At 43.5% G+C, this 144,179-nt stretch overlaps 1 protein-coding gene across 2 annotated transcripts; it reads left to right on the forward strand.

Annotated features, from left to right (window-relative positions):
• Positions 1-1,874: 1,874 nt before the first annotated feature.
• Positions 1,875-114,632, forward strand: slc33a2 (solute carrier family 33 member 2). Of its 2 annotated transcripts, none has more exons than XM_078567153.1 (6): positions 1,875-1,954; positions 5,779-6,504; positions 24,732-24,879; positions 45,187-45,290; positions 56,472-56,581; positions 112,467-114,632. In XM_078567153.1, exons 2-6 carry the CDS (start codon positions 5,835-5,837, stop codon positions 112,653-112,655), a joined length of 1,221 nt encoding a protein of 406 aa, XP_078423279.1. In that variant the 5' UTR covers positions 1,875-1,954; positions 5,779-5,834; the 3' UTR covers positions 112,656-114,632. The 2 variants fall into 2 exon arrangements, with proteins under 2 accessions (XP_078423279.1, XP_078423286.1); XM_078567160.1 differs by lacking the exon at positions 1,875-1,954 and adding an exon at positions 3,684-3,737.
• The last annotated feature ends 29,547 nt before the right edge of the window (positions 114,633-144,179 follow it).

A 144,179-nucleotide genomic window follows, 5' to 3' on the forward strand; every position in this document is an offset into this window, starting at 1 on the left:
GTTCAAGCCCAACTTGCGAGCTACTTTGATCTGGATGGTGTCAAGCTACTTGAGTGTCACTCATCCAGGCAATTGAAGAGCATTCCATCACACTCCTGACTTGTGCCTTGTACATAGTGGACAGGCTTTGGTGAGTCAGGATGTGAGTTACTCATCGCAAGATGCCTAGCCTCTATCCTGTTCTTGTAGTCACAGTACTTATATGGCTAGTCTAGTTCAGTTCCTGGTCAATGGTAACCCCCAGGATGTTGATGGTGGGGGATTCAGCAATGGTAATGCCATTGAACGTCAAGGAGCAATGATTAGATTCTCTCTTGTTGAAGATGGTCATTGCCTAGCACTTGTGTGGCACAAATGTTACTTGTCACTTGTCAGCCCAAGCCTGGATATTGTCCAGGTCCTGCTGCATTTGGACATGGACTGCTTCAGCATCTAAGGAGTTGTGAATGTTGCTAAACATTGTGCAATCATCAGCGAACATCCCCATTTCTGACTTCATGATGAAAGGAAGGTCATTGATGAAGCAGTTGAAGGTGGTTGGGCCTAGGACACTGCCCTGAGGAGCTCCTGCAGTGATGTCCTGGAACTTAGATGATTGACCTCCAACAAATACAACCATCTTCCTTTGTGCTAGGTATGAGTCCAACCAGCAGAAGGTTTTCCCCCGATTCCTATTGACTCCAGTTTTGCTAGGGCTCATTGATGCCACACTCGGTCAAATGCTGCCTTGATGTCAAGGGCAGTCAACCTTGCCTCACCTCTGAAGTTCAGCTCTTTTGTCCATCTTTGAACCAAGGTTGTAATGAGGTCAGGAGCTGAGTGGCCCTGGCAGAACCCAAACTCAGTGCCAGTGAGCAGGTTACTGCTAATAATGTGCCACTTGATAGCACTGTCGATGACCCCTTCCATCACTTTACTGACGATCGAGAGTAGACTGATGGGGCAGTAATTGGCTGGGTTAGATTTGTCCTGCTTTTTGTGTGCAGAACACACCAGAGCAATTTTCCACATTACCGGGTAGATGCCAGTGTTGTAGCTATACTGGAACAGCTTGACTCGGTGCACAGCAAGTTCTGGAGCTCAAGTCTTCAGTACTATTACTGGAATATTGTCAGGGCCCAAAGCCTTTGCAGTATCCAGTGCCTTCAGTCGTTTCTTGATATCACGTGGAGTGAATCAAATTGGCTGAAGACTGGCATCTTTGATGCTGGGGACTTCCAGAGAAGGCTGGGATGGATCATTCACTCCGCACTTCTGGCTGAAGGTTGTTGTGGATGCTTCAGCCTTATATTTTGCACTGATGAACTGGGCTCCTCCATCTCTGAGAGAGAATCTAACCATTGCCCCATGACATTCAATGGCATGACCATCCCTGAATTCCCCACTATCAACATCCTGGGGGTTACCATTGATCAGAAACTCAACTGGACTAGCCCTATTAAAACTGTGACTACAAGAGCAGGACAGAGGCTCGAATCCTGCGGCGAGTAATTTACCTCCTGACTCCCTAAAGCCTGACACTCCTGTTATGACGCTGTCACTCCCGTGGGGCTGGGCTCATTACCTCCAGTGATCCACAGGAATGCAGCCCGCAAGAGGTGAGTGACTCCCTGAAAGCCCTTATTATTCCTGCAGTTTGGCACAGTACCAGTTGTGGCCTCAAGGGGGAGAGCTGGCAAACGGAGAAAAACTACTCATTCAAAAAGGAGATGAGGAGCTAGGAGGGCAAGCAGGACATAGCTTGCCGAATGGCCTCTTTCCACGCTGTAACCTCGACCTGAAAAGAGATAGTTCCTAATCTCCAGCAGCATTCGGCCTTCAAACACTTCACTTGCCATGTTTGCTGACGCCCTTTTTCTCTGTTACTCAGAGGCTCTGTTTGATGACTCATAAACATGCGTCGGCAAGTGGGAGACTGACTATGAGAGAGGGAGAGACCGGCTCCCCGGACAGGGTGAGCACAGGGGACGCTTTATTGTGCCGCGCTTGGGACTATCCCCTGGGCAGGGGGACTGTATCGCGCTGCAGACTGTCCCCTGGGCAGGGGGACTGTATCGCGCTGCAGACTGTCCCCTGGGCAGGGGGGACTGTACCGCGCTGCAGACTGTCCCCTGGGCAGGGGGACTGTATCGCGCTGCAGACTGTCCCCTGGGCAGGGGGGACTGTATCGCGCTGCAGACTGTCCCCTGGGCAGGGGGGGACTGTATCGCGCTGCAGACTGTCCCCTGGGCAGGGGGACTGTATCGCACTGCAGACTGTCCCCTGGGCAGGGGGGACTGTATCGCACTGCAGACTGTCCCCTGGGCAGGGGGGACTGTATCGCACTGCAGACTGTCCCCTGGGCAGGGGGGACTGTATCGCGCTGCAGACTGTCCCCTGGGCAGGGGGACTGTATCGCACTGCAGACTGTCCCCTGGGCAGGGGGACTGTATCGCACTGCAGACTGTCCCCTGGGCAGGGGGACTGTATCGCACTGCAGACTGTCCCCTGGGCAGGGGGACTGTATCGCACTGCAGACTGTCCCCTGGGCAGGGGGGGACTGTATCGCACTGCAGACTGTCCCCTGGGCAGGGGGGGACTGTATCGCACTGCAGACTGTCCCCTGGGCAGGGGGACTGTATCGCACTGCAGACTGTCCCCTGGGCAGGGGGGACTGTATCGCACTGCAGACTGTCCCCTGGGCAGGGGGGACTGTATCGCGCTGCAGACTGTCCCCTGGGCAGGGGGACTGTATCGCGCTGCAGACTGTCCCCTGGGCAGGGGGACTGTATCGCACTGCAGACTGTCCCCTGGGCAGGGGGGGACTGTATCGCACTGCAGACTGTCCCCTGGGCAGGGGGGGACTGTATCGCACTGCAGACTGTCCCCTGGGCAGGGGGACTGTATCGCACTGCAGACTGTCCCCTGGGCAGGGGGGACTGTACCGCACTTGGGACTATCCCCTGGGCAGGGGGGGACTGTATCGCGCTGCAGACTGTCCCCTGGGCAGGGGGGACTGTATCGCGCTGCAGACTGTCCCCTGGGCAGGGGGGACTGTATCGCGCTGCAGACTGTCCCCTGGGCAGGGGGACTGTATCGCGCTGCAGACTGTCCCCTGGGCAGGGGGGACTGTATCGCGCTGCAGACTGTCCCCTGGGCAGGGGGGACTGTATCGCGCTGCAGACTGTCCCCTGGGCAGGGGGACTGTATCGCGCTGCAGACTGTCCCCTGGGCAGGGGGGACTGTATCGCGCTGCAGACTGTCCCCTGGGCAGGGGGACTGTATCGCGCTGCAGACTGTCCCCTGGGCAGGGGGGACTGTATCGCGCTGCAGACTGTCCCCTGGGCAGGGGGACTGTATCGCACTGCAGACTGTCCCCTGGGCAGGGGGACTGTATCGCACTGCAGACTGTCCCCTGGGCAGGGGGACTGTATCGCGCTGCAGACTGTCCCCTGGGCAGGGGGGACTGTACCGCGCTGCAGACTGTCCCCTGGGCAGGGGGGACTGTCCCCTGCCGATTGTCTCCCCAAGTGAGAGCAGGGGTGACCCGCTGTGCAGATTGTTGCAATGTTTCCCGCCCATTGCCCTCGGACAGGGTGAGCACAGAGGGACAGGCTGCGGATTGTTACAATGTTTCTCCCCCATTGTCTTTGGACATTCTGCTATTGTCCGGACGCCTTCCGGCGCCTCGCGGGAACCGGCGCTGCCGTTTGTGTCGTTGAAGAAAAGCCGAGAGCATCCCGGAGTGGCTGGAGCAGGTAGAGCAGGATTGGGTCGTTCAGTTCACGCTGCCCAGATTGTCTTGAGGATGTGAAAAGAAAACGTAGAAGAGTAACAGACAATCCAATAGTGGACCCTGTGTTCACCGACAGGGCGGCTTCCGCGTTGAAGAGCTGTTGGTTCAGGTTGTGGAGGCTCTTCTTAAAAGAGACCTGCCAATTATTCTTATCGCCGCTTGTCCCTCACATCCTCTGCCTCCGTCACCTGGGGTTGGCAACCCATTAAATGTCATGGAGTTCCCAGGACGTAAAGGTTAATCTTCAGGGCACTTCTGCAAGCAACCGAGAAGGAAAAGCCTTTTCATTTACTTTGCGTTATTAGTTACAAAAGTATTGGTACATGATATCAAGACAGATAGTTAAGAATTATCTAATTGGATAATGAAGAGTTTATTTGCTTTCCAATTGGTAGGGTTAGGTGGAATTGGTGTTTTAGGTGATGGTGTGAAGACAGAGTGTTTAGAGGCAGAAGATCACATGACAGAACTCCCAGGAATACATCTAACCAGAGTTTGCAACCCTCATATCACCTCTAGATTCAACCATTCCAATACATTGCCATCTTTTGCCTTCCATAAATATCAGCTTGTTCTAAACTATTCTGCTTGCATCCAGCAATTTGTAACTGCCCTTTACCATCTCTTTGCAGATCTTCATCTGCCTCTTTCCCCAATACATTACATTTAAAATCCTATCCTTATCACACACCCTTTTGCAATCGTTTTCAACTCACCATCCTGACTTGGAACTCTATCACCGTTCCTTCACTGTCGCTGGGACAAAATCCTGGAACTCCCTCCCTAACAGCACTAAGAGTGTATCTACTCCACATGACTGCAGCAGTTCAAGAAGGCAGCTGTTCACCACCTTTTCAAGGGATGGGCAATAAATGCTAGCCTAGGCAGTGACGCCTATAAATGAATTTTAAAAAACTCAATATGTGTCCTCTCCAAACAAGTGTCCTCTGACACTTGGTCTTTTGTACAAACTACCCTTCACTTGACCATCGATGGGGCAACTTTTCAGGCATCTTGATTCTAATCTATGGAATACATTAAATCCCTCCATAACTCTTAACATCTTATAAGCTTTCTTCTAACACATCTCATCAACTAAGCCTAAACCATTCTAATCTATTCCAGCATCCGCAGTAGCTTTTAGCTTTTTGTTTTTAATCTATCCTTAGTTCGGAATCTATTTATTTAAATGTCTGAATGTTTCTCAATAAGCACATGGGAGTTTGTGAATATAATTACTGGGAGGAAAATAAAATCTAGATTTCTCAAATCTCTTCTTTTAATTTCTAAATGTAACCTATTTTAATATATCTTTTATGATGAAATATGAATGGGATGCTGTATATTTAAATGATCTTCGATCTCAGGAGTCCTGCCCTATGTGCCCAAAGCCCTGCAGGTCGAGAATTGGCCTGTTCAGCCACATGAAGACCCATGGCAGAAACTCGCAACCCTGAGAAGACGTCATCCTCGAATTGAGGGACTGCTGATGATCCTCAGGAGATCCTTAAGTGCTTCACAGCCCACTAATTGCTTTTGAAGTATACTTACTGCCGTGTTTGCCTCAATAATTACAGCTGATCTGCACACAATATGGTCCCGCAAACAGCAACTGAGACATGTTTTAGTGACATTGGTAACCTAGATTGCATTGCAAACAGAATTCACATTTAGATCTTGGAATTTTATTTTCACTTGTAAAAATGTAGTTTACATGAACAGTGACATTGACTGGAAAGGTTACTTAGTTAACTCTTAGACCACAGAAGATTTAAGGAGAAACTAGTCTTTCTGAGTGGTCTAGTTGTTTTAAAACTTGCATAGGATGAAACAGAATTAGTACCAATATTACTGTAGTAAATCTACTTGATTAATAGGATGTTTTATTAATTTAGTATTAATCCTACAATACTAAAATTGACATCTAAATAACACCGCTATTTTAGGGTACAATTAAAAATATTAGTGTCATTTTTAAAGAATCAATACTTTTTTTGTTGCAGATTTTGGACTCATCACATGGAAGGGTTTGTTTTACCTCAGAGAATACCCATTTGAAATGGCAACCTTCAAACTGAAATTATTTGGCTTGCTGTACTTTGTACAGGGAATTCCCTATGGATTACAATCCAATTTATTACCAATTTACCTCAGAACTATTGGACTTTCATTTAGCAAAATTAGTTTGATCAAATTGTTGTATTTCCCATGGCTACTTAAGATACTCTGGGCTCCATTTGTGGATCAGTATGGGACAAAGCAGAAATGGCTGTTGTCTAGCATGTTTGGACTCTTCTTATGTTGTTTAATAATGGCGAGACTGCATCCAACGACTGATTTCCCAACTATGGCCTTCATCTTGCTGCTGTTGAACTTCTTTACTTCAATTCAAGATATTGCTGTTGATGGCATGGCAGTGCGATTGCTCAGTAATGAGGAAGTTGGCTACGGCAACACCATCCAAGTTGTGGGTTATAAGACAGGCTCTCTCGTTGCAGGAGCAGGATTTTTGACAGTGATGGACTATATTAGCTGGAATATGCTTTTCATAACAATCGCCATTATCTATGTGGTAGCTATAATTTGCTCTTGTTTCACTCCTGAACCTCCAAGAACCGCTGAATCAGAAGCTAGATTGCCTGTGCTGAACCCCCGTGCAATATTGAAAGAAGTACTTCGAGTGCCTGGAACAATTTGGACTCTAATTTATGTCATCATTTACAAATTAGGTGAGCCCATCTTGCACAATTATGAATATATAAAATTAATATCCTCCTAGTGATTTGTGGATTTTTCTGAGTTTTCCTAAAATTTTTATTTATCTTTCAGTCTTCAGATCTGAAATAGGATTCTACCAAAGCGAAATATAACTTGTCTTTTCTTGCTTCAGATACTGGTTGACCTGCTGTGTATTTCCAGTAGTTTTGTTTTTGGGCAATATTAACATGTTTGTTATGTTAGAAAATCTTTTAGATGCAATGTTGTCATTCTAATTCAGTCAAAACTGTTTACAAATAGCTGACCTACATTATTGTGCCGTTATATTGGGCAGAATTTAATGGTCACAGTGGTGGGCCCATCCACCAACTGGACAGCGGGTGGCAACCCTGCCACGGCCATTTCCAGGAACCCCGATTGGATCAGGCAGTCTTTTGGGGCTCCTGGGACCTGTAGGATAGATGTCCTGTCTCCGCTACGAGCCACCCTAGAGCAGTGGCTACTACTGGAGGCCCTAGGAGGAGAATTGTTGCTGAAGCTCCAGAACACAAGTGGGTGAGGTGGCTGGGGCCAGCCAGGGAATCTGGGGCAGCCCTTGCCACCGACAGGTCCCTCTATTGGGCACAGGGTGCCTTAGCAGGAGGAAACTTCCTCCCTGCAGCAGGCTGCAAGCATGCCTGCCAGGGTTTACCTTGATCCCTGTCTACTACTGGTTGAATACTAGTGGCAGTGGGATGAGGCCCTCATGTGGCCACTTATGGGCCTCAATTGGTGCCTGGATAGAAATGCCTTTTTCAACCTTTTCTGCCCTGGTCTTTATTAGAGGACGTGAGGGAGGCAAAGAGCTCTCCACCCTGAGCTTTCCTGCCCCATTATTTGGACCATCCAACCTGCCATCCCCCCCCAGCGCCACCTCCCAGACTGTACCTGGGGAGGGCATTAAATTCTGCCCATTGTCTTAATTTATACAACACTTACCTTGTTTATTTTCTCTCTTTATACTCTTTTGAGTACCAGTGAAAACAAAAACTAATTAACCAATAAAGAAAAGCCGATTAAACCAATTGATAGCCCTTTAAATGGCACAGTAACTAAAAGAAAATTTAAAGGAACCTTACATAATTAATAATAATGTTGTTTAGGGGGCTGATAATGCACTTGACCGCCCGCTGCCTGGACTTGTTAATGGCCAACTTAGCCAGGCCCAGGAGCAGGCTTACAAGGAGGTCCTCCTCCCTGCCCACCTGCCTTTGCACCAGGTGACCAAAGATCAGGAGCATGGGGCTGAAGTGCAGCCAAAACTTGAGGAATAGGTCCATCAGGTAATTGAAAAGGGAGTGCAGCCTCCCACAGTCTATATACGCACGGACTCATCAAGGCCACAGAAAATACAGGGGGCATGGGAGTCCGTGAACCATCGTAACCTATGGTTGTATGGGACTGCTGCGTGCAGCACCCTCCACACCAGATCCCCGATGGAGAAGTGGAAGACTCCCACGTAGAGAGCCCTCCAATGTGGACCCCCTGCCACTGTTGGATGGCAGGATGGAATGTCACAGCATGCCAGGACGGTCGGCAAGGACGAGGACGAGAAGGGTGAACATTTACCTTGTTACTGCAGGTGACTATCTATGCAGCGAATGCATTATACGCTGTTGTACTTCTATTTGTTGGCCAAAATTAAATATACACATTAACATTTAATTATGTAAGGTTCCTTTAAATTTTTTTTACAATGCCCTTTAAAGGGCTATCAATTGGTTTAATCGGCTTTTCTTTATTGGTTAATTAGTTTTTGTTTTCACTGGTACTCAAAAGAGTATAAAGAGAGAAAATAAACAAGTGTTGTATAAATTAAGGCAATGGGCAGAATTTAATGCCCTCCCCAGGCACAGGCTGGGAGGTGGAGGTGGAGGTGGCGGGTTGTGTGGTCCAATATATACATTCATTACTAGAGTCTAGGAAAAGATCTCTCGAACAATTTGAACTAGGTGAACCTTGAAACAGTAATTGTAGTTCATCTATGTCTAGTGTGCTCAGAGAGATCATGGCCACTTTCCAGCTGAAACTAGGCTAAGTGAAATGTGCAAATCCTATGAAAGTCAGAATACAAAGTTGAGTCAGCTACAATGTTTTTAGTTGTTCTGCTATTTGGTTCTAATTATCAGGCAGTAATCATTTTGTTGTGCATGGTTGAAATAGTTTTGGAAGAGAAAAAGAATGGAAATGCTGAGCATTTCATAAGTGCTGTCATAGTTGAAACTTCTGGTATTGCCCTATGTAATTTTTGTTTTTACAACATGTTACTGTTCTTTTAAAAATACATGTAGCATTCTAACTCCTAAAACACCTTTCAGATTGGCTTGGAAATAGTGCTCATCTTGTGTTCCAATGAATATGAGTGTTATCAGTCCATTTGGCTTTGGCCTATAGATGGCCCTGTGGCTTCAAAGAAGCTTGCATATCGTGATGGACAACATATTGTTGGATCTCTTGGGCTTTCTCTTCCAGATTTGTCTTTGGGTGCCAGCATTGAGCTGATGAAATGTTGCCTTCTTGACTTGCGACCTTGGGTTGTTCTGCCTGGCAATGAAGGCTGCTTGTTTCTATTCTAGGAGGTCACATATTTCAGCATCTTGGTGGCGACAGTGCTCAATCCCAATGGTCTGGGTGCAGGAGTCTAATACAGCTAACTTTATTTGATCCCACTATCCTGGAATTGTGTTGGATGTGTGAAGATATTTCACATTGGTCGTGAGCTGCACTTGGAATTCCTCGCATTGGCCAGGAGCTTTAGGCTGAGACATTAATCTTCTTCTCCTTGGGCTTTTGAGCCCTTGTTATCTCGTGGTGCTAGGTGAATGTCGACCGCCAGTCGAACAAGTCAATGGTCTGTCTAGCAGACATCTGTCCCCTGCAGGATCAAGTGATACAGACACATTTAGATCTTTGACACAAGCAATGACATAGTCCAGGAGGTTTACTAGAATAACACCTGGAATGGGTGGGTTGTCTTATGAGGAAAGGCTGGTCAGGCTAGGTTTTGTATCCGCTGGAGTTTGGAAGAGTAAGAGGCGACTTGATTGAAACATAAGATCCTGAGGAGTCTTGACATAATGGATGTGAAGAGGATGTTTCCTCTTGTGGGAGAATCTAGAACTAGGGGCCACTGTTTAAAAATAAGGGGTCGCCATTTAAGACAGGGATGAGGAAAAGTTTTTCTCTGAAGGTTGAGAGTCTTTGGAGTTCTCTTCCTCAAAAGGTGGTTGAGGCAGAGTTTTTGAATATCTTCAAGGCAGAAGTAGATAAATTCTTGATAAGCAAGGGGGTGAAAGATTATTGGGGATGGCAGGAATGTGAAGTTGAGGTTAAAATTAGATCAGCCATGATCGTATTGAATGGTGGAGCAGGCCCAAGGGGCCAAGTGGCCTACTCCTGCACCTAATTCGTACGCTCGTATGTATATTCGTATGTTCATATGTGCCAATGCTTTGATCTAGGATGCATCCATGTAGTTTTGTATTTGTCCTTCTGTTGGAAGAGGGTGTTTGGTATAATGAGGCAATGGAACAATTTGACAAAATCCCCTTTTCTCACAGGCTGGTGTCTCTCTTGTTAAGGATGACAATGCCATCCGTCAATGCTGACAAGAGCACTTTGAACAACTCCTCAACCTTGAATCCACAGTAGCAGCTCTCCATCAAAGAGCAACTGCCCTTTGGTGTCAGTATTGAATACTGCCTAGATGGAGAACTCTTTAAACTCGAAAAGAGCACGAAACACAGCACAGAAATGCCAACAGCTGCAGAGATGGAGTTGAAAAAAAACAGTGACTGCCCTTAAAGCGGCAATACATTTAAAGAGGTACATGCAAGGAAACCGGCTACGGACAGAAAATTATAAGGGACCCCAGAGACAGGGCAACCCTGCGGAAGGCAAAACACGAATTGATCAACGTCAGTCAAGGAAGCCGCAGTAAACCAAACACCTGAATTCATCATTAATGGGAAGCCATCAGAAGCACAGTCCCCTTGCAGTCATTCACATTGCCGCAATTCGGGCATGTCGATCCATTTGACCCCATTCCAGATAACTGGTCTCAGTATGCTGAGCACCTAGCATTCCTTTTTACTGCTAACAACATCGCAGGGGAGGAAAAGAAGAGGGCAATTCCACATGCGGGAGCAAAACGTATAGCCTGATTCGCAGCCTCATGTCACCTAAAATCCCCGATACGAAGACTTTCGACGAGTTAATGAAAATTGTACAAAACCACTTGAGACCAAAGCCCTTAGTTACCAAGCGGTGCTTCAAATTCAATTCGAGGAATAGGCTTCCGGGGAGACAAAAGCTGACTATGTTGCTGTTTTAAAGGCATTAACTGAACATTATGAAGTCGGAACGTCCATTAGTGATATGTTGAGAGGAATGACTGATATGCGGATAAAAGCAAAATACTGCGGATCCTGGAAATCTGAAACAAAAACAAAAATTGCTGGAAAAACTCAGCAGGTCTGACAGCATCTGTGGAGAGGAAGACAGAGTTAACGTTTTGAGTCCGTATGACCCTTCATCAGAACTGTCCATCCAGCCTTACGGTTGGCGGGCAGGTGAATAGACCAAGGGGTCTTTGCATTTTTTGCGAAGCCTCATCCATGGGCGGGATGAGATTTCGACCATTGATTAAAAAAAACTTTTAAAACTTATTTTTAACATGTCCCTGTTCATGTGACAGAGTCACATGGGGGGGCCATGTTTTTCTTACTTTCCAGCTCTTCATTTTTAATGTCAGAATTTGTCAGCTCCCTCAGGCAGCTCTGTGCCTTCAGGGAGCTTTCAGTGAGCGCGCCCGTGCACATGCGCTGACTTCTGCACTTGCTCTCCTCCCGCCCCACCGAGGCAGCCCTGAGCATTTTAGTGTGTGATTCACACCGTTAATTGGCCAGCCAGCATGAAATCGTGGCCGGCGGACGGTTTTGTGGCCACTCCCGGGCCTGCCCCCTGGCCCGAAGAGGTAAAAATCCTGCCCTAGGAGTGTAGTGCAAAGCGACAGGGTGCAATGCTGCAAGAAGTTCAATGACCTGCTTTGCTCTGGGAAGGTGAGTGCAGCACAAGATCTTGATGACAGGTCTCCAGGTATGGACTCTCCAGCAGAGGATCGAAAAGCAGAATATTTTTAAAAAGGTGCAAAACTTGTAAATATTGATGTTTAGAGAGGCTTGTATTTGCTTGTAGGAATGCAGAAAGTTAGCTTGCAGGCATAGCAAGCACTTAGGAAGACAAAATAGCATGTTGGCCTTTATTACAAGGGGACTGGACTACAAGAATAAGGAAGTCTTGCTACAAATGTACAGCGATTTGGTGAGATTAGACCTGGAGTACTGTGTGCAGTTTTGATCTCCATATTTCAAGAAGGATATGCTTGCATTTTTAAAAATTCATTCATGGGATGTGGATGTCACTGGCTAGGCCAGCATTTATTGCCCACCCCTAATTTCCCTTGTGAAGGTGGTGGTGAGCTGCTTTCTTGAACCACTGCAGTCCAGGTGCTGTAGGTACACCCATAGTGCTGTTAGGAAGGGAGTTCTAGGATTTTGACCCAAAAAGGGAGGAAAGGTTCGTTAGATTGCTCCTTGGAATTAGACGATTGTAAATCTTTGGAAGCCTCTAACCCAGAGGTTTGTGGATGTTCCATCGTTGACTATATTTAAGGCTGGAACAGGCAAATCTTTATTCTCTCAGTGAATCAAGAAATATGGAGAGTGAACAGGAGAGTGGAGTTGAAGCCCAAGATCAGCCATGATCAGACTGAATAGCAGAGCAGGCTCGACAGCAGTACGGTCTATTCCTGCCCTTATCTCTTGTGTTCTTATGTTCGGACTCTTGTTGCTACTTCACATGCCAGAGTTTCGCTGAGGCAGCGCAGGGTCACGGGCTAAGACAGGAGGAGTCCACTTAGCTCATGTGCGCCACCATGGCACAGGGCTTTGTGCGCATGAACGCCTCCATTGAGAGAGTGGTTAACCTCACGAAGGGCCATATGCATTAGCACTTCCTGAGTGGATGCAGGAAAAGTACACTGACATGTACAGAATGTTCTGTAGCATGGACTGGTCAGTGGCACTGATAACACAAAGAGGCATTGGAGTGGATGTCAATCAAACCCACTACGAGGGCACAGGCCTCAGACCAAATGTCTAGATAAGTGCAGTCTCCTGCGGCACTGATTCTCTGACATGTCCAGATATCTTCTTATTCAATGGTGCACACAATGCTGCAAATATGTCTTCCATTGCCTTCCTGCCCCTTGTTCCTCCCTTCTGCCTTCCTTATAGCCAGGGCTCTGCCTCTGCACCTGAGAGTGTGAAGATGTTCCTATTTCCCATTCCTACTTGACCTGACCTATGAAAACCTTAATATCGTGCACAGCTGCAGCTTCACTCACAATGTTCTCTCAACCCCCACCCTCTCCATCTTATGGCCCCACAATCCCTGGGCGGTCACATCCCCATCACTGTCCAAAAGTGTAGAGACCACTTGCTCAATTAACTCTGCTCACCCGATGCTATCTGACTGAGTGCCCCTCTCAGCCGTGCTTCCTTTCATGGGCCCACCTAATTTCATGGTAAATCCATGATTGGCTCCCTACTGGGTTGCCACCTCTTTGAACCTGGAATTCTCTGATCCGTCCAGAAAGCCTGTATGGCCCCAGCAAAACTCCAAACATGTCCTTGACAAGCTGACAATGAGCTTGTTAACAAATCAGTTGACCGGTTATCCAAATCGGGTGGGTTGCCAGGTCCTACCTTGCCACATTCTGATCAAAATCGCCAGCGGCAGAAATGGCAATGTCAAACTGGCACACCGTCAGGGAGCGCTAATTTTCACACCTGCCTGCTTCTGCACTTTGCATCCACTGGGGCCGAAAAATCCTTCCCCAGTTTACAGCAAAAAATCCAGCTCAACCCCTATGGTAGACCATGGGTGGAATCTTGTTGAGGCTTCTAGTCTCACGCCCGCTGGCTGAAGAGCCAGCAAGAAACCTGTGCTGCCTCTTTTTGGGAAGGCCTGTCAAACTAGAAGCCAATCAGGCAGTGGGGAAGCCAACGCTGAGCCATCCCCTTGAATCAGGACCCTGGGGAGTGGATATCCCACCCACTGAGAGCTGCCAGCCAATCAGAGGCTGGCAGCCCTTGTGCTAGTAGCACCACTAGGGAGGCTGTAGCTGCTGTTGGAAGGACAAGCAGCAGAGGCCCAGGATTACAGAGCGAGCCAGGCCACTGGTAAGTAATGTGGGAAGGCGTGGGAGGTCAGTGGTGCGGTGTTGATTTGCGGGATGGTAGTCACAGGGAGAGGAATACAGGGGATGGGCCCAAGTCCATCACTTTTGGCCCTGAAAAGTGCTCAGTCTAACTCAGATTACCCTGGAAGGGCAAGGTATCTCAAAAATCTGAGCAACAGGTGAAGCTAGCTGTTTCATGCCACTATTATGCAATAGCAACATGAGTGATGTTCGCCACTAACGGGATGCTGCCTATCACACAAATGAGTAATGTGGTGTATGAATTTCATTGCCAGTGTGATGCTAGGTATTTAGGCTGTATGTCCCAGAGACTGGCAGATTACATCAAATAGCATGTCCTTTCCGCTGTTCGCAACAGGCAAAATAATGGACTGTACCCAATCAGCCTATGCTTGCAAAACTCAAAGCACAGTGTCCAACATGAGATGTGATTCCGTGATTGGACAACATTTGCTATATAATCCTCAGTGTGCTAAGAATTACACTGACAGCCAATTTAAGATTGTCAGTCGGGCTCACAGTGTGGCACATTTGTGTATACTGAAAGCTACATATATTAATACACAGGGCCCTGTTCTTTGCAGAAAGAAAGAACATGTACACACATTGCACCTGTTTCAGCTAAACAAAATAAGTGATAGCCATTCACTGGTTCATTCCCCAGGGCAATGTCTTGACCAATCAGAGTCAAGCTGTCTAGTTTAAATTTCAAACAATGCTTGGCAGTTAATGGTCAGTCACAATCAACTGGTACATTCTTCTTGGCAATGCCTCTACCAATCAGAGTCTACTTGTCAACCAATCAGCACTCTCTTCTCATACAGTATAAATATATTATTTCCCCTGACATTGGTAGTTTCTTGTGAATTGCCCTGATGAGTGCAAGAAAAAAAGCTTCAACAAAAAAAGCCTCTTTTCCAGCAATACTCAAGTTCTGAACTACCAAACAACTATATTAATGTTGATACAGTTTGGAAAATATTTTTTTGGGAACAGCAACAACTTGCATTTATATCATGTCTTTAAAGTAGCAAAATGTCCCAAGGTACTTCACAGAAATGTTACTAAGCAAAGTTTGACACTGAGCCACATTAGGAGATATCAGAAAAGATTATCAAAAACTTGGTCAAAGAGAAAGATTTTAAGAAATATCTTAAAGGGATAGAGAGATAGAGAGAAGCAGAGAGGGTTAGGGAGGGAATTCCAGAACTTAGGGCCTCGGCAGCTGAAAGCAAGGCCACAAAAGGTGGAGTGATGAGAATCGGAGATGTGCAAGAGACCAGCATTGGATAAGTGCAGGTACCTTGGTTGGCTGTAGTACTGGAAGTGGTTACGGGAGGAGCCAAGTGATGGAGGGATTTGAAAACAAAGCTGAAAATGTTAAAATGGAGACTGGGAGCCAGTCTAGGACTGTGCGAACAGGGGTGATGAGTGAACAGAACAGTGTGAGTTAGGATAGGGGCAATAGAGTTTGGTTGAGCTCATGTTTACAGAGGAACTGAATTAACAATAATAAGAATGAACAGTGTTTGCTGCAGAGCTCCCTCTGGTGGGATAGGAGATTCATAGCTTTGTTTATGATGTGTGCGTTTGCTCCCTCTGGTGGTATACTTTTGGTTCAGTCTTATCCAAGACCCTCTGGTGGAATATGTGAGAAATATATGTTGAAGAGTAGGAATTTGGCATTAATGAAGGTAGTCCCAGATTCTAATTTCATTGTATTTCTGGTTTCCAGTTGCTGAGCTAATAGTCATAGATATATATAAAAAAAGTGATTTTGTCTGTCAGCTGCCTTCAGTACAGTGGTATGATAAACTTAACATGATTTAACTGTGTATGTGCAGTTTCTGTCCTGCATATGTTGGGTCTACACTACAAATAGTGCTGTAGATGTTAAGTGGTGTGAGTTATAAGCTGGCAAGAGGTGGCATCCTCAAATTGCTGGGCCCTTCAATAACAATAGGCAACTTTAAGGATGCCCACTGAATCAGTCAGCAATAAAGTTAATGCGTTTTTCATCAGCTCATTCCTAATTTACAAATCAAAAGCAAACTGCAGTCACACAAAACAAATATAATTCATTTCAACCAAATATAAACAAGAAATGTATAATAAAAAGCCATTTGACAATATCCTTAGCTCAGGATGAAGCCTCCCTGTAGACTGGTGATTAACCAATTTTTGTCTTCACGAAAGGTAAAAAAAATGGTGTTCAAAAATCATGACTGCAATACTCTTACAGTTCCTACTTTGTACCAACTGAACAAAGTTACTTAAGGTCAAGTCCATGGTCATCTCCAGCAAATACTAGAAATTTCAGTGTAATACAATATTCAAGACTAGATTCTGCATTTATGGACAATAATATACAATTATTTTAAGGGGCCAGTCTAAGTGTTCAGATTAGTACCAAGAGTGCTCTTGATTCAATCCTCCCAACCTAAAAATGTTTTCAACTTCAGTATGCTATGTTACTCTTATTTTATATGCCCCTTTAAAAGTAGTGCAATTCAAGGCTAGTAGCCAAGGTAGCCATAAAAACAGAAAATGCTGGCAGTATTCAGCTGGCCAGGTAGCAACTGTGGAGAGAGAAACAGAGTTAAATTTCCAGGTGATAATCTTTCAACAAAACTGAAAGATATCATTTAACCACTGCTGCCTTCACCCTATTACAGACTGCTCCCTTTTGTTATTTTCCTTTATGCCTGCCTCTCAGCTCCTCCCCATTTATTCTGGCTTTGCATTTGCTTACATACTGTTCATTTCTAACCTCTTCCAATTCTGATGAAAAGTCGTCCAGCTGAATCATTAACCCTGTTTTGCGACAGATGCTGCTGGATTTGCTGAGTGTTTCTAAATATTTTCTGTTTTTGTCTTAGAATACCCCAGCATCCACGGTACTGTGCTTTTATTCTGAAGTCAGAAGTGACATGTAGGATGGGAGATTCCACTTCTGTCTATAATTTGTTATGGGGTTTTATGCATTTCTAATACTTAAACTGGCAGGATTGGCAGTGAATCTGAATTTTGTGATCACTAATACAGTTTCTGTAGCTTGATTTTAAGACCAAACCATTTTTCTCAGGCTGTTCATCTTTTTTCTCTATATTTCTTCATTCTGTGTTGCATTTACATCATTGGGCAGGATTTTCCCGTCGGCGAGCGGGCCCCGCCCCCCGCTCGCCGATGCGTAAAATGACGCGCGGTGACGTCGGGCGGAACTCCCGAGTTCACTGCGCCCCATTTAAATTTTCAGGTAGGTGGGGGCGCAGCAAAATCAGCTGCGCACCTGCCGACCTGTCAATGGCCAATTGAGGCCATTGACAGAGTCACTAAACTAATTAACAGACTTGCCCATCCAACCTTAAGGCTGGCGGGCAGGCCAGGAGCCCTGACGGGAATTAGAAAAAGCATGAAACCTCATCCACGGACAGGATGAGGTTTCATGTAGGTTTTTAAAAATTTGATTAAAGTGTTTTTAAAAACTTATGGACATGTCCCAACTCATGTGACAGTGTCACGTAAGGGGACATGTCAGGGATTTTTTTTTTCTATTTTTAATATTTTTGACAGTAGAGGCAATCTCCCTGAGGCAGCAGTTAGCCTCAGGGAGATGAGTGCGCTCTTTCGTGCGCGTGTGCGAAAGAGCACACTCTCAGGTTTAGGGATTCCCCCCACCCGCACAATTAAGGCCCACCCATGTAAAATGGCGCCCCACACCCGATCGGGGGCGCCGATCAGAGGCACCCCTGTGTGCACCCGCACGTCAACTTCGCCCCCGACGGGGGGGAAAATCTTGCCCATTGTTTCTGAAAACATTGCTGAGCAGAGGTAGGAAGATTAGCACTGTATTTATTCATGCTCTATTCACCTTTAGGATGGGATGTTAAACTAAGGTATGTCTGTTGGATGCAGAAAATCCTGTAGATCTATTTCCAGAGCAGCGAGATCTCCAGTGTCATGGCTAATTATCATCATTTAACTAATGTTCCCAAAAATAGATTAACCTGTCCTTTATCTCGTTACTCTTTGTAGAATCTTGCTGTGTACTGTTTGGTTAGCATGTTTTCCTGTGTAGCAGCAGTGACTGCATGTAATGAATTGGCAGAAAATGTGAAGGGTGCCATATATCTTTCTTTTACACCTAACCTGGAAGTCGTCATTCTAACACCGTATACTAAAATGAGATTGTGTTTCATTCCCCTTCACTGACATCCCCTAATGAGCACAACATTTACAGAGAAGAAAACCTCTTAGTTTCTGAACAGCCGAACAGAGCCTAGAAGGCCCAGACCCCAGTTAAGGCTTATGGATAACTCTATAAGCCTTACTGTTTAACATAAGTAATTTTAAATCTGCTGACGGATTTGTGTTTCAAGTAATTGGAAGGGGTCTGTGTTGTCCTTTCATTACACAGTTCATCAAACTGTGAAGAAACATTCCGCACACTGAATAAAAGTGATAATTTTGGATGGCCCCTTATCACGACTTCATGCAAATCGCTAGATAGTCATACATTAAATAAGAACCTGCTTTAGTTTTTGAGGCATTGAATTGTGTTGCTCTTAGTTGCCCTGACATCTATTTATTTCCACCAAAAAATTGGAACCGTGGAGGCGATGTTGCTCTTGCAGCACCTCAAACCTTAGTGGACAGTTTTGAACAGGAATTTAATTTATCTTTCCTTTTTGTTAAAAAATTGCGGAATTATTTTAGTGCTGTTTTTGTTACAGTTAGAAATTTGGATGCTTTTTAGTTTCATTAATATTGCTGGTGATTTTAGGCTGCACCAGATTTACCACACTGGTAAATTCCCAAAGTATGATGTGAAGGAATATAAAAACAATATAATGGAGAAAATTGACACATCCCCTTTAAAAAAAATTCTGACATCACACTTAACTCCAGAAGGGAACTTTGATTTCAGGTATTTATTTCTGATCCAGACTAAATCAATAGCTAGCATCCAAACATTATTGATGTGGCACTGTTAAAATAACAGAACATGACAACTTCAATTAAAGGTCACACAATCCAATTTTACTGTCTGGTAAATAAATTTACTCATGCTTGGCACTCTGTTTTCAACATGGCAAGTGGTGCAAGGTCAGATATTTTCAGGATACTGGATGAAATATTAGGATAAAATTAACATGTAAATTTAATAACAATGAAAGGAGAAAGATGTACATTTGTTTTACACTTATCAAGTCTCTCAAAAATGTCTCAAAATATTTTGCATAGTATTAATTACTTTAAAGTAACTACTGGGCCTTATTGTGCACATGATTCCACAAATGGCAGTGAGATGCTAGGTTTTTTTGTGTTCAAGTCTCTGGAATGGGACTTGAACCCACAACCTTCTGATTCAGAGGCAAGGGGTGCTACCAGCTGAGTCACAGCTGACAATGAGAGGAAGAATAATGGCTTCAGATATTAGGAGCAATCTTGAGGATTATTGCTAATAGTCTAATAACTTCAGAATGGGAAGATCTTACCCTAGCTACCACATTAATCTTGTGGAGGAGATGACATATGAAGTGGTTATAAACCCCAATGTGCTGCACTGGACTGCCAACTTCTTCATTTACTCAAACCATATTCTGAAATCTGGGAATTTTGGGTAAAATTCAGAAATGGATAAGAAACTGGCCAGAAAAAATGTAGCCATGATACGTTCTAGAGGATAACAGGGTACAGGAAATTCTGCATGGAGTACCTTAAGGATCAATGCTGGGGGATCTTTCAGGGCAGTGGTTTTCTAATGGGTGAGAGAGAGAAAAGCACAAGGAGGGGGAAAAAAAGGAAGAAAAAAAAGACAGACCATTGGGTTGTATAAATTAATGGAAATTATTGTTAGCCCTGCACAAGTAGCTAACAAGATGGCCACCTCTGAGGCTCCTGAGTACTCAGCCTCCTTCACAATGATGGCTGCCATGGTTTTGCGCAGTAATTTTCACCTTTTAATGGGAGGTGGGAGGCCAACTGCTGCTATGATAGGATGTGTTCAATTTGGACTCAAGATGTGAGAAGTGCCATTATAATGCTGCCTGTCCTGCTATGCATTTTCTGTATATATTAATCTCTTGTTGGTTTGATTCTTTTAACCGTGTCACTTTGATTCACATAAATTTTCCACTATGTTCCAATACTGTAAATTCCTTGAGTGATTAAATAAAATTGAGAAATTGGGCTAGATTTGCGCAGATCTGTAAAATATTCCCAAGAATGTAATGTTCAATGAATACTTTCTAATGGAATTGGAGGGATGAAAACTCATTTGTTTATGGGAATGCTTTTTTTGAATAAATAGATTAATAACCTGCTTTGAGCCTATTAGACATCTAAATATAGTGAGACTGCTATTAATACTGATTTGGCAAATAGCTGTTTGTATTGGATGTGATCTGTGAACTGATAGCCTGTTAATGGCATACATACCCAATCTTTAATCACATTAAAAGCAGTTCGGTTGGCAAGCACTAGAATGTTAGTCGAGTTACAAGTTTCCTTTTTACCTCTGGTTTGTCTGGTCTGTCTCATCACTGCGTTTATCAGTTTAATTGTCCTCAAATTGCTACACTAAATACCTGTTTTCTTATAAGGATGATTAAAACGCTCTTCAAAAGCAGCACTTTAATATATTACATAGTATTATAATTTTGCTTGGGTGTCCGTAATTACCAATCCATTTGAAAAGGAGTCCTACAATCAATAAAGTTTGAGAACCACTGTTTTAGAGTACATTTGCAATACAACCTTAGTTTTGTTGTAAACTGACTTAATTCGCAGTCTGAAACCAGAGTGAGGGTCCAAACTGAAACTTAATGCAAAGTGGTCAGGTTTGCAATTTATACCAAACTAAGGTAAATAAAAGCAAAATATGCAGATGTTGTAAATCTGAAATAAAAATAGAAAATGCTGGAAATACTCAGCATGTCAGGAGCCTCTGTGGAGAGAGAAAAAGAGTTAACAATTCAGATTAATGACATTGTGTCCAAATTAATGAGGCAGGTCAAGTTAAGGGAAACAGATGCAGGATATAAATAGTTGTAAGGTATTGTCCGCTAAGAAATAATCAATGTCCACTTACTGATCTCACTACTACCTGAGTATCTAAAGGGGAAAATATAGCTCCCGGCTCCTGTTTTCTATTCCCAGTTATCTACTTAAAACTCCTCTTCCTTTACCCTCACCTCTACAAGTGTGAGGAGCTCATGGATTAAAACCATCAATTCAACAGTCTCTGCTGTTTCTTCTCACACCCCCACTCCCCCAGCCCTTGCTCACAAGCTAAACCAACTTTTCCAGACTTCCTCCTACTCTAGCCTTGGCCCCTTATTAGTTTCCTTGGCCCCTTCTTAGTTTCTCATATATCCCTCTCCATTTTATCCCCAAGTTCTTCTCATCCAATAAGAAGAGCACTTGCTCTTTCAACCCTGTTCACCCAACTTCGAGCTGAAATATGATGAAGTCTAACTTCCTGTTCCAGCAAATTCTGATATGCCTTTTGCTCTAAATTCTGACTCCAGGGTGGATGGGGAATGTGACATTACAAATCAATCTTACCTCTGCTTAAGTTGTTATGACTGAATGATCTGAATACATCTTATTCTTCTAAAGTTCATAACCCCACTATTTAATTGCAGGCATGTGTTTACTGAACACATGATTAAGCCTGAGATCGTGCACCCAGTGTTAGTAGCCAGCACAATCTAGCCAAAAAAATTACTGTTTGCCACTGGGACATTATCCACTTGGAGAGTCTAATTGACATTGATAGGTCAGTGGAAATTGTGATGTGCTTCATAATGTTATAATACAGGTACAGCAGATCTTGGGGAACTGTGTTAACTCATGGCTGTTACAGCCAGAACTAAATACAAGTATACTGACAATCCAATGCATCACTCTTTCTATGATATTTAAGAGTGGAATAGTATTTCAAATCGGCACTTGCTTTTTGATATTACATTTGTCCCAAAATTGTTGCAAATATGACATTGAAAAATGAGGTCTAATACGTGCGGTTAAAACCAAAGCATGAAATTCACTGCAGGTCCACTAGGGGAGGCTATTATGACACAGAAAAAATTATTTTGTCCCAGCATTGGTATTAATAAAGAATGTAATGTATTTGAGAGAAGATTTAAAGAGGTGTGACTGGCTAATCTGCTTCCGAGAATAATGTGTAACAGTGAAATACACAGAAACTGATTACAGTAAATCTTAGTTGAGTGAAGTAATTTTCCATCATTAGACCATAATAAGAGTAAAGTACCAGAAGGGGATTACTGTGCAGGGATTACTTTTTCTTTATGTCTGTCGCACAGTTAATGTACTGTATCGTAGTACCATGTTACAAGTCCCAATTGCGGCTTCAGTGACCAATGGGGCCAGAATTTAGCAGTAATCCAAAAATCCACAATTACACCAGCACCAGATGGATTACTAAAAATAGTCTCCCATCAGGTAATCTGTCTGGATTACTACATTTACAAAATTGCCAGCATTTAAGGAAATTTTAGGAGTAGGTTTTTACTTTATCCTCAACATACAGTTGCGATCTACCAGCAAATAATACTTAGCAACATGTTTGCGTCCACATATGTACTTACCTTAAGGATGTTATAATGAAATTACTATTGTGGTAGTTATAGTAAAATTTAGTAACCTAGAACTGCGTCAATGGACTGCACATAAAATATACTGATCTTTGTGGTGTCATGATTTAGCCATGTTAATGCTCATATCATATTTTAATCTGCATCAAGTGTTGTATTGCGACAGTAAAGTGGGAGAATTTCAAGATCCTGAAAAAGATTGAGAGTTCATTACGATGAAGCGTTCAAATAACAGGGATTTTTTTGGTGAAAATAGTAAGTTAGAAATAGGAGGAGTCTGATGGAATTTGAACCATTTAACTTGAACAATGTGAATGGTTCAAGAAACAATTACTGATATCTTTCTGGAAAAAGAGTTGGAGAGTTGCTGAGAAAGGATCAAGGTGGGGTTGATCCATCAGAACAGGATGATTTTATCATGGCTTATTGTCTTTTTTACTCTTTTAAAATTCTTGTGTTTTTATGTCACAAAAGCAACATTCAATTGTACTACAAAGAATACAAGAACACAAGAAATAGGAGCAGGAGCAGGTCCTGCCTGCTCCGCCATTCAATACCATCATGGCTGATTTTGGGCTTCAATTCCATTTTCCTGCCTGCTCCCCATATCCCTTAATTCCCTGAGAGACCAATAATCTGTCTATCCCAGCCTTAATTGCATTCAACAATGGAGCATTCACAACCCTCTGGGGTAGAGAATTCCAAAGATTCACAACCCTTTGAGTGAAGTAATTTCTCCTCATGAGTCCTAAATGATTGGCTCCTTATCTTGAAACTGTGCCTCCTATATTTTAGACTCCCCAGCCTGCAGAAACAATCTTTCAGCATCTATCCTATCAAGCCCCTTCAGAATTTTGTAGGTTTCAATGAGATCGCCTCTTATTTTTCGAACCTCCAGAGAATATAAGCCCAATTTACTTAGTCTCTTATCCCTTCACCCCAGGGACCAATTTAGTGAAACTTCACTGTACCACCTCCAATGCAAGTATATACTTTCTTAAATATAGAGACAAAAACTGTACAAAGTACTCCAGATGTGGTCTCACCAAAATGTTGTACAATTGTAGCAAGACTTCTTTATCCTTGTACTCCAATCCCCTTGTAATAAAGGCCAAAATGTCACTGGTATCCCTAATTGCTCACTGCACCTGCATGCTAACTTACTGTGTTCATTGTACAAGTGTACCTAAGTCTCTTTGAACACTAACACATACAAATTTCAAACTTTAAAAAAAAATTCTGCTTTCCTATCCTTTTGACCAAAGTGAGTAACTATGAGAACTATGATCCCCTATGATTGAACATTTATATAATAGCACAAATAGAACACTAACTTATTCTTACCAATGTGGTGGTAGACGTTTGTGACTCCAAGTCAAGAAGGGATGAGTTATCAGTGATTGATTGATTGTTTTTGATGGTGTTTATATTGAAAGTTGCAATTTTGGAAGAGAGCGTAATTAATGATAACCTTAATTTTTTGATAATTTCATTTTATACTGATTTAATGTTACACTAGCTGTGATATAAGTTCTACAAACTCCTTATCCTATAAAAGCAAATATAATTGAAATGGAAAATGTCACATCACAATAGGGCATTTTTTTCTAAGGCTGCAGTGAATTAAAACTTTATTTGTGGATGCTTGATGTTGATGCTGCATGCCCAGATGTGGCATTGTTCTGTTTAGCAATATGATCCTTTGTTTCGATGTGCGTAAAATTCACAAAAATTGCATAGAAAATAAAAATAACTTTGCACTTGTTATAAGGAGCTGTTAACACCTCACAGGTGTCCATGACCTATCCATTGATTTCTCTTTGTGAAGTTAAATTGTTCCAAGTATTTTTATTTAAGTCTGTGAGACAGATTTGCAGAGTTTAAATAAGGATCACTAACCGTAATTATTGTTGATGGTAGATCACGGCTAATAGAGCAAACTAGGAATCTGTGAACAGTCAGAGAATACAAATGTGGAAACTACAGGCTGGCCACACTAACATCTGTTGTTTTTTTCTATTTGATAATGAAAAAGAAGGTTTTGATTGGATGTGCCCTTCAGATAATCACCCTCCCTCCCCCCACCACCCATAACCCCTGTTTTAATCAAAAAAGATGCCTTAAAAATCTCATTAGGAAATAAAACATGTCCACAATCTAAATGCAATAATGGATTCAAAGATCCTGGTTTGTCCAATGTTTCAAGTTATTAGAATACTTTTACTCAAACCACAAGACATTCTCATTTGTTGTTGTCAAAGTACCGTATTATTACATTGACTTTTGCATCAATTTTGCTCTCTATTTTCAGGAGAACAGGGTGCTGTGAACATGTTTCCACTGTTTTTACTGGAACACAATTTTTCTGCGGCAGAGCTGGGCTTCTGGAATGGGATAGTTGCGATGGGATTTTCTATTTTTGGATCATGCCTTGGTGGCATAGTAATGCCAAAGTATAAGTAAGTTCATAGATTAATTTTATACATGAGTAGACATAGAATAATAATACCTCATTGTTATCTGCATATGATGTCACTTACCTTCAAACTAAATAAGTAATAAATGTTAACAAAATACCATGTTGGGTTTTTTTGGCATTTGGAATTTTTTATAAATGTAATGTATTTGGTAGATTACGGAGCGTGTTATGTCTCCATACTTTAAAAAAAATTTGGTCAGATGCCTCAAGAGTCCATGGGCTGAATTTTATCAGCCACCTGCAGGCGGGAAAACAGACAGGTGGACCAGTAAAGTAGGGCGCCCTGCCATTGTCAGCGGATGATTTTATCATGGCTCATTGTCTTTTACGCCTTTAATATTCTTAGATTTTTATGTCACAAAAGCAAGATCCAATTTTACTACACAGGTTGCTGATCCCCTACGATTGAATGTTTATATCATAGCGCAAATAGAACACTAATTTGTTCTTACCAATGTGGTGTTAGAAGCTTGTGACTTCAAGTCTAGAAGGGATGAATGACTGTTTTTGAAGATGTTTATATTGAAAGTTGCAATTTTGGAAGAGTGTATAATTAATGAGAATCTTGATTTTTTTTGATAATTTCATTTTATACTGATTTATTGTTACGCTACCTGTGATGTAAGTTCTATTAACCTCTTATTCCATAAAGGAATATACCTTTCAAGTGGAAAACGTCACCCCACAATAGGGCTGGTATTTTTTAAGGCTGCAGTGAATTAGAGAGAACTTTATTTGTGGATGCTTGATGTTGATGCTGCATGCCCAAATGTGGCATTGTTCTGTTTAGCAATATGACCCTTTGTTTCGATGTGCATAAAATTCACAAAAATTGCATAGAAAATAAAAATAACTTTGCACTTGCTATAAAGAAATAGCTGTTACACCTCACAGGTGTCCATGACCTATCAATTGATTTCTCTTTTCTTTGTGAAGTTAAATTGTTCCAAGTATTTTTATTTAAGTCTGTGAGACAGATTTGCAGAGTTTAAATAAAGATCACTAACCATAATTATTGTTGATGGTAGAACACGGCTAATAGAGCAAACTAGGAATCTGTGAACGGTCAGGGAATACAAATGTAGAAACTACAGGCTGGCCACACTAACATCTGTTGTTTTTTCTATTTGATAATGAAAAAGAAGGTTTTGATTGGATGTGCCCTTCAGATAATCACCCTCCCTCCCCCCCACCACCCATAACCCCTGTTTTAATCAAAACAGATGTCTTAAAAATCTCAATAGGAAATAAAGCATGACCACCACCTACCCCAACAAGATTTCCCGTGCAGTCGGGGAGGCCTCACATGGACCGCCCACCCATGGCCCAGTTGAGGCTCGTAAGTGGGCAATAATGCCCAATTAAGGGCCTCACCCTGCCACCGCACCAATTTATTGGGCCAACGTGTGGCCCAGCAGGTATAACCCTGTGGGCTGCTGGTCAGTGAAAGAGGAAGTGCCCCCTTCCCAGTCTCTCATGTCAACTGGAGGCCTCCTTCCCACAGACTTGCCTCCCCAGATCCACCTTCCCCTCCCTGTCCTGTCTGACAGGCTATACACCACGCCTCCAATGCACTGCCCCCACCACCACCACAGCCCCCCCTCCACCCCTTCCCCCCAGCCCCAGTTCCCTGCCACTGTGGTCTGTCAGCTTGGCCCCAGGAGATCTCAGACTTTCTTGAATGTCTGGATCTATTGCTGAATATCACTTCCTTGACCTATCTGCAGTACGAACAGTGCTACCTCACCTGCCAGGCACGGCGTGTGTGCAGAGCTGCCGGCTTCTGGTTGGCCAACATCTCTATGAGCCAGGACCACCACCTGGAGATGGACAGAAGTTGCCCCTCATACTAATTAAAGGGCCATCACCTGAAAAATTAAGATTGGGTGAGCTGGCTAGGCAGAGGAAGACTCACCCCTGAAATTTACACTGGGGTCCAGGGAGCCTGTCCTCAGTGTAAAATCCAGCTCTTCATCTCAATGTGAAAACTCATGGGGCTGAATTTTTCCATCGGCGAGAAGGGGGCGGGGCCCACTCACCAATGCGAAAATAACGCGGGATGACGTTGAGGGGAACCCCCGACGTCATCCTGCCCCATTTAAATCTTCAGGAAGGCGGGCGGACAGCGAAATCAGCTGTCCGCCTGCCGACCTGTCAATGGCCAATTGAGGCCATTGACAGGATAATTAAAACAATTAATGAACCTGCCCGTCCAACCTTAAGGTTGGTGGGCAGGCCAGGAGCCCCGGCGGGCTTCTGAAAAAACATGAAACCTCACCTACTGGCGGGATGAGGTTTCATGTCGGTTTTAAAAAAAGTTTATTAAAGTTTTTGTGCACTTTATTAACATGTCCCATCTCGTATGACATTGTCACATGAGGGGGACATGTTAATGATTTTTAAAATATTTTTCTATTTTTAAACTTTGAAAACCTTTCAGCGATCTCCCTGAGGCAGCACTGAGCCTCAGGGAGATGTGCGCTCTTTCGTGCACATGCGCGAAAGAGCGCATTCTTGCATTTGGGGAATCCCCCTGCCCGCACAGGAAGCGCATAGCGCTTCCCGCCGGATGTCATGCCCAGGGCCTTAATTGGCCCGCCCGCGCAAATGGCAGCGCGGCCAGTTTCGGTGGCGGCAATCGGTTGCTTGCCCGCCTGTCAACGTCAAAATTCAGCCCATGGTATCAGGAGAAAATCAGTAGGTTATATTCTATATAAAATCGTGCTGATGTTTCTAGTAGTACTAATAATGTGGCTGCGACTAGTCTCAGGATCAATCCAGTTTATTGTTCTTCATGTTTATAAGTAGGCTTTTTCTAAGTTCATTTATGGGATGTGTGCCTCGCTGGCTCGGCCAGCATTTATTGCTCATCCCTAGCTGCCCTTGAGAAGGTGGTGGTGAGCTGCCTTCTTGAACCGCTGCAGTCCCTGTGGTGTAGGTACACCCACAGTGCTGTTAGGGAGGCAGTTCCAGGGTTTTGACCCAGCAACAGTGAAGGAACACCAATATATTTCTGAGTCGGGATGGTGAATAGCTTGGAGGGGAACTTCCAGGTGGTGGTGTTCCCACCTATCTGCTGCCCTTGTCCTTCTAGATGGTAGTGGTCATGGGTTTGAATGGTGCTGCCTAAGGAGCCTTAGTGAGTTTCTGCAGTGCATCTTGTAGACGGTACACACTGTTGCCACTGTGCGTCAGTGGTGAAGGGAGTGAATGTTTGTGGGTGTGGTGCCAATCAAGTGGGCTGCTTTGTCCTGGATGGTGTCAAGCTTCTTGAGTGTTGTTGGAGCTGCACTCATCCAGGCAAGTGGAGAGTATCCCATCACACTCCTGACTTGTGTCTTCTAGATGGTGGACAGGCTTCGGGGAGTCTGGAGGTGAGTTATCCATTGCAGGATTCCTCTGACCTGCTTTTGAAGCCACAGTATTTATATGGCTAGTCCAGTTCAGTTTCTGGTCAATGGAACCCCCAGGATGTTGATAGTGGGGGATTCAGCAATGTTAATGCTATTCAATGTCAAGGGGCGATGGATAGATTCTCCCTTGTTGGAGATGGTCATTGCCTGGCACTTGTGTGGCGTGAATGTTACTTGCCACTTGTCAGCCCAAGTCTGGATATTGTCCAGGCCTTTTTGCATTTGGACATGGACTGTTCAGTATTTGAGGAGTTGCTGAACATTGTGCAATCATCAGCGAACATCTCCACTTCTGACTTTATGGTGAAAGGAAGATCATTGATGAAGCAGCTTTAGAAGGTTGGGTCTAGGAACTGAGATGATTGACCTCCAACAACCACAATCAGCTTCCATTTGTGCTAGATATGACTCCAACCAGCTGAGAGTTTTCCCCCTGATTCCCATTGATTCCAGTTTTGCTAGGTTTCCTTGATGCCACATTTGATCAAATGCCACTTGATGTTGAGGGCAGTCACTCTCATCTCACCCTGGGCGTTCAGCTCTTTTGCCCATGTTTGAACCAAGGCTGTAATGAGGTCAGGAGCTGAGTGGCTCTGGCGGAACCCAAACTGAGCGTCAGTGAGCAGGTTATTGCTAAACAAGTGTCGCTTGATAGCACTGTTGATGACCCTTTCGATTACTTTACTGATGATGGAGAATAGACTGATGGGCGGTAATTGGCCGGGTTGGATTTGTCCTGTTTTTTGTGTACAGGCCAATGGGCAATTTTCCATATTGTCCCATAGATGTCTGTGTTGTAGCTGCACTGGAACAACTTGGCTAGGGGCAAGTCAAGTTCTGAAGCACAAGTACTATTGCCAGAATATTGGCAGAGCCCATAGCCTTTGCAGCATCCATTGCCTTCAGCAGTTTCTTGACATCACGTGGAACGAATTGAATTGGCTGACGACTGGCGTCTGTGATGCTGGGGACCTCTGGAGGAGGCTGAGATGGATCATCCACTTGGAACTTCTGGCTGAAGATTGTTGCTCCTGGCATGTCCTCCTGAAGTTTTAATTGAACCAGGGTTGATCCCCTGGCTAGGTGGTAATGGTAGAGTGGGGGATATGCCGGGCCATAAGGTTACAGATTGTGGTTGAGTACAATTCTGCTGCTGCTGATGGCCCACAGCGCCTCATGGTTGCCCAGTCTTGATTTGCTAGATCTGTTCGAAATCTATGCCATTTGCGATGGAGGGTATCCTAACTGTGAAGGCTGGACTTCGTCTCCACAAGGACTGTATGGTGGTCACTCCTACTGACACTGTCATTGACAGATGCATCTGCGTCAGGCAGGTTGGTGAGGATGAGTTCAAGTATGTTTTTACTTCTTGGTGGTTCCCTCACCACCTGCCACAGACTCAGTCTAGAAGGTATGTCCTTTAGGAACCGTCCAGTTCGGCCTGTAGTGCTACCGAGCCACTCTTGGTGATGGACATTGAAGTCCCCAACCCAGAGTACATTCTGCGTCCTTGCCACCCTCAGTGCTTCCAAGTGGTGTTCAACATGGAGGAGCATTGATTCATCAGCTGAAGGGGGAGGGTGGTACGTGGTAATCAGCAGAAGGCTTCCTTGCCTATGTTTGACCTGATGCCATAAGACTTCGTGGGGTCCAGAGTCGATGCTGAGGGCTCCAAGGACAACTCCCTCTTGACTGTGTACCACTGTGCTGCACCACTGTTGGCGGGGCAGGACATACCCAGGGATGGTGGTGGTGGTGTCTGGGACATTATCTGTAAGGTTTGATTCCATGAGTATGAGTATATCAGGGTAGTTCCGGTTTCATTCCTTTTTATTGGCTTTTTAGCGGTTTGATACAACTGAGTGGCTTGCTAGGACATTTCAGAGGGCAGTTAAGAATGGATCTGGAGGCACATGTAGGCCAGACCAGGTGAGGATGGCAGGTTTCATTCCCTAAAGGGCAATTGACAATGATTTCGTGGTCTACATTTTTACTGAATTCAAATTCCATCTGCCATGGTGGGATTCGAACCCAGGTCCCCAGAGCATTACCCTGGTTTCTGGATTACCAGTCCAGTGGCAATACCACCACGCCTCCCATAAAGATTTTAAAAGGAATCATTTTTCTTTTAATGTGATTGTAAAAAGGATATGAGGGGAATAGTTAGTAACATTCTAACATTTAATTTTATATGTTGACCTGAATATCCAACCTGCTACAAAATTTAATTAATTGAAAAAATCCACAGCATATATGATACAAGCGATAGTGAATATGGATATTTAAAAATCAAACCAAGACAAACCTAAACTAAATAATGGTTAGACATTGGAAGTATCATCACAGTGTAGGACGGATGGAGAGACAACTAAATGTTTGGGTGTATAGATAGATCCATTGAACAAAAGTCTAATAGAAACTATGCATCATATAAAGCGACCAGTGAGAATGCACGGGGAGTATTGTGTTTATTTGCTTCATTGAATCCTTCTGCTATCTATATTTTTACATTGTATTCAATTGTGAAGACAACTATTATGAAAATATAGACAGTGGAAAGAAGTCAATGAAGAAAATAAATGCACTCCAATGCCCTAATAATTCGAGCCAGAAATAGCAGAAAATCGTGCTTTTGTGTATTACTTTAGTAGTTGCCAGTTCCTTAAAAAACTGTAAAGCCTTTAAATGGCCCTTTATACTGATATCGTGACACCCTTTGTACTGTTCTACAGTCATTTTGCTATCACAACAATATTACATGATGACATTGTAAGTTACAGGCTCGCTGGATCTAATAACCTTCATCTGTTCCTAAAAAAAATCTTTGGTCTGATGACAATTGTGTCAGATGTCAAGTCCATACTTCCCTGATCTCTACATTGAGTCAGTTGCTGCATTGACATCAAATTTTATTCTGACCTTCTAGCAGTTACAGTAGTTCTTTTATACTTTTGCACGATGAAAAGTGTAAAACCTGCTGAGAAAACAGTAAACAGTTATGGGAAAAAATGTTAGTTCAGCTTGGCATTGAAATTGGAAGGAAGGGCAGACTTGGCATCCGGCACACCCCTGTAAACCTGCGGGACTTGTCAAGTATCATTAAGCGTCAAACTGATTATGAGAGTGCTGTAAAAGTGGGTCACTGATTGCTGGAAATTAGCCTTTTTAGATCAATAGGTTGTATGGAACTACTCCTGTGCCTTGTTTTATTAGCTATCAATTCCTTGAAAACTTGAAAAGTGCTGCACCTTGCCAATGTTAGTCATGTTAGTCTTCCATACATTTCATATCTTATGCAGCTGCATTTGATTTTTAACTTTTAACTAGCAGCATTTGATTGACATAAAATAAATACTGTACTTTCCAGTAACATCTGAATCAGATTTAATTTCATGTCATATTCAATTCAGTTCACTTTATTGTCCATACGGAGAGTCATTTTGGGTACATTGATTGTTAAAAAATTACATACAAATGAATGATACCAGTAAAATAAAGAAAATTATCCTATCAAAGAGATCTAACTTTAATTAAAATATGTATCAAAAAACTACTCAAATAAATTACAAAAATATCAAAATAAAACAAAAAGCAGGAGAAAAAGAAAAAACAAACAACTTAGAGAGAATTTTTTTTTAAAAAAGCTAAAAGGCTAAAAGCTAAAACAAAGAGGGGAGGTGATAGCGTAGTGGTATTGTCACTGGACTACTAATGCAGAGACCCAGGGTAATGTTCTGAGACCAAGGTTCAAGTCCCGCCACCGCAGATGGTGGAATTTGAATCCAATAAAAATTAAAAATCCAATGATGACCGTGAAATCATTGTCGATTGTCATAAAAACCCATCTGGTTCACTAATGTCCTTTCGGGAAGGAAATCTGCTGTCCTTACCTGGTCTGGCTTACATGTGACTCCAGACCCACAGCAATGTGGTTGACTCTTAAATGCCCTCTGAAATGGCCTAGCAAGCCACTCGGTTGTACCAAACCACTATAAAGTCACAAAAAAGGAATGAAACCGGATGGACCACCTGGCATCAACCAGAAACGGCAATGACCCTGCAAAGTCCTCCTTACTAACATCTGGGGGCTAGTGCCAAAATTGGGAGAGCTGTCTCACAGACTAGTTAAGCAACAGCCTGACATAGTCATCCTCGCGGAATCCTATCTTACAGATAATGTCCCAGACACCACCATCACCATCCCTGGGTATGTCTGTCCCACCGGTAGGACAGACCCGGCAGAGGTGGCGGCACAGTGGTATACAGTCAGGAGGGAGTTGCCCTGGGAGTCCTCAACATTGACTCTGGACTCCATATCTCATGGCATCAGGCAGGAGTGACCACTGCACTGTCGTTGTGGAGACAAAGTCCTGCCTTCACATTGAGGATACCCTCCATCGTATTGTGTGGCACTACTACCGCCCTTAAAGGGATAGATTCCCTCAGTAAAGTAATGGAAGGGGTCATCAACAGCGCTATCAAGCGGCTCCTGCTTAGCAATAACCTGCTCACTGACGCCCAGTTTGGGTTCCGCCAGGGCCACTCAGCTCCTGACCTCATTACTACATTGGTTCAAACATGGACACAAGAGCTGAACTCCTGAGGTGAGGTGAAGTGACTGCCCTTGACATCAAGGCAGCACTTGACTGAGTGTGACACTAAGGAGCCCTAGCAAAACTCGAGTTAATGGGAATGAGGGGGAAAACTCTCCACTGGTTGGAGTCATATCCAGCACAAAGGAAGATTGTGGTTGTTGCAGGTCAGCCATCTCAGATCCAGGACATCACTGCAGGAGCTCCTCAGGGTAGTGTCCTTGGCCCAACCATCTTCAGCTGCTTCATCAATGACCTTCCTTCCATCATAAAGTCAGAAGTGGGGATGTTCGCTGATGATTGCACAGTGTTCAGCACCATTTGCGACTCCTCAAATGCTGAAGCAGTCCATATCCAAATGCAGCAAGATCTGGACAATATCCAGGCTTGGGCTGCCAAGTGGCAAGTAACATTCGTGCCACAAAAGTGCCAGGCAATGACCATCTCTGACAAGAGAGAATCTAACCATTGCCTCTTGACATTCAATTGTATTACCATCACTGAATCCTCCACTATTGACAGCTTGGGGTTACCATATAAATACTGTGGCTACAAGAGCAGCTCAGAGGCTAGGAATCCTGTGACAAGTAACTCACCTGCTGATTCCCCAGAACCTGTCCGTCAACTACAAAGCACAAGTCAGGAGTTTGATGGAATACTCCCCACTTGCCTGAATGAGTGCTGCTCCCACAACACTCAAGAAGCTTGACACCATCCAGGACAAAGCAGCCTGCTTGACTGACACCACATCTACAGACATTCACTCCCTCCACCACCAACGCACAGTAGCAGCAGTGTGTACCATCTACAAGATGCACTGCAGGAATTCACCAAGGTTCCTTAGATAGCGCCTTCCAAACCCACGACTACTACCATCTAGAAGGACAAGGGCAGCAGATAGATGGCAACACCACCACCTGGAAGTTCCCCTCCAAGTCACTGACTTGGAAATATATTGCCGTTCCTTCACTGTCACTGGGGCAAAATACTGGAACTCCCTACCTAACAGCACTGTGGGTGTACCTACACCACGTGGACTGCAGAGGTTCAAGAAGGCTGCTCACCTTCTAAAGGACCGTTAGGGATGGGCAATAAGTGCTGGCCCGGGCAGTGAAGCCCACATCCATTGAATGAATATCTGAAACCTGTGTCACCACAGTGCAGCACTATCATCTACATCCACGTTTCTTCTATGGTGAGACAAGCTGAAATTAAATTCTTAAATATAAAGCCTTTGATCTAATGTTATGAGGAAACCAAAATTTCACCATCTGTATATTCAATTCTTGTCCAGAAATATAAGTTGGGGAAAATGATTAGCTATTCAAATCAAAGCATTGACTATTGCTCAAAATTTTATTTTGTCCCTGCAGTATACAGTTTTCATGGCAGTTTTATGGCAGTTTTCAGACAAACATGTGAAGCATGATGTGCATGCATTTTTCATTCTTGATTCTCCTCAGGAGGATATCCTGATTCTGTGAGATGTAAACTTCAGATGTTTAATAACTGCAACTTATTTTTATGGCAAAAGTGTAAAATGCAGACCTGTATCTGTAACTTGCAATTTTTTCCCCCTCTGTTCCAGTTTCCAGGTGAATGCTAATCATTAACAGCACATTAAGGTTAGCAGGTTTGAGATAAAAGGTTATTTTATGCTGCCTACAAGTTAATAACTATCACTACTCTTGAGAAAATTGGATGACCAGGGAAAAGGTGTTGCTTTATCCTGCTAGGAGCTGTCAAATACTTTCCAGGTTGTAAGGGTTTTGAAAATGGGGTTGAAATCTGCTTGAGTGGCATTTAAACTTAAAAAAACATACTGATAAAATAAAGATGAGAATAGTTTCCACTAATGCACCTTGCTATGCCTTTTTCACTTTAAATTAGAGGCTTTTTTGTGTTGACCTATTGAATGAAATTCAGAAGTGGAAAGACAAACCTCTGGAGGTTGAGCTGATTAACGGCATGAGTTGCTGAGCTGTACAGACCAGGAAGGTTCTCTCTGTGGTCATGTTAAATTAACTGCTTTCAGCTGGGGCTGCAATAAGTTACAGTTGGCTTTAGTGCTATGGGATAAGAAGGAGAAAACCATTGCAAAGCCTTGTTCTAATTTTCATCTGACAACACCAGCTGCAAGTATGTGGACATCAGGTACTGACAGTCAGGTTGGCAGTGATGGCCCCTTCCAGCCCGCTGATGTGCTGATGCATGAGGAATGGTATCAAACCAAAGTATGACTGGCAATGGTGGAAGGAGCAAGGGGCTGATACATTTAGCTGACCAGAGGGAGAGGGATAAAGTTGACACAGAAACAAAAGAAATAGCACAATAGTCATGCACCAGTAACATCGTGAAGCCATTAATATGATGTTATATTTCCATTGCATATTGGTCACATGTGACTTGCACCACTGGGCATCAGGCATTTTATTTTATTCACCCGTTGGATGTGGACATCGCTGGCTGAGCCAGCATTTATTGCCCATTCCTAGTTGCCCTTGAGAAGGCAGTGGTGAGCTGCTTTTTCGAACCACTGCAGCCCATGTGGTGTGGGTACAGCCACAGTGGTGTTAGGGAGGGAATTCCAGAATTTTGACCCAGCGACAGTGAAGGAACAATGATATATTTCCAAGTCAGGATGGTGAGTGGCTTGGAGGGAAACTTCCAGGTGGTGGTGTTCCCATATGTCTGCTGCCCTTGTCCTTCTAGATGGTAGTGGTCATGGGTTTGGAAGGTGCTGGCTAAGGAGCCTTGGTGAGTTCCTGCAGTGCATCTGCTGTGCAGGCATGAGGGCTGTAGTGCACCTGTTACATATACCTTCTGTGGTGTCATTTGTGGTGTGTGCTTGCGTGCCTGTGTTGTCTCCAGAATGCACTTTCCATGCCAGGACGCCCTCTGCCTAGCATAATTATGCTAGTGGACAATGTTCCCTCTTAGATACATGATTGCACATCAACTTAAAGTTCCCACACAGGATGCACACAAGTCAACCACTTTAAGTAACTGACATTTAAAGGGCCTGCATGCAAAAACAAATTGGCCTCGGACTACAAAAAACAATTAGAGAGTGTGTTGCTACTGAGTTCATGCAGATAGTTCCTGCTGTTATTTGTCAACCCTGCAGTTTACAATTGCATCGTGCAGGTAATAGATGCCTTGTTTCTTCAGACCAGTGAAAATTATGAATTCCCTATGGAAAACAGCTAGCAACACTGAAGGATTTTGCACGCTTACTGGCAGGTTGATTTACTTAATGTGCAAGATACTACTGACATCACATATAATGCCAATGTTGCTTTTCGTGAAGGGAAAGGGGTTCCATCTATGGGCGTATGTGATTCAGTGAGCACAACATTGATAAACTGGTCCTCAAAACAACTAACAGGACTGTACATTTATGTCTGTTATTCTGGAAATTGCTTTGAGTGTCAATTTGTTGATGTTGCGCTCACAGAGGATGCCTTACTAAATCATGCAAGTAGGCATAAATGCATAATTGAATCATGTAAATAGGTCTAAATGTGTAATGCACAGCATCAGGTTTAACAGCTTGGAAGTTTTTCTGGCTTTGGAAGCATAATGAATGCATTTTAACGGTCACTATGTTTTAAGCTTCTTAGACAGTCCCTCGGGGTCAAAGGTGACTTACTTCCACACTAAAAATGAGGTCTCAGGTGACTGAAGAGTCCAATGCGCGACCTACAGTCTCTGGGCAGGATTTTCCCTTTGTCGGGCGGGTGCGGCAGACAGGCCCGGGAACGGCCGCGAGATGGACCGCCGCCCGCAATCGGGCTCCGACCGCGATTTCAGGCCTGCAGGCCAATTAAGGCCCGCCCAGCATGAAACATGGCTCCGCACTGGCCGGGAAGGGCTGAGCGGGGGCGGGGGCCTGTCAACTGCTGGGCCTATGGCGACCCATGTGGCCGGTTTGAAAGCGGTCTAGACAGCCCCTGGAAGGCTGTCATGGAGGATGTCCCATGAATGTTCACGATGGACATGAGTGCAGCTGGACATGGCAGGCAGGAGGGCAGGTCGGGTGGGCACTTGGCCACCCGCTATTCAGATGAGTGCCTCGCGGTCCTCCTGGAGGAGGTGGCTGCTAGGAGGGACCCCCTTGCCCCCATGGGTGGGAGGTGGAGGCAACTGCACCTCACCAAGAGGGCATGGGAGGAGGAGGCAGCAATGGTGAGCAGCCATGATGTTGTGTGGCACACGTGGGTGCAGTGCTGGAAGCGCTTCAATGACCTGCTGCACTCAGGAAGGGTGAGCATCGTGTAGGCATGGGTCAGTGTATCAGATGTGTTAAGATCTGGCCATCCCCATTTGGACCTCAGGGTTGCGAGAGCTTGAGTGCCAACTGTCAGTGACACCGGAGCTGGCCAAGGGGGTGAGCCCTGGCTGCTTGGCCTGAGTGCCTTGCGGCTCGAGGGCCACGACTTGGAAGTGCCCTGTGAGGTGTTCCTCAGCTGGGGTTGGCCAGGCTGCAATGGTGCTGCAGGTAGATAGTGGACTGATCAGTGCTCATCTATTCTTCCAGGAGAAGACAGCCCACAACAAAATAAACCGGTCACGGACTGGCGGAGGCCCTGCTAGCCTCCTAATCCTCTCAAGATACGAGCAAGACGCCCTGGAACTCAAGAGCCAGCACGCCCCACATGCAACCGGGCGTGGAGAAGCGGGAGTGCCAGGCAAAGATAAGAGCGCAGTGCACAATGGTGAGACTTTCGGCTTGTGCAAACATTCTGGTGTAGTCTCTTCATTGATGGGAGCCTCGAACCTGGAGTCTCCATTGATCATTTGAAAACGATGGCACCGTGATACAGATCTCCATTGTCTCACCAGGATGCCTGGCATGCACAGTGACAGTGTGATGACTTTAACTAATGACAGGTCCTTGTTCTCCCTTTTAGGTTCACCAGCAGGCGTTTGCTGTCTGGACCCTGAAGGCCACCCCTGACACCGGAGGATCGCCGGACATCATTTGCGTCACATCCGCTCTCTGAGGCAGGCACCAGCGCAGGTACCAGCACCTTGGTGGGCATTAGAGCGGTGGCTAGTATCTTGGTGCACTTTGGTGAGGGCACTTCACAATCGCTTGAGGTGCAGGTGGAGGCAGAGAATGCCCAAGACGCTGCAGTTGGAGGTCTGCTGGGGACCAGGATGATGCTCAGTCGAAGGCTAATGATGAGCCTCTGGAGTCGTTCATTAGGCAGCAGATGCTGGATGTTCAGTGAGATGTGTGGGAGGATCTGGCGGAGATCCATGAGGGTCTGCGTGTCATGGTCTCTGTTGTGGAGGGGTCCATGCAGAACGTCAGCACTGCGTTGATTGTCATAGCCGAGCGCACTGTCTCCTCCATTGAGAAATTGGCGACTCTCATGGAGAGGCAGCTCCAGGAACAGAACCAGAGGTTCCTGGGCTTGTGCTCGGACCTGCAAACCCTCATACAGGCACTGACCTCAGCTGGTCAGTGTCAGTGTGGGAGATGGATGAGGCACCCAATATCCCAGCTGGGTGCCCGTCTATCAATAGTGCGCAGGGAGGACCAGAGCGACTTCACATTGGCGCACAAGCTGCCTGTCGTCTCTGCGGGCTCCTCTCTGAACGCTCTGGATGATGGCAGCAGCTCCTCCACCCCTCCGCCAGTGACCGAGGCTGTGGCAACTGGGGAGATGCCAGCCATGGCAATGGCCGCTCCCTCCCAGGCAGGGCCAGCACGGGCTCCACTGACCAGAGAACGACCGCCAAAGTCATCAAGGCCAACAAGACAGCAGGGTCAGCAAGCTGTCTCCAATGCCGGTGCTAGTGAGGGAGGCAGGGACACCAGGGACGCCTTGATCCTAGACATAGCACTCAAGCGTAAGTTAAAGGCACCATGAGCAGAAGAGGAACAGGTCATGGGTGATTTTATGTTCATTTATGTTTACTTTATCTATACTGGTCTGGGAATGAAGACCGGAGAAGTTAATGTAAATAGTTTGGAATTGTCCAAATGAGATAAATTTTGCTTTTGCTTCACCTTTTTATTTTATTGGTGCAGGGTACGCCAGTATGGTGATGTTGAACTTTATTGCACAGGCACTGAGTTTTCTTTGTGTTCAAATGAAAGGGTCCTTTCAGACATCCAGGATGGAGGCGACAGCCCTGGCATGTGGCTGAAGCTGATCTTTAGTAGCCTAGTTGAAGGAACGTTGGATCAAGGCATCCCTGGTGTCCCTGCCTCCCTCACGGTTACCGAGCTCTGGCTCCATGTCTTCAGCATTCTCCTCACCATGCTCCTGTTCTGACTCACTACTGGATTCATCCTCTGTGGCCTGTGCAGCTGCGTCAAGATCCTCTTCCTCCAGCGGGTACCCCCTTGCCAGTGCCATATTGTGGAGAGTGCAGCATGCAACCACGATCAGTGACACCCACTCTAGGGGGTTAGTGTAGTGCACCCCCTGAATGGTCCAGGCATCAGAAACACATCTTGAGAAGACCTATGGTCCTCTCTATCACTGCCCTTGTGGAGGCATGGCTCCTATTGTAACACTTCTCTGCCTTTGTTCTTGGGTGGCCGAGAGGCATCATGAGCCACCTTTTCAACGGATAGCCCTTGTCACCCAGGAGCCATCCATCCAGTCGGGCTGGAGCACTGAAGAGCCTCAGCACCTGGGAGTGTCTGGGGATGTAGGTGTCATGGGAGCTGCCTGGGTACCTTGCACAGACTTGTAGAATCAACACCCTGTGATCACACACTATCTTCACGTTCATGGAGTGGAAGCCCTTCCTGTTGATGAAGGCACCCGGTTGACCCACTGACGCCTTGATTACCTCATGTGTGCAGTCGATGACATACTGTGTGGGGGGGAGCCCAGCAATCACTGCAAAGCCTCTGGCTTGCTCAGACTAGCTGGTCTTGTCTGTACGGTAAAGAATAAAGGTCAGTACCTGCCTGAACAGAGCTTCTGTCACCAGCTTGACGTAACTGTGGACAGCTGATTGGGAGACTCCACACAGATCCTCCACTGAACCCTGGAAAGAGCCAGAGGCATAGAAGTTGAGGGCCGCTGTGACCTTCGGAGCCACTGGCATGGCGTGTCCACCCAGCCGGAGCTGATCTCAGGCCCAATCATCTGGCAAATGGAGGTCACACTCTTCCTTGAGAGACGGAGCCTCCTTTGGCATTGCACCTCAGACATATTGAGGTAGCTGCATCGCTGCCTGTAAACCCTGGCAGCTGGATAGTGGCATCTTCTGTGGCCTCTTCCGCCTTGGACTTCCTGCTAGCCCTGCGCCCCTTGTGCCTGCACCTCTCCTCCCACAGGTCCCTTCCCTGGAAGTTGCACAGGGACGAGTGCCTCCTTTCCCTTTTCCCTCCTGCCCCTCCCTTCCTCCTCTGAGGAGGTGCCTCCAGTGGAGACCACAATCCCCATTATCAGGGCAAGGGAAGGCTGTCTGATACATGGAAGGGTCCACATGATCTGAATGCACCAAGGGCCTTGCAATGAGTCCTGAAATGAAGCTTGGAAATGCTAAGAATGAAGCCCCAAACAGAGATGAGGCTGCCAAGGACCAATAAGCAATCAGCAGCAAACTATCTCCAAAACTCCTCACTACTCACTCTGACAATACTGCTGACCCTTTTTATCCCGCCCTTAGATGAGCTTTGTAAAATGTCGGTTGGCCATCTGCCCGTTTTGCCTGTGCTATGGGCTGGAAATAGCACAGGCAAAGAAAACTCGTATTCAGTTGGAGTCTTAAGGGCCTTAAGTGGCTGCTTAATTAATGGTGGGCACTGCTCCGGCACCCGCGTATGCCCACTGAGTGAAATATCACACGAGTGCGCGATGATATTGGGGCGCTTGCGCAACGTCATTGTGCACTATTTTGCTCCCGATCGGGTTGGGTGCCCACCCTCCCGTGGGATGTAAAGTTCTACCCTCTATCACAAGTGGAGCAGACGGTGGTAGGGTGAACGGGTAGGTGGGGTGCCTGGGATGCCATGCGCTCCTTTCGCTGTCAGCGCTTGGCTTCAGCTTGCCCTTGGTGATGAAACTTGAGGAGTTCACCACCTTCCAGGTGCATTCCCTCCACTTCGGGCTGTCTTGGGTCAGGGATTCCCAGATGTCGGTGGGAATGTTGCACTTTTTCAAGGAGGTTTTGAGGGTGTCCTTGAAGCATTTCCTCTGCCCTCCTGGGGCTCGCTTGCCGTGTTGAAGCTCCAAGTGGAGCGCATGTTTCGGGAGTCTTGTGTTAGGCATGCGGACGATGTGGCCCACCCTGCTCCTTCTTAGGCTCTAAAAGTACATCATTGGCTGTCCTGAGATCTTGAAAGGCACTAGTCTCGAAATGCAAGCTTTTTTAATCTCTTAATTTTTGTATATAAATTAGTCCCACTCCAAAATCTATTTCACTCTTTTAATACAACTCATCTGCCTAAGTGGAAATTGCGGAGGTTAGCTGCTCTGGCCTTTAATCGTTTTACTCTTAATTGTTTAGCATAGCGTTTGAACCGTTGAGCTGAATATTTTGTGAAAAGGCTGTTGGGGGCAGGCCTTCACCCACACACTGATGCACCTTATGTTACAATTCTTATGAAGTCACTCTCTGTGCTATTGGGGTGCTCACCACAATGGGAGGAGGGGGGAATCTCACTGCTACACTTTACAGTAGCATAAGTGAGTTGGCTGTGCCATCTGAAAATTTGAAAGCAGCTCCAATTCAAATTAGTTGTTTTCCCAATGCCAATTGATTGATATTTCTCAGGAAGAAATATCATCTACGGTCCTGCCAGGATTAGATCCTGACACAGCAGCATTCCTGATTCAAGGTCGAAGTAGTGTTGGGACAAGGAATGACAGGAATTCCAGCAGTGACATCTTTCTGAAAGCCTGTGATATTTGCATGGAAGTAGATGGATACAGAAATGCCTACTGCTACTTTGGAAGAATTTAAACTGGATCAGCAAGAGACACTGCATAACTGGTCCGACATTAAATTCCTTCCTCACCTGTGTGGATAGCTGTGACTTTGCAATGGCAAAGCTCAGGAATTTTGGGACTATGGTTTTTAATTTACTTTCATATAGTTGTGCCTGCATTATCTTTTGTGGACTCTTAACTCTGACATTTGCTGCTATATTTTTGCATTACTAACCACCTTTTATGGACTTTTCCCAGAGCACTTACTGATTGTAGTGATTTCATTAGCATCAATTATAGTGTCTTCTGTGGCGATTCCATTGGGCACTCCAGTGCTTGTGATAGACTTCGAAACAGAGTTAATGCGGAGGGAACAAAGGCAGGTGTGATTGTAACTAGGGAAACTGATGGAAGTGTTTCCTCTAGTAGTCTAGGTTTCTGCCACTTGTTTTATACATCAGGGGACTTGAGGACTGACTGATGTAGCAAATCTCACCAATGATGGCTTGGAAGAACCCAGCATCTCACATTTTCTTTCCATTCTTTATTGTTTCTGCAACCGGGGCCCTTTACTCAAAAAGAGTTAAGCGCTGTAGATTTGTGAGCTCATCTGATTTTTCATACAGCATAGCTTGTTATATTCAAAATAGTAAAAGGACATATGTTAGATAAAGAAAAGAGGGAAAATATGTTTCACCAAGCCTGTTATGTCAGCCTGTGAACATGTTGCACCTTGAATTCTACTCTCTCTTCGTTTCATACAAATATGCACTGCTCATTTTGCTGAGTTAGCCTCCTTTTTAACTTAAACTAGTTTATCATACAATGCACAGAAAATTTTCAGTTACAGTTTCTTAAGCTACTTAGCTCAAGCCTATTCACCTGAGTTTAATTCTTTTAGTAGATAGAGTTTCTTGCTCTTCCTTAATTTCATTAAGTTTCATGCTTCTAAAAGCAAATTTGGACAAGGATCCAGCACAATTTGATTTGCTTCACCAATTAATTACTGACCTCTCTTTTATACAGAATTCCTCTTGTGTAACAAAATATTTCAGTTCTTTAACTTGTACCCCCAAACTTGAGCTAGTGTTTGCATTCTGCCTACAGGCTTGTATGCTTCCCACAGTGCTTTCCCTGTAGAGAGCTATCAGAATTTACCTAAGGTGATGCTTCTGAGGGAGCAAGAGCAGATTTGTAAATTGTAAATAAAACATTTGCTAGCTATTAATTACTAGCCACTTGTGCTGCCAATCTTGTTGAGGGACTGATTACGAAGAGACAATATCCCAGAGGATGTACTATGCTTTAAGCCCTTCCAAGGAGTCAATTAGCTGGAGTAATGCTGGGATGGTTTATGTTTCACCTCAACTTGTGGCTAGTTTCCAGCAAAGTTAAATAATGATTTTTTGTTCTCTGTAAAACACTAAAACCATCAACAGGAAGCTCTACTGTGAAAATAAAGATGCTTTTAATTTCCATCAACTGGAGGATTCATATTTCTTTCAAATCCTAAAGGTGCTTTAACAGTTGAGTAAAATGTGAGTAAGTCGCATGTTTAGTTAATCCTATCCCTGACCTCAATGGATCTATGCAGAGGAAGCCACTATAACCTGTGTTGTTGCTCTTTTAGATTCTTTGGCTAATCACATTTTCAAGATTTTTGCCAAGTCTCCTACAAAATAAAAATCTCCAATGAGCTATAATGAGCTGCCAGATGATTTCCCATGTTGATGGATATCGAATAAATAGCCTCTTTTTTTAGTCTACCCAGAACCGATTGATAAATTAAAATTTATTTCGCTTTCCACTTATAGGGCGGAATTTTAATGTGGCGTGGCGTTCCCAACGGTGGAAGAGGAATTGGGCGCCACTTCCGCTCTCTTGCTTTTCTTACACGATTACAATTAAAATTTAAAGTGCTGGTGGCTTGCAGGGGAGAGACGTGTGATTCAGCAGTGGGGGATGCTATTCAGCAGTGAAACCCCCAGTCAGATGACAATGCAACAGGTATGGGCGGGCTATTCAAGAGCCTCCTGGTCATTAGGTAGGCTCTTCACCATGGTGACAACTTTCCTGCCAAACTCCATTGCTGTTAATATAAGACTTATTCAGAGCACAAAGGTGTTTTTTTCTAATTTAAATTTCACTTGTAATTACATTGGTTTAATTTATTCATGGATCATTATTATTTGTTGAGACCAGTTTAATCAGAGAGCTAAATATACCGTCCTCATGGTTGTCAAGCACTGATGGTTATAGGAGAGTTAGGGATATTTCTATATTGTGGAAGAAACAATGTTGTGTTTTTTGTTCGTACTTTATTGAATGTTCATGTTGGTGCCCAGTGTTGTACTTGCCATTCTTTGGGACATGGCTGAATTTGCAGGTTCAGCAGGCCCTCCCTTCTATGCATTGAAAATAACATTATCCAAGATAACTCTCAGCAGGGATAATCGAAATGTTGTAGGTGAACTCAATACCCCGTAAGGACTCTTCCAGCCAGCACCCTGAGATGGGCCCATAAATGGGCAGCACTGACACCACCCTTTAGGCCCCTCATTTCCTTACCTTGATTGAATGTTCCCAACACACCAAGGATGCCAAGCCCTTTCCCCTTTTACTCCTCTATGCCCCCAACCTTGGCTGCCCCTTTCACTCCCGCACCACTAACTCATCCCTGTTGGTTCTGAGCCTCCATGCAACCTGCCATTCTCCTGCTGCCCTTCCTTGTGCTGCAGAATTCAACAAAAAATCAGCTGACCTCAGACACAACTACACAAACCCGACTGGTGCATGCTACCTTTAAACGAGTGTGAGCCGGGTGCCATGAGATTCTCATGCACCGCTCATTTTATCTTGAAGGTGGGGCATAATTTTAAAAAAACGTTTCACGGTAATGAGTTTTCATCGCATGCAAAAGTGTCACAGGTGGGAATCTGCCACAGGACAGCATGAGGCCCAACATGCCACAAGTACACTATTGATTTAATCTTTGCATCTCCGTCAAGAAATCAAAATTTTGGCTCCTGATTCGTTCAGTCACCCTGCACGCCATGTTCCCCGCTCTTGCAGGCTCCATAAAATCCCTCCCATACAGTTAGGGATTTAACTCACATAATGTCAATAGCATAGCATAGTAATAATGTAAGCTCATCATAAGTATAATAACATCACTTTATGTGATTAAAAGTTTTGGTTATGTGAAGGCGAAACTATTTGCCATGCCATTTCTGAACATATGAAAACTTCATCCTCTATAAACCTCAACACCTTTCAGTTTATATATGTTTGTGTTCCTTGTACAGAATCTGTTGCATGAAATAACACAGCAAGATCAAAGTATATTTACTTGAATATAATTTGTTTTCAATTACAGTGCTTTTTCACTTATTATGGTTCTGTTTTTGATGCGCTTTGGAAATTTGAGCTTCCAGACATTACTTCTCCTTCTGTTTCAAAGTGAATCCTTGGTAATGAAAGGTATGTTGACTAAATTTAGCATTGAATGGATTAATTTGAAGTGTATGATTAACAGCTTAAATGTTTAGATATATTGGTTATATGTGTGTAAATTGGCTGCCATGTTTCCTACAACAATGACTGCACTTCAGAAAGTGCTTAATTAGCTGTAAATTGCTTTGGGACATCTTGAGGTGGTGAAAGGTGTGATATAAATGCAAGTTCTTTCTTTTATTTTAGGTGGGCTGCATTCTGTAACAGTTAACCTGATAGTGTGTAAGCTAATTGTTTTACATAAATGTTTCCCCGCTTAATGGAATGTGGTCAAGCATCATTAAGGGTCAAAATAGATTCATAATGGAAATTAGAAATGTATTATGATCTCATTAATGTTTTGTTTTATCAGGTAAAAATTTCAAAGCATTTAAAAAATTAAATGCTTTCTAAAGTTATGTAGGCAAACTTGACAAACATTTTGCTTCAGCAATAGCCCATTAAATGCAATGAGATGAACGACAAGCTTTGTTTTGGATGGTGCTTATTGAGTATAAATATAACAATGATAGATTTCACTCATAACCTAAAAAGTTATATAATTGTAACAAAATTTTGCAACTGCATTTGGAACAGAATGAAAAATAAGAATATATTTTGCAAGTTCATGCTCCTGGTGCAGAACTTCAAAAGAGTGCATATTAGCTATTTGGCTGTGAAAATCAGTGGGCCCTGCAATGCTTTCTCCCTATTCAAATGATCAGAGGATAAATCCTATGGCATATATTGACTTTTATACCCTCATACTCACCACCAAATTCCTGATGTGCTTATCTACCAGGCAAAACTCTGGCCAGTATATGCCTTCAAAGGTCCATGTTCAGGTACATTTTAAAAAAAAAAGTATGTTTCTGGGGATGGTCTCCAGTGATCTCTTCAAGGACCACTGGTTTGGATACATGTAGACATATAGACTGAGAGAGCCCCAGATTTGCAGAGGGTCTAGTCCCTGTTTTAGGCAGGCAGTGCACTTCTGGCATGCTAGCTCTTTGTTTATTGGACATTTCAATAGCTGTTTTAAGCCTGTAAAATGGGTGCAGCATCAATGAATTTCTAGGCAATAAAGCCTACTTTATAACATATTTATGTAGTAACATCATTAAATAGAAAAACAAATGCAGTGAAAGGCAAGGTTTTGCATAAGGCTCAGGAATTAAATTTATGAATTTGATCTCAACCTAAGTGGTTAGGAGCAGGCTATAGGGAGTTTCCATCAAACATTAAGAGCAGTCCACTCGGCCCCTTGAGCCTGCTCCGCCATTTAATAAAATCATGGCTGATTTGATTGTAATCTCAACCCCACATTCCTGCCTACACCTGATAACCTTTCACCCCCTTCCTTATCAAGGATCTATCTGCCCTTGCCATAAAAATATTCAAGAATTCTGCTTCCACCACCCTTTGAGGAAGAGAGTTCCAAAGACCCATGACCCTCTGAGAGAAAAAAAATTCTCCTCATCTCTGGCCTAAATGGGCAACCCCTTATTTTTTAAACTGTGGCCTCTAGTACTAGATCTCAGTAGAACTGGTAGTGACTGTCACTGCCAGAGACCTAAAAGAAAATTGCCTATTGCTCTTTGAAGCGCTATTTTCAATATTTAAATTTAAAAGAGAAAATTTCACAGATGCCAAGGACTCAGCAAAGTGAAAAAAATGCACCTCTAAACGAAAAACTTGCACTACAACTTTTGTAAAAGCAAGCACAGAAGATGGAATTTATAACAAATGGGGGAAGGAAGGGTTTGATTAGTAATGTGACAAGCCACTGAAAAGAGATGAGCACCAATTCTGTTAATCAGATGTGAGGTTCAGTGACAAAATATTTACAAGACAATACTTAGACCAGAGTTAGAGTATTATATGCAGTTTTAGGCACCTCGATATAGAAAGGACATTAAAGCCATAGTGAGCATATAGCAAGATTCATCAGAATTACACCAGGTTGAAAAACTTTAGTTGTGAGGAGAAACTTAAGATACAAGACTATTTCTATTGAAACAGGGAAGGCTAAGAGGAGATTTAATAAAGATTTTAAAAATTATAAAGGATCTTTTTTGCTAATTATGGAAATATTATGATATTATGAAATGCCAACAATTAGGACTACGTAATTTATGAATGATAGGAGGGCGAGGTTGGTAAGGAGAATACTTGAGCTATTAATTAATATACAGTAGGAAATATAACACTTGCCTGTGGAACCTGTCCTCATGGTTTAATTGTTTTAGCCCTGATTCTGATGAATCTGGTGATTTTGGTGCTGCACACGCTCCAAGGCCAATATATCCTTCTGAACTCCTTCTGAAGCTGCAGTGCTCAGAACTGAACGCTACTGTAAATGGAGTCTAACCAAAGCTTTATATAACTGTGCCACAGCTTCCACCACTTTGTGTTCCAGCCCTCTTGAAATAAAGGCCAACAGTCTTGAATTTTTCTTGTACTTGTCCGCAGCCATTTAGTGATTTCAATACTTCAACTCCTAAATCTCTCTGCTGCTCCACAGTTCCTGCTTTCTAGCGAGAACCTAAGAGTAATACCAGGGCGTGACAGTGGAGTACCTGTAAACCTTGAGGTAATTGGGCCACATTTGGTAAAAGCTAGACAGGTTACCCATCAGGTATGTTGTAGCATACAGCCAACAGATTTGAGGGCAGGTAAATGACTGCCAAGGAGGCACTGGGGATAGGAAGGAAAAGCATCAGAGGAAGAGGTGAGGTGTTTGTCAAGGTCAATGGAGACATTGGCATTAGCTTTGAAAGTTTAGAGCATGAACATGCTGATATGTTACCTCATCATGATACCATTCTATTCATTGAGTGCAAATTGCGCCTTCTTTCAAAGTGATATTTTTTCTATTATTTGTTCATGGGTTGTGGGTGTCACTGGCTAGGTTAGTATTTATTGCCCATCCCTAATTGCCTTCGAGAAGGTGGTGGTGAGCTGCCTTCTAGAACTGCTGCAGTCCATGTATTATAAATACACACACAGCACTAAGGAGAGAGGGAGTTCCAGGATTTTGAGCAAGCGCCAGTAAGGGAACAGAGATATAGTATCAAGTCAGGATGCTGTGTAACTTGAAGGGGAACTTGCAGGTGGTGGTATTCCCATGCATCTGCTGCCCTTGTCCTTCTAAGTGGTAGAAGTCACAGGTTTGGAAGGTGCTGTCGAAGGAGTCTTGGTGAGTTGCTGCAGTGCATCCTGTAAATGGTACATATTCCTGCCACTGTGTGCCGATGGTGGAGTGAGTGAAGGTTTATGTTGGTGGATGGGGTACCAATCAAGTGGGTTGCTTTGTTGTGGATGGTTTTGAGTTTTTTTGAGTATGGTTGGATCTGCACTCATCCAAGCAAGTGGAAAATATTCCATAACACTTCTGACTTGTGCCTTGTAGATGGTGGACAGGTTTTGGGGAGTCAGGAGGTAAGTTACTTGCTGTAGAAATCCCAGTCTCTGATCTGCTCTTGTAACCACAGTATTTATATGGCTGGTCCAGTCCAGTTTCTGGTCAATGGTAACCCCCCCCCAGGATGTTGATAGTGGTGGATTCAGTGATGGTCATGCCATTGAATGTCATGGGAAGATGGTTAGATTCTCTCTTGTTGGAGATGGTCATTGCCTGACACTTGTGTGGCACTAATGTTACTTGCCATTTATCAGCCCAAGCCTGAATGTTGTCTAGGTCTTGTTGCATATGGAAACTGGCTGCTCTAGTGTCTGAGGAGTTGCAAATGCTGCTGAACATGGAGCAATCATCTGCAAACATCCCCACTTCTGACCTTATGATGGAAGGAAGGCCATTAATAAAGCGGCTGAAGATGGTTGGGTGTAGGACACTACCCTGAGGAACTCCTGCAGTGATGTCCTGGGAACAAGATGATAGATCTCCAACAACCACAACCATTCTCCTTTGTGCTAGGTATGACTGACCAGTTGAGAGTTTCCCCCTGATTCCCATTGACTTCAGTTTTGCTTGGGCCCCTTAATGCCATACTCAGTCAATTGCTATCTTGATATCAAGGGCAGTCAGTTTACAGTCAAGGGCAGTTTGGCTCTTGAGTTCAACTCTTTTGTCCGCGTTTGCACCAAGGCTTTACTGAGGTTTGGAGCTCACCAGTTGGTCTAGACGTGAATTAGTGCTTCAGATTAATAATGGGATTTTTAAAAATTCTGGTTGTAGTGAGTTTTGTTGTATTTGTGCTCTGTTTCTGTCTATGGCTAGTACATAATTGTCATTATTAAAGGCTGTTGTGGCCTCCCTGAAGTCACTTTTCCATTTTTTCAAATAAGGGTGATACAGGTGATTACTTGACAATGAAGGCAACCTCTGAGGAAGCAGGTATTGACTCACATGATCCCGTGCTGGTGGTGCCATACCATGTCCTTATTGAGATTTTTAAAAATCCTTTTGGGTCACATATGATTGCACTAATGTGTATAGATAATGTGTATAATGTGCATGTAACATGATATTCTGTATAATTATGTTGCCCTTGCATTGTTGTTGATCTCAGTGGCAAAAGTGATAAAGTAATTGAACTGGCTCGATAATAAATTTATGGAGTCTTTGATACACCTGTGAACAGTAAAGTAGCTGACCAAGCCAGAAAGTGACCCCAATGCTGAAAGGAGCACACTATATATAAATTAACGGCCATCCTGACCTTCATGGCCACTTTCAGCGTTGTTACATGTCATGTAGAGGTCTTCCATAACGAGGTGGCACAGCTTTTCAATCTTTTCTTACTAAGCTTCAGTCTCCTTAGGCACCTCAGTGATCGATGACAGGTAACTTTGCCTGCTACATGAAACCTACTTTGTAGCGGAATGGCAGAGCGTGACTGCATACAACTACGTGTGCTACTTATCACCATATGTAGCCATTTCCTGCTCTTGCTGGCTCTCCTCGTCCAAGTCCATTGCAGGAAAGATACTGAAAATAGACCTTATGCATTATCAAAGCTAAAGAAAAATACAATTTGAACCAATCCACCGCATCCTCATTGAACAAAACCTATCTCATTTGTGCAAGATGAACACTGCACTAGTGATGCATTACTGCTACAATATGGGACACCCAATTTACAGCTTAATTACCCCAGCACATTCATGTCCACACGTTGATGCCTCCATTCAGCATTTTAATACTGTTGACTACTATTGAACAATTGTTGCCAAGATAAAGCTTTTACATCAGCAATAATTCTAGTCTCTAGGCTTGATTTTATGTTATCGGTGTTCCGCTAATTGAAGTCCCAATGTTCACACTATGAAATGAAGGGGGACAAGTAATAGAAAGAAAAACAGTACAACTAGAAAGTAGGAACATAACTGAAGAATGAGAAAAAAAACAATGAGTGGCAGGATAGGGAAGAAAGGGATTAATTTGGAGGGGATTGAGAAACAAAAATACTCTCCCACTGACGAATCATAATATGAATACTCTCCCACATATGAATCACTGATGATTCATAAATTCATGGAAGTAAATGCAATGGTGTGAAGATAAAATTAGATACGAAAAACTGCTAGTGACAAAAAGAGCATTTGAAACACTAAATGTTTTTCACAAACACATAGCATTAATCAGGCTGCAAAAGATATCTCCATTAAAAAAAACAGACCTGCTTTGTGATCCTGAGTTGAATTTTTGTTGACGGACATACAGCTGAGGAACAAAAACAGAATTACCTGGAAAAACTCAGCAGCTCTGGCAGCATCGGTGGAGAAGAAATCAGTTAACGGTGGAGAAGAAATCAGTTAACGAATCAGTTATACAGCTGACGAACCTCGACAAAAAGTGTTGTGCTTTTCACATACCTTTTTTTATTAGTTTTTACTCCTGAGACTTTCCCCTGTGGTTTTTGTTTGTTTGCTGTCTGTGCAAAAACCAGTTCAAAGGCTTCTTTAATATACTTGTTTTTGCAAATAAGGTGGCTAAGGAAAGACTTTGAAACATAATTATCGGAAAAAAAATGGTTAGAATTTGACTTGAGAGAAGGATTAAATGTAAGAATATGAAGAAACTGCTCTAATTTGCAGACAACTCCAATAGGTCACACAGTGCATCAAAGTTGATGTCATGGATGATAAGATCAGAAAATGGTTTGATCTTTCATGTCATGACTGACAATAAATGTGCTATTTATTTCAATAGCTTTGTCAACAGAGATTTGACACCCTTTAAGCAACTGTCAGAGCTTTGACAAGTTTTTTATTCAAATTCTACATAGCATAAAGAAGGTAAGTGGGTGCTCAAAGGAGTTTGGATGGTTGATATGTTAATGAGAATGTAGCTCATAGCTAAGCTTCCATTTTCTCCATTTGATTTTTGAATAGGGTCATGGAATTTCTAAAATTCAAAGTTCTGTTCTTTTAAAAGAGATTTTTTTTCCATTTACTCCTTTAAGATCTTTTGATTCTTTGGAAAGCCCAGTGCTAAGCTTACACTTGCTTCCAACATTGATGAATACTATTGGGGAAATCAGGTATTGCACTGAGCGACATCCTCGGGTAGCTCAGGAATGCCCCTGGACTCTCCTCAAACTTGTGCACATAGACTGCACAGGTGGAAGACTTGCCCGTTCCTCTTCTTCCTCTTAGATCCAGATTTTGGATTGATCATAAATGGAAGGAAAACTGACCTGGCTCCACCCCAAATTGTAGTCCTTGTATGCAAAACTGCCCAATTTCCATCCTCTCACAACTTAGGGATTTGGGCCCTGTTCCCAATTTGTATTCCCATCTAACGAGCCTCCAATCTGAAGGACTGATTTTTTTTTTATTCCTGTTACTGTCCTGATTCGTCAAACAGTTACAGGGCAGAGCTCGGGTAAACATTGGAAGAGAAACACTGATTATCATTTGAAGTTCACTCAATCTGACTCTGGGTGGTCTAAGATTATGCAGCCAACACTTCCACCAGAAACAGTTGGCGATAGGGGTCAAATGGCACAGTTTGACTCAAAAGCAATTTTCATGTTAATTAGCACTGGCACATTACTTCCTCAACCCAGTCACAAATTATGGGTGATACTGGTTGAGAGGCAGCCATTTGTAATGTTAATCATGAGAAACAGGAAGCAAAAGCTGAAAGAACATCTGGCTGTCATTTTTCCATGATCCTTTTAGGCAATTCATGCCTTTAAGTCTTCAGTATTGCTGAAAAGAGAGACGTTTTTGTCGAAGATTATTGTCTTGCACTCATCAGGACAATTCACAAAAAAATGCTATTGTCATGGAAACAACATATTTATACAGTATGAGAAGAGAGTGCTGATTGGTTGGCAGATGGACTCTGATTGATAGAGGCATTGCCATGGAGAATGCACCAGTTGATGGTGACTGGCAATTAACTGCCAAGCAATGTTTGAAATTTAAACCAGGAAGCTTGACTCTGATTGGCCAAGACATTGCCCTGGAGAATGAACCAGCGAATGGCTGCCACTTATTTTGTTTAGCTGAAACAGGTGCAATGTGTGTACATGTTCTTTCTGCCTGCAAAGAACAGGGCCCTGCGTATTAATATATGTAGCTTCCAATGTATGCAAATGCGCCACACTGCAAGTCCAACTGACAATCCTAAATTGGTTGTCAGCATAAGTCTTAGCACACTGTTGGACACTGTTTTGAGCTTTGCAAGCAGGGCTGGTTGGGGACGGTCCATAACTTGCCCGTTGTGAACAGCGGAAGGGACATGCTGTTTGATACGATCCACCAGTCTTTGGGACATAGGGCCTACATATCTAGCATCACATTGGCACTGAAATTCATACAGGATATTACTTATTTGTGTCATTGAGCTGCCTTAGGGAGGTTGAATTGATGTTTAAAAAAGTAAATGAAAGGTTTAAAAAATTACTTAAACATGTCCCATGGGACATGTTTTTATATTTATGAAATTTTAAAAATTAACTTAATAAAAGTTTTAGGAAAGCTCATCCCGCTCGTGGATGAGGTTTCCTAAAAAATGCGAAGGCTGCTTGGGCTTTTCGCCTGCCCGCCAACCTTAAGGTTGGACAGGTAGCGTTAACAATCACACTAATTCTTTTGTTAATGGCTTTAATAGGCTGTTTACATTTCGGCAGACGCACAGCCAACTTCAGCACTCGCCCGCTGAATGAAATATCGCGATGGCATGTGGTGACGCTGGGACGCACATTCAACATCACGTGTCGGGCCCGTCCACGCACACGACTGAAAAATTCTGCCTTAAGTTCTTTATATTTGATAATAGGTTTTAAAAGTCACTTTTCAAATTATTGTAATGTCTCACTTGTCCTTTTTCATCTTGAATATGAAGTTAGAATATTATATTTAGAAATACATAGATAATAGCTTCACATCCTAAATATACATACAGAGTGGTTCTGTTCTAAAATTGATATAGCCTTAAAGTTCAAACATATTTTCACCTAGAAATGCAGGCCGCACAGTGCACAGCCTCCTAAGCCCCTAATAATGAGCAGAAAGTGCATGCTCATTACGAGTCAAAAGTGTGCCAACCACCATGTTAGTAAAGGCCAAATAATTGGCATACAGTGTTGATGCCAGAAACAAGGGACCTAACATCTGTTTAAGGCCTCTCTGCGAGATTTGTTTGCCTTGAGGCAACTAGTGGTGCCTGCACTCATGAAAATAATGACCTAACAGGTAGTCCTTAGAGAAAATACCTGTTAGGCCGCAAGGAACAAAGTAAAAGTTAAGAATATGCACACTATTATGCATGTGAACCACACCCTCCCCCTCCTCCATGAATTTCACCACTCTCTTCCCCTCTTCTCTCAGCGAGCTGTGGATGCGTATTAGGTGGCAGCAACTCAATGATAATGAGGCCCAGGGCCCAATATCCGGTCACTCTTGGGCCATTCAGGCACAGGGATCATTCCCTGTGCCCAAAATTAGATTGCTTGAATTTCTAGTTTTGATCCTCCAATTTGAATTTGTTTGAATTTGAGAAGATTGGCTGGCTGACAGAAAACAGAGAATATGCATAAATAGGTCTTTTTCTGATTGGCAGGATGTAATGAGTGGAGTCCTACAGGGATCTGTGCTGGGGCCTCAACTTTTTACAATTTACATCAATTACTTAGATGAGGGGAGCAAAGGCATGGTAGCTAAATTTGCAGATGACACAAAGATAAGTAGGAGAGTAGGCTGTGAAGAGGACATAAGGAGGTTGCAGATGGGTATAGATAGGTTGAGTGAGTGGGCAAAATTCTGGCAGATGGTGTATAATGTGAGAAAATGTGAAGTTGTTCATTTTGGCAGGAAGAATTAAAAAGCAGAGTATTACTCAAATGGAGAACAACTACAGAACTCTGAGGTTAGAGGGATTTAGCTGTTCTAGTGCATGAGTAACAAAATGTTCGTGTGCAGGTACAGCAAGTAATTGAGAAGGCTAATGGAAAGCTATCCTTAATGACGAGAGGAATTGAACATAAAAGTAAGGATGTTATGCTTTAGTCATACAGGGCATTGGTGAGACCACATCTCGAATACTGTGTGCGGCTTTAGTCTCCTTATTTAGGGAAGGATGTAAACGTGTTGGAGGTGGTTCAGAGGAGGTTTACTGGATTGATACCTGGAATGAGTGAATTATCTTATGAGGAAAGGTTGGGCAGACTGGGCTTGTTTCCACTGGAGTTTAAAAGAGTGAGGGTTACTTGATTGAAGTATATATCATTCTGAATGGTAGTGACAAGGTGGACATGGAAGGGATGTTTCTTTTTCTGGGTGAGTCCAGAACTAGGGGGCACTGTTTTAAAATTAGGGGTCACCTTTTAGGACAGAAATTAGGAGAATTTTTTTCTTAGAGGATTGTGCGACTTTGGAACTCTCTGCCTCAGAAGGCGGTGGAGGCGGGGTCATTGAATATTTTTAAGGTGGATAGATTCTTGTTAGTCAAGGGAATCAAAGATTATCGGGGGTATCTGGGAATGTGGAATTTGAAACACAAGCAGATCAGCCATGATCTTATTGAATGGTGGAGTAGGCATGAGGGACCGAATGGCTTACTTCTGCCCCTATCTTTTATGTTCGTATGAGTTACCTGGAGGGCACTTGGTACCATGAAACCATTTCCCAGTATGAATCAACACTGGCAGGAGAGGAGGGGGAAACAAAATGGTTGGTAAAAGTCCTTCCCACTTGTATCTTGCCTTTTTGATTGCATTTTATTTGTCATTCTGTTCCTAATTCTCCTTCCATATCTGTCTGCCCATTGATCTCTTTCATGAGTAAAATTTTCCAAGAAGATACATGAATTGAAAATGCTGTTGTTAATGTTCAATCTGTGCTTTGTTATAGATTGATAAAATTTGACCCATTCAACAGGGGAATGGTACTTAAATGGTTTAGTACAATATAATTCACAAATAAATAAATATTAATATATTTTACTGTTGGTTAATGACAAATTGTAATATTAATATCAATCTGACAATCTATATTATTCCATCTGATTTATTGTCTTACCTGTGATTTCTTTGTGTTGCCTGAATCAATGATTTGTTTCAAAACCCAACTGCTCCGCTTAAAAATAGGGTCTAAACTCTAGAAAAATTGCCTTTTGTGCTTGACAGCTGGGAAACAGACCTGCACTGTATAGCAAGATAAAATACCAATAAGAATATTATTCATTGGAAATTGCATATGGTTAGTGTGTTGTAATGATTCGTACCAGATTAAGTTTGTTACTCAATTTCTCTACTCATAAATAAAGATGTTTGTAAAACAACAATGGAAATATGTGCGACATTTTCTTTTAAAATTTTCCATTTTAAACGATGTGACTGAAATGCTGCTGCTGGGCATTTAGATTTTCTTGAAACATAATCTCTTCCCCCTGTATTACAATATTAATCAGATTTTTATTATAGTTTGAATTTAATTGGATAAATTCCTGAATCACTTCCCTGTATTGTAATGAAAGTAGAGGGTTTTTTTGTTTTTGAACATCAGCAGAAAAATACCAGATTTGAATATTTTGCTCAAAGTAGAACCAGGTGTTTTCTTTGTGGCAATATTCCTGACTATATTTTCGACATGTCAGTATAGAAGAGGTTTCTTATCCTGCTTCTTCGTGTTATGTCGCAACACATCAATAAAATGTCAAAGTTTCAATTTCAATTTATTTTGTATTTTTCCTAGGTGCAGCTGTGCTAAGTATTATTTTACAACATTTTCTCAGTGGATTGATAACAACATTGACATTTGGTATCATGATGCTGTGCACCCAGAAGGCTGAGGAAAGAATACAGGTAAAATTGGTGTATTTTATGACATAGTCATTATTTTGCTAACCTGGTATAGTATTTCAGTGTCAGTTAGGTTATCCTACATGTGAAATTTAGAGTAGACAATTTGTGTTACTCATATCACGCTATCCGGTTCTTGAGACGTACTGTTTAGATAAAACAATTATTTTTATTGGTCCAATTTTTTTCTGTCATAAACATCAATGTCATTTTATCCTGTTACAAGTACAGGTTGTTAAAAATAAGAGCCTATTTGAAGTTGCACAATGACTGATTTTGAAAAGGCCATAATCCACTGGATTTGAATCTGAAATGATGTATACATTCCAGCTGTCTATTATGTAAAGAAACTGCAACACTTTTGGGCAGGGGAGCAGGCTTAGAGGATTGGGCAAGATCTTTACCATCTTTCCCACAGTCATCAAGTATTGCTGTTCAACTATAAATACTGTCAATTGCAGCAACTTCCTTATGTTCCTGCCCTTATATTTAGTCTTTCTATTTCTTCTGTTTCCACCATTTTAACTTTATTTTATAGCCTTGACACAAATATTTAAAAAACCTAGGCCAGAATCTTCGGCTCGGTGAGCAGCGGCGGGGCCCGTTTGCCGAGGCGTAAAATGACGCGTCCTGACGTCACCGCACATCATTTAGATTTTTAAAGGCTTATTAAGGCCATTTAAATAACAATTAAACTAATAAACTGAGCTGCCCGTCCAACCTCATCCACGGGTGGGATGAGGTTTCATGAAGGGCTTATAAATTAAATAAATTTTTTCATTAATGTTCATTGACTTGTCCCAACTCATGTGACTGTCAAATGAGGGGACATGTCTTAAAATTTTTTCTTTTCTTTATTAAAATTTTTCTAACTTAACCTAATCTCCCTGAGACAGCTCTGTGCCTCAGGGAGATTTCTGTGCTCTTTCGTGCGCATTCGCGAAAGAGCGCAGGCCCCAACTCAGGGAACCCTTCCCCCGCCGGCACAGGGAGCGCTTAGCGCTTCCGGGCGCACGTCATGCTGGGCGGGCCTTAATTGGCGCGGACCCGATCAGGGGTGCCAATTGGGTCCGTGCCTGCCCCCGCACAGTTGCCCCGATGGGGGGGTGAAGATCCTCCCCCTAGGGATGTATTTTGGTGCTTTATGTATGTTCTATGAATGCACAATTTACTGCTGTATATAATTCTATATTTTTGGGGACACAGATGCTGTTCCAGTTAAATGCTGACTTTCATGATACTTTCAGTTTGTTTAATTACGAGATTTCTTCATGAAACCTTGTGGTGAAATATGGAGTTCTCAAAGGGCTGTAGAGTTGGAGGAGGAATCCTCCAAATTGAGTTTTTAACGAGAAAAAGCAAAATAACCTTACCTAAGATGTCGTTAGGATTCAACGCTTACTTAATTTTGTTAATTGCCCAAACTTTGGTTACAGTTCTTGCTGGCTTTTCAGCCATGTGGTTTTAAGATTTGAAAGGGGCTTGACAGGATAGACACGGAGAGGTTGTTCACCCTGGCTGGACAATCTAGAACAAGGGAACACAGCCTCAGGATAAGTGGCCGTCATTTTGGATTGAGATGAGGAGAAATTTCTTCACTCAAAGGGTTTTGAATCTTTGGAATTCCCTACCCCATAGGGATGCTCCATCATTGAATATACTTAAGGCTCAGATTGACAGAATTTGGTCACTCAGAGAATCAAGGGATATGGGGAACGGGCAAGAAAATGGAGTTGAGGCAACAGATTGACCATGATTGTCTTGAGTAGCGGAGAACACTCGAGGGGCTGTAGTGTATACACTTGCTCCCATTTCTTATACCCTCACTAAGGATCAAACCATTGGTTTTAAATTGACAAACCAGAGTAAAGGTTCAAGGCTTATAGTGCAAAGCAGTGCAATATTAATGGGTTGAGTCTCACCTATCATCTCTATGCTTGCTGACCTACATTGGTTCATAGTTCACCAATGCCACAAATTTAAAATTCCCTTCATGTTCTTGTCCTTCCCTATCTCAGCTTCCTCTTCCGACTCAACTTTTAGAACTCCGTGTTTATCCAGTGCTGGCCTCCCGTATACCCCACCCCTGCATGCGCCCCCCCTTCCACCGCCATCACTTTCTTTGCCTCATCACTGGTGGCTATGCTTTCAGCTGTCTATGCCTTAAGTTCTGGAATTCCGTCCCTAAGCCTGACTGCCTCTTCTCTTCTTGCCACCTTTTAGATGCTCCTTAAAACTTACCTCCTTGACTTTGGCCTTCCTTAAAGCATTCCTAATGTCTCTTCCTTTGGCTCAGTGGCAATTTTACACTGTATCTGATTTCACTCCTGTGAAGCAAAGTGACTAAGTGCATGGTAGTTCTAGCAAGTTTTTTCTCAATTATGTAAAAAGATAGAGGGCCATTAAAGACTAGGAGGGATTCCGGGGGCAGATTCAAGTGTAGTCTTGGAATATGGCAGACATTTAATGGCAATTTTGTACCATTCTTTTCAACTTATAACATAATGTTGATGCTATTATTGACTTTGTTAAAGTAGATGTGGATATAGGCCTTGTTACATTTAGTGACTTTAAACAGTTTGAGCTGATGGCCCTAATGGCATTCATCCTAGGATACTCAAAGAAATGGGTGCTGTTTTCTGTGAGTCATTTTCTCATAGAGCTCACTGGTGTTTGGATTAGAGGGAGGTCTATTTAAAAGGGGAAACATCAGAACGAGGAAACTATGGACTCATTTGCTTGACTTCGCTTACAGATAAGTTATAAAGAATCATTAGAGATATACTGATGACCAACTTGAAAGAGAAAAGGTTCTTAGGGAATCTCAACATGGCTTCTAGAAAAAAAATGTTCCTGTCTCACCAGCATAGTTTTCTTGATGATCTGGTTAACATTGTGTACCTATGCTTACCAAAAGACTCTGACAAAGTAAAAACCTTGAAATGGTTGAGCCTTGTGAGATTGGTGGATGGATTTTGAAGTAATTAAGTAGCTGGTTGTATTTTGTGGACAAGAGGTAGATATTAATAGTATAGGGTCTGTGTGGGAGTGGTCCACAGGATGGAGACATTTCTGAGGGGCATCGGGACCTTTGCCTTTCACAATTTATGATCAGAAAGCACCTGTCTTTGTGGGGTTGAAATCTCTCGTAGAGATGATACCCTCCATTGTGTTGTATGACACCACCACCATGCTAAACGGGATGATTCAGAACAGATCTGGCAGTGCAAAACTGTGCATCCTCGAGGCACTGTGGGCCATCAGCAGCAGCAGGATTGTATTAAACCACAATCTGTAACCTCATGGTCTGATATATCCCTCACTCTACCATGAACGTCAAACCAGGGGCTCAAGAAAGGAGGTTATGTTGGAGCTGTAAAAAACATTAGGCCACAGCTGGAGTACTGTGTGCAGTTCTGTTCACCACACTGTAGGAAGGATGTGATTGCATTGGAGTGGGTGCAGAGGAGATTTACTAGGATATTGCCTGGGCTGGAGTGTTTCAGCTATGAAGAGAGACTGGACAGGCTAGGGTTGTTTTCCTTAGGGCAGAGAAGGCTGAGAGGGGGACCTGATAGAAGTATACAAAATTATGAGGGGCATAATAGGAATGATAGGAAGAAACTTTTCCTCTTAGCGGAGGTGTCAATAACCAGGGGCATAGATTTAAGGTAAGGGGCAGGAGGTTTAGAGGGGATTTGAGGAAAATTCTTTTCACCTAGAGAGTGGTTGGAATCTGCCTGAGGTGGTGTTAGAGGCAGGAACCCTCACAACATTTAAGAAGTATTTGGATGAACACTTGAAACCCCATAGCATACAGGGCTATGGGCCAAGTGCTAGAAAATGGGATTAGAATAGATAGGTGCATAGTGGCCGGCATGGACATGATGGGCTGAAGAGCCTGTTTCTGTGCTGTATAACTCTGTGACACTTTGACTCTAATCCTGGTCCAATGAGGAGTGCAGAAGAGCTTTCCAGGACCAGCACCAGGCATACCTAAAAATGTGTCCATTATATGAAACTACAATATAGGCAAACATGCGAGGTAAACAACATGATAGACAGAGCTAAGTGGTCCCACAACCAGCAGATCACATCAAAGTTCTGCAGTCCTGCTGCATCCAGATGCAAATGGTAGCATTTAACCAAGTGTGGCATCAAGGAGCCCTAGTAAATTTGAAGTCATTGGGAACCAGGAGAAAACTCTCCACTGATTGGAGTCATGTCTAGCACAAAGAAAGATGGTTGTAGTTGTTGATAGCCAATCATCTCAGCCCAGGAGTTTGCTGCAGGAGTTCTTCAGGGTGATATCCTAGGCCCAAATATCTTCAGCTACTTCATAAATGAGATGCCCTCCATCATAAGATCATAAGTGGGGATTTTCGCTGATGATTGCACAGCATTCAGCACCACTCGCAACCCCTCATATACTGAAGCAGTCTAATTCCATATGCAAGCAAGACCCAGACAACATTCAAGCTTGGGCTGATAAGTGGCAAGTAACATTCATGTCCCACAAATGCCAGACAATGACCATTTCCAACAAGAGAGAATCTAACCATCCTCCATTAACATTCAATGGCATTATTCTCACTGAATCCCCTACCATCAAAATCTGGGGTTTACCAGTAATCAGAAACTTAACTGGACCAGCCATAAAAATATTTGGCCTCAAGAGCAGATCAGATTTGGAATTCCGAGGCGAGTAACTCATCTCCTGACTTTGCAGATTATTTCCAGCATCTACAAGGCACAAGTCAGGAGTGTGATCGAATACAGTTCACTTGCTAGGTTGATTGCGGCTCCAACAACACTCAAGAAGCTCGATTCCATCCAGGACAAAGCAGTCCACTTGATTGCCATCCATCCTCTGCCTTAAACATTCACTGCCTCCATCTTTGAAGTACAGTGGCAGCAGTGTGTACCATGGACTGCTGCAATTTGCCAAGTCTCTTTCAATAGCACTGTCCAAACCCGCAACCTCCAATACCTAGAAGATTGAGGGCAGCAGATGCATTGGAACACTGCCACCTGCAAGTTCCCCTTCAAGTTATATGCCATCCTGACTTGGTACTATATCTCCATTCCTTCACTTGCGCTTTCTCAAAATCCTGGTACCGCCTTCCTAACAGCATTGTGGGGATATCTTCACCATGTGAACTGTAGCAGTCCAGGAAGGCAGCTCGCCACCATGTTTTCAAGGGCATTTAGAATAGCTAATAAATGCTGGCCATTCCAGTGACCCAATCTCCCATGAACAAAAAAAGAACTTTCAAGGTGCTCGATAAATTGACCAAAAACTGTCTACTGCATTCTTAAAACAACCAATGTACACGGGTTGAATTTTACGGCCTCCCGGGGATGGGTTGGCAGAGCGGGAAGTTGGAGGGGGGTGGGTGAGGCGGGGTGGTAGAAGTGAGTGCACTGTAAAATTAGGTGATTGAGTGTCATGCACAGTGCCATTCCCAGCACCTATCAACCCACCAATTTTACCAGCAGTGGGGTTGGTGTTGGATGGCCTGTTCACCCACGGGCCAATTGAGACCCTTAACTGGTCTCTTAAGGGCATCCTGCCGCCACCGCTGGATTTTACCCATGGCTGAGGGTTGTCGGTGCTATTGTCTAGCCAGCAGAGTGAAATATGGCAGGCTGTTGGCTGAGCAAGGGAGGATGCCTCCTTTTCAGACCCTTGTGCCAATTGGAGACTCCTCCAAGGTGTTCACCACACCCGCCCCCTGCCTTTTTTCATCCCAGCCGCCCACACCCTTGCTCCCTCGCTGGGCTCTGCCAGCCTGGCCCCGGTGAGACCCCAGACTTACCTTGAAGTCTGGCTTCATCGCAGTAGGCTTCCCTCTGGGTGTGCTACAATCGCAGCAATGGCTACCGTTACCAGTGGTGCTGCTGGGACCAGAGAGTCTCCAGCCATTTGACGGCAGCTCTTGCAGCCGGACCTTCCATTCCAATAGTGGTGGAAGGTCCGCCTTATGCCAATTAAAGACCTGATGGCAGCTAAATGGCAGTGGGGTGAGATGGCCAACCGGGACAGTTTTGCCTCTGACTTTTCTGTCCTTGACCCCACCCCCAGCATAAAATTCAGCCCCATGTAAAACGTTTAAGGGAAAGGTTGTTTGAAATTTCTTATGGATCAAATAATCACAGAAACATTTCTGAGAAGATGGAAATGAGGACTTTGCTAAGTGACAAACAAGATCCTTCACGGCACACAGCTGAGTTATGAGGCAGACACGCAAGAACTTACAAGTCAGGCTGTTGTACTTCTTTAAGAATGGATGGTTTATTTTGCATTAAAATGTACTGACCTCATGGGGTTCATCTGAGGGGACAATCATATAATTTTATCTTAATGTGTTTCAACTGCTCCTTGTGATCACCAGATACTTTTGTCTGTAATCACAAGCTTCTAATGATTGAATTCATCTCTCAAGTGATAAGAGTGGGAATGGGTGGTAAGGGGGTAAGGGGGACTGGTGGGGGAGCACAGGTTTGTTCGTTGTCTATTGTATTATTGGGCATTGTAAATGCCAGACCGGATCTGCGCTTGCCCCTTGCATTCTTGTGTGTGAATGGAACAGGTTACATAATCTCCATTTCCGTTTTCTCGTTTGAGGTGGTCTCCAACATTTCAACACTTGCGAGACTAATCATGTCCTTAGCTGATGCTTTGAGTCCTGCATCATGTCACAATCTGTCTCCTTGTATTGGGCAGACCTGAGGTAGCCCTTCATTAGAGTCTTCAGCATTGCCTTGTGGGCTAAGAGAGCCCTTTCTTATGTGTCCTATTAATTGTATCTCACCCTCTTAGGATATAAGTCTTTCTTTATGCTTACTAATTAACAATAGTTTACATATCTCTTAATTTCTCTATCAAAGAATCAAGTTCTGCACTTTAAGTTTATCTAACAGTGCTGAAACTCTTTTGGTTGAATATTAGGATTGCCAGACTCCTTTTGGACTCCTTCTGAACTGCTCACAACACATTATTTATTTTATAAACTTACCAGCTGTGCACTCTGATGTTTATCAATGACTTTGGTAGGTCCCGGGATCCTTCTGGGCATCTGCTGGTGGATCAGTTAAAAGTTACATTTTCTGGCCTCAATATTCCTGGGGCTGGAAAAGGCATATGTAATGGAGGGTGTCTGGATTATGGTCCAGATTTAGATTCTACCAATATCCCCTCATATTTCAACCAAATCTTGATCTTCCACCTGCCTTTCCCCCTCTGTGTTAAAGGGACATGTCAAATCCAAGTTCCCAGGCTTTCTTGGGAATATCCTGCCTTTATGCCATTGAAAGGCCTCAACATGCCACTGAAGGCCTGGCAAATTCTTTTGGCACCTTCGAAAGGCCCAGAATTTTTAATACAGTAATTGATCCTGGCGGGTGTTGATCATCTCCAATGTTAGATTCACTACAGTGCAAAGAATTTGACATTTTTTTTTCTCTTTATTCAGCCCATTTGGGCAGTGGGAAATTGTGCAAGTGGCCCCCATCCTCTCAATGACTTGGTTTTAGGTTTGGAGCAACGCTGGGCAGGGAATGTTCTCTGCCACACTTATGCTGGTGAAGCAGGAATTTCCAAGCCTCTGCCTCACAGATGTACCTAATTAGCATCGACTACTTCTAACTATCAATAAAAAATGATAATAGGGTAATTCTTTGGCTTCAAAATTTAATTAGCATTACACACTCTCTCTTGCGCAACACTCTCACTCTCCCTCTCTCTTTCCCTCATGTCCCTTTTCCTTGCTCCCTGTCCATCTTCTCCTTTCACTTTATAAAGTTTATAGAACAGAAAACAAAGGCTACAGCATGTGTTTAATGAAAGCACTGTAATTTCTTCTCTGTCACACAAGACATGTTCACATCTTCTGTTCAGTAAAGGTTTTGTGAAATGTGACCTCTAATTTTGAAAAGTGTTTGAGCAAAAACTGCTAGAAGCTAACAAAAAGCATTCCTCATCTTAGCTGACTAAATGGCACTCGTGCATCCGGGGGAATTAGGTAAACTGCACATGTTCAGTCTGTGTAATCCAAATTTAGTTCACAATGTCACAGCTCTGGGCAAAAATATCAAATCCAAACCCAAGTTTTTATGAGATGCTGAGGCCTTCAAGTCAAAACTTTAATGAATGAATTAGTAACAAGATTTGTCTGAGAAGAGTGTCCTTCAACATGAGGCAATAGGGAAGCTTAACCACTTGGCATCAAAACCTGCAGCTATCTGGCTGCACTGTTTGCTTCTGTCCATGACTGTGTTCAACTTTTATGGCACAGAGTCATTTCAGTTACTATCAGCTAGGCTGCCACAGGAGCATGGGTGACTGATGTATTTTACAGGAGAGCAGAGAAATTAATAACTTTTGGCATCATGGCAAGGCAGCGACAGTTAGGGCCACTCACTTTATGTGACTGTAGACTTTCCCAAGGTTCAGGGTGCATTCAATAGTACTCACATTGCTATGAGGTCCTACAGAAAACCTGCTCAACTACTTCAATACAAAAAATTTCCACTCCCTGAATGGACAGATTGTGTTTGACAAAACGCAAAGATACCTCATGTCAGCGCAGGATACACTGGCAGTTATCAGAATACATTATTCCTTTGAAACTCTGATTTCCCCAAACTCTTCATGGAATAAAATCATTTCAGCAGATGGCTTGTAATCACTATCCCCATGAATAATTGTCCCGCTAGGAGTGTTGGGAATGCCCACTCCAGCGATCTGCTTCTCGGGAACAATGTGCCTCAAATTTCTCATGCAATATGAATACAATGTTATCTTCTAAGTCACACACCATCCTGACTTGCACATATACCACTGTTCCTTCATCATCACTGAGTTAAAATCCATTACAGTCAGATTTTTAAGGACCATTCCAAGTTGCAGCCTCCCAGTGAAAGTTTTCCCATTTTGCACATCCTTCTGCTTGATTTATGGTCTGCTTAATAGTGGAAAGTTAGCAGTTGGCGGAAAAAGTATTGTCACTACCTCCTGTGCATTACTTCCCTCCCATAGACTGATGCTTCTGGCAAGCCTGAAATTTTTAAAGGGCAGGATTTTCCACTCAGAAGACTAAATGTGGTGGCAGGTAGGGAAAAGTGTCACATTCTTTTGCACATCTAGTGCAGGAAGAGGATGAGTGATTTCATACGTTCTGCCAGGGTAATTCAATCTTCTGGCCAGCGTGGCAGGTTTCCGTGCCAGATCATCCACCTTTCTGCTCATTATATATGCATGAACATGAAGGACATTGTATCTTGTGGCTGGAAGGGCTGGGATTTGTCTGCTTCACCGTGACCTCATCGGATCATCTTTCCGGGCGCCATGTTTAAACCGCACCCGCACACATCATTCACTGTCTGCAGCCAAGGACTGGTCGTGGTGAGTGAAGGCCCCGAAAGGAAAGAAGCCAACTTTCTCCAAGTTCAGCGACAATGCGCTTCTGGACACTGTGAGGCATGCCGGGACATCCTTTACTCCCCTGATGGGAGATGGAGGCCCACCAACCTCAGCACGCCAGCTTGGGAGCATGTCGCCAAGGTAGTCAATGCCAGTGCTTCTCAGAAGAGGACCACCATCTAGTGCAGGAAGAGGATGAGTGATTTCATACGTTCTGCCAGGGTAATTCAATCCTCTCACTCTCAGCTCACATTCTCACAAGCCCATCAGACAGTTGCAGGGTTATAGTCCACAGGGACCTCACACACTGCCAGCACAAGGAACATCACCACTGACTCTGTCACGCACACTTTAATATCTTCATCTCCTCTCACATCCTGTGCAGCTGGCATCCTCAACCCTAACACAGGTCCACTCAGCATCCAAAGAAGGCAGGCATAAGACCATAAGACATAGGAGCAGAAATTAGGCCATTCGGCCCATCGAGTCTGCTCCGCCATTCAATCATGGCTGATAAGTTTTTCAACCCCATTCTCCCGCCTTCTCTCCATAACCTTTGATCCCCTTACCAATCAAGAACCTATCTATCTTGGTCTTAAATACACTCAATGACCTGGCCTCCACAGCCTTCTGTGGCAATGAATTCCATAGATTCACCACTCTCTGGCTAAAGATGTTTCTCCTCATCTCTGTTCTAAAAGGTCTTCCCTTTACTCTGAGGCTGTGCCCTCGGGTCCTAGTCTCTCCTACAAATGGAAACATCTTCCCCACGTCCACTCTATCCAGGCCTTTCAGTATTCTGTAAGTTTCAATCAGATCCCTCCTCATCCTTCTAAACTCCATCGAGTATGGACCCAGAGTCCTCAAACGTTCCTCATATGTTAAGCCTTTCATTCCTGGGATCATTCTCATGAACCTCCTCTGGACCCTCTCCAGGGCCAGCACATCCTTCCTGAGATACGGGGCCCAAAATTGCTCACAATATTCTCAATGTGGTCTGACCAGAGCCTTATAAAGCCTCAGCAGCACATCCCTGCTTTTATATTCTAGTCCTCTCAAAATAAATACCAACATTGCATTTGCCTTCCTAACTACCGACTCAACCTGCAAGTTAACCTTAAGAGAATCCTGGACTAGGACTCCCAAGTCCCTTTGCACTCCAGATTTCTGAATTCTCTCCCCATTTAGAAAATAGTCTATGGCTCTATTCTTCCTACCAAAGTGCATGACCTCACACTTCCCCACGTTGTATTCCATCTGCCACTTCTTTGCCCATTCTCCTAACCTGTCCAAATCCTTCTGCAGCCTCCCCGCTTCCTTAATATTACCTGTCCCTCCACCTATCTTTGTATCATCTGCAAACTTAGCCAGGATGCCCTCAGTTCCTTCATCTAGATCATTAATGTATAAAGTGAAAAGTTGTGTTCCCAACACTGACCCCTGCGGAACTCCACTAGTCACTGGCCGCCATCCTGAGAAGGACCCCCTTATCCCCATTCTCTGCCTCCTGCCAGACAGCCAATCTTCTATCCATGCTAGTACCTTGCCTCTAACACCATGGGCTCTTATGAGCAGCCTCCTGTGCAGCACTTTGTCAAAGGCCTTCTGGAAGTCCAAGTAGATAACATCCATTGGCTCTCCTTTGTCTAACCTACTTGTTACCTCCTCAAAGAATTCTAACAGATTTGTCAGGCATGACCTCCCCTTGATGAAACCGTGCTGACTTTACCCGATTTTACCCTGCACTTCCAAGTATTCTGAAATCTCATCCTTAATAATGGACTCTAAAATCTTACCAACGACCGAGGTCAGGCTAATCGGCCTGTAATTTCCTGTCTTTTGCCTCACTCCCCTCTTAAACAGGGGGGTTGCATTAGCGATTTTCCAGTCCTCTGGGACCCTCCCTGACTCCAGTGATTCCTGAAAGATCACCACTAACGCCTCCACTATCTCTTCAGCTATCTCCTTCAGAACTCTGGGGTGTAATCCATCTGGCCCAGGTGATTTATCCACCTTCAGACCTTTCAGTTTTCCTAGCACCTTCTCCTTGGTAACGGCCACCATACTCACCTCTGCCCCCCGACTCTCTTGAACTTTGGGGATGTTACTCGTGTCTTCCACCTTGAAGACTGACACATAGTACCTATTCAGTTCCTCCACCATTTCTTTGTTCCCCACTACTACTTCTCCAGGGCCATTTTCCAGCGGCCCAATCTCCACTTTTGCCTCTCTCTTACCCTTTATATATCTAAAAAAAACTCTTGCAATCTTCTTTTATATTACTGGCTAGTTTACCCTCATATTTAATCTCCTCCCTCCTTATTTCTTTTTTAGTTGTCCTCTGTGGTCCTTTATAGGCTTCCCAATCCCCTGGTTTCCCACTGCTCTTCGCCGCATTGTATGCTTTCTCTTTAGTTTTTATGCTGTCCCTGACTTCCCTTGTCAGCCATGGTTGCCTCGTCCTCCCTTTAGTATGCTTCTTCTTCCTAGGGATGAATTTTTGCTGTGTCTCCCAAATTACTCCCAGAAACTCCTGCCATTGCTGTTCCACTGTCTTTCCTGCTAGGCTCATCTTCCAGTCAATTCTGGCCAGCTCCTCCCTCATGCCTCTGTAGTTGCCTTTATTCAACTGTAGTACCGTTACATCTGATTCCAGCATCCTTATTGTCTGCCTTGGCATCCGTCCTGCACATAGTCTGGCCATTTGTTTCTGTGCAGGAGAAGATCTCCTTCAACAAAAGGGAGCAATCCCAGACTTGAGGGGGGATGCCTGAGCTCAGGGCCCTCATACAATATGAGGAGTGTGCGGCAGAGCTGGCCGGTGATGATCGGGACCATGCCCGCGCCAAGGGTAAGACCAGCGTCTCCCAAGCCAGTGAGAATCCATCACCAGCTCATCTTTCACCCAATGAAACTGTGAGTGCTTTGTAATGTTGTTGACTATGCAGCCAATCACTTATCTCTTCTATCTTTGACAGGCACCAGCAGTCCCGTGGCAGCCAGCCTATCAGCCCCAGCCCCCACACCGCCTCAGATGAGGATAATGAGGACACACTTGGCGAAGACCCATCACAGCGTTCACCTACACCCACCACCAGCACAAATGCACACACTCAGGCCACAATCTGGTGAGCAGGGCACATATTCATATGCACAGCAGGTGGAGGCTTAGACATCCAAGGTCACCGGCACTCAGAGGACTGCTGGAGGCCAGGCTGTTGCAGAGTCCGAATCAGATGATGAGCCTCTGGACTGGGCCCTCACAGATGTTGCAACTCCAAAGACAGACACGTCTAAAAGGTTATTGCACAAGATAGGAGCTCGTGGTATTGGGAGTAATGAATTAGCATGGATTGAGGATTAGTTAACACACAGAAGACAGAGAGTCGTGATTAATGGGTCTTTTTCAGGTTGGAAAGACATAACTAGTGGAGTGCCACTAGGATCATTCCTAGGGCTTCAGTTATTTACTATCTATATTACTTGGAGGAGGAGGCAGAGTGTACTTATTCCAAATTTGCTGATGATACAAAAATAGGTGGGAGGGCATGTTGTGATGAGGACATAAGGAATCTGCTAGGGGATATAGATAGGTTGAGTGGGCAAAATTAAGAGATACTAGGAGCACAAAGGTAGCACAGGTGACCTCAATCTGTGTATTATGTGCACAAATGTAAATAAATTTTGACTCATTCCCCTTCTCATTTTCTGTATACCTCATCTATCTGATGATACTCTCCATGGTCAGTCAAGCATCACAGATGCCCCCCCTCCTCCTAGATATCCCACAGCAAGACACCCAAAGCAGGCCAGGGGTCTCAGCCCTCCAGAGGACACCCGCCAAGCTTTTGTGGTGTCTAGAACCCTCTCATTACAGTGCCCGACTGTTCTGTGCGCAGTATCGACATGAATGAAGCGTCTGCCTCTAAGAAAGTTGTGGTTGGCCAAGGCATCTCTGAGACCTGCTTCAGAGGTTCATATAATGTTACCTCACGAGTTTAGAGCCTGGATACTGCTTTAGTCTCCTAATGCTTCTGAATTGTAGAGTGCTCAGTGTGGATCTTACAGGATTGAATGGCGACACACATGGAGTTGGTGCATCTTTCATTGGCTTCCATGTACTTTCCATCAGCCTTGAGTGTGTTTTACATATGAACCCAAACTCAGAGCTCTTATGTGCTCCTGTCTGCCTGCAGCGTTGTCCACACGTACACCTGAACATCACTCCAGTATTAGACCCAACCTTCCCACCTTCATGATTCAGAGCTATGCACCTCACTGACACATGTTGAACCTTGTGATTCCTGTCAGATGGTTAAAACTGTACGGCTGAGGAGGTGTATGCAGAAGCCCCAGATGCCTGACTTGGACGTGGGGGGGATGCAGCGCTGGGCCAGAAGGTCTGGCTAGCGTCTTGTCACATTGACCATCCCAGAGGCAGAGGGTTAATCGACATGGCAATGTGCAACTTACAATTGCATCGGTTTCCCTTTGCATATGTCAGAATGTTGGAATGAAAATGTGGAGGTCTCAAATGGGATCAGAGCGAAGCTCCAAAATATCTGATCTGTGCTCCTTATTATCAACGATTTGGGTCCTTAATGCATTGATAGAGTGGTCAGCATTTTCGGGCACAGAAATGCCATGGCGAGGCAGCACGGGAAATTGGGAGACTCCAAACGGAGACATGGTCTTGAATGCTTGACAGACATCAGACTATGCTGCTCCTGAAGCTTTCATGGTCCATTGAAAGGTGAGCTGAAGTGCAGCTTTGCAGCCATTACTGAGAGTTACAGGTGACTGTATCCTGAAGCTGTACCTAACACTGGGCAATGAGTATGATGATGAGGCCTGAACACTTATCTTGCCTGAACGATTGAGTATGCGGACAAAATGCAGTGTGGATTCAGAGTCAAACTCATGAAGGTGAAAGCTACTGGGTGATGATTGTCCTTCTTGTGGCGCCTTGCCACACTGTAGGCATACTGCCACAAGAGCACTGAGGATTGTAGTGCTGCTCCTGCCTCAGGAAGGCTGTCTTCGGCAGTGGAATGTTGGTGAGATGCTTGAAGAGGCTGCAACATCTCAACTCTGCTCACAAAACACTCTGTTGTAGTTATTATCCCATAACAGAAAGGCTACATGCTCCAGAGGCTACCATACCTTCCAAAGGTGAGGACATGACGCAAGATTGTAATTCTTCATTCAGAAACGGATGCTCTACGTTGAAATAATTAGGTTTGCAACCAAGGTGGTGAGGTGGACCTAGCATGGAGGGCACTAGTCAAAGAAGCCGGATTTTCCATGCCGTCATCGGGCACATTCGGTGGCATAAGCAGACAATATGGCACGTTTGCAATTGTCCGCTCAGCCCGCCAATGGCGTTCTCCACCATCGGACGACGGGAACCTCATAGTAATACATCAGTATATCATTATTAGGCCAGCCCGTCGGAATCGTCCGCACATAAGCGACGTGCACTTGATGGGCTGCACTTTGCTTGGGGCTTCAAGATTTGTTTGTCTACCTTGCTTCAGCCAGCACTCACAGACATCAGCTTGACAGACGGCACCACGTCGCATTTAAGGGGGCTTACGGCAGGTTTCTACCTACCAGATCAGCCATATGTGGGTGGCTTTTAAGTGGCTGCTGGGCTAAGGCTTACTTGGCAAAGGGGAAGAAGTGGCCTCAGGCAAGGGAAGAGGCTGCAGGGCGAAGGCTGTTCTGGAGAAGGAAGGTGTCCCAGGGTGTGTGTGGGGGCACATGTTGATCTGTGCAAGTGGCCTCAAGATGGTGAGGGCTGAGGAGGCAGTCTCCAGAGGAGATGAGGCCAGATGGACATGTGAGGGTGTGTGTGTGAGAATGGGTGGTGATGTCCTTTGAGCTGGCAGTGAGTGAAATGCCAGTGAATGCATGATGGACTTGAGTGTGTGAGTTTAGAGTGATGAGATGGCTGCCTTACCCTGGCTGCACGGATGAGATCATTCATCCTCTATCGGCACTGGATGGCCAACCTCTTCTGTGCAGCATTAGCACTGATCACTACTGCTATCACCTACCAAGCCAGAGTGGTAATGTAGCTGCCACTCCTGCGGCTAGAGCGGGGGTAAAGCACATCACAGCGGGTCTCCACGGTGTCCAAAGGGCGCTCAAGGGCTGCAGTCTTCTTGCCTTTGGCCATGTCTTGTTTGCTGCTGCCCTGGGCTGGAAGCACTGAGCGCGGCTGTACTTTAAATATGGTGCCTGGCACGATGAAGCAGTGAGGTAATGGCGTGACAGGCGAATCAGAGCCCACCCACCATGGAACCAGCATGTTTCCTGGGAATGCATAAATAATGTGGCGGGTTTGGGACGATATGGCATGAAAAGCCGCTATAGCGGCCGGCAAGTAAAACGTTGTTTTACCTGCCCACTACCGCACTCAGTGCAAATCTGGGACGATTCCACCCAGAGGCTTGTATGAGCTACTCTTCATTATTCTCCTGGAACCTGGTGGATATAAGCACGTCACATACATGCCTGCCTTGTCTGACCTGTGCCATGGCCTCATCCTCTGGAGCCTCAGCTTCCTCGCCCTCATTGAGCACAGCCTTCTCGATATCCTCATCATTGGAGGAGACGTGCAACTCCTCCACCTTGCATTCTGGCAAGACATACCCACTTTGGAGTGCCAGGTTGTATAGAATGCAGCAAGCCATGATGAGCCCCTCTGGGATGAATACTAGAGAGCGCCGCCTGACCTGTCCAGACATTGATAAAGCATCTTCAAGATCCCAATGGTCTCCTCAATCAGTGAGGGCGTTGCAGAATGAGCAGCATTATACCTTTCCTCTGAGGCACTTTGTGGCCACTGAACATGCATCCTCAACCATGTACTTTGGGGTAGCCTTTGTCACTGAGGAACCAACCTTGGATGCGCTGACGGTCCTGGAGACCTGTGGCACCTGTGAGTAACTATGTATGAGTTTGGGATCTTCCAGAGTATCTTGCACATACCAGTATAATATGCTTCTGATAGTTGCAGACCAGCTGCACATTGAGAGAGTGGAACTCTTTCCTGTTGATGAATTTTAGAGCTGTTGCCAGGGAGCTCTTAAAGCCACATGTGTGCTGTCGATGGTACCCTGCACCTGTGGGAATCTGGAGATCGCTGCAAATCCCATTCTGGCAGCCTGGCTGGCTTCATCTAGGGAGAGCTGGATGTAATTGTGCAACTTGCTAAATAGAATATCAGTAACCTCAAAAGTGTATTTGTAAACAGGTGCTTGAGAAATCCCGCAGCGATCCCGAGTGGAGCCTTGGAATGAGCCACTCGCAAAGAAGTTCAGAACAACGGTCACTTTTCGAGCCACTGGCGCTGGGTGGCCTCCCAGTACCTGCGCCCTCAACTCCTCCCGGAGAATGTGGCAGATGTGAGACACCACACCCCTAGACATACGAAGACGTCTAGGGCACTGTCACTTGCTCATCAAGAGGTATGAAAGGCATCTTCTGTACACTCTTGGGGCAGGATTTTCGGGTCTTTGGCCCCAGTGGCCCCCGTTCATCAAGGTGAGGCTCTTCCCTTAGCCCAGCCTGGCAGCGATGGGCTATTCTTCTCCTCTTAATTAGTTGCCTGTTTGCCAGCATGAAGGCAATGTTGCCTGCTTCATCCATGAGGCACTTGTGCTCCTGTCTGTGGAAGCATTGAACAGAAATATGAATGAACATGAGGCTGCATTGGTCACCTTCCAGTCACTAACTAGGGAGCCAGTGTGGAGCCCATGGGTCACTTTCATCCCAGTCATTACATCTCCACTTAGCCCCTTGGAGCACAATTGTAACCTTCTGGATCACCGCTAGAGCACCTAGCAACCACCACCTCCCTTCACCTTCGCCACCCACCCCAAAATGACACAGGCGTGACAGGGCTTTGACACTGGGGCTTGAATCTGACTGATTTCTGCCCAGCAAGAGAAGCCTCAATCAGGGCACTGCCAGACTGTATCCTTTGGATTATGCAGCAGCCCCAACTTGCACTCATGCTATGAGAGTATTGTGGGGGAGGGGGCCTTCAAAATCTTAAATTGTCAGCTGCTAGGGCCATGAGGCGCATGCATTTTGGCCAGTGGGCTCTTTTCAGTTGGTTCCTTCTGACACTCGGGATTTTCCACAAGTAACAAAGGGTCTTTGGAAGCCAATCCTGCAATGATCAAACTGGGCGACTGCTTTGCAGAACACCTGCGGTCTGTCCGCAAGAAAGACCCAAACCTCCCTGTCGCTTGCCATTTTAACACTCCACCCTGCTCTCTTGTCCACATGTCTGTCCTTGGCTTGCTGCATTGTTCCAGTGAAGCCCAACGCAAACTGGAGGAACAGCACCTCATCTTCCGACTAGGCACTTTACAGCCTTCTGGGCTGAATATTGAATTCAACAACTTTAGATCTTAAACTCCCCCTCCCCCCATCCCCACCCCGTTTCCTCCCCCCCTCCCTTTTGTTTTTTTTTTCAATAATTTATATAGATTTTTCTTTTCCTACCTAATTCCATTATTTTTAAATCTACAACTAATACCTTGTCAATCTTTCCACCCCACCCCCACTAGAGCTGTACCTTGAGTGTCCTGCCATCCATTCTTAATTAGCACTTTTCTTAGATAATATCACCACCTTCAACACCTCTTTGATCCTTTTGTCTGTAACATCTTTTGATTATCTGCTCCTATCACTGCTTGCTTGTCCCTACAACCACCCCACCCTCAACTTCTCTCCCCCCACCCCCCACCTTAGACCAGCTTATATTTCACCCCTCTTCTACCTATGCTTCAGTTCTGTTGAAGGGTCGTGTGGACCCGAAACATCAGCTCTTTTCTTCTCCGCTGATGCTGCCAGACCTGCTGAGTTTTTCCAGGTAATTCTGTTTCTATTTCTGCAATGATCCCAACTGGGTTTATACTCTCGCAAGAATGCACGACATAAGTTAAGGTGCCACATTCCCTAAATTGGCATTTGACGCAGCATGTCTCAGCTGTGCCTCCCTTTCCACTTGGTTAAGCAGAAATGAGTAGAATACCATTTCAGTCGGCCCACAAGTGTAGTAGTTGACTCTTTGCACAAGCCCTGACAACCCTCCTTTGGCAACTTATTTCATAGCTTCTTTTTTGAACTGCATCATTGGATCAGCTTAAAAAATTATGGTGCTGAGGGTTTACTACCAGGCCAGCTTTGAGCCCCTCTCTGTGACCGTTGAAATCCCCCCCATTGTGCTGGAGGAGCATCATGTGCAGGTTTCCTTCCCTCGGCCACTCTCCTTCCTCCCCCTCTAATCCTTGATCCCATCACTATAGTCGTTGATATCCCTTCCCACTGAACCGCTTGATGTCCCAATGCCCCTTGTAGACCTGACCGTCCCCCACCTTGAGGCCCATTGGACTGTGACTTACAGAGACCCTCACCCGCCCTCCATGGCTATCAAGTGCCCCCCTCTCCCCTTACATTACCTGTTCCTCATCTACAGGCTGCAGATGCCTCCCCTGTCTGTGACAGTGCCATCTGCGGCTCAGTATCAAGTTATCCACCCCTAGGACCGATGTGTGTGAGGGATTGACCATGCTCTGGGCACCATGCTGGGCATGATGGACAAGGGACGACAGGCCCTGCCTCTCCTTGGACTGGGACCAGCACAGGCGTGCCAAGCACAGCTCTATAAATTGTAGGACAGATCCACAGGCCTGTCTATGCTTTCTGGCCCCGACTTCCTGTTGCGCTATTGCCCAGGACTGCCTATACTTTCTGGGCCCAACTAATTTCCACTCACCCCCCCCGCCCCACCACTCATGTGTATCTGTGCTCCCTTCCTCAGTCATCTTACTCCATCCAGTCAAGCCTTTACCCTCCAGCCTCTTCCCTTGCCTCTGTCCTGTCTCAGCAGACCCCCTCAGTGAAGCCTTTGCCCTCCAGCCTTTTCCAATCACAACCTCCCACCCCCCTCCGCCTTCCCACTGGTCTCACATGGTAAGCTTTGGCTATGACCCCCCTCCTTGAGTCTTGCCTGCGCAGCCTTGGGATGGAGTCAGACCAGCCACAAGCACAGCACATAAAGGGAGGTGGACATACCTTGAGCTCATAGGTGAAGTGATATTCACCGGGGGCATGTCACTTATATCCAGTCATGAATCTTGCTGGTCTAATTAGCCGCTGGCGTGGCCATTTGATCTAGAGTAAGGGCATGATTCTAGAAAACTGCTTTTTTTAATGAGTATTCATGATATTGAAATGAATGCATTGCAATTCCCAACATGGCGCGATAGGCTAGCCGACCCGCCATGGACGTTGGGTGCGGAAAATTGCAAACTATTTTTATGCCAGCCGGAAACTGACTTTGGACAGTTCTCCACTTTTTCCCCTCCTGCCGCCATGACACCTGCCACTGATGGGATCGGAAAAACCCGCCCAAGTTGCTGTGTATTCCTGGGAAGAGGCTGGAGGGTAAAGGTTTGACAGGATGGAGTAAGATGACTGAGGAAGGGAGCACAGATATACATGAGTGGTGGGGCGGGGGGGTGAGTGGAAATTAGTTGGGCCCAGAAAGCATAGACAGTCCTGGGCAATAGCGCAACAGGAATAACAAATGTTATGCATGTATGTGCACAGAGAATGGATAAGAATTGGAAGTTTGTTTTTTTAAGTCCCCTTCAGCTGGCCCTGTGCAAAGTAATTATGGCTGAGTGAATGCAGATTGTTGAGCAAGGCTATAAACATCACCCACAAACCACCTGTTCAGATAAGTTACTTCCTTGAAAAGCTTGGGGAAACCAAATTCCAAAGGATGAATATATTGCCTTGATTTAAAATTCTCATCCTTGTTTTCAAATCCCTCCATGGCCCTGCTGCTCCTTATCACTTTGATCTCCTTCAACCCCACAACTCTGCAAGATCTCTGCAATCCTGGCTTCTTGGGCTCACCCCTATTTGAATTGCTCCAGCGTTGGTGGCATACTTCCAGCTGCCTAGCCCTCTGTGCTAGAATGTTCTCCTTAACCTTTCTACCTCTCTCTCCTCCTTTAAAACTCCCCTTATGACCTTTCCTTTTGACCAAATTTTTGGTCACCTGCCATAATATCTCCTTGTGTGGCTTGGTTTCATACTTTATTTGTTAAAGTTCCTGTGAAGAACCTTAAAAGGTTTTATGTTTAAAGATTGTATTTAAATGCAAGTTGCTGCAACAATCTCCAGCATAGCTTGCAATGATATGTACCAGTGAAAGTGAGGGAGCAGCTGAGTGTAAAATGATTTGATATGCTGAATGAGAGAAGTGGTAGGTTGTCTACTAGTTGATATGTGATGCATTGGTTTTGATTTTCCAAAACTCCCGTGATTCGGGGAAGGTCCCATTAGATTGGAAGGTAGCAAATGTAACTCCTTTATTTAAAAAGGGAAACAGAAAGTGGGAAACTACAGGCCAGTTAGCTTAACATCTATCGTAGGGAAAATGTTAGAAGCAAATATTAGAGAAGTTATAGCAGGGCACTTGGCTAAGCTCAAGGTCATCAGGCAGAGTCAACATGGTTTTGTGAAAGGGAAATCGTGTTTAACCAACTTATTTGAGTTCTTTGAGGAGGTAACGTGCTGGGGATAAAGGGGAACTGGTGGATTTACTGTACTTAGATTTCCAGAAGACATTTGACAAAGTGCCACATCAAAGGTTATTGCAGAAAATAAAAGCTCATGGTATAAGGAGTAACATATTGGCATGGATAGAAGATTGGCTATCTAACAGGAAGCAGAGAGTAGGCATAAATGGGTCTTTTTCAGGTTGGCAAGATGTAACGAGTGGAGTGCCACAGGGACCAGTGCTGGAACCTCAACTGTGTTTACAGTTTATACAAATGACTTGGATGAAGGGATTGAAGGGAACATTGCCAAATTTGCTGATGCCACAAAGATAGGTAGAAAAGTAAGTTGTGAAGAGGGCATAGGAGGCTACAAAAATATATAGATAGGTTAAGTGAGTGGGCAAAGATCTGGCAAATGGAGTATAATGTGGGAAAATGTGAAATTGCCCATTTTGGCAGGAAGAATAAAGAGAAGCATATTATCTAAATGGTGAGAGATTGCAGAGCTCTGAGGTGCACACAGATCTGGATGTTCTAGTGCATGAACCACAAAGGCTAGTATGCAAGTACAGCAAGTGATTAAGGAAGTTAATAGAATGTTATCATTTATTGCGAGTGGAATTGAATACAAAAGTAGGGAGGTTATGCTTTAGTTGTACAGGGCACTAGTGAGACCACTACAGTGTACAGTATTGGTCACCTTCTTTAAGGAAGGATGTAAATGCATTGGAAGCTGTTCAGAGAAGGTTTGTCAGACTAATACCTGGAATGGGGAGTTGTCTTATGAGGAAAGGTTGGACAGACTATGCTTGTATCTGCTGGAGTTTAAAAGAGTAAGAGGCAACTTGATTGAAACATATAAGATCCTGAGAGGTCTTGTCAGGGTGGATGTGGAGAGGATGTTTCCTCTTGTGGAAGAATCTAGAAGGAGGGTCATTGTATAAAAATAAAGGGTCACCCATTTAAAACGGAGATGAGGCAAAATTTTTTCGCTCAGAGGGTCATGAGTCTTTGGAAGTCTCTACCTGAAAGGTGGTGGAAGCAGAGTCTTTGGATATTTTTAAGGCGAGGTGGATAAATTCTTGAAAAGCAAGGGGGTGATAGGTTATCAGTGGTAGGTGGGATAGAGACTTGAGGTTACTATCAGATCAGCCATGATCTTATTAAATGGCGGAACAGGATTGAGGGGCTGAATGGCCTACTCCTGCTCTTGTTCCTATGTATGTACTGTTTTGTTCTTACAAATAATATACATTCTTTAAATTGATGGCCCTTATAAATGACTCTTTATGTTTCAGATTTTTGGCTCCCTGGAACAATATATTTAATTGAGAAAACTTTAAGAAGCCTATTCTTAAATTGGCGAAACTGCTTACATTGGTGTGTCATTAAGGAAGTGAAAGATTTTTTATAAAGTTCACCACAGTTGTATTTAACAATGGTTGGGAGCCTTGATTATGTGTCTGTGGAACGTAAACATGCAAACTTTCATTTTCCTGTCTATTCTGAAATAAATGAAGATGAAACGCATACAGTTTTGTCCGACAGAAAGCCCTAACTTATGAAATTGAGAATTTTCCATTTTTCAAATTGTTTTACAATGAATGATGCGTATTGTTCTCACATAATCCCTTCTGGCTTTGGTACCAGTTATTATCCTGGTAGTGTGAGTTTTTGCATCATGTAATGTATTCATTAATGAGATCCCAGCAGAATTCTTAGATAAAGTGCAATACGCGTCTGCACATATCATAACATATTGGTTATTGCTGGAGAAAGAAACATTTATTCCTGGGGCATCGGCACCAGAATTTATTTGCGTCTCATGGTTGTAAATTCCTCTTGACAGTCATGGCCTTTTTGTTTTTAGTGAGAGCGACCTGCTACGGAAGCAATGTGGATTTAAGTCAGAAATTCTCCTCCCGCTCACACTCTGGTTCCCCCAGTCGCTCAGCCTTGGTGCACACAAAGTTCATGGACATGCTCTGAATGTATGCTGTACATTCCTTTTGCTTTGCACTTTACAGATAATAACTTTTTTTAACATAAATGTAGTAGGTATAAATTACTGTTGCCGTTCTTCCCTTTGCTGTTTGAATGAAAACAACACATTTATATTAAATGAATTAATACCTCTTTTAAAATACCAACAGGAATTTGGTGTGATTATATAGCTGATAGCAATTTGTACCCTAATATATACTTTAGTGACAATGTAAATTTGTAACATTAGGAAGGATATGAAGGCTTTAGAGAGTGTGCAGAAAAACATTGGGAATGATTCCTGGGATGAGGCACTTCAGTTATGCGGATAGATTGGAGAAGTTAGAGTTGTTCTCCTTAGAGAATGGAAGGTTGAGAGGAGAAATGATAGAAGTGTTCAAAATTGGAGGGGTTTAGACAGAATAGATAGGGATAAATTGTTCCCATTTTAAGAAGCTTAGAGAACCAAAAGAGACAGATCTAAAGTGACTGGCAACGACGATAAGAAGAAAAACCTTTTTATTTAGTGAGTAGTTACAATCTGGAATGCACTACCTGAAAGGTTGGTGGAGACAGATTCAATCATGGCTTTCAAAAAGGAATTGGTTAAGCTCCTGAAGCAAAAAAATAATTGTGGGGCTTCAGGAAAGAGCTGGGGAGTGCTACATTTCTCTTGCAGAGAGCTGACACAGAATCGATGAATGGCTTCCTTTTGTCCTGTAACCATTCTATGATTCTATTCTATGAACATCACAAACACGTAGCGGGAAAATAGATCTGCTTTCAATGAATATAATTGAGTATATTCAATGTTTGCTGAGAGTAACAGGCATGCATGCAAGGTGACAGAGAAAACTGACCTGCGTCACAAGCATGATGCAGTAAGTCCCAAATGAGCACCAATTTACCATGCTAAAACTGCATTGTATACTGTTGTAGCATTACAGCTGAACTTGGAGTTGTTTCAGGCAATTGGAAGGGTTCACAATATGCATTAGATTAAGATGTACACTGCTGCAAAATTGGCCTCTTAGGCGCCATACTGCCGGCTGAAGGAAACTGCCCTTGTTTCAATATAACAAATGATGGATCTCAGACATAATTCAGCCTCTACCTCTTTACCCGTTAGAGATTGCAGTTTATAACTAACATATTGACATATTCAGCAAAAATATATTGCTTGGACTTGAAACTAATCCACCTCTAGTTTATCAGTGCAAAATATGTTTTCATTTGCTCCAGTTCACCTGGGAGCAAACAACTTGATGCAGGTTTGTATGTAGCATATGGAATATAATCTCCGTTTTGATCAGTTTGAAATCTGCAGAGTTTGAACCGAGGTTGAGATCTATTTTCAAGTTGAGTTAATATGAGGATATACACTGTGACATTTTCAACAACTTGTGGAGCATTGAGGTGGGGAGGCTGATTAAGAGAGCAATAGAGAATCTGAACCTCAGGATGATGAAGGATGGCAGTCAAAGAGTAGAAGGGATGAAAATGGGCAGTATTTCTGGAAGAAAGATATCTTGATAATGGGACTGGATTTTGGGAAAAAGTTTAGTTTGGATCTAACAGTATCTGAAGGTTCTGCACTAACTGACTCGACTTGAGTTGGAAGCTGTGGAGGTTGATGGACTCGAGTTGAGAGGTGCTATCAAGGAATAAAGAGGATGCCTTTGGCTTTACCAAATTAGATCAGGAGGAAATTTTGTTTCATCCAGGTCTTAATGTCAGACAGAGTATTGGAAAAATTGGGAAAATCATTTTGACTGACAAAGGAGGTAAAGCTGGATGTCATCGATCTACATGTGGGAGCTGACCAAGTGCTTCTGGGTATTACCATGAAGCAGCATGCGAATGAAGAAATGGGAGGCACCTATAGACTCCTTGAGGGACAAGGCAAAAAAAAGTTGGTCGTAATTCCATGTTTGCATTGTAATAGACTTGTGTGAAACCGGGAGAGAGTAGTGCCACAGAGACTGCAGAAAAGAAATGTTGGAGCAGGATAGAGTGGTCAGTGCTGTCAAAGGGACAAGGTAAAGGAGGATGTGGAGAAACTGAGAGCCATGGTCATCATTCCATGGGTGTTTGTGACTTTGACCAGTGCAATCTCAATGCTGTGGGAAGAAGTTGATAATTACCTTTCATCTTGTTTTAAGGAATTGTCTTTTATGTAGGCTTCCAAGTTTATATATTTAGTTTTAATTTAAAATGCAGCTGGTGGTCTCTGGACTGGTATTTTCCCAGTGTGTTATGTGAAGAATATTCGTGATCCTTTAACATATCAAAACAGAGACATTGGGCAGGATTTTACATCCCTCGGGCGGGCGTGCAATATTTCGGTCGGCGGGTGCACACGAGATTCAGCAGCGTGCCCACCGACAATTAAGAGGCCGATTAAGGCCCCTAATCAATTAATTTAAACATATGTTTCACTGCCCGTCCAACCTTATGGTTGCGGGCGGCCAGGCGGCCTTTTGATTTTTTAGCTAACCTCATCCATGGGCGGGATGAGGTTTCCACAATTAAATAAAAAATAAATATAAACTTTTAGGCAGAATTTTTATTCTATTCATGCAATTGTGAGTGAGTCCCATGTCAGGACATTTTTTTTCAGATTTTAATAATTTTTATTTTTGATTTTAGAATTGTTCAGCTCCCTGAGGCCTTTAGGGAGCTTTCAGTGTGCGCTCCCTCACACATGCGCAGACTTTTGCGCTTGCACTCCTCCCGCCAGCGTGAAATCGCAGTCGGGGGCCGTTTGCGGGCAGCGGACCATTTCCCAGCCGCTCCCGGGCTTGCCCACCACGCCCGTCCGATGACCCAAAAATCCTGTCCGTTGTGTGTTGCAGTTAAGGGGTTAAAAACAGTTATGATGATGTTCTATAAAGAGTACCGTTTCTTGATAAAGAACGGTTAAAATCATGTTCATTGGCAAATTTGAGATAGTAGCAGAATATGGACAGGAAAAGTTATCAAAACATCAAAGTGAATGGTTGTTATTATGAATTTGGTACAGCTCTATGCCAGCCATGACACCACAACATTTGTGATTTGGAACTTTGAAATATATTTGCCCATCATCGCATGTTCCAGTGGAGATGTCAAGTGCTTCTCAGTAATTTACTGATACTTGAAAGTAATCTAGTTGACAGATTCAGGTGACATTTTTATGTTATAAGTAATGTGAACTCGCAGATTAGATTACACTTTTAAGATCACTCTTGGGTTTCCTATTTTAATTTTCTTAACACATGGTTTTAATATTGTTCAGCTGTACTCTGTACAGCAATGGGTATCATTTTTCGTCATGTAGGTTAATGATTGTGGCAGAATTACTGCAAGTCAATGGAAATAATTTCTAGCTCACCACTTCAGCAGATAATAGCTATTAGGATTTAATAGTGCATGTTTCATTAAAATACCACACTTGCATTGCTACACAATTTCAAACTGTAGTTGTTATTTCTGTGAACTAAATTAGATGGTAAAGATACTTATTAACCACATCATAAATATGTACAGTTCTTTGTGTCAAGGTGGGTATTGCAAGTATGCTCATTAATAAAGAGAAAAAAATGTAGAGCAGTTCGCTTCAAATCATTTGGGACCAAATACATTGAAGATAATTTGTTTGGATTTATAATTCATTGTTAAGAATTTGATGTCCTCTATACAATACCAAGACAATGAAATAGATTTTCAATGTTGGTTTTAAGTCAGTTCTAAATGGTTAAGGACTAGTGTAGAACTTGCCTGAAAGGTCAAATGCTATTACTTTTCAATTCTCTTGTATAAACTTATTTGCATAATTATATTAACACCAAGTGCAGACTGAAACAGGGCTAGGCTGCATACTACTGGTGGTAGAAAACAGTGCCATATAAGTGATAATTAAAGGGCACAAAATAAGAAGATTGTAAATTCAGAAAACATTTATCTCAACATACACCTCAACTCATTAGACAAGGCTGAAAGGACAGGGATTAAGAGCTAACTGGCCAAATTTAAGGAAAAAGGAACCCTAAGTGCAAGCATAATTATGCAGAAAATATGGCATAGCAGCTCATCACCTGGCCCCCTGTATAATGACTTATGAAATTTGTTTGAGGAGGATTGACACCTGTGTCACCACTCCCCGATACTAGTTTTATAATGGGCCTGATTTTAACTCTGTTCTGAGTGAGTTAAAATTTCATCCTTACTTCTGGGTGGGATAGATTTCACAATCTCCTAAGATTGACATAAAAAAGCATAAGCCAACTTGTGCAAAAAACTGGGAAATTTCTCTCAGAACTGCTGCTAATCAAGTAAGTTCCAGATTGCAGTGACTGATATCAGTAATTACAGCTATTCCACCATCAACCTTCTATAACGCAAGATATCCTCTACCATTAGAACTCATGCAGCTCTCCATTGAATGCATACTCATTGCAGCTCCTGGCAATCTACTCCAGAGGTTGATGACACACGGGGGGAAACTTACTGGTATCTAACAAACTCCATGGGTGGAATTTTCTGGTCATTGGGCGGGTGCAGCGGGCAGGCCCAGGAATGGTCAGGAAACGGCCCGCTGCCCACGATCAGCCCCCGACAGTGATTTCACTCTGGCTGGCAAATTAACGGGCAGCCAGCGTGAAACGCGCGCTGAGGAGCTCAGCGGTGCTGGGGTGGGGGCAGGAGGAATGTGAGCGCTAAAGTCTGTGCATGCGTGGGGAAGCACGCACTGAAAGCTCCCTGAAGGCATAGAGCTGCCTCAGGGAGCTGAAGAATTGTAGAAACAAAAATAAAGCTTTCAAAAATGAGAGAAACATGTCCCCACATGTGACTCAGTCACATGAACAGGACGTATCAAAAATGATGTCCAAAATTTTTAATTTTAAAAAATTACTGTTGGCAACCTCATCCCGCCCGTGGATGAAATTTCCGAAAAAATCCAAAGAACGATTGGCCAATTCGCCCACCTGCAGTGAAAAATATATTTCAATTATTTGATTAAGGGCCTTAATAGGCCTCTTAATTGTCGGCGGGCGCACTGCCAACTCTTGCGTGCGCCCACTGATCGAAATATCACGCGAGTTCACAATGACATTGGGACGCTTGCCTGTCGTCATCGCATGCTACTTTACACCCGACTGGGTCGGGCGGGCGCCCGCCTGCAAGTTGTAAAATCCTGCCCCATGTTTTTGTGTTTTCTACTGATGCCCTCTTTTCCTTCTCTCTGATCAAGCTCACATAACTGACCACACAGGATCTACCTGCTATTTTAGAAATTTAAACCTTCATTCGCTTGAAGTCTCTGTTTCTCCAATTAAAAACTCATAGTTCCCTCAGCCTATCTTGATAATATGGACTCCAGCGGTTCAAGAAGGCAGCTCACCACCTCCTTCTCAAGGGCAACTAGGGATGGGCAATAAATGCTGGCCCAGCCAGCGAAGCCCACATCCCATGAATTAATAAAACAAAATTAAGAGCTATATGTCTACATATCATTCCGGTTTTCCTTCCATTGGCCTTACTCCACTGTCTCGGTATCCCAGCCCTATGAGGGTAGAAGAAATTGTGCCTTGGGTAGTAAACAAAATACATTGCGTCACATTAGGCATTGGTGTGGGAAGAGGTAAATGGTCAGGTATTGCATCTGTTATTGTTTAATGGAAAAATTCCAGGGAAAGGATAGCCACAAGCAGCACCACTAGAAAAGTGGATAACAACAACAATTTATATTTATATAGTGCTTATAACATAGTAAAATATCCTAAGATGCTTCATAGGAGCATTATAAAACAAATATGCCACCAAGCCATGAAAAAGGAGATATGAAGTCAGATGCCCAAAAGATTGGCCAAAACCTTTGGTTTTAAGTAAAGTCTTAAAAGAGAAAAGCAACATAGACAGACAGAAAGACGTGGGGAGTGTCTTCCAGAGCTTGGGGCCTAGGCAATAGAAGGCGATGCCATCAATGGTGGAGCTATTAAAATTGGGGATGCAGAAGAGGCCATAATTAGAAGAGCATGGAGGAGGGCTGTGGGAATGGAGGAGATTACAGAGATAGGTAGTGTCAAGGCCATGGAGAGGTTTGAAAACAAGGACGAGAATTTTCAAACCAAGGCATTGCTTAACCGAGAGCCAATATAGGTCAGTGAGCACAGGTGTTAAGAGACGGGACTTACTGCAAGACACGGGCAACAGAGCTTTGGATGACCTCAAGTTTATGGAGGGGAGAATGTGGGTGACCATCCAACAGTGCATTAAAATAGTCAAGTCTAGGGGTAATGATGGCATCAATGAAAGTTTCAGCAGCAGATGAGCTGAGGCAGAGATGAAGTCAGGCAATGCTATGGAGGCGGAAATAGGTGGTCTAAGTAGTGGTATAAATATTAGGTTGGAGGTTCATCTTGGGATTGAATGTGACATCATGGTTCCACCGCGTTGCCTGAATTAACATACCCTGGGCAATGGCTTAAGTATTTTGCTAATGTGTCACTACTGCAATATTAAAAATATTGTTTCCTATTGGACATCCGTGAATTCCATTCACTGTAACCACAGACCTCTGGTTTACTTGTTCCATGTGGTTCTTAGCTGGTATCAGTCTCAAATTAATACCTGAACATAACAATGTCATAAGCTTCACTCGTATGTGACTGTGTATTGCCCTTGCAAACTAACATCAAAAGACATTCGGCAGCATTTTTCCCCGCGTTGGGGGGGTTGTGCAGGAGCGGGCGGGTGGATTCCCGATCGACGCCCCCAATCGGGGGGGGGGTGCTGCCATTTTACGTGGGCGGGCCAATTAAGGCCCGCCCAGTGTGACGTCCGCCCAGAAGCACTGTGCACTCCCTGTGCAGGCGGGGGGGAATTCCTTGAGCGGGGAGTGCACTCTTTTGCACATGCACACAAAAGAGTGCGCAGATCTTCCTGAGGCAAAGTGCTGCCTCAGAGAGCTTGGCTCAAGTTTGAAAACTTTATTAAAGGGAGAAAAAAGTATTCCTGACATGTCCATGAGCAGGGACATGTCAATTACTTTTATTTTAAAATTTTATACACATTTTAAATCCCTCATGAAACCTCATCCCGCCCATGGATGAGATTTCATGTTTTTTCTGAAGGCCGTCTGGGCTCTTCGCCTGCCCGCCAACCTTAAGGTTGGATGGGCAGGTCCATTAATTGGGTTAATTACTTTTTTAAAGGCCTTAAGTGGCCATTGACAGTTCGGCGGGCGCTCAGCCGACTTCAGTGCGCGCCTGCCGAACTAAAGATCAGAATGACGTACGATGACATCAGGGCGCACGCCCGATGGCACCCCGCGTCATTTTACGTGTCGGCGAGCGGATCCTGCCCCCGCTCACTGATCGGAAAATGCAGCCCATTGAATTACTGGACGAATACTTAAATACATCAATTGAATTGGTAGAGAACGGTGGAGTATTAGTTTCTGATTACACTTCACTGTGGCATTTCAAAAACTGACCATTGGTATTTTAGACACTGCTTTATAAAATATATTTTATTTCAAAAAATGCTTGACATTCATTATAGAAAACTTTGCTTTGCCTAAATTGCTGGGTGAAATCTATTCATTGAAGCTAATAATATTGTAAACTGGAAAGAGTTTGCTTTTCGATTAATCTCTCATCTAAATAAGTTTGTTGAAGCATCCAATGTCAGGAAAATTGATCGATTAAAAATCAGTTAGTTACTATCCATCATATCAAAGAAAAGTCATCTCATCGTTGAGATTTGTTGTGCTTCTTCAGAACATATGGGGCAGAATTTTCAGGTTGACGTTTGGGTGCGCGCCCGACTTGCTCAAATGTAAAATAGCGCGTGATGGCGTCAAGCGAGTCTCCCGACGTCAACCTGCACCTGCGCAATACTTCGGTCAGCGGGCATGCGCGCACAAAAATAGGGAGCACACCTACTGACAATTAAGAGAGCAATTAAGCCCATTAAAGTTGTAATTGTCCCCGATTTTTTTGTGGTCCGTCCAACCTCACGGTTGGCGGACGGGTGAATCAGCCAGGCAGCCTTTGCAATTTTCATAAAATCTCATCCAAAGGCGGGATGAGATTTCCGTTATTAAATTTAAAAAAGTCTTTGGACAGAATTTTTATAGTGTATTTGTTCAGGTGACTGTTTGTGATGCTTGGACATTTTTGTTATGATTTTAAAATCTTTATTTAATACTTTTGAAGTCTTCAGCTCCCTGAGGCAGCTCTGTTATGAATTATGAGGAAAGTTATGAGGAAAGATTGGAGAAGTTAGGACTGTTTTCCTTGAGAGGAGAAGGCTAAGAGGAGACATGATAGAAGTTTTCACAATCATGAGGGGTCTGGACAGAGTAGATGGGGAGAAACTGTTCCCGCTCATTAACGAATCGAGAACCAGAAGGCACAGTTTTAAAGTGTTTTGCAAAAGAAGCAAATGCGAGGTTAGAAAAATCTTTTTCACACAGCGAGTAGTTAGGGTTTGGAAAGCACTGCCTGGAATTGTGGTGGAGGCAGGTTCAATTGAGGCATTCAAGAGGGCACTGGATGATTATTTAAATAGAAACAAAGTGCAGAGTTACGGGGAAAAGGTAGGAGATTGGCACTAAGTTAAAATGCTCAGAGAACTGGTGCAGACACAATGGGCCGAATGGCTTCCTACACCGTAACAATTCTGTGATTCCACGCTCGCCCACGCTTGCATCAGCGCCCGCCCTCCTCCTACCCACACCCTGGCAGGGCTGAGCATTTCAACGCGTGCTTCATGCTGGCTGGCCGTTAATTGGCCAGCCAGCGTGAAATCGCGATCGGCGGTCTGTTCTCCAGTCGCTCCCAGACTCACCGATCACACCCACCCACCAACCTGAAACTTCTGCCCATGATCTAGGGAGACCAAATTCTTATTTTGTTTTACAAATTTATTTGAAGGAAATGCCAGGATACTCAGCTAACCTTATGAAATACTAACATTTCACTTCAGCTAAGATTGGAGTGAGATAAGTTATATGCTAGTGGAAACCGTAATCCATTTCTGAGTTGTGAAATAGCATAAAAGGTTTTTTTTTAATTCTGAGCCAGCTTTTTGATGATTAAGGTGTAGAGGAAAAATTGCCTGAAGAAATTTAGCCTAATCTTTCAGCATATGGTACCGAGCTATTGATATAGAAACCAAAGGCCCTTTGTGGCAGAATTCTTCTTTCTGAACCAGAAGCAGATAACATCTTGCTGGTATGAAGCATCCCTTTGTCACTTTTAGAGGTTTCTTTCTGTTCAATTATGGCCAGTGTTACATATAACGTTAAGAGGTGATTTGTCACACTGACATTTTCATCTAATAATCCTTATTCGTTAATGTAACTAAAAATACTAATTAGACTTGAAACTCATCTTTATATGGAATTACCGTGCAGTAGTATTAATGGGCTACAGTTAACATAGTTCAGGCTTTGACAATAGTGGGAATTCCAACATAGTTTTAACCATAAAATGGTTTATTTTTCCAAATCAATGACTGTTTGCAGTAAGTTGATGCTAATCAGTATACCTTGTGTGCAGGCTTCTGCCAACAAAATAAAAAGATAACCTTACTGTTATTTTCTTTTTTAAGCACAGTTAATCTTTGAGGAGATAGCTTTCTCTTTCTTTTTGGAAAAAGTTATAGGATGAAAAATGGAAAAGGCATAATTGCCCTCTTTTTGTAGGTGGGGTGTGGGGTGGAAACTTCAACAGCCAGCAATTTGAAAAGGTCCTTAGGCATGATTTTCCTGTAGTCAATGTTATGATACAGAAAGATTCTGGTAGAAACAACAGAAAACCAGCTAATCATAGTACACTGTAAGAATGCTCCTTTCACACTTCTGAAGCAGCTAAATTGTTATTTAGACTGTGTGACTGATGGAAGCTTTGATGCATTTAATTCAAAACTTTACATTGTTATGGCACAGCAGATGGTAAATGCTGAGCTGCTCAAATCCCAGAGGAAAAGTTGAAACAACTGACACAACTGTTTTGCAATTTGTATTTTTATTTTGAGATGCATGCCTTGAATTCAATAGTAATAATTCCACCGAGTCTTAGAGGTTTTTTACAAAACTAAATGAAAAGAAAATTTTGAGCACATACATAGGTCTACAAATTACTACTATGATAACTTCTAGTTCCCCTATTTAATCTAACTGCCAGTTACACCTCTGTTAAGGCAATAGCAAAAACAAAATAGATTTTAACAGACCCAGCAAAGCACACAATATCCTGGACAGGGATATTCACAATGCATTCCCTTAGCTTTGGTTCCTATAGGTATCAGCTTGGTACATAGAGGCTGGAGGCTTTTCACACTTGTTAGATCTTAGAATGTCCTCTCCTTACACATAACCTCATCTTCTTTATATATGTAAATTCCATTGTTCCAATATGTCTTTAGACTTTACCTTTCTAATAATAAAAATCTTTCATAGAGTGATTAATGTCTATAATGTCATTGGAAATTATTTTTTAAAATAGAGTTTAGTACTGTCTGCTTATGTGTGTGTATCTTAATTGGATTAAAGCCAGCTAGTCTGGGTGCTTTGTATAGAAAGTATGTTTGAAATGGTAATTTGATGTATAGAAAGAAGTAGGTTTGAAATGGTATTTAGATAAACATGGGGAAGTTTAGAAACATGGGTGTAAAGGGGGCAATTTGCATTTTTAAATGAAGCATTAAAAAGACTGGGTGAAATCTTGCACCTAGCTGAAAGATACCAAGCAATGTGTTTATTTTTTCAGTTTACTAATAAAATTGGTGGAATCAAAGGGTGTTATTGTTAGAAGAGGTAAAACCTAAAAACCTAGTAATACAATGTGAAATTTACATTCAAAGGAAAAGCTAGGCATGCACAGAAAGAAGTTTGTGTGCGTAAGGCAGAGGCATTTAAGATCTAACCAGCCTGTACGCCTGCAACTGTGTCTGCAAGGAACCTCATTTTGAATTTGTACGGTCAAATGTGCTTTGCCTGGGGTCTTTTAAAATCTATGGGCAGAATTTTGCCCTTGATGGGCGGGTGGGCCCCACCGGCTCAGCGGCCGGCGGGCGGGCGGGCAGCCGATCACCGCCACCGAAACGGGCCCCGCCACCATTTTAAGTGGGCGGGCCAATTAAGGCCCGCCTGACGGGAAGCGCTATGCGCTTCCTGTGCGAAGGGGGGGGGGGGGATTCCCCAGCTGTCAGAGTGCACTCTTTCGCGCATGCGTGCAAAAGCGCGCGCATCTCCCTGAGGCAAAGTGCTGCCTCAGGGAGATCGCTGAAAGGCTGGCAAATATAAAAAATAAAATAATAAAAAATTCATTAACATGTCCCCCTCATGTGAAAATGTCACGAGATGGGACATGTTCATGAAAGAAACAAAAACTTTTTTAAACGTTTTTAAAGCCGCTATCATTTGTAAAACAATCACCTACCGGCCTGCCCGTTGGGCCCATGCGCCGAGCCGAAGTTCGCACGGGCCCTTCAAAATCGTTGAAGATTGGCATAAAGGCCTTAATGAGGCCTTTAATTAATAGCAGGTGCGCTTCATGCTGCATAGCGCACCCACCAACCGAAATATCGCGATGCCACGCACTGACGTCGGGACGCTTGTGCGACGTCAGCGCACAACATTTTAAGTGCTGGCGTGCAGACTCCGCCACCCGCCCGCCAGCTAGAAGATTCTGCCCTATGAGTTTTGGTGTTGCCCTAACGGGAGTGTAACTGAAAGTCAGATTAATTAGGGGATTTTTGTAGTTATCATATTAGTAATTTTGTAGACATATGTATGTGCTTACAATTTTTCTTGTATTAATAAATGTTTAATTTAGTTTTATAAAAAAAACTCTTGAGAATCGGTCTTATTACGACTGAATTCAAAGCCTGTATCTCAAAACATACAAATTGTAAAAATGGATAATGATAGTTGTTTCAAGTTTCCATCTGGGATTTGAACAACTCAGCCCTTACCATCGGCTGTGTCATAATACACAGTACCAGTTTTATCAGTAAGCTTTGGGAAAAATAAACACACTGTTTAGCTTCTTCTGGCTAAGTGTAACATTTCACCCTCTCTTTTGAAATTCAAACTACTCTGGTTTATCTAAAAATGCAAATATTCCTTTACACTTCACATTCTTAAACTTCAGCCATGTTTACTTATTTAGCATTTCAAACCTAGCTTCTTTTCTGATGCAGCAAAGCCTTCAGACCAGCTGTCTTTAATTCAATTAAGTCACACACACACAGAGACTATCCAGATTCCTGTATTCCTAATTTACGATAAATTCCAATAACATTATGAAAATTATTATATTTTCATGGCAACAAGTGGCAAGGTTCAATGTTTCAGTATTCTTAACTTACACATTTCAATCAAATATGAGAGTAAAACTTCTTATAATAGTTTGAAATGCTCCAATTAAGTAGAGTAGATTATACTTTTCCATCATATAACATTTCAAGAATTGCAAATTCTATTTTATAAAGAAATAACAAATGATCTTGCATTAATACAGCACTTTTTGCGCTCCCAGGACGTCATAAAGTAGTTCACAGCTAATGAAGTACTTCTTGCAATTGTAATGTAGGCTAACAACCAACTTATTAGTGCACTGCAAGGTCCCACTAACAGCAATAAGATATATGACAAGTTAAGCTGGCCAGGACACTCCTATTTCAGAATAAAAATTTGTGGCAGCTGCCCAATGGGTTATTTACACCTGAGAAACACTGCAAGAACAAATTTGGGAAATAGAACTGATGACTCATCATGAGTCTGCCTATTTGATATATTGCTACATACTGTTGTGTCAGTATTGTATAGAAAAGGAAATCAATAGGATCTGATGTATTTAAGAATATTTCCAAATACTTTATAACATAGTGTAGAAAATGAAAGTCTGAAAATTTAAAAATGGGATGCATTAGTTGTCTTAAACAATCCCAATAATTCATAAAGATGCTAAATAGTAAATTTGTGCTTGATTTTTAAAAAGGTATTGGCATTAATTTGTTTTTACTTCAGTTCTTAGTTAACTATATTAATTTAATTATCCAGTTATACAATGCAGTAATCAAAGATAAACATTTTAGATGTGTTATTGCTTGTTCCACGGAGAATAATTTTAATTTTGGAGAATAACAGTTCACACAACAAACACCCTCTAAAGTGCTTTACAACTAACAAATTACTTGTGAAGTACAGTCATTGTTAAGTAGTGAATTTGCACACAGCATAATTCCACTGCTTTTGGCTAAGGGAGAAATGTTGGCCAGCACGCTAGGGACAACTCTCTTCTGTTAATGGTGCTTTAGGATATTTTAAGTCTACCTAAGCAAGCACAGCCAGGCCTTAGTTTAACATATAATTTGAAAGACAGCATTTTTCAACATTGTGGCACTGTACTGAAGTCACACCTACAATTGTGTGTTTATGTCCATAATGAGGCTTGAGCCTACAATTTTCTGTTTCTGGTGCAGGAGTGCTACAGATTTTAAATAGATGAGCAGTGCAGGAAGAGTGACCAAGTTGACACTACAGATAAAATTTTAATTAAAATTTAAGAGTTGATTCCCCAATGTCATATGCATGGACTGTTGTCTTGCACTCAATAGGGAATCAATTTGGTAGGTCTCGGTAGCAGACCCAGAATTCTTTGGCAGATGCACAGGCTTCATTATGGCCCCAAAATTTATTTACTTGTATATATTTTCCACAATGAAGTCTCCATCTATTCTTGCTGGTTCACCTTTTCTGCACTGCTTGTATATTTAAATAGAGGGTTGGATGATTCCAAGTTATTTGCTGCAGGATGCCCACTCAAAGCTTAGCACTGACTGGTTTTTGGAAGGTTGGTTTTGTGCTGTTGATTTGATTTGCAACACTGCACTTTCTGCATTATTGCGTGTTCAACAGTTTTTTTCTCCATTTGCTCCAGATTTTCTGTAATACAGAACTAATGTTTGCACAGATCTGTAGCCAAAGTGTTGTTGTTGTATTCAGTTGCCAGCTTCAGCTTGGAACAATTTGCTCTGCATGTGGCTTCCATTAGGCTTGCCAGTGGATGTCATGGATTGGGAAGAGATTTGAGGCAGAGGGATGACAGATGTGCTTGTACTTGGCATGTCTAGTGCCCACTTAAGGTCGGCACAGAAATGGTAGGAGTGACCACCCCACAGCCATTGTGGAGACGAAGTCCTGTCTTCACATTGAAGATACCCTCCATCGTGTTGTGTGGCACTACCATCGTGCTAAATGGGATAGATTTTGAACAGATCTAGCAACTCACGTTTGGGCAGCCATGCGGCACTGTGAGCCATCAGCAGCAGCAGCAGAATTGTACTCAAACACAATCTGTAACCTCATGGCCAAACATATCCCCCACTCTACGAGAACCACCAAGCCAGGGGATCAACCCTGGTTCAATGATGAGTGCAGGATGGCATGTCAGGAGCAGCACCAGGCATACCTAAAAATGAAGTGTCAGCCTGGTAAAGCAACAACACAGGACTACTTGAGTCCTAACAGCATAAGCAGCAAGTGATAGGCAGGGCTAAGCAATTCCACAAGCAACGGAACAGACCTAAGCTCTGCAGTCCTGCCACGTCCAGTCATGAATGGTGGTGGATAATTAAACAACTCACTGGAGGACGACGCTCCACAAATATCCCTATCCTCAATGCTGGAGGACCCCAGCACATCAGTGCAAGAGATAAGGCTGATGCATTCGCAACAGTCTTCAGCCAGAAGTGCCAAGTGGATGATCCATCGCGGCTTCCTCCAGGGGTCTCCAGCACCACAGATGCCAGTCTTCAGACAATTTGATTCACTCCATGTGATATCAAGAAACAGCCGAAGACACTGGATACTGCAAAGGCTATGGGCCCTGACAATATTCAGTCAATAGTACTGAAGACTTGTGCTCCAGAACTTGCCGCGCTCCTAGCCAAGCTGTTCCAGTAAAGCTACAACACTGGCATCTTCCCGAAAATGTGGAAAATTGCCCAGGTATGTCCTGCACACAAAGCAGGACAAATCCAACCTAGACAATTACTGCCCCATCAGTCTACTCTCGATGGAGGGGGTCTTCAACAGTTCTATCAAACGGCACTTGCTTAGCAATAACCTGCTCACTGATGGCCAGTTTGGGTTCCGCCAGGGCCACTCAGCTCCTGACCTCATTACAGCCTTGGTTCAAACAGAGACAAAAGAGCTGAACTCCAGAGGTGAGGTGAGAGTGACTGCCCTTGATATCAAGGCAGCATTTGACTGAGTGTGGCATCAAGGAGCCCTAGCAAAACTGGAGTCAATGGGAATCGGGGGGAAACTCTCCACTGGTTGGATTCATTCTTGGCACAGAGGAAGATGGTTGTGGTTGTCAGAGGTCAATCATCTCAGTTCCAGGACATCACTGCAGGAGTTCCTCAGAGTAGTGTTCTGAGTCCAACTACCTTCAGCTGCTTCATCACCTTCCTTCCATCATAAGGTCAGAAGTGGGGATGTTCGCTGGCAATTGCACATTGCTCAGCATCATTCACGACTCCTCAGATACTGAAGAAGTTCATGTCCAAATGCAGCAAGACCTGGATAATATCCAGGCTTGGGCTGACAAGTGGCAAGTAACATTTGTGGCACACAAATGCCAGGCAATGACCATCTCCAACAAGAGAGAACCTAACCATTGCCCCCTAACATTCAATAGTATTACCATCACTGAATCCCCCACTATCAACATCCTGGGGGTTACCATTGACCAGAAACTGAACTGGACTTGCCATATAAACACTGTGGCTACAAGAGCAGGTCAGAGGCTAGGAATCCTGCAGCGAGTAACTCACTTCCTGACTCTCCAAAGCCTGTCCACCACTGATAGGGCGTGTGATGGAATACTCTCCATTTGCCTGGATGAATGGGGGGTGGTTGGTTTCCAGGTGCCAGCGTGTGCTGCCAGAGTGCCATCTAGCTACTGGCACTAGTTCGTTTTAAAGGGGAGTGAAGGAGGGGATAGGATGGAATTGTTGGAGGAAACAAATTGGCTAGAGGCCTTCAAGATGGAGAGTGGAAACCTGCCATGGGCACCATCCATTCAGGAGATGGGTATTCTAGACAGGCAGGGAACTGCAGACATAGGGTTCTGGACAGCAGTATCCTCATGGCCCCCTGCAAAGTCAGCCTCGGGGTGGGGAAGTGACGGAAGACAGCAGAGGAGAGCACGAGCGGACGCCAGCACAATGAAGAAAGTACCCTGTAGTGAGGATGTACAGGCAGTGGATGAGCTACCTCCAAATGCCCAAGTGGCAGCATCTCAGAAGACTGTGCCTCTCCAGAGAGGTCGTCACAGATCTTTGTGCCATGATGATGGATGAGCTGAGCCTCAGTGGTGTTGGAGGTCATCTGATACTAGTGACACTGAAGGTCACTGTGGCCCTATTCATCTCCTGTACATTCCAGGAATCCATCGGAGACATGTGTGGCATCTACCCATCAGCAGCACATCATGGCATCAAGGTGGTGATCAATGCCTTCTTCAGGAGGGCCAGCTGATACATCCACTATCTCACTGATCTAGACAGTCAGTCTGAGAGAGCCATCGATTTTGGGGCCTTTGCTGGATTCCTCAGCTGCGGAGTGTGATAGACTGCATGCATCAAGGCCAGCCAGTGGCCTTCACTAACAAGAAGGGATTTCATTCCATCAACATCCAACTGGTCTGCGAACACCACCAACAGATCTTGCAGCTGTGTTCTTGGTATCCTGGAAGTAGCCAGGATACTGAGTCAGGCACTCCTAGAGGCCTGAGCTTTTCTATCCCTCTCTGCACCTTCAAGGTTGGATTTTTGGCAACAAGGGCTACCTACTAAAAAGATGGATACTAATTCCAGGGAGAAACCCAAGAGCAGAGGCAGAGGAGAAATACCAGCGACACGATGACCCAAGCCATCGTTGAACAGACTTTGGGTCTCCTGAAAATGTGATTCAGGTGCCTGGATCATTCCGGTGGGGCACTTCAATATGGTCCAGCAATGGTCTCCTGGATTATACTAGTCTGCTGTGCTTTGCACACTTTGGTACTCCAAAGGTGGAAGCCCTTACCAATGAGCATGCACTGGAGCATGAGGCATCCTCAGATGAGGCATCCTCAGATGAGGAGAAAGCTGATGGCGAGCCACTACATCCTGAAGGACACCAGGGACCGTATGCAAGGGACAATGAAAAAGGCACTTAGGGAATCTCGGGAGGCTTATACATACACCTTTCAGAAAACCCTTGCTATCTCATTCTTCCAGTCAACTGAAGGTCTGCTTCATCCTGCTTTGTGGATGTTTACCCAGTTAAAAGCCCACAGTCTTGTACCCAGCGACACCTTGCTTATCTGCATGGGCATTGAGACGACCATGCACACTATGATCCTTCCCAACCAGTCCTTGAGGCGAGCCAGGGCACTCCTGTAAATTCCAGAGGCCCATCAGTAATGGAAGGATATGTCAACATATTGCAGTATTGCTTTATTGCAAACATAAACAATCAGTTTAACAATCAATTTACCCATGAACCCCAAGTGTATCAAATGAGTTTTCTCAACTCTCTTATGCATGCTCCTGTGGTATGTGGTACTCCCCTGCACTGTCAGTTGAGGTTGCTTACCTTGATACTCCATGGCTTAGTGTTCAAGAAAGCCCTGGCATGCTGAGGAACTCCTGCACAGGTGCAACTTGAGGCACTGGTCTCACTGGCAGAGGGGCTGAAGAGCCACTGTGCACAGCAAGAGTGCCCTGAGAGGAGTCCCCAAATGAGGAAGGCAGCCACTCTCCTCTACAAGGCACACTTGTACCTCACTGCTTACCTGAGTAGTTCGAGGACTGGTAGAGAATCCAGGTGCCCTGTCCCCTGATCGCCATGCATTGAGCTCATGGACAAGGTGGTGACATGCAGATCTGTGTGCAACTGGACCTGGTTCTCCATGAGAGTTTCCAATCCCTCAATGGAAGAGGCTACTGGCACAGATGAGAGGGAAACGTCAGCACTTGTGGCCTGGATGGATTTCCCCACTGTCCAAGCATACCCTCTGAAATCTCCATCTGATCTTCACACACCTCACGCTGTCTTATTGACAACTCCAAAAAGACTCAGCATTGGCATGCCTCAAACACTCCTCCAAGTGTCAGTGGCCTCAGCAGATACAGCCCCTGACAGCTGCTCAGGTGCATGTGTTATGCTCTATCCAAGTTGCAATCAAAAATCTAAGTGCAAACGGATATCCACTGACATGAGAGTATCTGTGCTGATGGAGGATGTAGGGAAATAATGTGACGCTGCCCCCTCTGAAATCCCCTCTTCCTCCTCAGAGGTGAACAACTGTTAATGGAGACGTTAGCTTTCTGTTCTTGTGGATGAGCTTTGTGAGAGAACCAGGTAGATCAAAGGGTTTTGAGCTCCCAAACATGTGCCTCCAGAGTCGGCTGGTGTTCACAGCATTCCACATGCAACACAAGGAGCACCATCCCTCATACTCGACCAAGGCTCCCTTTTGCCAGGTCATGAGGATACTTGCCCTCTTGTGCCTGCAGTTCTGTCTCATTATGAGTGATAGAGCAGCCCCTATGCTGCCCTGCCAATTCCAGAGCCTCCTCTTCCATTGGTGTAAGGATGATGAGAAAGGACGGCCTGCGAGGAGTCACCACGGAACTCAGGGCCACCCAGGATTTTGCTTCTGAGATGCCTACAAGTGCCTCATTCCCTAGGCCTTCAGAGTACCTGCTTCAGTTAGCAGTAGGGCTTCTTTCACTGGCTAAGCTGCACTCACTTCAGTGGCTCCAATCATTTCAGTGGATCCAAACAGGAAAACTGCTATATTCAGAGAGCACTGGCAGCCCTTTGAATATAGTGCCAGCACCTCCAGTGGCTGCCACCACTGCCTTACTGCCTGCCTCCATTCTGGTACTGCTTGCCACCTCCACCCCACCCCCCTCCTGCTGGCAGCCAGTATGAGATTGCGCTCCAGTAGGGAATCAATTTGCAAGCAGCATTGGCACACATTTCTGGACCTTACGGTGGGATCTCAGGTCCACTGCAAAATTCTGGCCTTGGTTCGCCATACTGATATTGTGAAAGCATCTAAGTTTTAGTCAAAGACACCATCAGAAGCTTTTAAGCCTCCTCCAGTAAAATTTGTCACAATAATTAAACTTCAGTTCACTGACGCATTGACTAGATCACAAGCCTTATTTGCCAATATTTTTACACCAGCACCTGTGGAAACAAGACAGTAACACAAGAGGAAAAAGCACTTTTACTAAATAGCAGACTTCCCTAAAGTTCAGAGCCCTATTGATGGCACACATATAGCCATTAACACTCTAACAAGAACTTTGTGACAAATATATATATAGGTAAGGCGATCATCCTATCAACTTGCAGGCAATATCAGACCGCAAGAGCAGAATAATGCAGGTGAATGTGTGATACCCTGACAGCAGCCATGATGTTTTTATCTTTCATCAGCCCTGGTGCCAGTGCTATTTCAAGGAGCAAGCAGACTGAATGAATTATTCTAACTCTTCCTTTCTCTCATTCAGCTGCATTCACCTCCAAGAAGTTCTTCTCACAGCTGCTGGGTCCTTTGCCAGCTAACAGAAACTTTATAGATGCTCAGCTTGCTGTTAACCCCTGGTGTCATCTCCATCATCTTTGGAGCCACCCATATGAGAAAGAAAATGTGACAGCTTGGGATATGAGCAAGTCACTTTGAAAACTGTAGCAAAATCAATATAATGAGATAGTATTTATGGATAGATGAGAGTAGTGTGATTCCCGAAGTTAATGTGAAAATCTGGCAAGAAGGTAAAGATGGAAGGAACTCCTATTGTTGGGAAGCCAAAAAGTTTTTCCTTGCCCAGTGCTTTTGCGCCTCTATCCCAATAATTTGAAGAGCCTATTCCTCGTGCTAAGTGAGGCAGCACAGATTGGCTGGTCTGCCAGCAGCACAAGCTCTCAATGGTTATATGCATTTTCCTTCCTTCAAAACAGATGCATTCAGCATTGTATTTGACACAGAGGTATCCTAATGGTCAGGTTACATTCCACCTCATATGTGAAGGGTTAAGTACAGAGAATGCATGTAGCTAGGAGAAGCATTAATGACTTGGTACCAAAATATGCAATAGTTCTGTGAGGCAAAAGAAACCTTTCTCAGCTTGGCAGATATGTTGCCTGGGCTGGGGGCGTAAGATGAAGGAGACGTAAGTTGTGGGGCTCCTGCATTGGCTGCTTGTTCAGTGCTTGGTGCATGCATAGTGCAACCATTCCTTTCATTTAAGTGGATACACTTCAGTCAGTGCTGTGTTGGCACTCTTTCTCAGTCCAAAGAACTTTCTTATTTGTTCCCATGACCTGCAGACATGGGAAATTAATATTTTGGGCACCTTCTGCACATTGCGTCAGGTGAGAGGGTAGCCCTCTACACCAAATCTTTCCACCTTCATCTGCTGCACTTGGCTCTAGACCCCATCTTAGTCTTAGTAAATGAGGCTATATTCAAAATTAATTAGCAGAACTTTAAGTACAAAAACCCTTTTAAAAGCTACTGCGCTTCTCATTTTCTACTTAACCTGTTGCTATAGCACTCTCTGCAAACCTGGACAACCAGTAAGGAGCTGTATTAAAAATACTTAAATGAATTGATGCCTCTCAAATTTGAAGAGGTTAGAAGACTGCTCTAGATAGCCAGGAACACCACTTATTCCCACAAATGGGGTATTATCCTTATAATTTAATATAAATACAAAATATATTTTCATATAGTCTGTAGTATGTACAATTTTTTTTTAATAAATGTGTTGAAAATCTTGTGATATTTCATTTGTAAATAATATGCCTCAACTCCTATAGAAACTGTTTAATTCTTGCGTAAAATTGTAATTGGTCACCCAGACATATTCACTTTATTACAAATAAAGTTGATCCTTAAAGGAAAGAGAGACAGAAGCACTGTATTAAACAGGATGCTGACTCTGGGACAAGAAGTGTCATCTCTTTGCAAAAGCCAGTGGTTGGCATGCTGAAAAGAACTCTAATATAACGGGCTGTTTCATAGGTGGGGCTAAAAAAACCTTTCATCAACTTACACGGGAATAGGGTCCTGAGGTGGAATAGCACAGCACTTGGGACAAAGCAGAGTTAACAATCCTGAGCAATGAGGTTCATGGCCATAGTGTGGGGAAAGGAAGCACTGGTAAAATTGAGATAATGGTCCAGCAATTTCATGATAATCGGGTAAGGATCCTGGGGTTGCAGCACTGGGGATCCTGTGGTCTGGCAGCACTTTAAAAGATAAATCTGGATCTTGGCAGGTTTTAAGAATTGACAGTCAGATTTAGCAACATAAATGGCAGACTCTGGATGTTTTACAGAGTGCGGGAAGAATTTAAAAGAAATATGTAAAAGATCTCCCCAGAGGAAGAAAAGTAAGTTTTTTTTTATTGGTTCTTGGAAAATAACTTAACATTTCCATACATTAAGAGTATATAAACAGATGGCTGATTTATACCTATACAAAGTTTTTTGTTTTACAAATGGCTTTGTATAATATGCAAAAGGTAATGTGGTTTCCCAAGTGGATACGGGGGGTTGGAAGTTGGGAATGGATACATATTGCCAGTGAAAGAACGTGGAAAATAATTAATTTCCCTTAGCAACCGCGGTTATAAAAATATGTTTTAAGTAAATAGTGATTTTTTTTTTACATTTAAGAATTCCAAAACTAATCAGGTTTTTTCACCATCAGTTTGTCGCTCTTAGCTAGATCGTCTTTCTGAAAAAGAAAGGTGATAAGAGTTTTCAAATTAAATTTAAGTTATTAACTTCTTAAATTCAACTTAGAGAAAACAAAGTGGAATTAGTTGCACATTGAGCAAAGGCATAATTCATAATTTATACTGAAAAATATGAATATTTGTTCTTTAAAAAAATAATTATTCATGGTTCTAAATATGAACAGAATGCTCAGCAGGAATGCCCACTCACATTCTTTTCAGAAGAAATTGTTTAAACTTAATTTTGCAGTTTGCTTCTGGCAAGTTATGAATGACCAATTTCCTGTCAGTCATGAAAATTTCTAGAGCTTGCCTCAGATAAGAGTTATCAAGTTAATAGAAGAAAAAGCAAATTACACAAAAGGGATAGTACCTATAACAGCTTTCATGTTCTCAGAATGACCCAAAGCACTTTACAGCCACTGAATTGTTTTTAAAATGCTGCTGTTATGTAAAATCAACTGCCAATTGCACACAAGGTCCAGCAAATTGGTAATGTTAGAGGAAAATCTGTTGGCCAAGAGAACTCTCCTTTTCTCCAAATACTGCCAGGGGATGTATTTTTATCCATTGAAACCGGTAGAATGGACTTCAGTTTATCAGATCATCTGAATTATGCCATACCTTACACTGCAGCACTCTGTGTACTGCACTGAAGTGTCATCTTAGATTATGTTCCTAGATTGGGACTTGAACCTATAGTGTCCTGACTAAGAGATAAGAGTGTTATTACTAAGCTAAGTTGACACTATACCACAAGGCTGGAATTTGCATGTGCTATTTTGCAAGAAGATGTTAATAATTATCCTCCAAATGATTTCAAAATAATATGGAGTAAATGGAGGAACTGACAAACCCAATGTATCACGAGGAAGTTGAGCAAACACCAGGTGGAATCTTGTGCCCTCCCCATGGTGAGTTTGGTGGTGGGGGGCATTTAATCAATGGGAGGGGAGGGGTGGGGGGGCGCGGTTGAGGCCCCACCAGCTTCCCACCTCTATCCCGATTATGTCTGTGGCACAAAAGGCCCATGGATGGCCTTCCCGCCCCACTGCCAATTGAAACCTTTAACTGAACAATTAATGCCCACTTAAGGGCCTCATCCCGCCACCACCGGAATTAACCCTGTGGCGGGCGGGGGACTAGCCATGCAGGCAGCACAACGAGCGAAACAGTGCAGGGTTGCTTACGGGTTCCCGGGGGAGGCCCTCATTCAAAGGTACTCAGTGCCTGATCAAGAGGCTCAGGATCAGGAAGTGGGTGACTTGCTCAGAGCCATCCCCCCTGCTGACCCCCGCAACCTCCTCCTGCCATTACCCACCCGTGGCCTGGGATCCAGCAGTGATCCTGGGCCTCAAGTGGGTGTTGTATCAGCAGCAGCCACCACCTCCCTGATGACACTGCCATTCAATAGAGCTACCAGCCTTTGATTGACTTGCATCTCCTGGCAGGCAGGACGTCCACCCCCATGATCCTTGATCCTGGGGGAAGGCCCACTGCTGGCCTGTCATGTGTCTGAATGGAACAAGATGTGGTGGGCCTTCCCGAAAAGAGTCGATCCAGAGCTTCCACCGGCTCCTAACCGGCTGCTAAGACCCCAGTCTCCTCCATAAGGTTCCATCCAACATCTTTACAGGCAATTATGGATGAGTAATAAATACATTTTTGGCATCATTGTCCATATTCTGACAATAAACATGAAGGAAATCCAAACACACATGCTCCGATTGCAAAATCCAGAGAATTGCAGGCACATGGTGATAGCTGTAGGCAAAAAATACAATTACATGGCCAGGATTTTGAGAAATGTTGATGTTTTCAAGTAACAACCTTAACAATGAAAGTGACAAAAGACCATTTCTATGGTTAATTTAATAACGGTAGTGCAACATATAGATTTAAAAAAAACCTTAAATATAAGATTTAAAACCTTATTTTGGACATGGAAATTTAAGATACTGAGAAAAGGTGTCAGATAAAATAATTTGGAAATTCTTTTAAGCAGTTTGGTTCATTTGACTAGTTTACTGCTCTTCAAACAAATTAGGAGGTTTTTTTTTTCTAATTTGTCGCGTGTTTTCGGGCCGAAACAGACAGATGTGTCCTTCAGGATTGGGTCAGTAGGATTTGTGGTGGTGGAGATTGAAGTAGTAAATGGGGCAAATGGTGCTAAAAAAAATCAGCGGGCCGACGTAAAGTGCCTCTTGATGCTTTTCCTGGAGGTGAGTGTGCAACGATGACAGAAACCCAGTCAGCAGTGGCAGGAATGCAATCGCGCTAATTAAGAAGCCACTGAAAGGCGATTATTGCAGCATGACAGCAGTTTTGCGGGCGTCACGCAGATTCACCCCAGCTTTGCCCTCACTCCAGCAAGTGAGAGGAGGCGGCTGCCGGCAGAAAATGGCAAAGTTGCTGCCTTCCCATGTTACAGCCTTGCCATTGAGTGTCAAATTCCCAAAGACGGCTGTCTCTGATCGTCATGAGACTGACAAGTCTCAGCTGTTCCTCTGATACTGAGAACAGCTCCAGTGCTTCCCTACCGCTCCTGCTACTCGGGCCAATGCTTCCACTGGTCACACAGTGAGGGTAGCCACTGCCAGCCTCCTTGAAATGGTCTGTAGCTCCTTCCTCCAGAAACCGCTTAGGGACAGTGAACACGGAGATGACCTATTAAATAGCCGCCTCCCATAAAATTCAGCCAGAACCCCACTTCGACTGGGCTCACGACCCAGAAATGACGCCGACATCCGGTTCCCAAAGCTCATGGTGAATTTCAACCCTATGTGTGAGCTTAAGTCAGTGAGGACAAACAACCAGCATGACTGTGAAGGGAATCACAGATAAACTGGTCCTGTCCTCAAGCCAACAAGAGAATAAGAGTACTGAGTAATTTGTTTTTACCTCTTCTCAACCGAGCAGCGCTCCAACAAACATAATTGCATGAAAACTGTTAATTCAAAATTAATTGGGGATTGAGATCGGGACTTGTCTGGTCTGTCTATCTGAGTTTCATACTGGTCGCTGCTCTTACCAACTGAATGATTGGGAAAGGTTTGTCCAGATTTGTAATAGAAAGAGTAATGTGATTATAAGGAAATACAAAAGGTCATTTAGCTCCAACCTGCTATTTTTAACAGACCATGCACAATTTATATGGTAATGCCAGTTTATGTATTTTTTAAGAAAAGCATTTATATCCTATGTTCCAATATATCAGGTATAAGTGCACTGCACAATAAATTACTTTTGAAGTGCAGTTACCATTGTTATGCAGGCAAAACATAAATCTACTGAGACAGATCAGTGACCCCAGGCAAAAACCAACAAGAAGATATTGCTTGTTCACTCTCTAGCCAAGACATTTGAACAAACAGTACTGGAGGTATTTATCTAATTTTTATAGTTAAGCTAATGTTGATTATATGAGGCAGTACCACTAGATGGAGATAAATATATGTAGCCTATATTTAATTCACAAGTAAAGAAATTGTATATATCAATCACTTATATTTATAAAGTATAGCTCCTTATTAAATAATAAGTATCATTTTCTTCTGTTCTAGCAGTATTAAAAGAATGGGGAGATTAAATTGAGATCTTTTTACTTCCGCATAAATGCCTGCCAAAATAGTTCTAGTGTTTCGGAAAAAAAAAACATTAGTATAGTTAACTAAGTCTTTTAGATAACTGATTTCTGAGAGTTGCCATTTACTTTAATGTTGGGATGACCTTAAGGTTTGATAGAATCTTGTGATGTCCTGATTGATTTTCTGATTTATTTATGATCCATGCTTTTCATCATCACCTTATTTGTTGTATTTTGAAACCAGTAGCTATTAACAGGCGAATACTTACATGAAGCTACATTGAGAAAATTCTCTTTAGGTCTTTGATGTTTCTTCGACATGACTACCAGAGCAGAAAATGGGATGAACCCTCTATCTCATGGAGAAGAGCCCATAAATTCTCACTCTCCCCCTGGAGGCATGACTACGAGAGTTTCCAGACTTCCCCCTTAAAGGCTTTGCCAGTAGTCTCACTGAGGCTCCAGAAAAGGCCTTGCTGTTGATACTTCCACATTCAATTGAGCCCAAAGGAGATGACTACCAAAAATAATCCTTAATTACTCCCTGAAGAGAGAAACTTACAAGAAAACTTATCATTGTGTTGTGTGCATCCTGAGAATTCTGTCTGCTGCCAGAGTTGCACTGTTCCAACATTTCTCTACCAGGGGATGATGTGCCCTTCTCAAACATGCACATTATCCTGTCCCTCCAGTCTGAGATAGACATCTCTTCATTTGGGCCTATTTAAGGCCCACTCTACTACAGTTCCACTGGCCAAATGGATCTATCAAGATTAAATGCAAGAGATTTAGGACAGAGAGCAGAAGAAACATTTTTACTCACAGCTGTCAGGCTGTGGAATTATTTTAAATTCATTTTTGGGATGTGTACATCTTATTGCCTATCAGCCACATTTGATGAGAAACTGGAGTCATATATAAAACAGACCAAGTTTCCTACAGTACATCAATGAACCAGTTGATTTTTTATAATATTTTGACTTTTTTTTAAACTTATGGAATCATTTTAGTCCAACATTTAAGAAAAAAAATTCAAATTCTCAAATTGCCATGATGAGAGCGAAAGTCAAGATCTCTGGATTATTAATCCAGTAAAGTATGTAGGTTGGGGCAGCTTTCTAGTTTTTAAATTCTCCCTGCCATTATAGCGTTCCTGCATGCTGGGAATGCACAGTAAATTCCTAGTGCTCAGTGTCACTAGGCTGGAAATGATGGGGAATACATTGGATGACATATTTCCTGTCAATTGCAAGCCTTTACATTACATCCTGTCATTTAGATCTAAATTTTGCATGTTCCCCGTCGACACCATCCTCTATTTTCTGCCAGGAAATGCTATAATTGATGCAGCCAAGCAAGGATCTGGCAGGGGACTATCAAAGAATTTCTCACTCCATTCTCCTGGATTTATACCGGCTATTAAACATAGAAACTAGGGGCAGGAGGTAGGCCATTCGGCTCTTCGAGCCTGCTCCTCCATTCAATATGATCATGGCTGAGCCTCTATCTCAACGCCGTATTCCTGCTTTGTCTCCATACCCCTTGATGCCCCTAATATCCAAATAATTATCATTTTCTTTCTTGAATATACTCAGCGACCCGGCCTCCACAGCCTCCTGTGGTAGAGAATTCCACAGGTTGACCACTCTCTGAGTGAAGACATTTTTCCTCATCTCAGTCCTAAATGGCCTGCCCCGTATATTGCGACTGTGGCCCCTGGTTCTAGACTCCCCAACCAGGGGAAGCATCCTCACTGCATCTAGTCTGTCTAGCCCTGTTAGAATTTTATACGTTTCAATCAGGTCCCCCCTCATTTTTCTAAACTCTAATTAATACAGGCCCAGTCGAACCAATCTCTCCTCATACGACAAAGTCTTGCCATCCCTGGTATCAGCCTAGTGAACCTTCGCTACACTCCCTCAATGGAAAATATATCCTTTCTTAGGTGGGGAGACCAAAACTGCACACAATACTCCAGGTGTGGTCTCACCAAGGCCCTGTGTAACTGCAGTAAGACATCCCTACTTCTGAACTCAAATCCTCTTGCAATGGAGGCCAACCATTTGCCTTCCTAATTGCTTGCTGCACCTGCCTGTTTACTTTCATTGACTGGTGTACAAGGACACCCAGATCCCTTTGTACATCCACATTTCCCAATATATCACCATTTAAATAATACTCTACCTTTCTGTTTTTCACACCAAAGTGTATAACTTCACATGGATCCACATTATACTGCATCTGCCACGTGTTTGCCCACACACACAACTTGTCTAAATGGCCCTGAAGACTCCTGGCATCCTCCTCACAACCCCACCCAGTTTTGTGACAGTTATCAGCAAACTTGGAAATATTGCATTTGGTTTCCTCATCCAGGTCATTTATATATATCGTGAATAGTTGGGGCCCAAGCACTGATCCCTGCTGTATACCACTAGTCACTGCCTGCAATCCGGAAAAAGACCCATTTATTCCCACTCTCTGTTTCCGGTCCGTCAACCAATTCTCAATCCATGCCAGTATATTACCCCCAATCCCATGTGCTTTAATCTTGCCCACTAGCCTCTTATGTGGGTCCTTATCAAAAGCCTTCTTGAAATCCAAATACACCACACCGACTGGTTCTGCCTTATCTATTCTACTAGTTACATCCTCAAAAAACTCCGGTAGATTAGTTAAGCATGATTTCCCTTTCATAAAAGGGACTGACTTTATGACTTTGCTGACTTTGTCTAGCCCCATTAATGCTTTCCAAGTATCCTGTTACCACGTCTTTTAGAATAGACTCTAGCATTTTCCCCACTACTGATGTTAGGCTAACCAGTCTGTAATTCAAGACAGAATCTTTTGTTTAGCATGCGGAGGTGGGCCTCGCAAGACGATGCGTAAAATGGCGCGTGGTGACCTCAGGCGTGCGTCCTGACATCACCGCGCGTCATTCTGATCTTCCGTTCGGCAGGTACACACCGGAGTCGGTTGCATGCCCGCTGAACTGTCAAAGGCCTGTTAAGGCCATTAATGAACTAATTAAAGTCATTTTGCTTTTATTTAATTAAAGTAATTGTCAGGGCTGCCCGTCCAACCGTAAGATTGGCGGGCAGGCGAAGAGCCCAGGTGGCCTTCGCATTTTTCTTGGAACCTCATCCACAGGCGGGATGAGGTTTCATGAAGGGTTTATTAATTAAATTAAATTTTTAATAAATTCATAAACATGTCCCAGCTCATGTGACACACATGAGGGGACATGTTTGGAGTTTAAAAATGTTTTTTTCTATGCTTAGAACTGAACTTAATCTCCCTGAGGCAGCTCCATGCCTCAGGGAGATTTCTGCGCTCTTTCGCGCACGTGTGCCAAAGAGCGCAGGCTCTGTCTCTCCCTCCTCCCCCCACCTGCACAGATAGCACTGCACGCTTCGGGTGTGCGTCACACTGAACGGGCCTTAATTGGCCCACCCACGTAAAATGGCGGCGGCAGCCGATCGCAGGCAGCGATCGGCTCCGAGCCTGCTCCCGACGGGGAGAAAATTCTCCCTTCTATGTTTTTTCTCTCCCTCCTATTTTTAAATAGTGGGGTTACATTTGCCACCCTCCAATCTGTAGGAACTGCTACAGAGTCTGTAGAATTTTGGAAGATGACCACCAATGCATCCAATATTTCCAGGGCCACTTCCTTTAATACTCTGGGATGTAGATTATCAGGCCCTGGGGATTTTTCAGCCTTTAACCCCATTAATTTCTCTAGCACCATTTTTTTTACTAATACTGATTTTCTTCAATTCCTCCCTCTCACTAGACCCTTAGTTCCCTAACATTTCTGGGAAATTATTTGTGTCCTCTTGTGAAGACAACCAAAATATGTGTTCAATTCTTCTGCTTTGTTCCCCATTATAGTTTCCCCCATTTCTGACTGTAAGGGAGCTACATTAGTCTTTGCTAATATTTTTCTCTTCACATGTTTATAGAAGCTTTTATAGTCAGTTTTTATGTTCCCTGCAAGTTTACTCTCATGCTTCATTTTCCCCTTCTTGATCAATCTTTTTGTCCACTTTTGCTGAATTCCAAACTGCTCCCGATCCTCAGGTTTGCTGCTTTTTCTGGAAATTTTATATGTCTCCTCTTTGGATCTAATACTATCCCTAATTTATTTTGTAATTCATGGTTGAGCCACCTTTCCTGTTTTATTTTTGCCCCAGACAGGAATGAATAATTGTTGTAGTTCATGCACATGTTCTTTAAATATTAACCATTGCCTATCCACCGTCAACCCTTTTGGTAAAGGTCCCCAATCCATCATTGCTAACTCATGCCTCATACCTTTGTAGTTCCCTTTATTTAGATTCAGGACCCTAGTTTCAGATTCAACTCCTTCACTCTCCATCTTAATGGACAATTCTATCATTTAATGGTCGCTCTTCCCCAACAAAATTGTTAATTAATCCTTTCTCATTGCACAATACCCAGTCTAGGATAGCCTGCTCTCTAGTTGGTTCCTCAACGTATTGGTCTAAAAAACCATCACGTACACACTCCAGGAAATCCTCCTCCACAGTATTATTACTAGTTTGGTTTGTCCAATCTATATGTAGATTAAAGTCACCCATGATTACAGTTGTACCCTTTTTGCAAGCATCTCTAATTTCCTGTTTAATGCCTTCCCTTACATCTTCGTTCCTGTTTGGGGGCTTATAGACAACCCCCACCAACATTTTCTTCCCCTTGGTGTTTCTTACTTCCACCCAAACAGATTCCACATCATGATTTTCCGAGCCAACACTATTGGATTGATTTCCTCCTTTACTAACAGCGCTACCCCATCTCCTTTCCCTATTTGTCTATCCTTCCTCAATATTGAATACCCCTGGATGTTCATTTCCCATCCTTGGTTCCCCTGCAGCCATGTCTCCATAATTGCAACTATATCATAACCATTTATATCTATTTGCACTATTAATTCATCTACCTTATTGCAAATGCACTACGCATTAAAATACAATGCCTTTAGACTTGTCTTTTTAACCTTGTTAGTCTATCCTTGTTTCCCCCACCTCTGTCTCCCTGCTATTCTAGTTTAAACCCTCCCCAACAGCACTAGCAAACATCCCAGCACCCCCCCCAAAAAGGACATTGATCCTGATCCTGCCCAGATACAACTCGCCCTGTTTGTACTGGTTCCACCTTCCCCAGAACCAGTCCCAATGCCCCAGGAATCTGAATCCCTCCCCTCTACACCATTTCTTCAGCCAAGTATTCATCCGATTTATCCTGTTATTTCTACTCTCGCTAGCATGTGGCACTGGTAGTAATCCTGAGATTACTACCTTTGAGGTCCTACTTTTTAAATTTACGTCCTAACCCCCTATATTCAGCTTGTAGGACCTCATCCCCTTTTTTTTAGCTATGTCGTTGGTACCAATATGTACCATGACCACTGGCTGTTTGCCCTCCCCATTCAGTATTCCCCGCAGCCTCTCTGAGACGTCCTTGACCCTGGCATCAAGGAGGCAACACCATCCTGGAGTCTCTTATACAGCCGCAGAAACGCTTGTCTGTTCCCCTTACTATTGAATCCCCTATCACTATAGCACTGCCACTCTTCTACCTCCCCTCTTGTGCAGCAGGGCCACCCTTGGTGCCATGGACTTGGCTCCTGCTGCTTTCCCTTGAGAAGTCGTCTCCCCCAACAATAACCAGAATGGTATATCTGTTAGAGAGGGGAACGACCACAAGGGACTCCTACACTACCTGCCTTCCTCTACTCTGCCAGATGGGTCACCCATCCCCTTTCTGCCTGTTCAGTCTTTACCTGCAACGTGACTACCTCACTGAACGTGCAATTCATGAAAACCTTAGCATCGTGGATGCTCCACAGTGAATCCATCCGCAGCTCCAGCTCCGAAATGCGGTTAGCCAGTAGCTGCAGCTAGACACACTTCCTGCACACATGGTTGCCAGGGACACAGGAAGTTTCCATGACTTCCCATGTAGCACAGGAGGAGCATATCAGGGTGCGAGCTCTGCTGCCATGATTTCCCTTTAAATTAAGCTCGCTAGGTACTCCTTTTAAAGAATACTAACTACGCTAGGGGCCTTATTCCAATCCAAACACTCCCACTTCATTCCAAAGTCCTCACCTTATTTTGTTCAAGCTAATGGACTGCAGCAGTTTAATTAGTAGAAAATGTAGAAGTACTCACTGGACACTACTTAGAAATCAGCTGCCTCCCCCACATCGCATCACTTTTTGAATTATGATGTCACTTCAAACTCCACCGCCTGAAGGTCCTGAGGGTACGCCTCTCCTCTCCAGTCTCGGCCTCTGTTTTTCACACCCTTTTATACCGCTCTCGCTGGCCTCTCCTCTCCGGTCTAAAACTCACCTTCTTCCAACCCTAACAGCAACTTTTAGTTAATTGCTAAATTAAAGAAGGACTAGACTTTAGATAGAATTTAACTCTTAAACTCCTTCAGTCACCAATCTCCAACTGAAGCTCTCAACTGCAGCCAAACACAGCAATCCAGTGCAGACAAAGTCAGTACTATAAGATAGCCTACTTTTATACTCTCTGAACCTAGCCTCTGAAAACCTGATTAAGCCAGTTATCTAATTAACTAGTTACAGTTGCAAGCAGAGCCTATATGAGCCCTGTTTTAAGGCTGGACTAAAACTCACCTTCCAACCCTAACAGCAACTTTTAGTTAATTGCTAAATTAAAGAAAGACTAGACTTTAGATAGAATTTACCCCTTAATTTAACCCTTAAACTCCCTCAGTCACCAATCTCCAGCTGAAGCTCTCTACTGCAATCAAACACAGCACTCCTGTGCAGATGGTTAAGTATTATATGGAGTTATCTCACACATCAGCCACGATTTCATTGAATAGTGAACAGGTTCAAGAGGCTAATAAATAGTCTACTCAGGTTCCTAACTGGCTAATTTAAGAAACTTCAGTTACTGAGAAAAAAAATAGCAACTGAATTTGTTTTCAAAGAACTAATTTGATCTCACGCTTTTGCAGGACACTCTTACTATAACACTGTTGATTGGCTCATAGTAAGGGAGCAGCAAGCCATAGCAGAAGAGCACGGGAATGTACAAATCATAGGATAAACTGGCCCTTGGACATGACTTTTTTTTAATTGGCAGATTTTCCAGACTGTTTAGTGATGATTGATTATTTTCATAAAACATTAGTAGTTTATGTGGCAGTTTTCTAGCCATCCTCTACCCTCAGATTTAATTTAATTTGCGTTAATCAGCAAAGTATTAGGGCAAAATGTTCCAGAAAAAATGTGATGTCAAAATGGTGACAACGCAAAGTAAGTGACAAACAAGGAATTACGCTACATGCAAAACTTTTAATATATTATGGATAGTTCTTGTAAAGTACAGATAATAAAATCATTGTAGATGCCTCTAACAAACTATACAGAATGCTTTTATAGCAGGTGATGACAAAATATTAATATTTTCCACATGTTCTTTCTTGCAGGCCACCCATTACACATTTCTGGCAAGTTTTGAAGTCTTGGGGAAACTCACTTTCAGCGCCATTGCTGGTTTACTTGTGGATAGGATTGGTTTTCCTTTTAGTTTTTGCATATTTGTGCTGCTGTCATGTTTAGCTATTCTCCATGTTTTGAAGCCACCGGATTTGCTACCTGAGCAGAAAAAAGAATAAAGTGCGAGTGATCTGCAATGTGATTTAAAACTATCTGCATGTCGTCTCCTGAAGTAAATTTAACTTGTGGGTTTATAAAAAGCACATTATTAATAAAACTACAGGGAGAATTCTAACCCACCCGGCACCAGTGGGAACAAAAGGGGAGCTCACTTGATATAACTGAGCTAAAACTCCTGCTTGATTCCCTCCACCGTTATCTTAACTGGTCCCTTTTTTCAGCAACTAAAATACCCACTTGACTTGGGTAGGAGCCTTAATAATTTAGGCAAAGTGGGGTCCTATGATGTCATTAGGATCCCAATCGCATTTTAAAGGCCTTATTGAGAGGAAGGATAATGAGGTGCTCAACTCTAAGTTTAAAAACTTTCCTTAGAGGGACCAGGATCAGCAGGAGTCCTCTGAGCCCCAGGGCTTTTACCCAGGCTCATACAATTCATACAATTCCTCTCTCGCAATGGAATTAGCTTGGTGTTGGTGTGCAGCCTCAGGGCCCCGCTGTTTTGATCCACCTAAAACCAGCCTCTGTTACATCCATTTGGATACAAATGTGGCCCAGAAATTAAAATAGCCCAGGCTTCAAATTGATTGTCAAGCAAGTTTGCTCCATTTCTTGCAACAACTCCATTGTTGCTAAATTATCAGCCTGCTTATCTGACATCCAGTACACTGGCTGAGCAGAAATTTCCTCCAGTTAAATACTGCTAAGAATGAAGCCATTGTTTTCCATCCCCGCTCCAAACTCCATTCCCTAGCTACCAACCCCATCCCTCTCCTTGGCAACAGTCTGAAATTAAACCAGTATTCTCATTACCTTGATATCACATTTAACCCTGAGATTAGTTTCTGACCTTATATTTGTGCCATCACTAAGACCACCCGTTTCTACTTCTGTAACATTGCTTGACTTCACCCCTGTCTGATCTCATGTACTGCTGAAACCTATTACTTTGTTACTTGAGATTCAGCTATTCTAACACACTCCTGACTGGTGTACCACGCACTGCCCTCCGTAAACTTGAGGTTGTCAAAAACTCTGCTACTCGTGTTGTAAATTATAGCAGGTCCCATTCCCCTAACACCCCTGTGCTTGCTGACCTACATTAGCTCCCGGTCAAGAAATGTCTTGAGTTGAAAATTCCGTCCTTCTTTTCAAATCCTTTCTGCCTCACCCCTCCCTATTTCTGTAATCACCTCCAGCCCCACAAGTCTTTGAAATATCTGCACTCCTCTAATTCTGGCTTCTTGTACATCCCCAAATGTAATTGCTGCACCTTTGATGGGTGGTCCTTCAGATGTTTAGGCCTCAAGCTCTGGAATATCCTCCCTACACCTCTTCACCTCACTACCTCACTGTCAAGACACTCCTTAAACCCACTTTTTAAGCTTTTGGTCACCTGGCCTCATATCTATTTCTGTGGCTGTGTGTCAATCCTTGTTTTACAATACTCCGGTATAGTGCTTCGGGACGTTTCATTACATTAAAGGTGCTATATAAATATAAGTTTTTCTTGTTGCTCCATTGTTTGAAAATGCCTCACTCTGGTTAACCCAAGAAACAACAGAAGTTCTGAAATCTGCTCAGTATTGAATATCTGCCAGGTTTACAGAGCTCACTGGAGTGACACCTTTAACATCTGTCTGTCATTAAATGTAAAGTGGCCAGCAACACATGACTACCACCAAGCTCTCCAGAGAACATGCCAGTTTGAAAAATATGGGCGTACATAAAAAGATGCTTGAAGATCAAGGGGAAACATTTTGTAGAAGATCAGTCCAAAGCTGATAACTCTGTTTCTGGCCTCTTCATTGTATAAAAACTGGACCAAAAGTGAAGGCTAATCACATGGTCTGAGTGTAACATTTATTTAATTATCTGTTTAAGGATAATGACATCATATTCTAATTTGTTTTCCTCCCTAAAATATGAAACTGTTCTATCACTAAAGATTTAAGATAATAAATATTTTTTGCAAGCTTTGGACTAGTGGTTGTGTAAATAAATTTCAATTTATTGTTGCAGTTATTATAGTTTTGGAAAACATTCTGGATATTACAATTGGTGGGTTGGAGGACATAGGTGAACTGCATTGGTCCCACAGTTAAAATGAGGATAAATAAAGCTGACCTTAAAATCTTGGGTAACATCAGAAAATGTTTTACTTATTTACTTTTGACAGGACATTTGTGTTAAATAAGGTTATTTAACATTGTAACAATTATAAAAGTTCTTATCCATGTACTGCTGAAGCTAGCCAAGTAGCTGCTGTGTCTTGTGATTTGTCTGTTAACTGTGGGTTTCATGTGGGTTGTGTCTGGGTTACAATAAAAAAATACTGCGCAAATCCATCATTTGCAATCTATGCAAATTTAACTTTCAGTGCTTCATTACAGAGAATGTATGTTGATCATCAGTTTATTTCCCTGCTTCTATATTTCCCTACTGAGTATAACAATTTTTCTTTGCACTTCTGAACAAGATATTATCAATTCAGAAGCGATAAAAAAAAAACTCTCCTCATTCAGGAAGCAAATTTTGTATCCAGCAATTCCCCAACAAATATTCTGTTTGGTCTCTGGATATTAATGTTCTGAAATCTATACTGACAGAAAATTTCCCTGTAATCAACTTTAGATTATTTCTCAATAAATCTGCGTAATAACATGACAGAGCATTAATACCCCTGAATGAATGTTGTCACATGTCAAGGACAGCGAGTTCACCGGCAGCTGCTACAGCAACCAGGAAGCCTGGATAAAAAAGGAGAATGAACCGCTCCTACACGCAACTGAAATGCTACATTATGGAAAACAACATTGGTACCGGGAAGTAATTTCATGGTGAAAATCTAATTGTTATGGGTCCGATGACAGTTATGAACCAAACTATTGTAATGTAAAAGCCAACATTTATAAACAATTAGAACAGTACTTTATTTATCAGTCAATGTTATGGTTAACTCATGCATTTTAAGAATAACACCTAAAACCAATTTATTTCAACACAAATTTAACTATCCCACCATGCTTCCGCAATCTGTTCCTCTGAGGCTGGACCCTTGTGTATCCCCATCTTACTTCACTCTAGCGCCAGGAGAATAACCTGCTGCTTTCATATCACCCACTCTGGATTTTCACCACTTGAGTATAGCAATTTTTCTTTATGCTCTTGAACAAGATATTATTATTTCATGCATGATTTTAAAAATCCTCCTCATTCAGGAAGCAAATCCTGTATTCAGCAATTACCCTAACAAGTATTCTGTTTGGTCTCTGGGTATTAATGCTCTGAAATCTATCCTGACATATTCCCCCTTTCCGCACCTTCAAATGCCTCCTTAGCTGGGCTTTCTAAACTCCCACTTCCTGCTCTGTTCCAAGCTGAGTAATCAGCCATTGATCGCCTACACTCCCAGAAGGAAAAACAAACAGTTCGGACCAGTATTCTTATTTCCCAGTTTTTAATGTTTTTTCTTCTGGGCTGGTTGCCCTGGTTTGAGACCCAACCACCCACCTTGCTGGCCTGAGAGCTAACCCAATCTTCAATCACAAGTCACCGCCAAGTCCGCAGAGCTCTCCAGCTCTGAGAAATTGAGGTCTGAGTCTTAATATCAGGTGCTCCTTTAGCCTCACCATTTAAGCACAGGGATCATACTCTGTAACACCTTGCATCTCACTTTCCACCCCCACCCCCCCCCAACAACTTCCCCATCCCACCACCATGTGTCCAAAAATGGATGTGCACGTATTTCTAGGCCTTACTTTGCAAATGGGCCATAGTGCAATAAGTCAAAAATATTGACTGTTTTAACTGTTGATAATATTCATGATTAGCCAGTTGCCAGGAACTTGTATTTATAGGAATTAAATAGAAATGAAATAATCTGAGTACAAAGGTAAATGCCTATTTGATAATTTGCTGATGAGGAACCAGTAACATAAGGAAAGCAAATGGAATGTTGTTGTTTATTGCAAGGGGAATGGAATATTAAAGTAGAGATGTTTTGCTACGGTTGTATATGGTATTGGTGAGATTACATCTCATGACTAGCCTCCTTATTTAAGAAAGGATGTAAATGCGTTAGAGGCAATTCAGAGAAGGTTCACTAGATTGATACCTGGGATGGGGGGGATTTATCTTAAGAAGAAAGGTTGGACAGGCTGGGCCTGTAACCATTGGAGTTTAGAATAATGAGAGGTGATCTCATTGAAACATGTAAGATCCTGAAGGGACTTGACAAGGTGGATGCTGAAAGGATGTTTCCCCTTGTGAGAGAGACTAGAACAAGGGGACACAGTTTAAAAATAAGAGGTTGCCCATTTAAGACAAAGATGAGGAGAATTTCTTTTCTCTCTGATGGTTATGAGTCTTTGGAACTCTATTCCCCAGAGAGCGGTGGAAGAAGAGTCATTGAATGTTTTTAAGGCAGAGGTAGATATATTCTTGACTAACAGTGGAGTGAAAATATATCAGGGGTAGGTGGAATGTAGAGTTAAGGACACAGATTAGCCATGAGCTTATGAAATGGCAGAGCAGGCTCGAAGGGGTGGAATGGCCTACTCCTGCTCCTAATTCATATGTACATATAAGGAACATTGGCTAATTTCTAAATTAGATTAACTTCTGCACCATTTCCTTCTGTGACTGAGATACTGGGCAGAATTTTGCCATCGGCGAGCAGGGGGCGTGGCCCGCTCACCGATACAGGATGACATCGGGGGGAACCCCCGACATCATCCCGGCCCATTTAAATTTTCAGGAAGGCGGGGGCACAGACAAATCAGCTGTGCGCCTGCCGACCTGTCAATGGCCAATTGAGGCCATTGACAGGATCATTTAAACAATTAAAGGACAGGCCAGGAGCCCCGGCGGGCAATAGAAAAAACATGAAACCTCATCCACCGGCGGGATGAGGTTTCATGCAGGGTTTTAAATAGTTTAATAAAGACTTACTGTAATTTATGAAAATGTCCCATCTCATGTGACATTGTCCCATGAGGGGGACATGTTAAGGATTTTTTTAAATTTCTATTTTTAACCTTTTTAAAAGTATCAGCGATCTCCCTGAGGCAGCACTTAGCCTCAGGGAGATGTGCGCTCTTTCGTGCGCATGCTTTTGGGGAATCCCCCCCTCCTGCACAGGAAGCGCATAGCGCTTCCCGCTTGACATCACGCTGGACGGGCCTTAACTGACCCACCCACATAAAATGGCGGCAGGACCCGCTTCTCCAGCGGGGATCAGCTCCCTGCCCGCCAGAGATTGGGTCGGGCCCACCCAACAGTTAGAAAATTATATTAAAGTAGACACACATATATAAGGACAACAAATTATAATGGCAGAATAATTTTCATCGCTTGCTCCAAGTTACTGTGTCATCATTGATTCAGTGGTAGGACTCTCACCTCTGAGTCAGAAGGTTGTGTGTTTAGTCCCACTCTAGAACATAAGCACGTAATCTAGGCTAATACTTCAGTGCAATACTAGAGATAATGCACATTGGAGCTGCTTGTTTTTTGATGAGATTAAACTTAGGCCTTTTGCTTTGGTGCACATTACAGATCCCAGAGCACTATTCAAAGAAGAACAGGAGAATATTCCTGATGTCCTGACCAACATTTATCCCTCAACCAACATCACCAGAGAAAAAGATTAACTGAAGAATCTCTTTGTTGCTCTTCATGAACCAAAATGGCTGCCGCATCTGCTACAAAACAACAGCAAATACACTAAAAAGTAATTAATTTGCTGTAAAGTGCTGAAGGTCTGAAATACACTACATAAATGCAACTGTTTTACTATTAATTTTTCTTAGTAAACACAATGTTGAACGCTGTCGGAAATGGTTAGCTTGGTTGCTGTCTCCAACATTCAAATATTTGATCTTATTGATAACAAACCATAAATTATTCTAACGAATAATGAAGTAGAATGAAGGTTAATAAGGTTAACAAGTAACATTTTGGGCGGAATCTTCTGCTGGCCCCAGCAGTGGAGATCATGGTGGGTGGGGGAGCAAGCTTTGGCAGGAGGCCAAAAAATCAGTTTCTTGATAGCGGGAAATTAGTTTGGAATCTTGTTATCCCAGCTTTTATGATGGCTTAAAGGAGGTATGAGTGCCCCATGGAGCTATGTCAGGAACCCCATTTGCATCCCTGAATTGCTCTTCAAAAGGGCAACACACCGGAATTGTGTTCCCCCTCCAAATTAAGCACCCCGCCAGCAGGAATTTAGAATGTTCAGTTTCACGACTGTACATCGCGTGCACCTGGTGAGGTAGACTTCTTCCTGGACTTTGAGGTCAGTAAATGCTGCTTTTGCCTTCCTGGGGACCGCTCATAAGCTGAGCATGCAGGGAAGTGGGGGAATGGAGGGTGGAAAAGTGGAGTGGAAGCTGGGCAGGGGAGGCAGGTGAAGGGTACAAGGAGTTGGAAGGATGGAGTGGAAGCTGGAAGCAGGAGGCAGGGGAAAGCTGGAAGTGGGGGGCAGAGGCTGGACAGGGGTGACAGGCTAAGGGGGTGGGGGGTGGTGTGGGCTGTCCAAGAGCAGAGTGCGCCCAGGAAAGCGGGGGGATCTTAGAGGGCGGGGTCAGTGATGTCGACAATGGGTTCCTTGGGGTAGAACTCAGGGTACTGGCGGTAGGAGGGAACAGTTACAGTCAGAGGGGGAAGTGGGATGTGGTAGGATGGGAGGATCAGGGTGTGTGTCTGGCAGGTGTAGGTGTCATTGGGCAAGTCACGCGGGGAGTAAGAAAGCTAGCATGGATAACGGGAAGGGGCAGGATCAGGATGGGCATGGTAACAGGAGTGGGCTTTGAAGGGAGGGAAAGCATGTGGAGGTGGATGGTTATAGGGTCCAAGGTAACAGGGGGAGTTTCAAGAGTGATAGAAAGGAGAGTAAAGGTGACATTGCATGGGTCAACGGTTACGGGGGAAGGTGGTGGGTGACAGAGGGAGGGTAAAAGGAGGCGCAGCAAGTCTGGAAAATAACATGCAGTAGCAATAAGGTAATGCATTTGATGTAAAACTGTGATACCTTGAAGTGGGAGAAGGGTCTTTTTAGGTGGGTGAAGTTCAACATCAGCACAATTGGCTGACTAAAGGGACACCCTAATAATCATGAAGAAACTGCATGAGAACAATGCTCAGTTGTGACCCTCACTCTATGCTGAAGAACACATAGCAGTAGGTTTGTTTCCAAATCATGGATCTCATAACATCGAGATCCCATCAAGGTTTGGAGCTGCTGTTCATTCTAAGCTATTTGTCATTGGCTGCAGCCAGAGACAGTGATGAAGGGAGGGAGAGAGGTGGAAACCTACAAGGGGCACAGCCGGTATTGGCCAGCCAACTTGTGACTCCAAACCTCCATCCTCCCGGGTGAATGGTTATGGCTAACAAGAGATCATGTGGTCAGCCTTCTATACTGTGGAGGCAATGGTCTTTCTATAGAGTTTCAAGGGTAGTGGAGACAAGTGTAAAAGCGTTGTGTGAGGCTTCTTGCGCATGGCTTTCATCATCTTTGTCAAAGAGCGATGTCTCCATACGTATTCATGTATGAACAGGAGGAACACCCATCTCTGGTCCTCCAGGATGTCCTTTACCTGGAAAGGGGTGCGGTGGGGATACCATCTTTGCACTCAGTGATTAATGATGCAGTTGGAAAAACAGGCCTGAGAAAACCGATAGGGAAGGGGACTCAGGGCATGTGGGAGGATTTCAGCACAACAAATTTGGGTTGAATGAAGGGGCAACCTGTTAATTTCCTGCTACAACCATGGAGAGCATTGCTCTGCCGAGTGTTGGACTCAAGGGTCTAAGATGCCATGGACTTGCTGTGCTCCTTTATTAACGCTACGCATTCAGGTGAGAATCCATTAGGTATTAGCGCTGCAGTGCAGTTGGTCTGAATGGCCATTTGATCCTAGCAGAGGCAGGCCAAAAGGGAAGGTTGATGAAACAATCGAGGGTCACACTGCTGCACAAAAACAGCAAGTACCCTACAGGCCTCAGTGTCTGCAGTGTACTGGCCGTGGTTTACAAGGCACCATGTCACAGTCACGACATAAGTACAAGAACTGGATCTCAAATAATTATTGCCTAGGCTACTGGAGGAGAACTGACAATAGTCTGACCACGGCTTAAAGCACATGGGTCTATTGGACCTTATGAATACTCTCATTGTGAATGCACAAGCACATCTGATGGGGATCCCAGCCACCTGCCAGCCTCTAGCATGTAATCAGTCTGTAAGGGGTGGCCTGGAGGTGCCATGTACCTGAGGACAGGTCAAGGGCTAGAGATTGGATTCCTGCCTTGCAGATGGAGGGAAACCATTCAAGGGGAAATCATTCAAGGGGAACTACCAGTGATTGTTCAATTGTATCCATTCACAGACTCAAGGAGGAATGCAGAATGCAGGCTCTACGCGATGCTGTAGATATGATAAGGAGGAGAAGAAGGGCCCATTGCAGATTCGGCAAGAACATCACCCTGAGGAGGCAGTATCAGTGGGGCCCCAGGAAGACCCAGATGCTTCTGAAGAGGGGCATCATCCATGAAGACTTTTGGCATGACCAAGGATCTACCTAAGGCGCACCTCATACCTGGAGATGAGTGAAAGACAGTGTCACAGGTAACTTTGCGTGTCTATGGATGTGGTAGCGCATATTTGCCAACTACTTCGTGATGATCCCTTGCTGCAAGGACTTGGAGGGCATCCCATGCCAATGTCTCTGAAGGTTACCACCACACTAATCTTTTTTGCCATCAGATATTTCCAGGGCTGCATTGGGACCTTTGTGGAATCTCTCTATTGGCCACACACAAATGTATAAGAGAGTTGACAGATGCCCTTTATGATAAAGCTCATCTTGTGTAGTTCCATATGAATGAAGCAGGCCAGGGTGTCAGAGCTGTGTGATTCACTGAAATCTCAGGATTTCCACAAGTGTAGGTTGCCATCAACTGCAATGTGGCCTCGAGAGCTCCCTAGCAGTAGCCTGCAAGATTTATTAACGGAAAAGGATTTCACTCACTCAACATGTAGATTATTTGTGACCACCAAAAGCAGATCTTGCATGTATGTGCCAGGTACACAGGGAACTCTCATGACTCTTACATCTTGAGTCACTCCCAGGTACCAAAGATCTTTGAGTGGTTTTGACGCTTAGAGGGTTGGCTCCTTGGTGACAGAGGGAACCCCCAGAAGTCATGGCCACTGCCACCTGTCCATCACTCACAAAGTGCATCTGAGGAGAGGTACAATGCAGAACATTCCGCCACAAGGTCCAGGATCGAGAAAACCATTGGCCCCCTGAAGATGTGCTTCCAATGTTTGGACTGGTCAGGTGGGGCTCTCCAATACTCAGTACAGAGGGTACCCTGCATTATTGTTGTTTGCTATGCCTTGTACAACCTTGCACTGCAAAGAGGTAATGATTTCCCTGAGGGAGACATTGAGGAGCGAGACGTCTCCTCGGCCAAGGAGGGTGTGGAAGGGGATGACTCTGAAGAGGGTGAAGATTCAGACAAGCCACATGAGGATGTCATTGCAGCGGGAAGATGTAAAAGGCGTACGCATGACAACCTCATAGCCACAAGGTTCCAGGAGAAATAAGGTCATGACTGGTTTTCACAATCAAGACTGTCTTCAGCCTTTAATGCAGGGAATGCTACATCACCATCGTTCTCAGCAGGAACATCTCAAGAGAAGGCAGAAGTTTCACCATGATCACAGAAGCAGCTTTAGTCACCTTCTTCCCTAATGATCAGGTCATCCTTGAAACACACAGTAGCCTTGGCAATATGTGGTTGCTGTGAAATGTGGATTGCACTCCATCAGCGCACATCCTGAAGCAGCTCCACATAGTACAGTCCTTTCAACCATTGTGTCTGCAGGTTAGTGGGCTTGGTAGCATTCAAGTGGCTGAAAAGCTGATTCAAACATGAATGCATTCATGTTAGTACGACACCAGCTTAGTTATGAGGCCTGAACCAAAAAGATAATCTACAGTCTACAATCTACAATCTACTTTGCAGCGTCAATACTTAATGGATTCTCAAGAGGGAGCAGCATCCGGAGACCTCCATGTTTCCCATCTCCAGCTCTGATTGATACATAATGGAGAGGCACCGTCCTGTTCCTAACCTCCAATAGCCTCTTGCACATCTGGGCACAGCAACTCTACATCATGCGCCCAAAGCTGCGAGGTATGTTTTTATCTCCTTAAAGGGAGTTCCTCACAGGACAATGGTTTGCTTTCTTACTAACACGCAGGAGCCTGCAATTGTCATAAGCCTGCCAAGTTTCTGTCCTGGATGAGCTTTGCATTATGGAGAAACGTGGTCCAGTCAGCACTGATACATCAGTCAGTGACAATTTCTTCCCTCATAGACCGTGCTGGGGACTTGGGAGATGTGTAAAAGCATTGCTATCAGAGCATGCTGGCCCTCAACATTGTCCAGCTCATAAAGGCCTGCCCTTTCCATATAGCCCAAGCCAATGAGTGCACTGTCATGCAATTAATTCCATATTGAGTTGTGTGTTGTGACTTTACACAAGGATAGTGTGAAGCACTGCTAAGGAGCCATTCAGGAGCAATGTAAGATAATCACAGGTAAGGAGACAGCTTCATCAAGATGAGCACACACCTCTGACATCACACATTCAAACCTCTCTTGCAGACATTTGAGATTTCCCCAGGTGACCCTTACTTCCCCAGTTCATAGTCGTGCATGGGAGAGTGGGGACTAAGCATGGAAGGACGTTCAGCCTCAAACATGGGGACAATCACAAGCTGCAGAGAGGCATTAATTCCTACTTCTTTCAAATTCTCATTCTCATAAAATAGATGCCATTGCAAGCTACACAACAGAGAAACAATGGTATCATTCGTAGTGACAATTTTGCCATCCACAAAAAACAAAGATCAGTGCGACAGCAGCAGGATAATCAACAAGCCTGATGAGCAATTCTCTTGTGCCCAAATGATGTCTGCCTGGGTTTAAGGGTGACAGCCATCATGGTCACATAAAATTGCCTTTGCTGAAGGCACAGATTTGGAAATAAAGGTGGTGTGGTGAGATCATGTGGGAATCAATGCATCTGAAGTTCCAGATGGGAGTTCTTTGGTAGGGGTATAAGTTTGAGACTTGAATGCATGTGAAACTTTACATCACTTGAGTATCCATATAATCCATGATACTTGGAGAAGGAATAAAGCAAAATGTATTTACAAAAGTGCACAATATATACAATGAGTGAACACCTGTGCCACCAGTGTGCATTCAACACTCTTTAATTTTTCTAACCCTACCGCTACGTCTAGGTACAGCCCCAGCATCTGCAGCAAAGGTAGAGGCAGCCTGCTGACTGCTATGCCCTATTGCCTGAGATGACTTCAGCGAGCGTCCTCTGGAGGCTTTGAGGACTGACCTGCTAAGGGTCTCCTGCTCTGGGGCAGATGTGCCCTCCTCAGTCTGACCTGCTGGAGGCAGTGGGGTGACTGGCAGAGGGGAGTTGGAACAGCAAGGCACCCTTGGAGTGTCCTGGGTGGATGCCCCCAGAGTGCCTTGCTGGTGCTTCTCCTCCATGTAGGTGCCCGATGGCCTTTCCCTGACTCCTTGAGGAGAGGGGGCACCTGGAGGAAGGCCGAAATGACCCGACCCCCTCGCACCTTGCCACTGCTGGTGGCTAGAGTGATGGGGTTCAAGTCCAAACACAAATCCGGCAGAAACCGCTGAACCTGGGCCTCCACGAAGATCGCCACCCTTCCCATAGAGACTTTGATATGCTCATATGCTTGAGCCACGATATCAGAGAGAATGCAGATGGACTCTTCCATCCTTTGTCCCATTCTGCTGATGACCTCTGACAACTCTGCCTGTTGTTCTCCTGCGTCTGTGGGAGTCGGCAATGGGCCCCCAAAGAGTTGCTTCACTGTAGGACAAAATATAAATCGGGAAATAATGGAGGCATGTAAGAAGGATGCTACAATTGTCATGGGTGATTTTAATCTGATTGGCAGAGGTAACATGGAAGACGAATTTGTAGAGTGCATTAGGGATTGTTTCTGAGAGCAATACATTGCAGAACCTACCTGGGAACAGGCTGTTTTAGATCTAGTAATGTATAATGAGGTGGGATTAATAAGAGATATCATAGTTAAGTATCCTCTAGGAGGTAGCGATCACAACATTGTAAAATTTCAAATTTAGTTTGAGGGTGAGCAACACGGGTCTCAAACCAGTGTCCTCAACTTAAAGAAGGTCAATTACAGAGGTATGAAGAAAGAGTTGTCTAAAGCGGGCTGGGAAAATAGACTAAGGGGAAGGTCAGTGGATGAGCAGTGGCAGACATTTAAGCAGATATTTCATAACGCTCAGCAAAAATTTATCCTGGTCAAAAAGAAAGACTCGATGAGAAGGATGAACTACCTATGGTTAACAATAGTGGTCAAAGAGAGCAACCAAACAAAAACTAAGGCATACAAAGCAACGAAAATTAGTGGTAGGTCAGAGGATTGGGAATTTTTTAGGAACCAGCAGCCAATGACTAAAAAGCTAATAAAGAGGGAGAAAATTGATTATGAAAGTAAATTGGCAAGAAATATAAAAACGAACAGCAGAAGCTTCTACGGGTATATAAGAAGAAAAAGAGTGGCTAAAGTGAGCGTGGGACCCTTGGAGAATGTGACTGGAGAATTGATCATGGGGAACAAGAAAATGGCAGATAATTTAAATAATATTTTGCATCGGTTTTCACGGTGGAGGACACTATAAACATCCTAAAGATATCAGATAAGCAAGAAGCTAATGGGAGGAAAGATCTTGTTACGAGGGAAAAAGTGTTTGAGAAACTAATGGGACTAAAGGCACACAAGTCACCAGGACCTGATGGCCTGCATCCAAGGATTTTATAGGAAGTGGCTGCAGAGATAGTGGAGGCATTGGTCAAAATATTCCAGAACTCACTGGATTCCAGGAGGGTTCCAGTGGATTGGAAATCCGCTAATGTGATGCTCCTGTTCAAGAAGGGAGGGAGACAAAAAGCAGGAAACTATAGGCCAGTCAGCCTAACATCTGTCATTGGGAAAATGCTAAAGTCCATTATTAAGGAAGAAATAACAGGACATTTAGAAAAGCTTAATGCAATCAGACAGAGTCAACATGGTTTTGTGAAAGGGAAACCGTGTTTGACAAATTTGCTAGAGTTCTTTGAAGATATAACAAGCAGAGTTGATAAAGGGGGACCGGTAGATGTAGTGTATTTAGATTTCCAGAAGGCACTCGATAAGGTGCCACTTAAAAGGTTATTGCACAAGATAAGAGCTCATGGTATTGGGGTAATACATTAGTATTAGCATGGATTGAGGATTGGTTAACACATAGAAGAGAGACAGTTGGGATTAATGGGTCTTTTTCAGGTTGGAAAGATATAACTAGTGGAGTGCCACAAGGATCAGCCCTAGGACTCCAATTATTTACTATCTATATTAATGACTTGGAGGAGGGGGCGGAGTGTATTGTATCCAAATTTGCTGATGATACAAAAATGGGTGGGATTGTGATGAGGACATAAGGATAAGCTGATAAGGGGATAAGGATAGGCTGAGCGAGTGGGCAAAAACTTGGCAGATAGAGTTTTATGCAGGAAAGTGTGAGGTCATGCACTTTGGTAGGAAGAATCCAAAGGCAGACTATTATTTAAATGGAGATAGACTCCAAAAAGTGCAGAACAGAGAGATCTGGGTTTTCTTGTGCATGAAACACAAAAAGTTAGTATGCAGGTGCAGCATGTAATTAAGAAGACAAATGGAATTTTGGCCTGTATTGCTAGGGGCTTGGAGTTTAAAAATAGGGAAGTCTTGTTACAACTGTACAGGGTGTTGGTGAGGCCGTACCTGGAGCACTGTGTACAGTTTTGGTTCCTGTATTTAAGAAAGGCTATACTGGCATTGGAGGCAGTTCAAAAGAGATTCACTAGGCTGATTCCTGGGATGAAGGGGTTGACTTATCAAGAACAGCTAAACAGGTTAGGCCTTTATTCATTACAGTTTAGAAGAATGAGGGGTGATCTCATTGAAAGGTACAAGAATCTGAGGGGGCTTGACAGGGTAGATGTTGAGAAGATGTTTTCAATAGGGAGGGAATCTCGAACAAGGGAACATAGTTACAGAATAAGGAGACACCCATTTAAAACTGAGATGCAAAGGAATTTCTTCTCTGAGAGGATAGTGAATGTCTAGAATTCTCTACCCCAGAGAGTTGTGGAGGTGAGATCATTGAAAGTATTTAAAGTGGAGGTAGATAGATTTTTGAAATATCAGGAAGTTGAGGACTATGAGGAGCTGACATGAAAGAGAATTTGAGGCCTGGGGCAGATCAGCCATGATCTTTTTCAATGGCGGGGCAGGCTTGAGGGGCCGAATGGCCTACTCCTGGTCCTATTTCTTATGTTCTTATGTTCTCTCTATGCATCTCCAACATTTGTCCAAGGGCCAATTTCAGGCTCGCCATTGGACTTGGACTCTGCAAGGGCCTGGTCTCCAAAAATCCTCAGAGGGTCAAAGAACTCAGCTGTCGCTGCCTCCACCTGCTGTGAGCCCGTGTCTTTGAGATGATCACCAGATTGTGACCCCGAGCCTACTCTAGAACTAGGACCCACTGAGGTTTGTGTATCTGCACTGATGGAGGGTGCAGGCGCAGTGATGGATGTACAGGTGGGGAACTCTTTTCTTCCTCCTCTGAGGTGGCCTGGGGACTGAGGCTTCCTCTTGTGGAGGAAGATGTCCTCCCCCTCTTCTTGCTAGTAGCTGGGATAGAAGGAAGAGACAATTAGTGATTGACTAGGCAGGTTCATAATTACAGCTCATTCAGAATCATTGCATGATGTCACTGTTTGATGGTTTCTTCTTCACTGGGTTGTTGGAGGAGACTGATCTCACCTTCTGTGCAGGCATGGTGAGTGTCACCCCTGCCAGCTCTGCAGCCTGCTCCTCAAATGGGGTGAGGGCCTTGAGCTCTGGGCTGCCCCCTCCAGTCCTGGCATTCGTTTCCTACATTAAGACAGACGAATGAGATGAAAGAGCAGCTCAGAAGCATGCATGTCCGTTGTGTGTGCTGAGCCCTCCCCAGTAAGGGATTAAGATGCCGTTTGTGCAGTGACTTACATGAAATTGTGGCTTTGACACATTGAGCGCTGATGAGCCTTCTGCTGATTGTGTGTGACATCCCTTGGACTGCCTGATGCCCTTATGAGAGTGTGAGTTTGCAGTGAGTGGACGTTTGACTTACCCTGGCGGAGCAGATGAGATCATTCACCCATTTCCTGCACTGCAGGAAGGCCCTTCTTTGGGCCCCATGGGCATTCATGGCCAGCATAGTCAGATGAGAGGGCCTCTTGCTCCCATCCCTCAGCAAGATGACCTCCCACCTTTTTCTGATGGCTGGGAGGAGAATGTCCAGGGAGGCACCGCTGAACCATGGGACCAAATGTTGCTGTCTTCTCCTGGATATTTTTCTTAACATGATCCGGAGGTGCCAGCCTGCAGTGAGTGAATGGCTAACCAGGTGCCGTTTAAATATGGTGCCCAGACGTTGGAGCGTATGAGGGGATGGCAGGGTGAGCAACTTTCTGCCTGCCCCACCACAAGATTTGACATGCTCCTCGGTGATACATAATTACTAAGCTGAACAGTGCAAGATCCCACATGTTCAGCCGTCCTGCTCTCCAGCAGGAAGTCACTCCGAATTCCGCCCCCACCACTGGACTTAGACTCCACAATGGAAGATTCCGCCCATTGTCAACAAAATCTGGCTTTCACCCTTGATCTACTCCTCTTGTTTCCTCAAGGTGGTGAGCAACCACTGGCTTCAAAGGTACTTTGTTACCTCACCTGAATGGGTCTGTTTTATTCGATCATGGGATGTGAGCATTGCTGACAAAGCCAGCATTTGTTGCCCTTCTCTAATTGCCCTTGAGACAGTGGTGATGAGCCAACTTCTTGAACCGCTGCAGTCCATTTGGTGGAGGCACACTCGCAAAGCTGTGATTCATGCGTAAGCCTTGTCAAAGCTGTGAGCGAGACGTTATGGCATAGTGACATTAAAATCAAGCTCAATCTTCTTCCTGATGAACATGATTCATATATATGCACTTCTGGACAGGAGCCACTAGTTATGATTCAGAAACAGCCCCCTGCTGATCTAGGGACATTGAGGCCAATAATCTAATTTAAAGCATCCAGATTAAGAGCTGCTAGTTCAACAAAATACTGGGATTGGACTTGATCATTTTCCTAGTCTACATAACTCACTACCACACTGGCAATTGAAAATGTGTTTTTAAAAAATATATATTTTCTTCAAATGAGTTAAGAAATTTCCAACAAATGTCATCCTGAACATTTCATTGGCTATGTAAATCTTAATCAGATAATTAATTAGATGACCGAGCATGTTTTCAGACCCTTGGCACCAAATCAAATTGTCATGGACAATCAAAGTGGCAAACTGAGTTTTCATTTGAACACCTGTTTTCTTTTTGAACACCTGTTCAGAAGTGAAACCTGCAAATGATTTCTAGCTAACTTCCTCGGAGTGGAAAGGGATGATCTCTTAATCCTGTTTACGTATGAATGTAATTCAAGAATCATCTCGTAACATAATAAACTTTGACAGACTCTTCATTCCTATTGATCCGAAGAGGTTTGTGCAACAGTAGTTAAATTACAAAATGCTGAAAATCAGATAATAGTCCAGAAAAAATAATGTTCCACAAGATCTGAGATGAGGGATGATGTAAATATATATAGGCACACATATATTCACATTTAGTTTAAAATAATTTAAATATAAAACTTGCATAACTAATCAATTTCTTATATCAATTGATGTTAAGCTTATGGTTTTTTATACCTATTACCAGATTGCAAAGTGTGTTAGAATACAATATTTTTACTTGTTTGCTCATGAAATGGGGTGCAAATGCAATCAGAATAACAAGATGACTGACTGTCTTTTCTCTCTTCCCCACACAACCCCCACCACCTTCCCACCAACGACTGTGAAGAGTTTTTTTTTAGGTGGTATTAACTAATTAATCTAAATCTCAAGCATAATTCCACAGCACAAAACTGCCATTAGATATCATTGGATACAGGTTTGACACTTTTACTGGTGAAGATACAAAGAAAGGGTTAAAACATCTTATTGGGGAGATTTGCTGTGCGTGTGAACATCCTATAACTGATCTGAAAGTTAAAGAAAACAGTTTACATTTCCCATCATTTTAATGTTCTTGTACTTTAATGAAACTATGGCAGGCTACTAGATTGAAACATCTGCAGTGTTACTTAGAGACAGCTTATTCTGGTATTGAAAATGGAGAGGGATAACAAACCCAGCACTTTGCCAACAGTAATTATCCAGTAGAAATTGCTGTTATCAGTACTGAATTTATTTTGCAGCTTGCAGCACAAGCGAATTATGTGCTGTATGCAAATACTTTTCTTCTTACTAAAATAATAATACAGTCTAAAGAAGAGGGTCTTCTTCTGAGAGAGAAAAAAACAAATAAGATTTATAGTTAACTCATTTTTATTTCAACTTTTTTTTTTAGATAAATTATTTAAATCTTTTTTTAATGATCGGAACAAGCAGATTTAGATTTGCCATTTATATGATATTGCAAAACAGAATAATCTTTGGAACTACATTTTTTCAGGTTTTCTGTTTGTCTGAAGTTTAATCATATAGGCTGCCTTTTTGTATATTTAATTCCTGATCATTCATTGTGTAAAACTATCCTTTTTGTTTGCTCATCAAAATGAGGAATGCCCACAACAGGAAAACAAAACTTATTCCATTTAATTGCCCAGGGATTTAATTTTCTATTTATTTCACAAGGGATAAATGAAAGGTGAAATACCTGTCATCATTAAAGGTTTGACTCAGCGGGAGCACTGTGATCTGAGTCAGGAGACCATAGGCTTAAAGCTCACTTGAGCAAGTATTCCAGGCTTGTACTTCAGTGCTGCACTAAACGAGTGCTGCATGGTCAAAGGTGATGGCTATTGGATGACATGTTAAAACCAAGGCCTTTATACCCACTTCGATGGTTGCAAATTATCTTATGATACAGTACTATTCAACGAGGAGCAGAAGAGTCCTCCTGATGCCCTGGCCAAATGTATCCCAATCTCTATTACTGTCAGTTATGACTCAGATGGTAGCTCTCTTGCTTCTGAGTCACAAAGCTCCAGGTTCAAATCCTACTCCAAGGCTTGAGTACAAAAATCAAAGCTGACACACCAGTGCAGTACTGTGGGAGTGCTTCACTGTTGGAGGTGCCATGAGACACTATACTGAGGGCCCATCTGCCTGCTTGGATGAATGCAAAAGATCCCATTTCAAGGAAGAGCAGATAAGTTATCCTATGGTGTCCTGGCCAATATTTATCCCTCAATCAAGATCACAAAAATAGATTATCTGGTAATTATCACGTTGCTGTTGTGGAGCTGGTGTGCGAATATTGGCTGCTGGGTTTCTTACATTACAACAACGACTACATTTCAAAAAGTACTTCATTGGCTGTGAGACGCTTTGAGATGTCTGGTAGATATGAAAAGCGTCTTTTTTTTCTTTTCAAGCAACATTACTAACACAGTTTAATCATTTATTTAATTGCCATTTGTGAGAGCTTGCTGTGCATAAACTGGCCACTGCATTTCCTACATTACAGCAATGATTATATTTCAAAAGTACTCAGTTGGCTGTGAAACGCTTTGGCACATTTTGAGGAAATGGAAGTTGCTATAGAAGTATAAATGCAAGTTCTTTCTTTGTAAATATCATCTAAATTAAAGTTTATAACCAAAGGCATTGATAGTCATTCACCCCATTATGTTTTTTTTCAGCACAATCAATTCCTAGCCCCATTGGCCCACTCTCTCCATAGTCCTGTATAGGAGTGACCTTCAAATTTGGTCTGAAACGAATATGTGATTGGTGGAATAACCACGCTGCTTGCCCCTTCCTGGGATCAGTTGCAAGCCATTTTGAGGCTTGAGCCTCATTTAAAAGCTGTCAGTGAGCTGTGGGTGCCACATTAGCTTGCTGGTACTAAGAAGGCAGGAAATTAGCTGGCTCCCACACTGAACTGACTGACAGTCAGAGCCTGGGGAGTGGGGAAGCCATCCCTTGGATAGGCTGGCAGTGATTCAAACACCTGTTTTGGATGCAACAGTACTCCTCCAGGCCTCACCAAAAAAAAAATGTTTCCTGGCCCATTTATGAGCAGCCTCCCCTTAAAGAGTGTTGGATGGGCCACTCATCGCCTGGGACAAATGGTGCAGTTTTAAAAATTGTAATTGGGGTCCTACAATACCCTGTTTCTCAATGAGCTCAGGGAAGACAGAACTCCTAAGGATGACCGCATCATAAGAACTAACTTCATATCTTGCATTGACTTGGGGCCGTTTTTTGCATGTTATGACAAACAACCTAGAAATTGAACAAAACATAACCCACTACCACACTGGCGATTGAAAATGTGTTTTTTTTTAAAATATGCTTTCTTCAAATGAATTAAGAAATTTCCAACAAATGTCATCCTGACCATTTCATTGGCTATGTAAATCTTAATCAAATAATTAATTAGATGACTGAGCATGTTTTCAGACCCTTGGTATCAAATCAAATTGTCATGGACAATCAAAGTGGCAAACTGTTTGAGTTTTCATTTGAACACCTGTTTTCTTTTTGACACCGGTTTTCATTTTGAACACCTGTTCAGCATTGAAACCTGCAAATGATTTCTAGCTAACTTCCTCAGAGTGGAAAGGGATGATCTCTTAATCCTGCTTATGTATGAATGTAATTCAAGAATCATCTCGTAACATAATAAACTGTGTTACACTCTTCATTCCTATTGAATCTATTCCTTCTTTTCAAGAAGTTGAGGGGGATTCCGCAGGAACAATGTGGTTGCATTCTATTACCCCCGTACCTTTGAGAAACTAGGCAACATCATGTCGTTTGATGGCTTAAACTTACCATCTCCTTGTTCTGAGACCATACTGTATTAAATCCTCAGTTCTCTAGAAAAATGTGTCAGTTTCACCACAATACACTCCCAGGTTGATATAACAGATTCTCTGTGGTTGCCTGAAAAGACCCAGTAGCGTAAAGGTTGAATGTAGCAATAACCTTCAGGGCCTTGGACTGCTTAGGATGTAGGTGCCCTACAAATTCTTTGTGGGAAGGACTATCTTGAAGACCACATCCTCCTCATATGCTGCCTCGCTTTTTTTTAACTCCATCCTCCCCTGCTATTAACTGTTGCAGACTCGATGGGCTGAAGGGCCTCTTCTGCACTGTGATTCTGTGATAATCTTCTTCAATTATAATGACATAAAAGAATATATTCAATGATGGCCCTTAAAACCTAGCTCACTGTAAATGAGAGCAAATAAATCCCTGTGGTCTCACAGGCAGCCTGAGGCAGGTCAAATACTATCTAGGTAAAAAGGAAATGCTCAAAAAACTCTTTCCCAGCTCCAATAATCCATTGTCAAATTTTCTGCACACTTCTGGTTTGAAATTTCCTCACTTTGGCAGAACACAGTTCTTACTGATTATAGGTACATGTCATATATCGTATTCTATGCCAATGCAACTGGTCCTTATTTAAATAAATTTGAATCTATCTATGGAAACTCCTGGCAACCTAAAGCTCAGAAAACCAAGTGCATCACTTTTGGGATCAGGGATTTGTGGAAATAGTTTCTGCCTCCATTTATTGGCCAATGTTGCACCAATTCTGAGATCCAGAAGTAGCAAATCTGTGAAGAAATATCAGGACCATTGTCTCTTTTCATTTAGAGAATACTTCAATTTCTTCCTTTTCCCCACAAACTGTATTATCTCACATTTATCCATGTTAAATTGTCTGTGCCACCTGTGTGCTCATTGTGTAAATCTGCCTATATTTTCCTGAAGTCTTTTACAATCCCCCACTCTGTTTATTAAACTCTTCACTTTTGTATTGTTGGAAAATTTCAAGACTGTGCTCTCTATACCCACGTTCAAATCTATACATCTACTCACCAAGACTCCTTTGACAGCATCTTCTAAACCTGTGACCTCTGTGGAACACCATCACCTGCAAGTTCCCCTCCAAGCCACACATGGCCCTGACTTAGAAATATGTCGCTGTTTCTTCAATGTCGCTGGCTCAAAACCCTGGGACTCTTACACCGCATGGACTGCAGCAGTTCAAGAAGGCAGCTCGCCGCTACCTTCTTGAGGGCAATTAGGGATGGGCAATAAATGCTGGCCTAGCCAGTGACGCCCACATCCTGTCAACATTCCTCAAAGGAGCTGATTCCTTCTGAGGATGCACTACTACAGAACACATGCAAAGCACATACCAGCATAGATATGAGCACATTGGTGTGTCCTGTTAGACAATGAAAGGAGATTTAACCACCATGCTTACTGTTGTAACAAAGAGCTGTTAGTCCTGCGGCAATAACTTTCTCCTGATTCTGGCTGGAGTGGTTTCAAACAACAAGCTTTAATGTGTATTAACTAATAACAGTTTTGTTCATATAAAATTGTTATGCAATATTATATTGAATGGCATGCATTAAAATGACAAACAAGTAATGCAGCCTGGTTTCTAGACTCCAGAGTGACCAATTAAAACTCTTTTGGCTGCCTGCCTGGCTGTGGACTTCTGACCTTTCTGAGAAATCCAACTTTAAAAAGGGGAAGGCTTCATCTTTACATTGTTCAGCTGCCTTAGACAGCACATGCTCCAGTTTTTATCTTCTGGTTATAAATTTTCCCTTTGTTCTGGCTCTGCTGTATTTGACGATGGGATGGTGATGGCCTTCTTCTCCTGTCATGGTTGCGAACACAGTCTGTACTTCTCAGCAATATGTAAGACTATGTTATCAAAGTATTCATTATTTGCAGACAGCAAATGCTACGCACAAGAGCAGTTTTTGGCATGGCATAGTTATCTAGGTAAGGGTTACCTCTTGACGTGGGAGTTACAGCTAAATACCAAGATCAAGATTCTCCACACCCTGCCCTCCACAAAAAAAGCCCATCTGGAATCCTTGGCCATTTAAATAACTTTAAAATATTCTAATGAACCTGGTGTCTCACAGCTCATAACTGAGCATGAGCAGGGAGTAGTTGTAGGGACAGCTGTGGAAAGTTGTGCAAAAACCATGCCGAAGGGTAAACTCCTTCCCAAGCTCTGCTTAATTGGACATAGATGCTGAACTGAACTCCGGGAGCCATCAATGCAAAGGAGAATCACAGGGGTAATCATCAAATTTGTGAGGTATTGGATTGGTGTGCCAGAATACTAATCAGCAGAGAGGATGTAGGAGTCCAGCTCAAAAGTCAACTGATTCTACATCTTGATCTTTAGAACTAAGGTCATCCCTCTGTAATGCACTAATGTCATATTTAATTAACAGAGCCACCCCTCCACCTTTTCCTAGCTTGCTGTCCTTCCGAAATGTCATATATCCTTTAATATTCAGGTCCCAGCATTTGTCATCTTGCAGCCACATCTCTGTAATGGCTAATAGATCATACATATTTATTTCTATTTGAGCTGTCAATCCATCTGATTTGTTAAGAACTCACCCAATCTTGCTGCAGTCAAATCGGAAGTAGACGTTTATAGTTGGTTGGGGTCAGGTTTCTTGCTTTGTGGTGGGGTTAACATTTACTCATGCTACTACATTTTTCTTGCTTGAATTTTTCAACAAGTTTCTTCTGAGGCATGTTATCCAATACCTTCTGAAAATTGATACACACTACATCAACTTTATTCCCCTATGTATAGAAGAAGTCAGTCTTCAAAGAAAAATTGTCAAATGCAACTTGTCTTTAACAAGCACATGCTAGCTAACTTTGATTAATGCATGGCCGGAAAATCCAGGCCATACCGTGGTGGGACCCTCCGCAGGGGATGCGGTGGCCCAGCCAAAAGTCCATTGACTGCTGGCAGGACCAGGCGATCCCGGCAGCAGATGGGGCTGGAAAATCCCACCCATGCATTTCTAAATGCTCACTAATTTGATTAAAAATCATGGATTCTAAAGTTTGTCTACAACTGATTTTGGACTAACTGGTTTATAGACTTCTGTTTTATCCTTCTCTCTTGAACAAGGGTGTTACATTGGCTACTCTCCAGTGTCACCACATCATTTAAATATTTTATGAGGACTGAAAAATTATAGCCAGAGGCTTTGCTATCTGTCCTCTGACTTTTTTTTTGCGTAGTGAGTTGTTTATGATTTGGAATGCACTGTCTGAAAAGGTGGACGCAGATTTGATAATATCTTTCAAAAGGAAATTAGATATATACTTGAAAAGAGGAAAAAAGATCCAGATAATGGTGGAAGAGCAGGGAAGTGGGTCTATTTGGATAACTCTTTCAAAAAGACTGTACAGATATGAAAGGTTGAATGGCCTATTCTGCTGCAAGGTACTATAATGTTGATTCCAATTTGAGGTATATGCCATCTTGGTGAATTATTCATCTTGAGTACTGTTGGGTTAGGTGAGGGATGAAGATCTTGAACTGCAAACTCCCACTCCGACCCACCACTTTTTCAGCAGCTATAATATTAACAGCGGTGATTTAGGCCATGAATGAGTCTCTCGCTAAAAGATCCTACTTAGGATGCAGAAATCATGATCCAATGCCATATTGGCACTGTGGCATAATATGAATCCCAAGGCAGGGGAATTGCCCTGATGCCTAGCAGCAGAGCCATGGTGGGAGAAGTTACCTGGGTAGAAGAGGCCAAGTTAAGTTTTAAAGATTTCCTTTACTTTGACCTGCTTGTGAGCCAGGAGGAGCAAGTGCACTTTCCCTAGGTCCCACAAGGAGACATTGGTCTCCTTAGCCCTGGCCATCCGTGGTTGCAAAGGAATTTCTCAATATCCTCGTTCTTGATCACAAAGTTTCCTATTTCCAGTGATAATTGGGGACTGCTCCCTCAGATCTCCCAGCAATGACCTCCTGAATACCTGCCACACACCTGCTCCCATCTGTCGGCCAGGTAGTAAATTTGGATGAGCATTAGGTGGGTCTCTGGGAAGCTTTATTTAAGTGAAGTCCTGCTGTGACAAAGCATCTATTGCACCCCCCATCCAACTCCCCAAAACACTTTGGGTATGCTGCCTACTATTGGGCTCACAACCCCACCAAAATCAAGATCAAAATATTTAATATCTCAGTTATACTTTAATCTTCTATAGTTAGGCTCCATTTTTCATGCCTGAACTGTCCTACCCACTATTCCTATAGCTTTTGTGTTTAGAAAAGCCTTCACTATTTCCTTTTATATTCCCTGCCAGGTTTTTCAGGTTTCCTATTCATCTCCCAGTGCATGTTCTATGTTCTTCATATTTTTTTTTATCTCTGAGCATTGCCTCTGGCTGCTTCAGAGCAAACCAATGTTGCTGCTGGGGCAGAAACAGTGTTGGACATTATTTGCATACCACTTTATGTATGGGTAAAGAACGCCTCTTGTTTTGTCCTTATCAAATGTGGTGGCAAGAACACTTCCGCTTGTAAGTGGCATGCACACTTCCTTCCCACTATTTTAGGGTCTTAGGACACATAGCTCCTGAAAAAATGATGCTGTGATGTCCACCTTTATACCCTTAAACAATCAGTTGTGATGTTGAAAATGTAACTTATGGAACCTTAGCGCAACACAGTTCTTAGAAGCTAAATATTTTGTGCATATTAACAAATTTAACGTTTCACTAAATGTTATATAGCACAGCATAAACCGGAACTTTCAAGATGAAAGCCAAAGTCCAGCAGATATTGTATATCAGAACCTATAGTCAAAACTTCAGCAAAGAAGCAACTTTCTTTTAAACATTGTAATTGCTTTTATATGCAAGATTTCCTTGTTCTTCAGTCTGTCTGACAATACGCTTTAGACATGAAACTGGAAGCTTTTAGTAGGGATGAGTTATTTTCAAGAATAGAGTACCTTGTTTGATTGCTCATCATAGCTTGGAATGCATAAAATCGAATGGTTTTTACTTTCCATTATTGCAATATCACACCTTTTCTGAGACTGACAGTTGCAGAGTGCAGAGGGGGGCTGGCAATACTGGGAATGTATTGTAGGTTGTCCATCCCAGGAGAGACCTCAATGCACATAAACCTCCCAACCATTATGGGAAGAAATGTTCTTTCCTAATTCCTAATTCTACAAGAGAGCAGATATTAAGACTCAATACTCAGCTTATAAAACACCCAGAACGGTTGAGCACTGATTAAGTCCAGTTTCACGCTGGACTGTAGTTATACTGAACTTGGTACCTAGCCCAAATGGTATGCGTGGGCTTCCTGAAAACATATTACATAGCTTGACTTCATTGGAACTAGACCAAGGATGGAAATTTCCTGTTTTTCGCAGCAGTGGAGTAAGAATAGCTTCAAGGAAATTCCTGGTCCCAGGTTTGATTCTTAAATGATACTGTCCCTTTCATATTGATGCACATCTAAAACACGTCACCTTAGTGACAGCATGTTGCAGTTTGAGCAATTCTAGTTGAAAATGTAAGTGTTTCATTTCACCTCTCAAAAGTAACTTCAGCCACAATATTCCTCCCTCCTCCAACTCGAAGCCAATCAGAAAGCCATGACTTAAACCTGTCTGTATTTCTAAATTCAGTTCAACATCCAATATGACCCAACTTCAGGCATGCAGAAGTAATAATGTGGGCTCTAATAGATTGCACCAAGCCCCATTTCAGATCTTCCAGTCTTAAAGGGGTTGGGGGCAAAACTTAAATCCTTGCTTCTCCTGAGCACCTTCCAGTGGGCCCTCACCATCATGTTCCTGGGCAAAATAAGGTAAGAAATTCATGGGTTCAGCCACCTGCCCCTATAGGGAAAGCGCCAGAAATCTTGGGGTAACACACAGGGTAGAGGTCTGATGTAACAGGTGCCTGGCCTTTCTTCCTTTGCCTTGCACCTGGCAACTGACCATTGCTCAGGTGCAACAGAGAATAACATTTCCCGGCCCTTGTTTAAAATTGTTTATATCACTCATTGTACTGAGCAAGAAAAGTAGGTGAATTGATTTTAAATCAAATTTGCAATGTTTAGAAAACGTTTTTTAGATACATATTTAAATCCATTGCTGGATTGTAAATGTTGCTCTGCACACCCCACTAAGAACTGTAGTTTTGCTGTAATTTACAAATGTTGATCTCCAGTACAAAATACTGTTTGTATTAACAACATTTTTAATGAAGGCATAAACCTAGTGAATATAAGAAACAAATAGAAGAAAATGCTATTGAAACAGGTGCACCTTTATCTTCATTTATAAAAAAAGATTGTGTTCTGACTCCAAGCCTTAATATGAGGGTGGGGCATATGTTCTAGGAATTTGATACATATATATTAAGTAATACATTCTTGCAACAGCTGCATTTGTAATAAACCACAATGTCATCATTGTTAACAAGCATTAACAGAAGTGCTCTAGAAGGAGAAGTTGTACTTTTTGTGCCAATACAAACATAAAAGGTAGATGGTACTATAACAAATACTTTGGATGACATCTTGAACACTCATTCTTTCAGAGTCAAACTTCCTTCCTTCATTGAAAATAATCCAGTCACCGTGCCCTAACACCAGTTCTATTGACATTGAATTTAATATTTAATTTGATCCCAGCTGTTAAATTTCTTTTACACTTGGAAGGCTGGTCAGGTTTCTGGGAATTAAGTTGAAGAATAACAAGTGTTTATAAACATATTTAATATGATCTGATGAAGCTGGTTCTCACTGTATGATACCATTCTATTCCTAGATGTTTAGCACGCATTGAGGTTTGGTAACAGGAACCTCACTATGATCTATAGGTTGACAATAGGAGGAAAGGTGGAATGTCATAAAATCTACAGATAAGACCATCTCATCGAGGTAATCTAATATAAATTCTATTTGGTCCATTGGGTAGCCATGCAAATCCAAAATTCAAAAGAATATGAATGTTAAATTCCATCACACATTGTGGGAACAAATATTATTTCTGAAACTTTAATCATTGTCAATTAAAATTTTAGCAGTGCAACTAGTTTAGGAAGAATGTGCAAGTGGAATTCACATTTTTTTTTTTAGATTCTTTCATGGGATGTGGGCATCGTTGGCAAGGCCAGCATTCGTTGCCATCCCTAATTTACTCAAAAGCTGGTGCATTTCAATATCTCATACAAGCAAATTTTTCTATCAGCTGAACCCTACACTGGATATATTATGGGGAAATATAATTTCAGCTGGAATGTATTTTTGGTAATATTAGCAGATAAACATTTAGTTTGTTCATATGATATTCCTTTGCATTTTAGCAGATTATCAATTCATTTAAAACTTTTATGAAAATCGCACAGAGGAATATCACCTCAACGTATGAAATGTAAATCGACCAATATTGCCAACAATCATTTCTAGGTCACTGTGATTTTTTTTTTACTGAAGAAATTTGTTACTCCTTCCTGTAGTACATTTTAGATATGATTATACAGCTGTGTCCAACCTGTTTCCTGTTGCTATATTAAATAACTTTCCAAAGAATTGCATTTGCAAGTTAGAATCTGTGGAAGCTACAGTTCTAATTTTACAAAGCTCTTATGGGCAGGAACTCAACAGACTGGGCACAGAAGTCAAAAGCCAAATGCATTCTTATTGTTTGATAAGCAACATTTTGGAACAGTCATTGAAGTTTATAGCACAAAAAGAAGCCATTCAGTTTCATGTCTATGCTAGCTCCTTGCTAGAGCAATTCAAAACTTATCCCCAGCCCTGCACACTTTCCATTGCCATTCTCTGTTTCAAAAGGTTATCTATTCTTCCTTTACAAGATGCAATTGTCTCTGCCTCAGTCTAAAGAAAGTTATTCAATGCTCCATTAACCCTCTGTTTAAAGAAATGTCCCCTATTCTCTTTCCTGACACTGTGACGATTTTAAATTGGTTACCCCTGCCCCTCCCCAACACAGACTCTAAAACCATAGGATATGGGCGTTCTCTAATCACCCGACCAAAACCATTCAGAATTTCAAAAACCTGTATTAAATCCTTAATTCTTAAATTTATCATAATTCTCTCTGTGAGACATAGGGAATGGTCACAATTTCTCATGTGTCCCATCACAACTATGGTTTTTGAAAGGAGCAATCCTGTGAATCTATGTTGTACATTCTCTATGGGTGGAATCTTATGCCCACTCCCGTGGCGGGTTTGATAGCGACAAGGGCATTTAATCAGGTGGATGGGTGGCAGATGGGGACTGGTCACCTTTCCACCTCTACCCCAATAAAGTTCATTGTGGGAAGGCCTGTGGACTGCCTTCCTACCCCGTCGCCAATTGAGGCTGGTGAGACAGTGATAGCCCTGTGTCGCCTCTCTTAGTGTAGGCCCGCCATATTGAGTGCCACTCAACTGGACAGCAGCAGTCCTTCCCTGGGATCAAGGACTCTGGGGGTGGAAGGCCCGCCCGCTGAGAGTTGCCGGCCAATCAGAGGCTGGCAGTTCTATTGAATGGTAGTGCCATTGGGGAGGCAATGGCTGCTGCTGGTACGACACTCACCTGAGGCCTAGTATCATTGCTGGATCTCCGCGCCACAGGTGAGTGATGGAGAGAAGGGTATCATGGGGTGGGGTTGTGGGTGCTGAGGGGGTCAGCTGCAAAGGCAGGAGCAAGACTCTCAGGCGCCCCCCCCCCCCCCCCCCCCCCCCCCATTCCCTATGCCAGGCTTCTCGATCAGGCACTGAGTGCCTTTAAAAGAGGAACACTCCCACGCCCCCGGGAGCCCAGAAGCAACCCTGAACCCTGTAATTTGCTTGTCCTGGTCCCAGCATAGTGAACCCCCACCTGCCACAGGGTTAATACCAGTGGCAGCAGGATAAGGCCTTTAATTGGGCATTAATGACCTCATTAGAGCCATGGTTCAAACATGGACAAAAGAGCTGAACTCCCAAGATGAGGTGAGAGTGACTGCCCTTGACAACAAGGCAGCATGTGATCAAGTGTGGCATCAAGGAGCCCTAGCAAAACTGGAGTCAATTCAATGGGAACCAGCGAGAAAACTCTCTGCTGGTTGGAGTCACACGTAGCACCAAGGAAGATGGTTGTGGTTGTTAGAGGCCAGTCATCTCAGCTCCAGGACATCACTGTAGGAGTTCCTCAGGCTAGTGTCCTAGGCCCAACCATCTACAGCTGCTTCATCAATGATCTTCCTTCCATCATAAGGTCAGAAGTGGAGATGTTCGCTGATAATTGCACAATGTTCAGCACCATTCACGACTCCTCAGATACTGAAGCAGTCCATGTCCAAATGTAGCAAGACCTGGACAATATCCCGGTTTGGGCTGACAAGTGGCAAGTAACATTTGTGTCATATAAGTACCAGGCAATGAGCATCTCCAACAAGGGAGAATCCTACCATCGCCCCTTGGTGTTCAATGGCATTACCATCACTGAATCCCCCATTATCAACATACCATTGACTAGAAACTGAACTGGACCTGCCATATAAATACTGTGGCTACAAGAGCAGGTCAGAGGCTAGGAATCCTGCGATGAGTAATTCACCTCCTGACTCCCCAAAGCCTGTCCACCATCTACAAGGTGCAAGCCAGGAGTGTGATGGAATACTCCCCACTTGCCTGGATGAGTGCAGCTCCCACAACACTCAAGAAGCTTTATACCATCCAGGACAAAGCATCTTGCTTGATTGGCACCACATCCACAAACATTCACTCCCTCCACCACCAACGCAGACTGGCAGCAGTGTGTACCATCCACAAGATGCATTGCAGGAATTCACCAAGGATCCTTAGACAGCAACTACCAAATCCATGGCCACTACAACTAGAAGCACAAGGGCAGCAGATACATGGGAACACCAGCTGCAAGTTCCCCTCCAAGTCACTCACCACCCTGACTTGGAAATATATCGCCGTTCCTTCAGTCTCACTGGGTCAAAATCCTGGAACTCCCGTCCTAACAGCACTGTGGGTGTACCTACACCACATGGACTGCAGCGGTTCAAGAAGGCAGCTCACCACCATCTTCTCAAGAGCAACTAGGTATGGGCAATAAAATGCTGGCCCAGTCAACGAAGCCCACATCCCATGAATGAATTTTTTAAAAAGCGTGACATGCAAAAGTCAGGACTTAGCATTAGGTCTCTGAAGAAGAGTCATATGAACTCAAAATGTTAACTCTGTTTCTCTCTCCACAGATGCTGTTAGACCTGCTGAGTTTTTCCAGCAATTTCTGTTTTTGTTTCAGATTTCCAGCATCTGCAGGATTTTGCTTTTAACTTACCGTTGGGGACTTGCTCACCTCATGGACTCCGAGGAGCAGAAGATGCTGGAGCCCTACAACCACTGGACCCTGGGGGAACACATGCATCGCATGCTGGGTGATTCTCATGGATATGGCTCCACCACTAAGCAGCTCACGGAAGGTGAGAGGTCTCCTTTGATGCCTCGAGTCTGCTTTGGAACATCACGATCTTGGTCATGGGCTGCTATGGATGATCAGCAAGTCGGGGGGAGAGGAAGGTCCAGCTGTGAGTGGGAGAGGAAGGTGTACCGGGGGCCGGGGGTGGTGGGGCGGGGGGGTTGGGCGGGGGTGAGGTTGGGTGGGGTGGATGAAGCTGTCAGGAGGGAGTGAAGATGGGAGGTGTTAAATGAAGATGTTGGGGGTTGAGTTTGGGAGAGGGAGGAGACAAAGGTTTCAGGGGCGTGAGGTTGGGAGGGGAAGGACGAAGGTGTCAGAGAGTGGTGAGGTTGGGATGGGGGAGGAGGATCTAATGGGGGTGAATCCAGTAAGTGGGAATTTAGGTGTAAGTGGAGGAGGAAGGTGTAAGGGAGTGACTTTGGAGGGGGAAGGAATTTGGAGGAGGGAAGGAGTTTGGAGTGGGGAGGAGTTTGGATGGGGGAAGGAGTTCAAATGGGGGGAAAGAGTTCGGAGGGCAGAAGGTATCTAGGGGAAAGAGGGAGTAAGGGTGAAAGAGGGAATAAGGGTGGAGTAGGGAGTAAGAGGTGGAGGTTGTCCAGGTGAACATGCAAGGGATGGCCTGTGGAGTCAATGACTGCCCCCTGGGGTGCAAACTGAGGGTGGACATGGCAGGATGGAACGTTGTTGTGTGTGAGAGGGGGCAGAGAGGTGCGGAAGGGTGGGAGAGTGAGGGTGCATCAGTAGCAGTAGAAGGGAGGGTAAGGATGGTTGGTGGGGACTCAGAGGCAGACACGGACTTGGGGTGGGAAGGAGGATATCAGGGAAGTCGTTGTGGATGTGGGTGGGATTCTCGGGAAGGTAGAGAATGCACACATTCACCTGGACATCCTGGAAAGACAAGGCTTCGGGTTGGCAAGTGACGGTGGTGAGGTGGAAGGTGATGCCGGGGGGGTCGACAATGATGGAGGAAAGGACATGGGTG

This window comes from Cetorhinus maximus, chromosome 2, assembly GCF_964194155.1.
Source record: "Cetorhinus maximus chromosome 2, sCetMax3.hap1.1, whole genome shotgun sequence".
In the NCBI taxonomy this organism is placed as follows: domain Eukaryota; kingdom Metazoa; phylum Chordata; class Chondrichthyes; order Lamniformes; family Cetorhinidae; genus Cetorhinus; species Cetorhinus maximus.

What these genes read in the sequence shown, in the direction of transcription:
- slc33a2 (XM_078567153.1), top strand. Translation starts at nt 5,835, where the DNA reads ATGGCAACCTTCAAACTGAAATTATTTGGCTTGCTGTACTTTGTACAG. An exon ending in TGTCATCATTTACAAATTAG is followed by an intron (nt 6,505 to 24,731) that starts GTGAGCCCATCT and finishes CTCTATTTTCAG; the next exon opens with GAGAACAGGGTGCTGTGAAC. An exon ending in ATAGTAATGCCAAAGTATAA is followed by an intron (nt 24,880 to 45,186) that starts GTAAGTTCATAG and finishes TTTCAATTACAG; the next exon opens with TGCTTTTTCACTTATTATGG.